The sequence below is a fragment of the Gopherus flavomarginatus genome, chromosome 5 (assembly GCF_025201925.1).
Source record: "Gopherus flavomarginatus isolate rGopFla2 chromosome 5, rGopFla2.mat.asm, whole genome shotgun sequence".
Taxonomy (NCBI): Eukaryota; Metazoa; Chordata; order Testudines; family Testudinidae; genus Gopherus; species Gopherus flavomarginatus.
In genome coordinates this window covers 63191394-63335572 of record NC_066621.1, presented here as the reverse complement: position 1 = coordinate 63335572, position 144179 = coordinate 63191394, and the positions used below count along the sequence as shown (strand labels likewise).

At 41.3% G+C, this 144179-nt stretch overlaps 1 protein-coding gene and 2 long non-coding RNA genes across 7 annotated transcripts; 1 reads left to right on the top strand and 2 right to left on the bottom strand.

Annotated features, from left to right (window-relative positions):
- Positions 1–45985: 45985 nt before the first annotated feature.
- Positions 45986–64754, bottom strand: LOC127052027 (uncharacterized). Of its 4 annotated transcripts, XR_007774659.1 has the most exons (7): positions 64532–64645; positions 63643–63782; positions 61497–61586; positions 60071–60235; positions 55205–55375; positions 53381–53552; positions 45986–46919 (listed from the first exon to the last, which is right to left on the bottom strand). It is a non-coding gene; the product is annotated as an uncharacterized LOC127052027 (long non-coding RNA). The 4 variants fall into 4 exon arrangements; XR_007774661.1 differs by lacking the exons at positions 63643–63782; positions 64532–64645 and adding an exon at positions 64713–64754; XR_007774660.1 differs by lacking the exon at positions 63643–63782.
- On the top strand, positions 58605–116096 carry LOC127052029 (uncharacterized). 2 transcript variants are annotated; one of them, XR_007774663.1, is made up of 6 exons: positions 58605–58716; positions 67188–67459; positions 69069–69200; positions 78449–78635; positions 79473–79552; positions 114778–116096. It is a non-coding gene; the product is annotated as an uncharacterized LOC127052029 (long non-coding RNA). The 2 variants fall into 2 exon arrangements; XR_007774662.1 differs by lacking the exon at positions 114778–116096 and adding an exon at positions 96853–98724.
- A 10057-nt stretch (positions 116097–126153) lies between these two features.
- Positions 126154–128053, bottom strand: RASSF10 (Ras association domain family member 10). The gene has a single exon (XM_050955102.1). The coding sequence runs from the start codon at positions 127609–127611 to the stop codon at positions 126160–126162; it is 1452 nt and encodes a 483-aa protein (XP_050811059.1). The 5' UTR covers positions 127612–128053; the 3' UTR covers positions 126154–126159.
- Between the last annotated feature and the right edge of the window lie 16126 nt (positions 128054–144179).

Below are 144179 nucleotides of genomic sequence, written 5' to 3'. Positions count from 1 at the left end.
TCTTTCATTGGGGTGGTGTCATTGCCTTCCGCCTGATTCAGTGCCACTTTCAGTCATGCTCGGTTATCCGTCAGATCTAAAGAGTTTAGGATTACCAATTAGTTTGATTAAGGTCCATTTCGCCACAATATTAGCCTTTCATCCTGTGGTAGAGGGATTCTCCATATTTGGTCATCTGGTATTGTCTAGCTTTAGGAGAATTTCTATCCTCGGATTAGAAACCCTACCCTGATCTGGGATCTCAGACTGGTACTAAATTACCTTATGAAACCTCCATTCAAACCAATGGCAAGATATTCTCTGTTGCATTCATCTGTGAAGGTGGACTTTCTAGTAGCCATCACATTGGCCTATAGGGTTGGAGAGATTGGAGCCTTGGCAGATTCCCCCTCTTGCGGTGTTCTTTAAGGACAAAGTCTCTTTACACCCACACCCTAAATTCTTACCTAAGGTTCTATTGGGGTTCCACATTTTTCCAGAAACTACATAGTTCTCTACAGGAATCCTGTTTATATACCCAGGACGTCAGAAGGGCATTTAGAAAGTCACCTCAGCTCTTCACTTCCTTCACTCAGAGACTACTGAGATGGATTCCTGGAAGTATCATCACTGGTTATGATGCTATGGATGTTCATTCCCCCTAGAATGAGATAGAACATTCAACCAGATTGCAGCATTACTGAAGAATGTACCAGTGTCTGAAATATGTAGGGCTACTACATGGGCTTCAATACATACATTTTCAAAACATGATGTCCCGATCCATGCTGTGAGATCCAATTCAGCACTTAGTATTGTAGTTCTGTCATCAGTTCTGGACTCTATTCTCAAGCTTCCTCATCCATCTGCTCGGAAGTCACCTGAAGTGGAGTGTCCACAGGGACACAACTTGAAGAAGAGGAAGAGGTTACTTGCTTAGTGCAGTAACTGCGCTTCTTCAAGATATATCTCTCAATGGGTGCTCCACTACCCACCTTCTTTACCCTGTTTTGGACCATTCCTTAGGGGACATTTAGCTGGAGAAAGGACTGAGGGTGGATTGCATGCTCGCCCCTATATAGCCTGAGTATCTGCAGGGCTGGTGCAAGGATAATTTGTGCCCTAGGCAAAACTTCCACCTCGTGCCCCCCCCCCCAAGGCACATCAGTTCATTGAGGGGCAAATCCCAATGAGCCTTTATAGTCCCCAGGGGCCAGTCTGCCCAGGGACCAGCTGTGCCCAGGGGCTGCTCCCCAGACTAGGTTCCCCCTCCCTGCCCCCTGAACTTCCCTGGAGGGTGCACAGCCCCTCTGCGAGCCCTCCCCACCCCGGTGGCCCCTGCCCCAAGTCCACTCACTGGCTTTGCTGGGCTTGGGCCACTGCACCAGCTCGGCAGGGAGGAGCTGCTTTCCGGAGGCACTGGAGAGCCAGAGCATCCCGCTCGTGACGGCAGTAAGCCCCAGCCTGGAGGAGCTGGCATGGCACCGGGGGAAGCAGCCCTGCAAAGGTGGCAGCGCCTCTAGCGGGGAGCAGCCACACCCCCGACCCTCCTGCCCAGGCTGCGGCCCAGCACCTCCCCCCAGGAGCTTCTGCAGGCTGCAGTGGATGCATGCGGGCGTGGGCCCCCATGCGCCCCCCAGATCCCCATCGCCGCACTTGGGATCTGTGGCTCCCGGGCATGTGAGCCACCACTGCTGGGGCGCGGGGCCCTGAGCCTGCTCCGGGAGGGGCAGCGGCAGCTCACATGCCCGGGAGCTGCAGAGCCTGAGCATGGCGAGGGGGAAGCCATGGGGTGCACAGGGACTGCTGAGTGCATGCATCTGCAAGGAGGAAGCGGGGGGGGCAAGCTGGGCCGCAGCCTGGGCAGGAAGGACAGGGGGCGCGGCTGCTCCCTGTCAGCAGTCCTGCCTCCTTTGCAGGGCTCCTGCCCCCTGTGCTGCGCCAGCTTCTCCATAGCTGGGGCTCACCGCTGATGCTCTGGCTCTCCGGTGTCTCCAGAAGGTGGCTCCTCCCTGCCGAGCCAGGGCACTGCTTTTTTAGGGTTACCATATTTCAACAATCAAAAAAGAGGGTGGGGCAGAGATCCCCACCAAAGCCCCGCCGCCATCCTCCCCCTCCCACTTCCCACTCCCTGACTGCCCTCCTCAGAACCTCCAGCACCCCTGCTCCTTGTCCCCTGATTGCCCACTCTTGAGACCCCCCCCCACTCTAGCTGTCCCCCTAGGACCCTACCCCCTACCTGTCCCCTGGCTGCAAAAACCCTTATCCACACCTCTGCTGCCAGACAGACCCCTGGGATTCCCACCCCCCATTCAACCACTCCCCACCCCAAAACTCCCAACCCACCCAACCTTCTCCCTGCTCCCTTCCCCCTTACTGCTCTGATCCCTTTCCACACCCCCAGGACTCCCCTTACCACCATGCCGCTCGAGCTGCTGGCTCCACGTGGAGCCAAACCAAACAGGCCTCAGAGTGCACAGCCCCTCCCTGACAGAGTGCTGGCAACACGGAGCGGGGGAGGGGCTCTGGCTGCAGGAGGCCAATGGGAGCAGCTCAATCAGGCCCAGGCGCCCAATCAGCCGTGCCACACTCTGCATGGGTGGGAGGGGAGGAAAATCCTGGACCTTTCTACCAATTCGTCTCGGCTATTTAAAGATGAAAAGGACATGTCCAGGGAAATATGAAGGGAACTTTTTGGCGCCCCTAACCACTTGGCGCCCTAGGCGATTGCCTAATTCACCTAGTGGTTGCACCGGCCCTGAGTACCTGGCACAAGGAGGCAATAGGGCACATGTGCGGGCTGAACAGATATTGCTAACTGAAAAGCTCCGATCAAGGGCACATGCACCTGAATTGGAGCACCCACAGGGACACATCTCAAAGAACTGCCAGTAAGTATTCATGTGTGGTCCTTTTCTCTAGTGCAGGGTTTCTCAAACAGGGGTCGCCGCTTGTGTAGGGAAAGCCCCTGGCGGGCTGGGCCGGGCCGGTGTGTTTACCTGCCCCGTCCACAGGTCCGGCTGATTGCAGCTCCCACTGGCCGCGGATCACTGCTCCAGGCCTGGAGCAGCTCCCATTGGCCTGGAGCAGCAATTTGCAGCCACTGGGAGCTGCGATCGGCTGGATCTGCGAACGGGGCAGGTAAACACACTGGCCTGGCCTGCCAGGGGCTTTCCCTACACAAGCGGCGACCCCATTTGAGAAACCCTGCTGTATTTTTTGTATAATTTGTAATTTGTACATATAACAGTTCAGTTCTTTCTGTTTGTGCATATAGTATAACATACATCTTATCATTTCTGGTTAGCTAAAAAACCCTCCACATATTTGTGTATTTATGTAATTGATTAACCTTAACTTGAATTTTCACCCTAAGTTTTTCATTTGCTCATATGTAAGTTTGCCATGATAGTTTGAACTATGGGTGCTATCTAGCCTGACAAGATTCATAACTAATCTGATATTTGTTGGGCAGGTGAAAAAAATCGGCATAATTGTGAATTAAGCTGATTAAGTACTTTGTCTCATCCATCTGCTAGTTTTTAAATACAGGCACTTTCAGGCATATGGCTACTTCTGAACATGTCAGGTTTAGTGATTGTTGTTGTTTGACAATAGGGAAAATAGCAGACGTGTTGCATGAATAACTTCCCTAGCTTGGTTCAATTGGTCAGAGCAGCTTCAGAGAGGGTGAGGAGGTGGGGGAGCTTTTGTGTTGTTGGGTTTCTCTTACATTTTTGATCTCATAGGAGTAACACTAGGACTTGATCCTGCAACATTTATTTGAGGAGTCCCAACTTAGGCAAGTACACCCACTGAGTAATTAATGGATCTCTTTGAGAAAGAAGTATTCACACAAGTAAAGACTGTAGGACTGGGCCCTAAGTTCAGTTGATTGGTTTTCCATTTTTTTTTTTTTTTTTTTACTTCAAGCTACTTTAAGGTCTAAGGGATTGATTCTGACCTTTGGAAACAAAAATGACCAAATGGACAAATTAGGGGCCAAATTCCAGCCTCAGTTATATTTTTGCTACCCTACTGAAGAAACTGATATAACACTTGTGTAATTAAGAGAAAAATTTGGCCTCTGATATTGCTGTATATTGAAATTGCAGCACAGTTTATACCATATACTGTTTTCTGTAGTTTGGCCTGTCTGTAGGCCAGAGTAATAAAACTCACTTCAAATGAGTTATTCTGGATATAAATCGTTGTAACTAAGATCAGAGTCTGGACTTGAAGTCCAAATCTGCACTGTGATCTGGGCTTCCTTATCGGTGATTCAGACAAGTGTGTTCATTATCTCATATACATGTACAAGTCTTTCTTAGAAATTTTTGCCTATCATGTGCCCCTCTGGCTGTCCGGTCCAAAATGGGTTTCCTAGTTATTTATTTATATCCATAACATGGACTAGAATAGTAACTGTTACTAGCATTATGAAGAATAACCACTATTTGAATTAAACGGTGCATGCACCAAACAGCATAGATAATATATGTGCAACCAAGAAATATATATAGTATGTACAGTACTTGCTCCATTACTAATACCCTGTTTTTATTTCTGAAACAAACACAAAAGCCTCAGTCCAGCAAAGCACATAAGGACATGGTTAACTTTAAGCATGTGAGTAACCCTACTGAAAGCAGAAGGTTAGTGTAGCTCGAGTGTAGTAACTCAAGCTAACTGTTGCAGTGAAGACAAACTCTAAAGATCTTCAGTTTGGTCTGACATAGTGATTCTCAAGTTTCTATTAATAACTAAGAAAACTGAACAGAAGATTGATTTCAAACTAACAAAGTTGCTACTCTGCAATGTGTCATTTATAAAGTAACAGTACAGAAAAGGAGGTACTTCTTGCAGAATTCCACCACTTCCTATATTTTTCAGATGCCAGCTAATATATGGTATGTGCATTCACAGAATGTATTTTCATTGTTTTATGTTATCATGGACATACCAAATTATATTTTTGTTTATGGTGATGTTATTGCCGACTAAGAGTCTAAGTGGTAACTAGTAATTATCTGAGGCTCCATGTGATGTACCATATGTAATTTTGAGCAGAGGAGATCCTACTTTAGAATCTGGAGAAGGCAGAACAAACTATTCACTTGAAAAGGGTCAATTTTCTTACTTCTAGAATACATAACATTGTGCATAGCTATTAGATGAAGACTTGCTTTTGTACTGCAAAATCTTTATAATTAGGCAAGGTTACTTTTTAAGCATTTCCTGGGGACATTTTTAAGGATGGAAATTTCAAATATATGCCATGTTTTATAAGTTCATTTTCTTAATCTTGGACATTAACTTAGATTAATTACTGGACAAAATAAACATATTTTAAACAGAAAATAGCAATGAGGTTTCAACCATTAGGATACACCTTTTTAAGGAACTGTTTATAAAGAAAAAGGTAAAATCTCTTAGGAGGAATAGAAAGTCAGGACACACTCTCCTTTATCTTTATTTACATACACCATGTGAGAAAGCCATAGATTTTATCTAGGTTCTATTTTTATTTGCCTCTTGTAAATGCTGGTAAGCTTTCCTTTTTATGCATTCAAAACTAGTTTATTACTACTGAAAACAAGCTTCAATAATAAAAGTATTTTATACAATAGTATTACTAACAATATTCCATTACATTTGTAATTGTTCAGGGTTAATGCAGTGTTGCTGTAGCCGTGTTGGTCCCAGGATATTAGACACACATCGTGAGTGAGGTAATATCTTTTATTGGACCAACTTCTCATCAACTGAAGTTGGCCTAATGAAAGATATTGCCTCACCCACCTTGTCTCTCTGTTCAGGGTTAAGAATGTCTGGGAATAATAAAACTATTCAGACCAATGCTTTTTAATGGAATAATGGAGTTTGGCTATCCAGAATTGGAAACGTTATGTTATCTCAGTGAAGATATCTTATTCAATTACTGCCAAGTGTATGATCATATTACAGTACTATAAAAGTGCTTTGAATTGAACCTTATTTAGAATAAAGTACCTTATTTAGAACTTTGCAATATAAGATGCCTCATCACTAAAAGAATGTATTCTTTCTTCATTTTTTGCAGTTTTAAAGTTTTGTCTTGTTTTACAGTTCTTTATTTCTACCAGAACTTTCATAGCAATGTTGAAGTGGTCAAACCAAAGCTAATTTTAAAATTGAAAGCAGGGATCTTAGATAATCCAGCTTTTCTTTAAATGCGAGATGTTTATTGGTAAAAAGCACAATCTTTTATAAAGAAAGGCCATTGGTATTTTGTAGCTCAATTACTTTTCTTAATTTCTGCCTAATTTTGCTTCTGCACTGTAGGTAGAAAAATGTCACAAATGTTTGTAGCCTCACAATGCTTGATAGCTTATTCTTATTGAGATATCATCTGTGCTAGTCTTTTTAAACATGAGAATACTCCTCTCCTTCTGGCTTACCTCTGTTTTTTCCATAAAAGTATATCCAAATTTATATGATTCACTAGACTCTCTCTGCCATTTACTTTCTTCGTAAGATTGTTTGTGGCGTTAAAAGAAATTCAAATTATAGCCTAAAGAGAACAGCATTTCAATAAGGTCTTATCCCGATGGCAAAGTTTACTAGTTATACTGGTAATATAGTGAAACCAAGATAGTTATATTGGTATAACCCTGTGACACAAAGCACCCCTGTTTTCATGCTCTGCACACTACTGTAATAATCTTTTTGTACAAAATATGCCTTGTGAGGTATCATTTGAAAACTATTAACTCACCGATCATTACCAATCTTGTGCAATGTATGTAAGTGGTGGGTATTAAGAGTTATGGACACATGTTGGAATGATAACTAAAAGGTATCTAAAGCAGCCATGTCAGGGGAGTTGCTAAATAGGCCTGCTTAGACAAAGGAATTGATTGTCTGACCAGCCAAATCTTCAGGCAAAGACAATGAAGGTCCATTTTTATATATTAGGTAAACGAAGCTATTAAGCTAACAAATGGGGGAAGAAAGAGCATGGAGTTTCCTTCACCACCAGACTCCATTATTATTCCCAGTTTGAATAAACTTCATTTTGAGGGACTCCCCTCACAAAAATCATTTCAAAGGTTTACTGATCTACAAAGCCAGGGGACTGGACCTCAAGTGATAAGTAAATGAATCAATTGATTGTACACAATATCACTATATTATAAAAGTGTGTAGAGTGAGGTCTTTTCTGAAAGCTAGTGACACAATAGCAATTAATGTCATTGTGCAATTCATGTATTAACACTAAGTAAGGAATTATGGATATTTATTTATATTACAGTCTGACTAGACAGGAGGGAATGTCTCAACTATCTAACTGTCTCCTATGTAAATTAAGCATGATGGAATCAGAAACAATGCAAGCCTCATTTACATAGAAATCATGGAGGGGACTGGGACGTCCACAGGAAGGGAAGAACAGCATGAGGTCATCCTGCCTCTTGAAACAAGTTCATTGAACTTTGGAAGATATAAGAAAAGACAGAAGCCATCTTTGGCATCCATCACTAGATACATGCAAGAGGCCAGAGCTCTTGCAAGCTAAGAAAGATAAGTCCTTCAACCAGTAGCAGATTTACCATGATGTCAATGGCACCATCAGGCCGGGCCCAAGCTCAGAAGGGGGCCCATAACACTCACTTTCTCCCCTCTCGCAGCGCTGCGCAAGCAGAGCCTCAGAGCAGCAGCAATCCAGCATGGGAGCTCAGAACCCAAGGGGCCCTGGGAGCTGTAGTTCCTTGGCCAGCTCCCTTCCTGGAGAGCAAGCCCTGGATCAGGGAAGGAACTACATTTCTCAGCATTCCCTTGGCCACTATCAACAGGAAAGGGATGGGGAAAGAGTGGGGAAGCTGAGACCCCATGTGCTGCAGCTTGCTGTGAATGGAGAGCTGGCTGCTAGAAGGGGGTGGCACTGTGAATGGGGAACAAGTATTCCTAAAGAGTAGAAGGCTTTGGCCCAGGTATCACCCTCAGAAGACTTCCCCAGAATGGATTAGGGATGCTGGTGTGACCTTGCCTGGTAGCCTCCAAAGAAGGAACTGGGTAGAATGAACGGACAGTGCACCTCTCTATCTGAAGCCTAGCAAGGGAAGTATGTGGACCCCACCGGGGGAATTTCAAATGAAAAGTAAGGGAGGGGAGGCTCTACTAGAATACAGTAACTCCTCACTTAATGTTGTAGTCATGTTCCTGAAAAATGATACTTTAAGTGAAACGATGTTAAACGAATCCAATTTCCCCATAAGAATTAATGTAAATGAGGGAGTTAGGTTCCAGGGAAATTTTTTTCAACACACACACACACACACACACACACACGACTAGATTTTGTGACTAACAAAAATACTCAGTAGTTAGTCTTCAGAGCATTTTACACATATATATGCTTTGAATATTAAAACCTAATTGCAAAATTGATTCTTATGTGGTGTCCAGCCACCTACCATTTATTTGAATTGGTCCTTGATGTTATTTCTAGGAGACTTTACATTCGTTTATTAATTTTTGTCTAAAAAAATCTAAATATAGGATTCTTCTTTTTTAGAAAAAAGTTTTTACTATGTTTTTAGATTGAAGCTACTCTAGCAGATTGAGCACCATTTATAGAAAAATATAATACTCTCTGTGACAAAATCTAACAACATGAACAATAACAATAGGCTGGATCCCATTTTTCCTTCTTCCCCTTTTCAGCAATCTAAGCATATATAAGTGGAAGCACAACAATGATTTATTGTATTCTCTCCCCTACTACAAAGCTCAGTTAATATTGTATTATTTCTTTGATGGGCTGGTCAGAAAAGAGTATTGAATAAAGGCATTGATGGAAGCAGCAAGTAAAGAAAATGATCAAAAATGTAAAGAAATTGTATAAGTAGCTAGAAAATATAGACCGAGACAGGTAAAATACTCCAGTTTAATTATACAGGCCCCCTGGTGGCTTAATCCTCTTCTGAAGGTCAAGAGCGTTTTATTCATTTGGTATAAGTGGCTAGACTATGAGGTTTATTACTCTGAGTGTTGAGCTGGACAATAATACCTTGGATACATTTATACAGTTTCAGCCTGAGTTTAACTTGCCAGATGATCAGACTAATAAATACCTTCATCTTAAAAGTTGCATTATTGCAGAAACCCAAAAAACTCACAGCTTTGCCTTGACCATCTGGCCTGTTCTACTTGGCCAAAATTCTTCATGATATTTCTAACATCAATAGCTGCTAACTAGCCCCCCAAATCCTACCATAAATCTGAATATACTTTGGAACAAATATTCCAAATAAAGCATATCATGTTCAGGTTGGAATTGCATTTGTAAAATCTTCCAGGACCTTCATACAAAAGTAGTTAAGATTATCTGACCCCTGAATATATATTTACACATGTATATGTTTGTTTCCATTTTGCCTTCATTGACTGAACTGGAAATGCTCCAAGCACTACTGAACCCCAACAGAGTTTGAAGTAGTAACTGCATTAGGTAAGGAATATTCAAAAGAATAAACTTCATTATCAACTTCAAAATAACCCTTCACATTTCTACATGAAGTCTGCACTATAGATACTGACTTTTTGGTCTCTTCGTTACTGAACTTCAGTAGTTTTTTAAATCTTCTTTGTCAGCCAAAAAGCCCATAGACAGTATGGAAAACATAGACCAAAATATGCATCTATCAACACATCCCTTCCTTTAGGAGTTAACCTTGGCCATATCTACACAACAAAGTTTCACTTGTATGCATGCATGCTTGGCTCCCTGTGTCAATGCAGTACATACTCACCAGGAGTGCTTGTGTCCATGCATAGTGCAGTACACCATGAGTAAGTATCCCACTGTGCAACCCACCACGGTTCAGCACACTGTCTTTTGGTAGTTTTGACAATGAATGGTGGGGCAGAAATGAGTCATAAAGTGGTGGCTGGGAGCAAGAGATCAACTTCCCATATGGCAGTGTTCTCCATCCCATAATATCTCTATCCCATAATTTTCATACCTATTTTAAATTTCCCATAAACCCGTGTGAGACTTGTCACTGTCCACCTCTTTGACAGAAGCATGGAGCCTGCATAGTTCTGCACTATTGTTGAGCGTTGCAAGCACATCTCCAGTATTTGCAAAGTTGGAAGAAGAGCAGCGAGGAACATGACGATTTCCAGGCAATCAGTTTGCTGTGGGACAGCGAGAACCAATTCAAGGTAGTTGGTTGAGTTCATGGAGCAATTGCAAACAGTGGAATGCTGCTTCTGGGCCTGAGGCCGTGCATTCTCAACTTCAAAATAATCCTTTTGTGTGTGAGGTAGTGGTGGGGTCTCCACCAAGTATGGTATGCAGCTCTTTGTAAAAGTGACAGATCAGTGGCTCTGCACCCAATCAATTGTTAGCTGACCTGGCTTTCTGGTATGTTGCCAGAGTTCCTTAGATTTCACGAAGCACTGCTGTTGGTCCCTGCTGCACCCCTTCTCCTGCATCCCCTGAGCAATCTGCTTGTAGATGTTGACATTTCAGTGGCTGGTTTGGAGCTATGCCTGCACAGCCGCTTCTTCCCACAGGCCCAGGAAATCCAACACCTCTTGTGTACTCCAGGCAGGAGCATGTCTGGAGAGTGGAGCCAGCATGGTCAGCTAAGCAGTTGCGTAGAACAATGGTTTGCTGCTAGGTGTGCTTGCTCAACTGGACAATCAGGGAAAGGCATTTCAGAAATTCACAGGGGTGTTTTAAAGGGAAAGAGCTATGTGATCCCTTGGCAGTGGAGCTCACAATTGTGACAAGAGTGGTCAGTGTCAGGCATTGTGGGACAGCTGCTGGAGGACCGTTTTGGCTGACATAAGCAGGGCCGGCTCCAGGCCCCAGCATGCCAAGCGAGTGCTTGGGGCAGCATGCCACGGGGGGCGCTCTGCTGGTTGCCAGGAGGGCGACAGGTGGCTCCAGTGGACCTCCCGCAGGCATCCCTGCGGAGGGTCCACTGGTCCCGCAGCTCTGCTGGAGCATCCGCAGGCATGTCTGTGGGAGGTCCACCGCCGCTGTGCTTGGGGCGGCGAAATGGCTAGAGCCAGCCCTGGACATAAGTAACACAGTATCTACACTCATGCTGCAGTGACCTCCATACGTCGACCATGGTTCTACACAGCTCAGGGAGGCAGTGTTAATAGGTTAGTGTAAACGGGTACTTACATCAGTGGGAGACAATTTCAGTGTAGACACATGCAAAACTAGGTCGGCAGCTTATGTCGACTTAATTTTCTAGTGTAGACTCAGCCCAAGCTGAAACACTAGTCTTTGAAAACTGCATATCTGCAGTTATATTTAGCAAACCTCATTAGAATTGTATTCTAACTAGAAGTATGCTTTTATATTCATGATCGTCTTTGCATTGTATGTAGGGTATCATATTAATTTCTACCTCATTTCTATATACAATACTTCAGGTATGGATATGGCACAGCTGACTGAAATATTGAATCTATTAATCCTTTTATGGTGGGAAATATTTCAAAAACATGGAGAATGTAGTGAGCATTTTTATAGGTGTTTAAAGAAGTGTCTGGGAGGAGCAAGAGGAGCAGCAGCGATGGCCCTGGCAGGAGGCTGTCTGGTAATAGAAGTTGTGACTGACAGCATTCGTTTCTCCACCAACAGTCTGCTCTCACTGCACTCCAGTTTCCCCTTTTGTTACCTCTGCTGGACAGATGTTGCAGTTGCTTGAGAAAGGAGCTTTTATACCACGGTTCAACAGTTTTGAATTTGGCACCACTGGATATGATTGGCCAGTGGCACTGGCATCCTTGGAGGGGGAAGGGAAAGATGGTGACACACTCAGGAGAGAAGACAGGATGGGAAAAGCACATGTACTGCCTCCAATCTCCATCTCTGATCCTTCTCTTTAAAGGCCTCTGGCTGACTGGAGATATATTGGATTAGGCCTTAAAGGAGAAAAAGGCCTACTGCCCCACCCTACTTTATGGTTGGAAATGGAAATTCTCATCTTCCACAGGAAAGCACATGCCCAACTTTTTGTTAAGTATATATCATGTGAAGTACAGACCTAAGAGCAAATGTCAGCAGGAATCTACTGTATGTCTAAAGCTTTCTACAACCAGTGGAAAGTCATCCAAACCCATTCTGAATTCTCATGCCCCTTCCTAGCTCTTTGGGACAAGAGAGCAGGATAAGAGGGAGTGTGAGGAAAGGTGGTGGTATTCTTTCAAGCTCTGACGACACATTAAACTCCATTCCCTTTCTCTGCACATTGTGGTGCTGTTAGTTTGAACTTTAGTCAGTTTATGTAGTTAATCACTCATTAGAAAATAAATATTTTTCCCCCTTACATAAGTTTCAGTTAGGCTAGAAATGCTCTCCATTCTGGTATAGAGGTACTAGAATCATTGTAGAAGCTGAACCATGGAATTTAAGACCTGTCACTCATGTACTACTTAAATACCTGTTTATACGAGGGACTCACGGTGTCAAGGTTCTATGGTAATACAAACAATAAATAACAATAGTAGGAGAGGCACACATCCCAGAGCCATGTTCCATATGTGACTTTTTCTCCAAGTGCACTCTAAGAGCCAAAGCTGCCTGCCTGAAGTTGTTTTTCCTCGAGAGATTGATTCAAATCTCCTCAGATGCTGAGAGGAAGGATACTGCCAGGCCTCAGCAGTCTGATCAGTCTCTCTCTGTTCAGGTCCTGGTGAGCAGAGATTTCACCCTGATGTCCTGGGCAATATCTACTCAAAGACTCCATTCCTTTACCACTACCTCAGCATCATTGTCTTCTGACAGGACTAGCAAAGAGCCACTGCTCAAGAAATAAGCCACAACCCAAGTGGGCACCTATGAAATTGAGACAAGTCATTGGATTCATGACTTATCTTGAGCTAGTGGTCTAAGGACCAAAAACCTAAGAAGGCTCTTTCTAGTGTCCCAGTACTTACCTCCAATAACTACTAAATAGGTTGACTATGCTGCTCTTGGTGTAAGAGCCCAGTACCGGAGCCTCGGCATCAAGTGCCTCAGAACCTGGATCTCTGGCACCAAGTACCTCTTACCTACTATCTCTATAGCACCCTTGGCAATGACTGTCTTGGTACCTAAACCAGACAAGATGTCGAGTGACTTACTGGTGGACCAGTTCAAAAGTAGTCTCTTCTTGAGAGATTTAAGATGATGATAACCAAACGATCAGCTTTGGACTCACCACTACACCTCCTTCCTCATGTGTCCCTGCATCTCTAAACTCTTGCTCTTAATAGTCAGGGCCCTAATGCATGCCCTGTGGTGTCAGCCCTATTCCAGAAAGCCTGCATTATCCATTATCTCTATGGTTAGATCATCCTCTCCAAAGAGACCACTTAAACCATCTCAGACAAGCCAGGTGATACAGCCTCAGATACTGGAGAAGCAAGTGGAAGAAAGTGAGGAACAGCATCAGCTTTAAGGGGAAGAACAACTGATCCCTGAAGCAATCTGCTCATCTTCCCCACACAAGACACTGAAACCTCCCATATCTGCCTCTGTGGATAAATTCAAGGTGTTTCAACCATGCACTTAATGAGAGACAATATAAAACTTTTGTAGATACCACACCAAGGGACTTTTGGAGGATGCAGAAAATCTATGTCACACACCTGCATTCATCCCAGCCCTGCATCCATCCCATCCCTGTTGAAATGAGCTGACAGTTGGTACCAGGTACCTCCTAAGGGATGTGAATATTTTTTACTCACATTCAGCCCTGGGTTAATTCATAGCAGCCATTATTCAGGAAAGCTCAAAACAACAGAGACCTTCTAAGGAGAAGAAATAAAAGAAATCGGACATCTTCAATCACATTGTGTATTCAGTCAGCTGGCCTCTGGATGAGGGTGGCGAAATATCAAGTACTTCTCTCCAAATATGACTACTTAAACTGGGATAAGTTGTCTCAGTTTATAGACAAACTTCCTAAGGACCACCAAGAAGAAATGAAGACTATTATGGCAAAGGAACAATTGACTATCTGTACTTCATTACAGGCTACACTAGATGTGTCTGACACCATAGCATGTGTTATAGCCACTGCAGTATCTGAGAGGAGGCTGTCATGGCTTCAGTCCTCAGGAATCTCCAGGGAAGTCCAAGCAACAGTTGAGAACTTCCCATTTGAGGGCAAAAAAATTTTCAACTCTGGAATGGATAAGGTCCTCTGCTCTTTAAAAGATGTAAGGTTGACTCTGCACTCTTTGGGCTTCTGTGTTCCAGCGCCAAGGAGAAACCAGTCATGCCTGCAGCTGTCATTCAGACACATGCCCAGTATTACCCTCAGCCACAGAGAACCTCTGCACTGGTATCATATTGAGCTCCTATCTTTTCCCAAACCTTCCCATCTTCCCCATCCCTTTTCGGGACCTTTCTTCCAAGAAATTGTTAAAGTAGACTCCTCTTTACAACTAGGAGCAATAGAGAAGGTGCCTTTAGAGTTCACGAGCAGGGGTTTTATCACCGTTACTTTTTTTATCTCAGGAAAGAAAGGGGATTGGTGGCCCATCCTGGACCTTCAACATCTCATCTACATCTGCTGTTTCAAGTTCAGGATGGTGATTCTAGCTTCCATAATTCCATCATTAAATCTTCAAAACTGTTTCCTGGGTCTCAACCTGCAAAAGTCCTATTTCCATATATCAGTTGTGACAAAGTTCCACCTCTACCTTGGTGGGTCCTGTGCTTATTGGTGGATTTGCTCACCTCACAGATTCACCCTGTGGGTCGGGAAACAGCCCAGAGACCTTCCCCTCCGGTAGAAGCCACAGTCCAGGTCAATTCCTTGTGTGTTTGATAGTGCTTGTACTTCTCAGTCCTCCAGCAGTATCCCTACTCACTCTCAGCTTCTTGCACGCCTCTTGTTCCTAGTTCCTCGCACGCACTTCCTCTCCTCTGGCTCCCCTTTGGCCTGACTGGAGTGAGCATTTATGGCATCAGAAGGGCCTTAATTAGAGTCAGGTGCTTAACAGCCTCACCTGACTCTTAGCAGGTTAATTGGAGTCAAGTGTTCTCATTAGCCTGGAGCAGCCCCTGCTCTGGTCACTCAGGGAACAGAAAATTGCTTATCCAGTGGACAGTATATCTCCCTTCTACTACTCTGCTGTTCCCATCTGGCCTGGGTCTATCACACAGTCCATTCAGCTCATAGGACAAGGGGGAACAAGATCATCTCCACTCTGTCAGGAGGCTATTTAGCTATGGAACTGGTGGCATTTTACCTCTTCCTTGTCTTCAACACACCTTGTCAAATGAACTCAGCAGGCAATTCTTAAACAACAAGTGGTCTGTTAAAGACTCTGTCCTATAGAACATTGGTTTCAAGTGTGGATTCCCAGAAACAGACCTGTTTGCCACAGACCAGGATCATGAGCATCAGACATTTTGCTCAAGAGGAGGTTCGAGCCCGAGACTCCCTGACATGCCTTTTGTATCCCCTGAAAACTAGACTTTACACCAATTCCCATCATACCAAGGAAAATAGAAACAAGACATAGGACTGATAATTATGATAGCCTCAGAAGCAACCAGATGGTTCTAGTAAAGGTGTCTGATGGACCTTTCAACACAACCTCTCATCACCATACTGGCTGTGCCCAATATAGTCTCAAAGAACAGCATTCAAATCCTGCACCATTAAATTTCATAGCCTGGATGGTGGCTAGACTATGTCCACCGAAAGAGGCTGTGCAGCTGAGGTTCAAAATATTGTGCTTCAATGCATTAAATCTTCAATCAGACTGACTGCCAAGGCTAAATGGAAGAGGCTTTCTACTAGGGCATCTCAGCACCAACTTTCTCCCTTGATATCACCACTTTCAGAAATATTGGACTATTTGCTAACCCTGGAACAATCTAGGCTTTCCATCAACTTCATAAAAATCCATCTAGTGACAATTTCTGCACATCACCCTTGTATTCGAGGCTATACTATCTCTTCCCACCCTACAGTGGAAGATTCCTTGAGGGCCTTACTCATGTTTTTCCCGTGGTTCGAGACCCTCTTCTACCTATAGTATTAGTTGGGTTGATGGGTCCTTTGAACTCTTAGCAACCTGTTCCCTATACCATATCTATTAAGACTACATTTTTTTGTATTATCAGCTTGAAGGGAAGGGGAGATTCAGGCCTTCATGGCAATCCCCCTTTATACAGTGTTGCATAAGGACAGGGTTACTCTCAGGCTTCATCCTAAGTTTCTGCCCAAAGTTGTGTCAGAATTCCATATAAACCAATCAAATCACCTCCTGGTCTTCTTTCCTAAGCCTTACTCAACCCTTGGGAAAGTTACATATCACACACTTGATATAGTGACGGCTTTTATTCTCTTCTCTCGCGATCCCTTCTAGTCCTACGATTCTATGATTTTACATGATGCTTCCAGATCAGTTCTGCAGTCATTATTTAAGTAGGACTTTGAATACCCATCTCCAAGCAAAGAGGCAACTGCTTGTTAGTCACCAAGAATGAAATCCAAATGGACAATTACTCAAAGAATGGTTACTTACCATACAGTAATTGTGAGTCTTTGAGACATGTTGCCCCCATGGATCCCCTGACCCAGCCTCCTTCCACACTACTATGAAGTTCTACTCCTCTGGGATTCGGTATTGATATGTGTGCATCAAGAGTGGAATCCATGGACTAAGCTGGCAGGAGAGGTAGATATGTTGGAGGGTAGGGATAGGGTCCAGAGTGACCTAGACAAATTGGAGAAGTGGGCAAAAGAAATCTGATAAGGTTCAACAAGGACAAGTGGAGAGTCCTGCACTTACGAAGGAAGAATCCCATGCACCGCTACAGACTGGAGACTGACTGGCTAAGCAACAGTTCTGCAGAAAAGGACCTGGGGATTACAGTGGATGAGAAGCTGGATGTGAATTAGCAGTGTGCCATTGTTGCCAAGAAGGCTAACAGTATTTTGGGCTGCATTAGTAGGAGTATTGCCAGAAGATCAAGGGAAATTATTATTCCCCTCTATTTGGCACTAGTGAGGCCACGTCTGGAGTATTGCACACAGTTCTGGGCCCCCCACTACAGAAACGATGTGGACAAATCGGAGAGAGTCCATGGAGGGCAACAAAAATGGTCAGGTGGTTGGCACATGACTTATGAAGAGAGGCTGAGGGAACTGGGCTTGCTTAGTATGCAGAAGAGAAGAGTGAGGGAGTTGATATCAGCCTTCAGCTACCTGAAGTGGGGTTCCAAAGAGGATGGAGCTCGGCTGTTCTCAGTAGTGGCAGATGATAGAACAAGGAGCAATGGTCTCAAGTTGCAGTGGGGAAGGTTTAGGCTGGATATTAGGAAACACTATTTCCACTAGGAGGGTGGTGAAGCACTGGAATGGGTTACCTAGGGAGGTGGTACAATCTGCATCCTTAGTGGTTTTTAAGGCCCAGCTTGACAAAGCCCTGGCTGGGATGATTTAATTGGTGTTAGCCCTGCTTTGAGCAGGGTGTTGGACTAGATGACCTCCTGAGGTCTCTTCCAACCCTAATCTTCTATGAGTCTGTGATCACATCTTGAAGAACCACAGTTACTGCAGGGGTAAGTAATCATTCTTTCCAGACTGTCTATAGACTTGCAGAGACTTCTCTGCATTGATACATGTAGTTCACATTTCTGATGCTTTCTTCACAAACATAACAGCTAGCAATTTAATGAAAGCTGAGATTCTGGAATACATGAGAATAACTTCAGAGATTCACCAGGAGGCTTTGGAGGCTTTTTCCAAGACCAGGGAGACAGAAACTCTGTACTTTCATACTTAGAGCAGAATTACATAAGATTTCTTGGTGATTTCTATAGCTCAGGTCTTGTCTACCTCCTCAAAATTGTACCACAGTTGTTTTGGTATAGCTATTCCCATGTGGGAATGAGAATAACCTATAGTGATATAACTGCATCTACACAAGGGCTTTGTACCAATATAACTGTTTTGGTTAAAAAAAAATCACCCTTGTAATCAAAATAGTTATAATGGTACAAAAACTCTATAGGCCAGGCCTTTGTAGGGTTATGTCATAGAATTCCTCCCCCCCCCCCAGTCCCAATTATGTCTCCTACCTTCTCCCACATAACCCTGAGAAAAGCACCATAAAAAGTTGAAAAGTATCATTTTAAATCAATGTTTCTACTCTAAGGTATTCATATATAAACACAGGGATGGAGTCTTTCTTTAAAAGTTAATAATCTGACAGTGACTTTTTTTAAAATGTTAATTTCCCGAGCCATTGACCTAGGCAGCTATGTGTGAACACCCACTCTTTGTATATTAAGCAAGATTAATGCAGACAGAATGCCTGTTCATGCATGCACTGGCTTCACCAATCTGCAGAAATAAAAATCCAAATGTATTTTTTTGCAATTATAAAAACTGTCATATCAACTAAAATGAGAGCCAGCAGTTCTACTACCAAATATCTCCTGGAATCTATGTCAAAAATTGGTCAAGTCAGGCAATAGTGTAGCTTTTAAAATGCAAAATCTATTCTCTTGAGACAGAAAGTGAATGTGTCATATTAAATGAAAAAAAAAGATATTTTTATATCTTAAAGTTTTAAGGAATAATTAAAACATTCTTTTAGTAAGAGGCAATCTGTAGATAGTAGTTAAGCCGTTCCACTTTTAGGTTAATGCCTAGCTAACATGTAACAAACATTGAACAAATATACCTCTACCCCGATATAACGCGGTCCTCGGGAGCCAAAAATCCCTACCGTGTTATAGGTGAAACCCCGTTATATCGGGGTAGCGATGGCAGGGCTCCAGCGGTGATTTAAAGGGCCTGGGGCTCCCCACACAGCGGCCAGAGCTCAGAGCCCTTTAAAGCGCCGCTGGAGCCCTGCTGCTAGAGCGCTGAGGTTACCGCACTATATGTGAACCTGTGTTATATCGGGTCACGTTATATCGGGGTAGAGATGTACTGAGAATAAATAAAATCTTTTCTCATGTGCAACAGCAAACATTGTTGTAAATGTTAATGTTCCTAACTCGTTATTGATATCTCTCAAATATCTGATGACATCAATACAAGAAATGTCAGATTCTGACATATGGACCTATTGAAAATACTTTTTAAAAATGGGTTAACGCTGGCAGTTAAATAGAATGCAAGCTTTGTACTGAAAACAAACCTTTGTCTGAAACAACTGACTGCAGATTGGCTAGATAGAAACTATGATGGAGGTATGTTTTATTGAAAAAGTTAAACTTTTTAAAGAATTCTGAGAGTGAACATTTTTCAAAGCTGTGTGCCATGCCATCTTTGTTAGACTGCAGTTCAGTTTTTGATATTCTAAACATGGAGATTTTGGAAAGAATATCTAAATTGCTATTTGAATTCAGACCCAACTGAATAATGAAAGATGTTATTTCTTTAAAAAAAAAAAACTTGTGGCAGTATAATTCCTTAGTATTCTGAACTATTCTTTTCTGCCCTTCCCCCTTGCCCTATTAAAAAGAGTTTGATTTAGCGATTAGAGCTCAGGCCTAGAATTAGAAGGCCTGGGTTTTAATTACAGCTCTGACACAGAAATGCTGTATGACTGTAGGCACTTTTGATGTGCTGCTCACCTTACTTTGTCATCTTCTGGCCTTCCCAGTAATTTATGGCCTGCTTACTTTTTTGTGCTTTTTTGGTACTCCTCAACAGCCGTCTTTGGCTTGTGCTCTTATATCTTTCATCTTTATGTCTCCTCTCTTCCACTAAAGACTCTCAAGGTTTTGTCCCTTCCTTCCCTGAAGTCTCCCTTGCTCCCTTCCCTCTCAAAGTCTTCCTTCTCATAGCCTTCACCCAATCTCTTCTCTCTCTCCTTAAAATCCCCCATTTACCCTGCTAAAATTCTCCAGTCTAGCTCTTCTTTCCTCTTTCATCCTCCTTTTCTGTGCCTTCCAAAATGTCCTTTCCCACCACGGACAAACAAGTTCTTCTGTTTCCTGTCATCTACCACCTACCTTTCAGACTCTTGAAGGTGAGAAACTTTTGTTACCAGACTACAGGCCTGTAGCTAAGGGAAGGTATAAGGAAGAACTGGCCCCCACAAAACTTCTTTGTCTGCCCTGTAGAAATAAGATGTTTGTTTCAGATTTTTTTGCCCTCCAGTTTCTTAGTCTGAGTTTAAGTCGTAATTCTGGTGACAGTGCTTCACTAGATGGAGGTAAAGCAATCCACCCCAACCAGACAAGACTAGCTTCAAGTATGTAGCCTTGTACAATCTAGGAAAAGACAATGGTGGACCATTAAAATTAATGAGAATACAATGAAACAACTTGAAACTGAAAAAAAACCCTAGTCATGGAAAATAAGAAAGAAGGAAATTTCCCCACCCTGAATAACCATGAATCACCATGCCAAGAGGAGTGAGAGGGAAAAAGAAAACCTTTATAAACAGTATCTTCCACCCGCATAAACTTTAAATCCCTTATCTTCAAGAAAGTTCCAAAACTTGATATGGTAAATCCAGCCTACAGAAAATTTACTAATTTTATTATTTCCGTTTGTTCATTTGCTCAATAACATTACTGAATTATGAATTTGATTATGATATTTTATAACTTCCTTTTTTAGGCACTACAACTAGTGCTTTGGTTTCATCCTCACACATTGAATGAAATGGGTACTATTTAAAAACCTTGCATAAATTATCCAGTTTGCTGTGAGAAATGAGTTGCCTCCGAGAGGACAGCAAGCTATCATAAACTTCAAAGACTTAAATCTTACTCTGAACAATTAATCAGGAATTTTCATGTACCTACTTAAGTATACTGCAGGACAAGATCCAAAATTCAAGGATGTTTTGAAAATCATTCCAAAAAAATGCAAAGTACACTTCTGCTGGAATTCAGAATGAAATCATTAATATTATGAAGAAGATAGTTTTGAAAGATATTGTTGAAGATACTCAGGAAAATGGTGTCATCAAACTCCTTTGCCTGAAATGTGACACTACAAGGGATGCTGCAAATGTTGAAAATGTGTCCACTGTTTTCACTACTCTGTTGATGGCAATGCCAAGAAAGACTTATTGGAATAGCCCAATTACATGGCCTCACTACCCCCACAACACATTTGAAAGACTTCCCTGAACTGGGTTTTTACCCTCAAAATACTTTATGTTCTTGCTCTGAAGCTTCCAGAGTTTTAGGTCAGGGTGCTAAGGAGGTGTACAAATGCTTTTACAGGAAACATTAAATAAGCAGATACCTTACATGCACTGCGTCACTCACCAGTTATGCCTGATGCTTATTCCTATATGAGAAGAACTCGACAATGGCAACTATGTTCTCAAATTGTTACTCTATATTCAGATTTTTGGCAAGCATGAAGTAAGTGTGCTGTACAAACGCCAGCACCTGCAAAGACTTACAGAAACAAGATAGACTGGTCACCTGAAAACCTTTGAAATACTCAATAGTTTTGAAGAGATTTTACATTACACAGTGTTTACATGTTAAGAGCTATTCTTTTATATTTCTGCATCTATGAAGTTTTTGAATGCCTGAATTTTTCATACTGAATAGTCACAAAATTTCCATCTTATTTGTTCTTATTTAATAAAAATAAATTTTGAAAAAGGGTTCTCACTGGGTTTGCTTTTTTTCACTAAGTACATGAGCCTCTGAAGGCAAGCACAACTTCCCCTCTTTCATGCAGTCTGCCCCTCTATTGCATCAGTGCCCTAGCTACAGGCCACCTTACTTAGGGTGACCAGATAGCAAGTGTGAAAAATTGGGACGGGGGTGGGGGAGTAATAAAAGCTTGTGCTGCAGTATGGCCAGAGGGCAGCAGGGGAGGGTTAGAAGGGAGCCTTATTCTCTGTAAGGGGAAGAAAGTTTGCTATAGATCAACTAGAGCACCTGAAGCCAATTAGAGCACCTGCAGTCAGTCACATGATAAAACCCCCCTGCTTCAGTCAGACAGTGTGGGAGATGGAGCAGAAAGGATTGATGTTGGAGGAGAGAATAGTTTGAAGGGAAGCAGAGGAAAGTTTGGAGGAGTGCTGTGGTGGGCTAAGAAGTCCTAGACCCTAGGTAAGGGGAACCTGGCTTGTGCAGAGGGAGGGCAGGAAGCCCCCCACAAGCTGAAGGGCAGGAGAGGGAAGTAGCCCAGGGGAAGGAACCGTCAGTTCAAGTGGTTCACCACTATCCTCAGGACCCCTGGGCTGAGATCTGGAGTAGAGGGTGGGCCCAGGTCCCTCCCTCTCCACTCCACTCCTCTAGGACACTAGTGGGGCAATTAATATTCCAGTTTAGGGGCAAGAAATGGCATCCTGAACCCCCCCAAAGAAGAGAAAGCATGAGACCCATCATAATAGTGCCGGCAATTTGCCATGAAGCCTATAAGAAAAAGCCCAAATATCGGGACTGTCCCTATAAAATTGGGACATTTGGTCACCCTAACCTTACTATACTGAGTCAGGCTCCTTAACTGCAATCTAACATACAGAATGCAAATCTGGAGGATTCCAGGTGGGGAAAACAACAAATCTTGCCTGATAGTATGAGTGCTGGAATCAAGTCACTCTGTGGTCAGTGAGCTATGTGTCTATAGAAAGATGTTATTCTTTACCAGGGGTCTCAAGGAGTTGTTCTTTTAAAATTCATCCTTCTCCTCACATCATTGTTCATAGTTTTGTTTATCCAGCTAATTTCTTCTATAACACCAAAACATGAATTCTCTGAGTTGTCTGTTTCCTTTTTGTGTCCAGCTCTCATATCTACACAGGAGGGCTGACCATGTGTAGAACTTCGGCAATTTAGTGCAGATATGCAGTTTTAACTTTGGACAACACAGAGGACTTTGGAAGTTTTTGAATACATATTTTTGCAAGTTCTATCAGTCTCTGGATTTCTTCATCACATCTTCCAACTGTTATTAGACTCCCTAGGTAAGGGAAACTATTCACTTGTTCCACTACTTGTTACCTGCTTTTTGTGTTACTGTGTTTACTGTGTTTTATACTTTTTGTCTTCATAACATAGATTGCCACCCCAACCACCTGCCCTGAGCCCCCTGCCACACCCCACACCCCTCCTGCACCTCAACCCCCTGCCCAGAGCCCCCTGTCGCACCCCTAACCCTCTTGCACCCCACCCACCAACACCCTGCCCTGAGCTCCCTACCACACCCTGCTCACCACCTGCACCCCTGGGGGCAGCGTTGGGGTGGGGACTTCAGGGAAGGCGTTGGATTGGGGCAGGGAAGGGGTGGAAAGAGGTGGAGCAGGGGTGGGGCCTAATGGAAGGGGTGGAGTGGGGGCAGGGCCAGAGGCAGCAAGGGGGGTGTCAATGATTCAGCCCTCAGTTCAATGCACTAGTCCTCATGTGGCCCTGGTGGTCATTTGAGTTTGTGGCCCCTGTGCTAAACTCTGGCCTAAATAATATACAAACATAGACATGATCTAATTTATTTTTAATTGTTACTAGGATAAATGAGGCTTTTCATATCTAACTCTTTTTTAGAATGAAAAATTGAATATCTTGTCTCTAAGGTTCAATTAATCATTTGGGGGCAAATTCTTTGGCTTCCTACAAACTGTAAAAATCCAAATGTGCAGATTTAGAACACCAGGCTGCAAGGGCCCTGGCTCTGTGACACTCCATTGTCACCAAGGGAGGAGATGGGCAAAGCTTCAGCTAGCTAAATGTGGAAGTTCAGACCCCATAGGATGTTCTAGTCAAGCACCCAAACCTATCATTGCCTGATTGGCTCACACCTGCTACTTAAGCCAGGAAGTGAGCTGGGTGGCCTGTCTGAGCATTTGTGCAGACTTCCTGCTGCTGCCATCTTCTGCCACATCAGTCCCTGCTGTGGCCTGCTTTCTGTAATCCTGATCCAACCCTTTTCTGATACCTGCTCCTCATTCCTAGCTCCCACCTTGATCCTTCTCTGTGCCTGATCCTTAACTGTCTCTACTTCCTGCCCTTGCACCTAGCTCCTGACCATCAGGTACCAAACCTGGATCTCACTTCTGACTCTGATTCATTCCTTGGCTCTGGCATTTGGTCTCTGACTCCAATTCTTATCCTTAGCTTTGATTCCTAGTCCTGACTCCAGCTCTGACCCCCCACTTCCATTCCCCAACTTGATGCCTGCTCTGCCTACTAGGCCAAAGCACCTGTGTCCCAGTTTTTAACACAAAGCCTCATAAGGATGAAAAGTACTTTAAAAGCAGCTCTGCAGGGGGACTGCATCCAATTTTTACATGACAGAAGATTTTTGATGGGCCTGTGCAGCTTCCACTAAAGGAGCCTGGCCAGAGTGAAGATACATGGCCAAAACACCATGTAGACTATCTGTTACTCTTCTTCACTTACCCATGCCCCAATGGCTGATTGTTATAATTAATTATTTATTACTTGAATAGCATTAATGTGTAGAGACCACGGGTCCCATTGTGCTAGGCAATAAACCAACATATAATAAAGCGACAGTCTTTGTCTTGAAGAACTTAGACTTATGGTAATGGCTGTGTAGGCGCATAGGGAGCTGGAGCTGAGAATGACATCCCTCCTTTCACAGTCACTTGTGCATTGATCAAGGCTCTTTTACTCTGTTCCATTCTCTAGATTTGGAGTTTCAGTAAAGATGGATTATGAACTTTGAGGGCCTGATTCGGCTGATAACTGAAATCCTGCACCAAAGTAATGTTGGAGTTATATTGGTGTAAAACAGCAGAGCCACTGATGAGCGAAGCCCTCATGTTCAGTACATCATGATTTTTTGTTTTTCATATGGTCTTGGAAAGAGAGAGAATTGGATGTCAGGGGTGACCCCAACCATGTTTGATCACAATTGGCTGACACAGTACTGAACACGATTTGCTCCTGTTTACATAGTCATCTGCATCATGTCTGCTAACTTGATTCAAACAGTAAAATTCTGGCAGCCTCTGTAGTCAAGTTTGCTACAGGATATGGCCCATGGTGAAGTTTTAACCTCTGATTACTGTACTAATCCTCTTGGAATGCAGCATTTATCATCACCTATCAGATAGGTGTTAAATGCTGCATTCAGAAGGGATTATCAGATCTCCTCCCTCCTCTACTTTGGTTGAATAAGGGAGGAGCAAAGAAACTGCCATCCTCTATTGAGAGGTAGGAATAAGGAGGAATCCCTGCGCTCACTGCAGTAGCTTGCAACAGGAAGTGAAGAGAAGACCGTCTGCTTTTTCTGCTGTTGTTGCTTCCAGGGGAAATGAAGACTTGAATTTTGGACAGGACACGTGCACATTGCATTTACATAGCCTTCCAGTGCCCCCTGCAACTTCTTTTCCTGAGTTGAAAGGAAGTGACAATTTTGAAGAGCTTTTTGTTTTGTTTTGCTGAATGGGGAGTTGAAAGAAGGTTCTACGACTGTACTTTTTTAAAGTCATGAAATACAACACAAAACTCAGGGTTTGTTGTATCCTTTGATAGCCTGTCTGTGAGTGATTTATAAAAACTTTTATGAAGTCACCACCATCTTGGATGCTTTGTTAGGAAGCCAAATCCCTCCAGGTGGTTTAACCAGATGTTAGCGCCTTGAAAACGCCCTAGTTATATACTGTTTTAATAGATACTAATTACCTATTCAATGTCATTACTGTGTTTCAGTTTCTGGCACCAGAATTACAGAGCAAGTTTCAACAGTCATGTAAATAGGTCATTATTTTTTTGTTCCAACAGTAGAAAGTAAGTTAAGAATTGTTAGGGGACTTCGGAGGTAATGTGTGTACTTAGCTCCTAAAACTTATATTTATTTTAGATTTTCTACATTCTTTAACATTTTGCTCTTCAGATGGAAACTGTGACATGACCATTATTGGGGTTTTTTAATGTCAGAAAATAAATCTTCTTTGAAGCAGCAATAATTTTTTGCAGTTCAGCATAAGTTGGTAAAAATAAATAAAGAGGAACTTACTGTTCTTCTTCAGAACTTTGCTAAGATTTCCAGAAACTTGCAGGACTGAATATTATTAGCCTAGTGCCCAAACTATTAATTCAGTGTAACTGACTGTGACTTTTTTTTTATGGTATTTGGGGGAGGGATAGCTCAGTGGTTTGAGCACTGGCCTGCTAAACCCAGAGTTCCAGGGTTGTGAATTCAATCCTTGAGGGGGCCATTTAGGGAATTGTGGTAAAAATCTGTCTGGGGAGTGGCCCTGCTTTGAGCAGGGGATTGGACTAGATGATCTCCTGAGGTCCCTCCTGATTCTATGATAGTTACAAAATATTGCTAAATCTATTAAATTACTTTGGAAAGAAAAAATCCTTAGAAAAATAAGAGGAAAACTAATAACCTTTCACACTTTGCCCAGGCCAGCTTGGAATGGCTCTGAGCACTGGTTGGGGCTACATGAAGCAGTATTAAAAAATCCCATGAAATTTCCTTTGTTGAAAAATTACTTTCTGGCACGTATGTGTCAGGAACAGATGCTGCAGGAAATCCAATCCCTCCTGCAAAAACCCAGTAAGCCTATGTTATAAAGAAGACAAGAGAAGAGTTCTTATTCTGGGTTTTTACTACTAACCATTTTGGATCCACACACTTAACCTCCCACAATGTGACTTCAACCCTGATGAAGCTTGGAAAGTTGAGTGCAATACACAAGAAGTCACAAACACCTTGTGAAAGACCAGGTGGAGAATTTCCCTGGCTTTGATCTTCCACAAAGCTTATGGGGAACCCTAAACCTCATCCACACAAATCATGGCAGATGCAGATATTTGATGCACAAAAGGAAAATTAAAAACTCTCCAGCGTGCATCCGTGGTCACCCAGAACAGACCATGGAACATATAATGACTCAGTGCCTGATTCACAAATACCAAGGAGGCATCAAAGCATTACACTCCACTAATCCTGACGCAATTATCTGGTTTAACCAACTAAATGTAAAATTATAGTTGTTCTGCATCTACATCAGAGATACAAAGAAGACAAGAACTAATACCCCAAAAGACTAGAGGGCTGAGACCCATTCTGGAACTCAGGGACTAAAGTCAATATCTAGTGAAAGAGAGATTCCAGAATGTCATCGCAGAATTATCCTACAAACCCTCATGCCTGTTCTAAAGGATGGTGATAAACTCTCTGATCTGGACCTTGCTGTTGCTCGTGTCTGCATAGGGATACATCGTAAGCACTGGAAGCATATTAGATTTGTAATAGGGGAACAGAATTACCAATAGCTCATCTTGCCTTTTGGGCTAGCACCGTGTATCCATAAAACACTTTGAAATAATCATGAGAGACAAGCTGGATGAGGTAATATCTTTTATTGGAACAACTTCTATTTGTGGAAGAGGCAAGCTTTAGAGCTTCTTCAGATCTCAGTAATCATGAAATAATCATGGTCTACCTATGACAAGCTATTGTCATCTCATCTGGGATCCATTGGAGGCGAGCAAACTGTGATTTGCAGTCTGTTATTACATTGCTATTCAGTGTGTTTTGGAATTCCAAATTAGAAAAATTAATAAATTGTAGTATTATAAGAATCCTGGTTGTCTTTCCTGTTTAATTCAAATAGATTTGCATCAACACTGGATCATGGATGATACGGAATCTCATGATTCCAGTCATTCTTTTGCATTTCTGTTCCTATATTTACTGGAGATTTCACACTTGGATATCTTTTGGCATGATCCTCAGTTACACTAAGGCCACTTTGTCTGACAATCTCGCTGCATAAAGATGTCTTAAAGAGAATATCTCTTGTACTGGGAGCCTCCCCAACCAGTGTAGAAGTGGTGTAAAAGTTTTTCACCAATATTGCACTCAACCCCAAGTGTAGGGACCTGGCCAGAGGGAACTGACCTATATGAGTAGTCTCTCTTTCTTGTGGCACTATGTGAAACAGACTGCAAGTTAGAGCAGCCCTGAAGTGGCTCTAAATTACCTGTAGGGCTACAATAGATCCTTGTGTGGCTCAGAATAAAAGGGAGCACAAAGTTTGTACATGCCCACATCTCTGTACCTAGAGCAGGAATAGAATGACAGAGAATCCAAACCCTTATTTTCAAGGACAGCATTCATGTCTGGTGAGAATGGGACATCTGAGCTTCTGTTTTCACTATTTTCAGTACCTACATGGGCATGCTGTGTATTAACCATAGCATTTCCAACCTCATGCTCATGGTATTATGAAACAATGTCCTTGATATAGAATCTCATGATATAGCAGCAATTTAATCTCTCTAGTCTCACTAAATGGTTGGGTTTTTCTTTTTTTTTTTTTATGTTTAGCAATGCATAGGGTCCTGAGTGTTTTTCTGTTGGCTATCCATCTAGTGTTTTTTAAACTGTTATATGGTTGGGTCATTTCAGGTTTATTTGAACTTGTCCAATTTCATACTGGAAATTAGTATTTTAAACTCTTCTTCCTGTAGCTGCTTTTGCTATTCAAGGTTATCCGCATCTCAAGAACGTTTGTTTATTTCTCGAGAGACCAAAGTCCCCTCCATGGTGGGATGATGATATGGTTTGAACAAAGTTGATGGAAAATATTTCTATTATTCAGATCCTGTGAGCTCAGGTTTCTTACACAGAAGCTGATTTTGCTCGTGACAGTAACTTCAGCTTCATGTTCTAGTGACCATTCCAGATTTTACAAGTTTAAGGTGATGCCATAGACTGATCCAAAATTCCTTCTAACAATGGTGATGGATTTCAATTGTAATGAGCTAAACATCCTTCCTAGGCCCATTCTGGTAAGGTTCTTCTTATGCATCAATATGTTTTAAAATGCTTGAGTATATAATTGGAATAGATTAAAGACCTTAAAGTCTATGCAATTTTTTTTAACACCAGTTCTACTTGTCTGTTTTAGATTTTTCCACTGGCACTGCTTTCCTGAAAATGACAAAGTCTGCATTGCTGCTCTCATTTAACATGGTTTTCACTCATCCATCGCTAGGGGGCAGATTGGGAAAAAACCCAATTCTCCCAAGCTCCAGTCACACCCCAACCTCCACCTATTTGTGATATCAAAAGGAGACAACTAAATGAGATTCCATTCACAATAAATTGCACAGCGCTTCATGATGTGACTGAGGGTGGGTCTACACTAGAAAATTTTGTTGGCATAACTAATGATTTTTTGTGAACATAGCTATGCCAGTAAAAGCCATAGTGTACATGCAGTTATATTGATATAAAAATGCTTATACTAGTATATCTTGTGCCAGAATGTTTCTGTCAACCTATCTACTGTTGTTCTGGGAGGTGGTGTTTCTACAGCAATGGAAAAATCCCTTCCTAAGCTGTAGGCTGCGACTATGCTATGGGGTTGTGCTGGCAGAGCTGCATAGGTATGGCATTGGAAATATAGTCCTCAGAGTGCAGACATAGCCTAAGAGGGTTTGCTAGTTAAATTACATCTGTATAATTAAACTGGCAAAAATTTCTAGTGTAGACTATAGCATGATCCTCTCTGGTGTGATCATTATCAACAGGGAAATAGTTAATGTTAACACTTAGGCTATGTCTACACTCCACTTTCATCGGTAAAACTTTTGTTGATTAGTGGTGTGAAAAAAACACACTCCTGACCAACAAAAGTTTTGCCAATGAAAAGAGCCTGTGTGGACAGCGCTTTGTCGGCAAGAGACACTCTCTCGCCGACAAATCTACAACACTTTGTTGGGGGTATTTTTATTTTGTCAGTAGGACAGCTCTCTCCTGCTGACAAAGAGCAACTACACTGCATACCTTACAGCAGCATTGCTGTCAGTTGCGCAGTGTAGATATAGCCTTAAACTGTACAGTAGTTTCCAGAATTCATACTGAGATGAACAGGACAGTTCACACTTATCAGAGCTATTGTTTGCGCTGTCTTAAGGCAGACATTGGTTGCAGCAATCATCATTAATTTACACCCAAATCAGAAATCTGAACTTTATCTTTGCACAATAAGGACTAGAGATATAGGGCCAGATCCTGACATGCTTGCTTTCATTATTTTACTCCTCATATAATTTCTAGAGGAATAAGGTATTGCTCAGTGCGAGTACAGATATCAGAGACTGGCCCATCATTTAAAAGTGAAAGTTTAGATTCTGAACCACAAGATGATAATCCCATGCTATTCCTTGGTGGCTGCCAACCCAGAACAGATTGGCCCAGTCTAACCCTGCCTGACTGAAAGTTTACAAAGGGCTAGGGTAATGGCATGAAGTTAAGAATTAAGGCATTTCAGGCTAATCATCACTACCAATGTCTCATGGTATGTCTTCACTGCAGAGTTAATTTGGCAAAGTGGCACTCAGGTCTGAGTCAACGGGATTAGCCTAGTCTGGGTGTAGGGCTCACTGGTTCTGCACTCATCCATGTGTGCTGCTAGGATTTCTGGGGACACATCCCAAAGTCCTTTGTTCTGCATTAAGCTGAGCCACTCTGATTCTTTCCCAGTGAATTGTGTGAGAACTTGTCTGTCTTCCGGACATGCACAAAGGAGTTGTGGAAAGACACTGGATGACTATCAGTTCTCAAGTGATTTAGCCTGCGTTCTTACTGCCAAAGAATGCAGCCCAACTGAAAGCAGCACCCAGATTTCAACCTATACCTGCAGCTGGGCCAGCTAGCCAGGGTTTAAAGTACCACTAAACTTAAGTGAGATGCTTTAGTGTGTGGATGTGAGGGGGATTGGAGGCAAAACACACAAGCCTGAGTTAGCTGCAATGAAAGACATAATCTGAGACAAAGACAAAATCTCAAGAACTAGGGATGTTCTGCCTAGTCTTTCTCTAGGAACATGAGACGCACTCACAGTGAGACTTTGAAAATTTGTGGCGATCGGGAGAGGTCCTGGATGACTGGAAAAAGGCAAATATAGTGCCCATGTTTTTAAAAAGGGAAGAAAGAGAACACAGGGAACTGCAGATAGGTCAGCCTCACTTCAGTCCCCACAAAATCATGGAACAGGTACTCAAGGAATCCATTTTGAAGCACCTGGAGGAGAGGAAGGTGATCAGGAACAGTCAACATGGATTCACCAAGAGCAAGTCATGCCTGACCAATCTGATTGCCTTCTATGATGAGATAACTGGGTTTGCGGATATGGGAAAATCAGTAGATGTGATATATCTTGACTTTAGCAAAGCTTTTGATACGGTCTCCCACAGTATTCTTGCCAGCAAATTAAAGAAGTGTGGATTGGATGAATGGACTATAAGGTGGATAGAAATCTGGCTAGATTGTCAGGCTCAATGGGTATTGATCTATGGCTCAGTGTCTAGTTGGCAGCTGGTATCAAGCAGAGTGTCCCAGGGGTCAGTCCTGGGGCTGGTTTTGTTCAACATCTTTATTAATAATCTGGATGATGGCATTAATTGCACCTTCAGCCAGCTGGCAGATGACACTAAACTCGGGGGAGAGGTAGATATGCTGGAGGGTAGGAATAGGGTCCAGAGTGACCTAGACAAATTGGAGGATTTGTTCAAAAGAAATCTGATGAGGTTTAACAAGGACAAATGCAGAGTCCTGCATTTAGGAAGAAAGAATCCGATGCAGTGCTACAGGCTGGGGACCAATTGGCTAAGCAGCAGTTCTGCAGAAAAGGACCTGAGAATTATAGTGTATGAGAAGCTGGATATGAGTTAGTAGTGTGCCCTCGTTGCCAAGAAGGCCAACAGCATACTGGGCTGTATTAGTAGGAGCATTGCCAGCAGATTGAGGGAAATGATTATTCCCCTCTATTCAACACTGGTGAGGTCACACCTCATAGACTCGTAGACATTAGGGTCAGAAGGGACCAATGTGATCATCTAGTCTGACCTCCTGCACAAAGCAGGCCACAGAACCCTACCCATCCACTTCTATAACAAACCCCTAACCTATGTCCAAGTTATTGAAGTCTTCAAATTGTGGTTTGAAGACCTCAAGCTGCAGAGAATCCACCAGCAAGTGACCCGTACCCCACGCTGCAGAGGAAGGCGAAAAACCTCCAGGACCTCTGCCAATCTGCCCCGGAGGAAAATTCCTTCCCGACCCCAAATATGGCGATCAGCTAAACCCTGAGCATGTGGGCAAGACTCACCAACCAGCACTCAGGAAAGAATTCTCTGCAGTAATTCAGATCCCATCCCATCCAACATCCCATCACCGACCACTGGGCATACTTATCTGCTGATAATCAAAGCTCAATTGCCAAAATTAAGCTATCCCATCATACCATCCCTTCCATAAACTTATCAAGCTTAGTCTTAAAGCCAGATATGTCTTTTGCCCCCACTACTTCCCTTGGAAGGCTGTTCCAGAACTTCACTCCTCTAATGGTTAGAAACCTTCGTCTAATTTCAAGTCTAAACTTCCTAGTGTCCAGTTTATACCCATTTGTTCTTGTGTCTACATTGGTACTAAGCTTAAATAATTCCTCTCCCTCCCTAATATTAATCCCTCTGATATATTTATAAAGAGCAAGCATATCCTCCCTCAGCCTTCTTTTGGCTAGACTAAACAAGCCAAGCTCTTTGAGTCTCCTTTCATATGACAGGTTTTCCATTCCTCGGATCATCCTAGTAGCCCATCTCTGAACCTGTTCCAGTTTGAATTCATCCTTCTTAAACATGGGAGACCAGAACTGCACACAGTATTCCAGGTGAGGTCTCACCAGTGCCTTATATAACGGTACTAACACTTCCTTATCTTTGCTGGAAATACCTCGCCTGCTGCATCCTAAAACCGCATTAGCTTTTTTAACGGCCATATCACATTGGCGGCTCATAGTCATCCTGTGATCAACCAATACTCCAAGGTCCTTCTCCTCCTCTGTTGCTTCCAACTGATGTGTCCCCAATGTATATCTAAAATTCTTATTATTAATCCCTAAGTGCAATGACCTTGCACTTTTCACTATTAAATTTCATCCTATTACTATTACTTCAGTTTACAAGGTCATCCAGATCTTCCTGTATGATATCCCGGTCCTCCTCTGTGTTAGCAATACCCCTCAGCTTTGTGTCATCCGCAAACTTTATTAGCACATTCCCGCTTTTTGTGCCAAGGTCAGTAATAAAAAAGTTAAAGAAAAGATTGGTCCCAAGACCGATCCTTGAGGAACTCCACTAGTAACCACCTTCCAGCCTGACAGTTCACCCTTCAGTACGACCCGTTGAAGTCTCCCCTTTAACCAGTTCCTTATCCACCTTTCAATTTTCATATTGATCCCCATCTTTTCCAATTTAACTAATAATTCCCCATGTGGAACCGTGTCAAATGCCATACTGAAATCGAGGTAAATTAGGTCTACTGCATTTCCTTTGTCTAAATAATTTGTCACCTCAAAGAAGGAGATCAGGTTGGTTTGGCATGATCTACCTTTAGTAAAACCATGTTGTAATTTGTCCCAGTTACCATTGACCTCAATGTCCTTAACTACTTTCTCCTTCAAAATTTTTTCCAAGACCTTACATACTACAGATGTCAAACTAACAGGCCTATAGTTACTCGGATCACTTTTTTTCCCTTTCTTAAAGATAGGAATTATGTTAGCAATTCTCCAGTCGTACGGTACAACCCCTGAGTTTACCGATTCATTAAAAATTCTCGCCAACAGGCTTGCAATTTCATGCGCCAGTTCTTTTAGTATTCTCAGATGAAGATTGCCTGGGCCCTCCGATTTTGTCCCGTTAAGCTGTTCAAATTTGGCTTCTACCTCAGATGTGGTAATATCCACCTCCATATCCTCATTCCCGTTTGTCATCCTTCCATTATCCCTAAGCTCCTCATTAGCCTTATTAAAGACTGAGGCAAAGTACTTATTTAGATATTGGGCCATGCCTAGGTTATCCTTAACCTCCTTTCCATCCTCAGTGTTTAGCGGTCCCACTTCTTCTTTCTTTGTTTTCTTCTTATTTATATGGCTATAGAACCTTTTACTATTGGTTTTGAGTCCCTTTGCAAGGTCCAACTCTACTTGGCTTTTAGCCTTTCTCACTTTATCCCTACATGTTCTGACCTCACTAAGGTAGCTTTCCTTGCTAATCCCACCCTTCTTCCACTCCTTGTAGGCTTTCTGCTTTTTCTTAATCACCTCTCTGAGATGCTTGCTCATCCAGCTCAGTCTACAACTCCTGCCTATGTTTTTTTCCCCTTTCTTGGGATGCAGGCTTAAAGTAATTCCAGGCCTCCTCCGCATTTAGATCCACAAGTTCTTCAGTCCAATCCACTTCCCTAACTAATTTCCTTAATTCTTTAAAGTTAGCCCTTGAGAAGTCAAAAACCCTAGTCCCAGATCTATTTTTGTTTATCCTTCCATCTAGTTTGAACTGAATTAGTTCATGATCACTCGAACCAAGGTTGTCCCTTACAACCATTTCTTCTATGAGGTCCTCACTGCTCACCAAAACCAAATCTAAAATGGCATCCCCTGTTGTTGGTTCTTCAACTACTTGGTGAAGAAATCCATCTGCTATCACATCGAGAAAAATCTGAGCCCTATTATTCTTGCTAGCACTTGTCCTCCAGTCTATATCTGGGAAGTTAAAGTCTCCCATGATCACACATTTCCCATTAGTGTTTACTTCATTAAAAACATTAAAGAGGTCTCTATCCATATCCAAAATCAGATCAGATCCCGGTGGTCTGTAGCACACCCCAAGCACTATCTCAGGGGAGGTTCTGTAGCTTTCTTTCCCAGTGTGATTTTTGCCCAGACAGACTTTGTCTTGTCCATTCCATCACTTCTTATTTCTTTACAGTTAACCTCCTCATTGATGTAGCACACCCCAAGCACTATCTCAGGGGAGGCTCTGTAGCTTTCTTTCCCAGTGTGATTTTTGCCCAGACAGACTCTGTCTTGTCCATTCCATCACTTCTTATTTCTTTACAGTTAACCTCCTCATTGATGTACAATGCTACTCCACCACCTTTGCCTTTATTTCTGTCTTTCCTAAACAGCACATAGCCTTCAATACCTGTGCTCCAGTCATGACTACTATTCCACCATGTTTCTGTTATCCCTATAATATCCGGTTTCACTTCCTGCACCAGTAGCTCTAGTTCCTCCATTTTGTTCCCTAGGCTCCTCACATTAGTGTACAGACATCTTAATGTTTGCCGTTTGGCTTCACTAACATTCTTTACCCTGTTAGGCACAGACATTCTACCACCAGCATCACCTGTTAGTCTGCTATCTACACTACCCTTCCTCCTTATGCCAATTCTTCTGTCCATGGCTGTATCCTCTCTTACTTTGTTTACTTCCCTCTCAAGGTTAAATTCCGGCGTGTAGATCTCCTGGACATCTCCCAACCATCTCCCCCAAATTCCTAGTTTAAAGCTCTCGTAATCAGTTCGGCGAGCCTCCATCCTAGAAGTCTATTTCCCTCCTTGCTCAGGTGAAGTCCATCCCGAGAGAACAGTCTTCTGTCCGTAAATGCTTCCCAATGGCTGTACATCCCAAAGCCCTCCTTATAGCACCACTGCCTGAGCCATCTGTTGATAGCCATAATCTTGTTACACCTTTGTTGCCCTTCTCTAGGAACTGGCAGAATCCCACTGAAGATCACTTGAGCCTCGATTTCCTTAAGCGTCTTCCCCAGTCTGGCATAGTCTCCCTTGATACATTCCAGAGAGTATCTAGCCGTATCATTCGTTCCCACATGAAGGACAATCAACCGATTCTTTCCCGCTCCCGCTAGGATCCTTTTCCACCTCAGGTCCACATCCTGTATCTTAGCACCCAGCAGACAGCACACCCTTCTGTTCTCCCAATCAGCTCTAGTTACAGGCCTGTCTATTCTTCTCAATAAGGAGTCTCCAATCACGTAGACCTGCCTTTTCCTGGTGACAGGGTGATTCTCTGGTCTATCCCCTGCACCCACTGGCTGCAAGTCCTCTCGATTCCTATTCCCCCTTGCAATCCTCCTGGGGCTTATATTTGGTGTTGCCTCCATTGATTCCTCCCTTCCTCTTGTAGGACTATCAGCTCTTCTCTTTTTCCTTGCCCTCTCTCCTTCAGCGACCACCTGCTGTGCCCCTTCTTCATTTTCCAACTCTGCAAACCTGTTCCTGAGTTCTATTTCTCCTTCACTGGCCCGTCTTTTCTTCTGCCTGGTTCTCTTAGTCACATGCTTCCACCGTCCACTTTCCTCACCCAGCAGTCTCTCCTCTGAATTCTTTGGTCCTGCTTCCATCTGCACATCTGAGCTTATCCATTCAGCCCCCTCGTGTCTGTGCTCCATCATCTGCTCAAACCCCCTTCTAAACTCAACCAGAGTTTCCACCTGCATCTCCAGTCCTCGGATCTTTTCTTCCATCAGCTGTATCAGGTGGCACTTCATGCAGACAAAACTCTTTTCAGGTACCCCCTCCGAGATCATGTACATGCTGCAGCTTCCACATCCAGTCATCCTCACTGTGTCTTTCACTGCTACCTCTGTATCAGTCATAGCCTTCCCACCTAAAGCCTGGTAGTCCACGGAACACAACACAACACAACACAACACAACACAAACCCCCAGCAGGCACCAGACCACCACCCAGTCCCTTAACTAGCCTGTCAGTTCCTCTGTCTTAGTCTCCCCCGCAACCTCCCCCTGGAAACTCCCTCTGAAACTCCCCTGTTTACAGCTCTGTTTGCTGGCTACTGTGCCGCTACCTGACTGGCTGGCTACTTTTATAGGACCCCTAATCAGGTAAGCCCCGCCCCCTAATCAGGGCTCCACTGCTCTTCCAGCACACTGCCCCTAGCAGCCTACACACACACACACACACACACTACAAAAACCTGCTCCTCCAACAGAACTCCCTCTGAAACTCCCCTGTTTACAGCTCTGTTTGCTGGCTGCTGTGCCGCTGCCTGCCTGGCTGGCTACTTTTATAGGACCCCTAATCAGGTAAGCCCCGTGCCCTGGAGTAGTGCATTCAGTTTTGGTCCCTCCACTAGAGAAGAGATGTGGAAAAATTGGAGAGAGTCGAGCAGAGGACAATAAAAATGTGCTGGGGTACATGACTTATGAGGAGAGGCTGAAGGAACTGGGATTATTTAGTCTGCAGATGAGAAGACTGAGGAGGGATTTGGTAGCAGCCTTCAACTACCTGAAGCAGGGTTCCAAAAAGGATGGAGCTCGGCTGTTCTCAGTGGTGGCAGATGACAGAACAAGAAGCAGTGGTCTCAAGTTGCAGTGGGGAAGGTCTAGGTTGGATATTAGGAAACACTATTTCACTAGAAGGGTGGGGAAGCACTGGAATGGGTTACCTAGGGAGTTGGTGGAATCTCCATCCTTAGAGGTTTTTAAGGCCTGGCTTGACAAAGCCTTAGCTGAGATGATTTATTTAGTGTAGGTCCTGCTTTGAGCAGGGGATTGGACTAGATGACCTCCTGAGGTCTCTTCCAATCCTAATATTCTATGATTCTATGATTCTGTGAGGTATCTGTTTTTAAATAAGCAGAATTATAGGTAATGTTTCCTGTAGTATGTGAAAATAGGTGCACCTAAAATGTTGTGGGTACACCTCAGAAGATTCATTTGAAATATTGTTCTGCTAAGACTGCAAAATGTGTTCCTTCAAAACTATTTGCACGTCCTTTGAGTTTGCAAATGAACAGCATGCAAGTACAGAGTGCATCCATTTCACGCTCCTTTGAAACTGTGGCTCTAAAAGTCACCTGGGAGACCTCAGAAAAAATTGTTATTTTTTTTCAAGGCTTAGATTAAGATAAACTGAGCAACCATATTGTTTCCTCTTTGCAAGGATATCATCATCTTGTTTATGAATCAGCATTTTTGAAGACCAAAAATAAAATGGAAAATGTACATGAAACATGAATATATGTAATATTTGTTGCAGGCCAGTTAAGGTGTTTACTAACTCTTTCTTTTGAAATGTGAAGAACTACTTTTCTTGGAATGAAGTAGCCTGCTTTTAATAAGGTTGTTTAATTTGCTGTTTGAAATTGCTGTTTAGTAATTGAACTTCATAGTCGTGGTTTTTATAACCCTCTTGCTCATGTAATGCCAAATTCTGCCCTTAGTTAAACCCATGCAAACTTGCCAAGTCATTGCAATTGCATGACTGTAACTGAGGGGGGAATATTTCATTTAAAAGGTATTCTAGACATATATCCTTGCAAATTATTCACCATATTCTCTCCTGAGCGACCTCACAAACTTTCTGTATCCTAAAACTGAAAAGTGGTATCTTCCAAAGGTGGTTTGATTTGGTCTGGGCTGCTGCTTTTTCCTATTTTCCCCATTTATAGTATTCTAAGCCACTCATTTCACTGGGTTGGTCAGATACTTCTATCTCTTCTTCCCCTTCCCACTTCCACATACTCCTAACAGTGCCTACTTTCTACTGGCCTTTCAAGGGTATGCCATTTGGTTCCTCTACTTTCGTCTAGGGTGACCAGACAGAAAGTGTGAAAAATTAAGATGGGGGTGGGTGGTAATAGGTGCTTATATAAGACAAAGCCCCAAATATTGGGACTATCCCTATAAAATCACGACATCTGGCCACTCTACCCTCATCATTCTAGGGAAGGGCCAAGATGGTGCCTCTCCAGTTCCCCAATGCAAAGAGGAGCATGGGAGGAGGGGGAGATCTTCAATAATCTTGCACAATGTAGGGTAGGTTTCCTAGGGGGGTTTCATTCCTTCCTTCCCTGGCTCAGTACCTAGAGATAGGCTATTCTTTTCTCCATTTTCCATAAACACTGGGGAAAGGCGCAGAAATAGATCTGTTGGAAATAACTCTTTTTTAAATTCTCCCCTGATGGTGGAGAAGGTAGCAGAGAGATCTTGCTTGGATTGTGAGTGGTAAACAGTAAGCCACAGCTGTGCAGGTGAAGCCTTGCAATGCGGGTGTTGTCGGCAAAATACAGAGATCTTGACAGCCAAGTGATATGTGGAAACCATTTCTCTGAAAGACATCTCGACTTACCTGCCTTATTTTGCTGCATAACACAGACTTCATTTCACTGTGTCTTATGTTGAATTGACATAAAAACAATTCAATATTTGATGGGATTAATAAATTTGTTGTTTTTCTGTTTCAGCAATTAGGGATTGAGCCTATTGGTAAGTGTTGTTTCTACTCTTTGGATAAACTATACATGTACAGAACATGAAAGCATTATTTAGCTTATCAGAATATTTAAATAGTGCTGCAGAGAGCATATTGCTCTGTTTTCCCATTCAATAGCAGGAAAAGTAAAGAGAGGCTCAAATACACTAAAGCAACACAACTATAATACACAGAGCCCTGAACTATGACACTTCCATGAGATCAAAAAGCTGATGTAAGATCTCACATCTTTCTTCTTTACTGAAATAGCTCCATTACAAAATAGCTAGAGGCAAAACTCTGTGTTGGCTATTGAAACTATACCAAATCTAGCCAACAAAAATCTTCTTTGGAACACACCTGACCTACAGTTAAGCACATAAGGCTTAACTTATGCATTGAATATCTATTGAAATGAAATAATTGCCCTTAAAAAAAAAAAGCTTATAAAACAGACATGTTAATTCTAACAACTAAAACAAATGTTTTATTTTAAAACATAAGCACTAATTAAATCACTAGAAAGCTTTATTTCTAAGTATCTTGTCCAAATATAGTTATGTCTGAAGTCACTTGTAATTATTATATATGTTTATTACTGGACATATCCGGTATGCTTTACAGCTGCAATTCAACAAAGAATTTTTGGTTAAAAATACTTTCTTTCATTCCATTTCTTCACAAAGGAGTACTCACAATTTCCCCCTAGGTGTATGCTTTTTATATTTTAAATTATATTAAAATGATTTAATTCATATTATCTTGCTCTTTAATTTTTTTAAAACATTGGCACATATCCCTCACATATGATTAGTTCTGATTTTAGCAGATAAATTAAAATACATTTTCTATATATTTAGTGAGAAATGTAACATCACTTGGATTTTTAGGAGTGTTTCTAGTGCTACAATCACATTTTTCTTGATTATTATATAAGAAAAACAATTATGTTCTGCTTTTATTCAGGATTTTAGTTAGTCAAATAAATATCATGTTTTAGGTTATTCATTTAAAAAAATCACACACATAGATAAAGGAAAAAAAACAAAACAAAACAACTGTATGGTATTGATACCTGAAGTCAACCTGTACTGTTGTTGGATAAAGGTCAATTTTGAAATTACTTATGACTATGGCATGTAAGAATTGGTAGTGTTGGGATGGGTTTGGGGGATTTTTGTTTGGTATGTATACTAAAAGCACTTAAATATAAACACTGAAGTCTCATTTTTGAAATTGTATAATAGTTCTGGGGGTTTTGTTAATGGTAGTTATACTTGTTCATTTATTAATATATATAATGTTCTTTGAGATCCTCTGATAGAAGATCTAAGGAAATACAAAGTATTATAAATAGATTATCATTTTCTGTAGCGTGATCTTTGGCTGATTAATGCTTGTCTCCTCTTCAGTTGTTATTTCTTTTGGCAGTCTTGAGAAACAGGGACCTTAACTAAGAAAAAAAATCCAAAAACTGATGATAAATATAGGATGTTATAGTGAAACAAGAATAGGTAAACCCATGAACATAAAACAATGCTAGGTTCACTAGCTGTTTATTACAATTTCAAACATACAAACTGTTCAGTATCTTAATCATTATATCAAAGGAACAAAAATTTTGTGCAATGTGATAGAGACATTCCATGCTTCCCTCAGGTATGTCACAATATTGGGTTTTTAGGTTGAAGAATGGGAGCTAGCTATTATTATTTTATATTACTGTAGCATTTAGGAGCCCCAGTCATGAGCCTGTCCCCTCCCACATTGTTCTGGTTGTACAGCACCTAGCACAAAAAAGAAGGAAGAGTACAAAGAAACAATGAGCCTCTCTCTGTAAAGAATACTTCCATTGAGATTAGCTTGTTTGTCCAGGCAAAAATTTCATACCTGGCTATTATATTTCTGCTTTATTGCTTATCAGTTCATGATTCACTAGGCTTTAACTGGTCAAATAAAAGAAAGTTTATTATATAATTTGTGCTCTCTTAAGGAATCTCATTCACAGATCCACACTTGCTCATCTGTCTCTTATTTTGCTCAGAGCTTGTTAAATAGGCATATTCCCAAGAAACTGAAAGCTTAACTTGCACTAGCATGCCTTCACCTTAATTAACTTTGAGACGTCAATGGCTTCTGTGGTTGACAACTGGCACAAATGGATCCTTTGAGAGTGTGGAGATATGGTGAAGATGCCTTCAGAGAATTCAAATTATAGGAAGGAAATCTGATTTTCATTAATAGTAATTGCTACTGTATGAAGTAATCTACTGTAGCCACTGACTTCTCTTTCCTTATAATGTGAACTCCAGTATTCCAAGGGACAGACAAAGTTGATCTGTACAAAATTCTGTGGGGTTTTCTTTTGTATTTTGGTTAATTTGTATTTATTCTTTATGTATTAAATTAATTAAAACACAATGTTGTTAAACATTAGTTACAATAAACAATATTTTAAATTAATGTTTGTTAGGTGCTCAGATACTGCAGTGCTGGAGGCAATTGATTACTTAGATAGATGGAAGATAAAATGCATTTTTCCAGAAAAAAGTGTAAGCAGCTTGTACCCAAGTGAAACTTTTACTTACTCTTGACCCAGTGGGGAAAAATTTGAGGTCTCAACCAAAAAAACCTGTCTCTGAGGTTGTGCGGGGGAAAGGGATGAAACCTGAGTCCTATGAAGGTGTTTATACCACTCCCTCCAGCAGCTTTACCTGTTGTTTCAACTCCTCTCCCAATATGATGCTTCCTAGAGTACCCATGGTTGTGAGACACCTCACTATTACCTGCGTGTAGCATGAGGAAGCTGTGCCTGATGGGTCAGTTCTCTGAAACCACCAGCCACAGGCAGAATAAGCACTCCCCTCTCAGCCCACAAAGATTCTGCTTTCCCTCTGCTGGTTAGCAATGGACACACTCCAAACCCTGAGACCTGAGCATTCCCCTGTGCTGTCCAGCCCTTATCCATGGGACACTCACAGAATTACCAGAATTGTGGTTTCCAAAGGAACAGTACACAACAGTTTACCAGTTACACCATATACCACAGCTCTGTGTAACACACAACACTTAGATTTGCTTATAGAGAAAGCAAGGATATATTTATTTAACAAAGAATAGAAATTAAAATGACAGCAAATAGAAATGTTGGAAACAATAGGTTACATATTAAATCATAACGCACCTACTAAAGCCTTAAATGTGACTGATAGGATATTATGTCATAACAGCAAAAGCTCACTCCAAATTCTTCCAGTGTATTGCAGCCAGGCTTGGCTGCCATCTTCCATTTCTGAGGCTTCCTCATGGTAAGGGCAGGCACTAGCAAGGTGCCTCACAACCCTGGGTACTTCCAAGAGTTGTCACATCCAGCAACCTGCTGAGCCAATGAAGCAGCCTGCTATGTCTTTCCATAGCTGGTGACAGACCTTTACTCAAGCAAACTATGCCTCTGTCTTAGCTGTTCTATGTTTTCTTTTCATTCTACGTTTAAGATAGTTTCAAGCTGAAGTCCATGTTGCTGGCTATAGAGGGACTATTGAATCAGATAGAAATCTGCCCATGACAAACCTCTGACCAGAGGGATGATCTCTTCTTAGCCCAATATTTTAAAGGGAGGTATTCGGAAAGAGAAGAGGTTTCAAAATGTCTGCCTTAGGACTTAGAGCAAGAAGTGGCCGAATGACTCTTTTAAATACTTTTGTATTTTATTGGGGTGTGAAATTCACATTGTAGTTCTCAAGTGGTGGATGGAAAATGCACAAGTGCAAGAAGCACAAGCAATTTTTTCCCAAAAAAATGTTTTTAGTGGAGTATTTGTTCTGAAATTGTGGTCTGTGGGAGAGCTGGCTGGTTGCAAAGAACTAATTATCTTTGTTTACAATTTTCATTAAAAGAAATTAAAAATATCAAGGGCCAAATTTTGTCCAATGCATCTCCACCAACTTAAGTGGAGTCACATGGGATGTAAGTGTGAAATTTGCCCCCAGTTTATCACAAAGCTTGATTTCCTTGACACTTTCACCAGTAATGCAATTTTCTTTGTAAAGCTTGACTCACAGCAGAGGAGCTTAGTCCCAAAATTTGGTCCATTTACTCCTAATTAATAATTGTAATTAAAAACTGTTTGTTTCAGTTGTCACATTCCAGTTTTAAAGTTAAGGTCAAAGTTGATATTTAAATGACACTGTTTTGTTCAAGTCACATCACGGATTACTTGCTAAAAGTATAACGTTAACATTGGTGTTTTGTTTTATTATCTAATGAAAAGAGAGGGGTTCTTTTTACCATTCTTGTGCTAAATATTTTATATGCATTTGCAGCTAAAACTGTTCTTTGGGGTACTTGGTAAATTTCCAAATCTGGTTTTTATGAATGTACACTGAGAGTAAATGAGAAGTGCTTATTTGGATCTGCTGTTATTGAACTTGTTACTAAAGGAGAAGTTTGGCCTGGGCAGCCAAACTAGTTTCTTTTGGTTTATGTTCAAGCCCAGACAGAAGAAATAAGAATAAGCTCTTTGGCTTGTGAACCAAATAGTTAATCGTTGCAAGTATCTGCATAGGTTTTAAAATGTGGTTTTGTTTTTATAATGAAATATATTTTTATTCCCAGACAAAACTTATGTTAAAATGGAGTTCTTATTGACAGTATATCAGTAGTTTATGGTAAAATACATTATAAGAGGTTGTAATTATTCCTACACCACATGCTGTAAGACCAAGAGTTAAGGTTAAACTTGAAAGAAATACAAACATGTTAGAGTAAGAAATATACAGTTCGGGCACCTAAACAACCTTAACTCTGCCTTGTAATGACACTATAAGTAACCATATGATTAAAGTGTTTAAGTATTTGTAGTCTCAGATTAGATTCAACTGATTTTTAAAGACACAGTGATACCAAGAGAGAAAAACAAAGTGTTCAGGGTGGTGATAGATGCAAGTCTTACTATTTATGTGTTTGATTTTTTTTACATTAAAAATACCATCACCTACCTTGTGCTGACAGTCTTCCTGTCTTTTTCCAGTAATTTTGTGAAGTTCGGAGTTCTCATCCCGACTCCAACACAGGTTATATCTGTGGCCTTGGGGAAATTACTTGTGGCCCAATCCTCCTTCCACAGAAGTCAGTGGCTAAACTGACCTCAGAAAAAGTATTGGGTCCATCACCTGTCTGCTTTAGTTTCCCTATCTTCTAGCACATGTAACACCTATTCTGGCTATGGCTAATGAGTTTAGAGTACTTTAAACATTAAAAAAACATAATTATTTGAAAGGCAGATCTGACTCCCATTTGACATTATTGGAATTTCTCCGATTTGAAAGACAACGCGGAGTGATTGATCAGAGCTATAGTAGCTGTTATATGCAGCAGATTTCAAGTTTAGGTTTTAATTTTTGTTTGTTAAGTTACTTGAATATATCAAATTCTTTAACAGAAACATTTGGTGTCCTTGATATTCACTTTAATCTGAAAACAAAACTGTTCATTTTCATCGATTAAAATATCCATAAAATATTTTCCCTAAATTTTAAATTTCAGCTTTTGATCTACATAAATTGCCATCTTGAATTGCATACTGTATGTTGCATGATGCTATATGAAATAATATCAAAAGAAGCAACATTGCGGGGTTTTGTTGGAGTTAAGCAGAATTAGGTTATTGTCATTTACGTAAAATGGGAAAAATCCCTCCTGGAGATAAAGTTTTTGCTTTTTTAAAGTTTACAAATCTGAAATGAGCTTAATCCATTGTTACTTATAAACTATTCTAGTTTGGCTTATCATTAAAGAAAAATATAGTTGTGCCCTTCTCTTCTCTCTTTCCATCTACGGAATCCTATCCCAATTAAGAAAATTATTCAAAAATAAAATATTTTTCTCATTTCCCTTTCCTCTCCTAGCTAAAAGATCTGAACTCAATCCTTGCATTTTCAATGCAGGTAAGCACTATTTGTTCATGTCTCAGGGACATCCGGAACCTTTAGATAATCAGAGTTTCATAAAAATGAGTTTCAGTTCCTATATAATTTTTGGATTTGGGGGGCGGATAACAGAAATTAATTCTGGATAGCCAGGATTTAGATAGTGAGGATCTACTTATAATTCAAATAAAACCTCAGTTTTCATTACAGGAAGATTAAAAATAACTCGAATCAGGAGATTTCTATCTCCTGATTTAGCTGAAGGGAATTTTGAGATATTCAGTATTTTACCAGTTCTTCCATTTAATCTGTTTCCTAACTATGCTGTGATATCATAGATGTAAAAAAGGTGTTCCTAAAAATGCTTTACATCTAAAATTTTTAGCTCTGCAGGCATCAGACAATCATGCTCTCTAACCACAATACACAGTACATTTGGGTTAGTATCTCCCCTCCCCCATCAGCACCTTCTGCAGATACTTAATCCACAAACCCCTCACCTCCACCCATATGTAGCATATGGCCACTAGTAATAATATCAAGTGGACTCCTCTGAGCGTTTTGACCGTCTGGTGGGGGGAAGGGAGCTCTAAAAGATAATACTCAGCTAAAATAGCAACAGAAAGCTTTACAGTCAAACATTAATATATAGAAACCTAAAATTGATGATCCACATAAAGAAATAATCCATGACAGGAATCCATGTCTAAAAAAGAAAAGAAAGGGAATTTGAGATTTTTTTCTAGATGGCTTCTGTAGTTTTACTTAGCAAAGAATCAGAAGCTTCTGCAGCAATTAATTCAAATCAACACATGATTAGCTTTGAAGTTTAAAAATAGCCTCCATGCCTAAGGAGAGACCAGTTATAGGAACTCATGAATGAGGCATATAGCTGATTTGTAGCAGAGGCTGGACCGGCGCTAGTGTTTTTAGTGCCCTAGGCACACGGCCATTTCGCCGCCGCGGGAGCAGCGGACCGTCCGCAGGAATGCCTGCGGTAGGTCCACCAGAGCCGCCTGCCACCCCCCCCCGGCAAAATGCCACCCCCCCCAATAATCCTGGTGCCCTAGGCGATTGCCTAGGCCGCCTAAATGGAAGCACCAGCCCTGAGCAGAGGGATTAATTTATGTCTATGAAATCTGCTGCTGTTTGACTGTGCAGTCTGGATTGGTAGATCATAATCTTTTTTTTCTTTAGATAGGTAGACTGGGTGCTTGTGCAGTAAGGAATAATATTGATTATTTTAGATTAGTAAAAACCCAAATAATAGAAATGACTGAATTTGTTAATGCATTTGTTTTCACCTGTATTACTGAGGAAACCATGAGTTTGAGAAAACTTGCTGGAAAGTGGAAGGAAAACATTATATATACAAGCAGCAAATCTGAAAAGCTGTTGGAAATCTCTAAAGCCCTTACATTTTTTTGCTTTTTATTTTGTTCTTGAAAAAATATTGAATTTTTAAAAATATATTTATATTATTTGTGTAGTGAAGAGTACCCCCCCATTTTAGAATAAACCCTGAAATCAAATTGTCAATTTCTAATAAGGCTAGTGCTACTTTGCATGTGTTGTTTTTTGTAGTAGTTTTAAAATTAATTTATCAAGCTTTCTTTTTTATTGGAAAATATTTAATTTCAATAAGACTTTAAAAAATCAGCTCTTTAGAGAATTTGTTCATATTAGCACTTTAACCACATATTTTCAAATACATGGTTTATAATACACTATAATTTTTGTAACAATTTGTACAAGAATCTAATCATTATTGAATACGTATTTCCCAGAAGAGTTTCTTCTGATTAATGAATAAATTTCTCAGAAGTGGTTGATAATATGGCTTTAAAATATTAACAGGTAGTGGTATTTTAAATAATGATGACTCAGGATTTTATGCTCTTTTCTGGTAATTTTCTTTCTTTCTTTCTAGATTTTTGCCATGTCACTTTTCTGCTGTCCCCAAATCCTTAGTTTTTCTTATGTCTCTACCCTGCAAAAACAAAAGAGAAGACATTTCAGTTTCCTAGTCTCTGTGCCACATTCTGGATCAACATGTGCTCTCTATAAAGGTGTTCATACCTGTTGTGAGAGCAGCACTAACAAGCTCCTTTATTCTGATAAGAGGCAATTAAAATGTATAATCACACCTTCTCTACCGTCCCCTGCACAGATTATTGCACCTAGGTGCACCTGTCACTGGATTGGGGTTTTGTGTTTATGGGTGGTTGCTGAGTCTGAGTACTTACCTAATTATATGCCACACTTCTGCCCTAGCCTAAAATGGTCCTGTATGGCTGCTGACCATTCCTCAGGCCACCTGAGACTATGACTGTTCTGGGAAGGATGGGCAGATGACTTCTCCCAACTATCCTATCTTGACTGTAAATTTTCCAGAGAATACTCATGCTCTGTACCTGCCAGAATTTGCCCTCCCATAAAGACCTATTCCAGCATCTTTAAATATGTCTTTTTGCTTATCATCTGTCTTTGAATCATGAAGCATATGCAGTCCTTTGCACATTTTTTACCATTCTTTTTTCCAAAAAGCAAAAAGAGACGCTATCTAAACAGGCAAAGAACCATTCCACCACAGACATGGTAATGTCATGGGCAGAAAGTACTGATGCATGAGTGGAGGGTATAATAAGTGCCTCTCCTGGTGCTGCAGCTGCTGCCAGGTGCCCGGTTGCAGGTTTGGTGGGGGGAAGTTTTTGCTTTATTATTCCCCATGTGGATTCCGGGGTGGCTGAGGAGGTGGTATATGCTATTCAGCTTCCTGGGTTCATCAGTAATCTCCCTGGACTCTAGTGAGATTACTAATGAACCCAGGAAGCTGAGTAGCACATACCACCTCCTCAGCTGCCCCAGAACCTGCATGGAACATATCAAAACCTCAGGTTCTTCTTTGGGAAGAGATACTGTCATGCTGCAGCATTTCTCGGGTGGCTTGGGGTTAGGGAGGTGCAGTGCGGCTGCAGCTGGCCCAGGGCTCCTCCGGCCACGGAAGGAGGGCACTCAGGGTCCCCCAGGTGGGGGAGGCTCATTATTCCAGCTGCAGGGGGGCAGGGAGTCTCATGGTTCTGGCTGTGAGGGGCAGCAGGGGGCTCAGAGCTCCAGCCCAAGGGGGATGTGAGCGAAAGGTGCAGAGCCAGGGGATAGCCTCCTCAAAGATGGGCTGCACCCGCTGCCGATGGACTGATGCTTCTGTAGAGCTCTCCCTTGGGACCAGCAGATAATTGTCTTATATCTTCAATTTACATCATAAATTGGGCATCCTTGCTGACAATGAGACATCTATTGGTATATCTCTGCATCAGGAAGCTGGGTGATGTTAAACTTATCGTTATTGCTAATGCAGAGTCCTTAGTTTTTTTTCTTTTTTAAGAAATTCTTTCTCTTGGTGCCTACAAGTTAATGAAAGACATAGAGGAAAATATTGGTGTTACCCAAGAACCTCTTATGTAAAAAGTTAGAATGAAATTGGTCAAGTGACATTTAACTATATTTATCAAATACTCTCTGAACTAATTTTTCATGTTGTTTATTCTGAAAAACTTTTTTATTAAATTAACAAGTGAGCAGCATTTTATAATCTTGTGAAATTTGTATTCATCAAACTGAGTAGATAAGGTGGAATAAGAAATATGTTCAGCACATGCCAAAAAAGGTGAAGCTTTCAAAAAATGGCATAGCCTTGTAGTCAGGGAAACAATGCCAATTCAGGAATGCAAATCTTAAAAAAAATTCTGAAAAACCTGGCATATAACTCAGTCCATGGCTGGTTAATTTATGTGGCAGATACCCAAAGCTGACACTATCTGATGGCATTACTGAACAGTAATAGGATCCTGTTACTTTTTTACACTCTCACACACAAATACACACACACACACACACACACACTTTTTTAAAAACAATCTTCCTTTTACATTACATGACGATATACTGACTTGTAGGGTTTAGTCACTCTCTGCACCACTTGGTTGGATCTGTTATGATATGAAATTAGATTTGCTCTTCTTGGCCACAGAGGATTTCAAAACTGTTTCTCATTCCATTGCCAAAACCTGTCCAAAAAAACTAAAAAACCATCACTAGCAGCAGACTGCGTTGGGGAAGTTATAGTATATCATAATGCCGTTAAGCCAAAACAAATCTTGGCTACTAGGTGCAGATAGAGATGTATGTTGATGTGAAAAGTGTAACAAAGATTTGCATTACTGCCTTCTATAGTGAAATATGAAGTTTCCTTACACTCATGTTTGAAATGTATGTACAAGTAATATTTTCTTAAAACTCAGCCTTAATATGAACACTCATTACAGCTTTGTTTTGTGTGTGTGTGTGCTCTCAGAAATTGGCTACTCAGAATTTTACAGTAAAATACTAAGGGCCAATTCTATAACCATTAGTCATGTTGAGTAGCACTTCCACATGCAGTACTCCCTTTAACTTCAGTGAGGAGTGATGAGTAGGGGTTGCATAATCAGGCCCTTGTATAAAGGGAGAGAAATGATAATGGATATAACATACTGACATTCTTCTTTGAGAATGTGTCAGTGTAGATCCCACTGTAGGTGTGCATGCACCGCATGTGTGAGAGAGCAGAAAGATTTTTACTAGCAGTGTCTCCTGGGGGCACACATGTATCTGTGACTCCTCAAGTGCGCATACAAGAGCATAAAGGGTGAGATGACTGCAACCCTCCATCAGTTTCCTCTTACCACCAGGGGCAGCCACAAAACCTAGCAAGTGTCTGAATGGCTAGCTGTTAGCTTTGCCTAAGTCTTCTACAAAACCTTGTACAGATTGTACAGACACTCAGAAGCTTTCTGATTCTTCAACATATGGCCACTGTGCTTTGTATCAACTCATCTGAATTGAGTACTGATAGTTAGTTCCCCTGTTTGTACACACAACTCCCTCCCCCACATAGACTCCTCCATATAGAATTATGTAACATGGACTTGAAACCGGCAAGCTTCAAGCCCTGTCCATCCTGTGATGGGCTAAGCCCCTTGATAGTTGGATACAGCAGGTGTCTGTTCCATTTAGGAGACTGCACACATACTGAACAAGAGTGCCTATCAGTCTCTGCAGCATACAATCACTCTTTGACTAACACAGCTGAAATTACTCATTCCCATTGTCCAGGGAGGACACTGCTTGCTAGTCCACCTACAGTGGGATTCACGCTGACACATACCTGAAGAAGAAAGGTTACTTAAATTACAGCAACTGTGGTTCTTTGAGGTGAAGTAATCTATGTGGATTCCACTGTAATTGCATACAGCACGCACAGATGACCCCAACAGGTGCTGCTATTGAAGAAAATCTCTGGTCTTGTGTGCATGAGGTGCATATACACCTATAATGGGATCCATAATGACTACATCTTGAATAACCACAATTACTAGAGGGTAAGTAACTGGTCTTTCCCTGATATTTAATGTGAGTACATCTAAGGGAATGGGTTCGTTTTCTCCTAATATGATCCACTGTGAAGCAAAATATGGAAGCTTTATACTTGGAAGCTGAGAACTCATCTTTAAAAGAAGGGAATGCAAATAAATTAGTGGAAAAAACAGAGATTGAAGAGAATTCCTGGAGTATTTAACCTTGAATCTGACACTGATAATACTCTGATTAGTCTGACTTTCTTGAAACTTAGGTTATGATTAAGGTGTGTTTGTAATAGCACACCTAAATGTTAAACTAACTTAAAACTAGGCCTTACTAACTGGTTTGCTATATTTTTATTCATTATGTATGCAGTTATTCACATATTAAATAAGACATAGGGTACATTTTTCAGAAGTGCTTAGTTGACTTAGGGGCCTAAATCCCATTTTCAAAAATGACCTAGTCATTGAAAGTCAATGAGACTTAGGGATCTAAGAGTACATCTACTCTGCATTTTAAAATCTTGCAGCTGCGAGTCTCAAAGTCTGGGTCTACATACTTGGGCTTGTGCTATAGTACTAAAAACAGCAGTATGGATGTTGCAGCTTGGGCTGGAGCTTGGACTCTGAAGCCCACCTCCCACCCTGGGTTTTATATTCTGAGCCTGAACATCTACACAGCTGTTTTTCGTGCCATAGTGTGAGCTCAAGTCTGTAGACCTGAGCTGTGAGACTTCTTGCTGCTGCGGTTTTTAGAATGCAGTGTGACATACCTTAAGTATTTAGGTTGCTTTTGAAAATGTGATTTTAGGTGCTTTTGAAAATGTTGCCCATACTGTTCTATATTCAGGATACACAGAAAAGTCAAACAATAGTAATTGTGCTCTTTTCCCTTCTTTACCTCTTTCAGGATTGGCATACATATGCTGATATTAAAATATAGGCTACAAGATTACTAGGTAAACTGAAAAATATTGTGAAACATGTTAAGACAATGGAGTGTTGCAAGGTTTACCAAAATCCTCGTGACTTGTTTCTGGCATGTTGTCTTTGCAGATCAAATAAAAAGACTTGGGGGGGAGAGGTGCGGCAAACATTTTGTAACATGAGATATGCCTCAAACAAATTTACATCATTTCCCAAAAGTAAAGGAAGATCTCAAAAGACAAAGGATATGAAATTAAAATATTTTTCTTCATAGTGCATTTCATAGTATTTTTTCATTGACGTCAGACAGATAAATTGCAAGAAAACATTGTATTTCAGCATTTCAGTTTGTGGTATTCTGTATATAGTTATGGTATATGTAGGATAGGATAGGAGAAACAGTACAAAACCAGAATGATTGATAGTAATAGTGCCTGTTTGGAATATTCCTCTTCTCAAAGAGAGAGATTTAGTTTTTGTACATATGTGTTAGGTGACTGAGTTATTTGTCTTTTATCGTGGGAAGTTTCTTGACTGATGAAAAAGATCTTTTATGTCTCTCTCCTTCTTCTTTGGGAAACTAGCATAAAGCTGGAGTTCCCTCATAAGATGAGGAAAGAAGATGAGTAAGACGACATAGAGCACCACATTGGCAGCATTTAGATCATAATAACTATGAATAGTCAATAATCAACATCTATGCAAATAATGGGAATACAACAAATGCGTATTAATTTGATAATTTAATTTTCATGAGTTATCAAAATGAAATTCAAAATGATCAAAATTAAATTATAAAGCCAGTAAGAAAAAGCTTGGAGTATACTGGCAACCATAAGAAGAAAGAATACATTTTAAACATTTGATTATTCTTTAAAATAGAGCAGTTCTTTTTCCAATGGGAAAAATCACTAGTTTATGCAGTGCCCTGTTTGGCAGTGTTTGGTGTATGTTCAGCTGAACACGAGTGTTTTTGGCTTGAGACCAGTAAGGTATCACATTTTTAAATAGTATAATTTATGAGTGCTCATATTTGCTGAAGCAACGAGGAGTCCGGTGGCACCTTAAAGACTAACAGATTTATTTGAGCATAAGCTTTCGTGGGTAAAAAACTTCATTTCCTCAGATCTGAAGGATGTATTCGCTGAAGGTTGATAGGGTGGAAGATCATACTGGCATTCAGAAACCATGGAGGTAGGATGTGAGAACAGGAAGTGAATTTCTGCAGGGAAGTTGCAGGCTGATTGCTACTCTAAACCATACATGCTGTAACTGTTAGAAGGCAGTTTGTAGATATACAGAGAAGAAAATAAAGGAGTGCTTGTTTTAAAGACTCTGCTCCTCTGTTCTTCTACAGCAGCATCACAGTGCATATTTTTGTCCCAATTTTTAGATAGCCACTCTGAAATTAATTATCATAAATCTTTTGATGTTTATGAAATCAGGAGCATTTTCCATCCAAGAAATTAATTTTGAGTTGGAAAAAATGGTCTGTGAATTTTCATTTGTTCAGTGAATTGCTTAGGACACCTGAAGAAAATGTGCTGATCTAGATATTCTGAGATACCTATATATAATTTGTGGTCCATTGAAACATAAAGTCAAACCTAGTTGATGAGAAGCAATTTAAGACTACTTAAATTGTACAGGAAAGTAAAGAAATTAATAAGTCTACTTATTGAACCATCTTCATTTGCTGCCTTCTTAATGTTTGATAAATTAATTCTTGAGTTTTTTCTGTAACAAATGTTTTTAATAAATATAAAAGTGGATTATCCAAACTAGCTTTATTAGAAAAACTGTCAAGTATAGTTCCTTGAATAGCCTTATTAAATAAATTAAATATTGCAGACCCAGATTAGAATAATTTTTTAAATTATGGACCGTTATGCATTTGTAAAGCTTTTAAGTAATACAGACAGGAATAATTTCAGAAATGAGAATTAGAGGTGTGAATTTGTTTTACCTGACTACATACTGAAGTTAGGTTAGAAAGAAACCTGGGAATCGAATTTTTTGGTTTTATTTCTAATTTTGCCACAGACTCAGTGAGAACATCAGCAAGTGATTTAACCTCACTTAATTGGTTTCGCATCTGTAAAATAAATATAATAGTACTTACCTCACAGGAAAATTGAGATGCCATTAAATTAATCTGAGATCTTCATATAAAAAGCACTAACAGACAAAGCCCTGTGAACTCCATAGCAAGCTGATCCTGAATTCTCAGGTGAGGAATCTTGATATATGGATTTTCTGGATTCAATTGAAACAGATTGGAAATTGTCTGGTAGCTTGATGTATATAAAGAAATTGAGAGTTTTAATGAGAAAAATATGAAAATGGATTACACAATCAATACAGTAATTCCTCTGTTATTTATTTTAAAATTTAAATTCAACTTATTTTATACTGTCCCCACATCTGGAGATTTTAATATGTCACAAATATTTGTATATCATTGCATATTTATTCAGCTGGAGGTTTTAGAAGCCAGATGGGGACAGCCAGACATTTAAAGAATTTATTACTTTTCTCAGCAATTGTTGTCCCTTACTTCAAAGAAGCATTGATAAATGGGACAATATTTTTGATACTGCAGTCTTTTCACCCAGCTGTTTGGTGGCAGGAAGCACTGGGAGGTAGGCGGAGGAGCGGGGATGTGGCGCACTCACGAGGGGGAGTTGGAGGGGAGGGGAGCTTGGCTGCCGGCGGGTGCAGAGTACCCACGAGTTGCTGGAGCACCCATGGAGTTGGCGCCTATGGCAGACCTCAGGAAATAACTCCACGGGCCGCATGCGGCCCGCAGGGCTCGTGTTTGAGACCCCTGGCCTAATCCATCTAATGGTAAAGTATGTGGTGCAAGGCAATATTCTAGTGTGAAGAACAAGTGAGACTCTGGGGAATTATTTTAAACTTAAACTATTAGATACACTCGGGGTGCAAGTTCCTGAATAAACATGGAGGCATTTAATTATTCCTAGAACAGCTCAGAACTCTGTGTGATCAGCAGATCATTAATAGCTTTTAAAAAAACATTTTAAATATATAAAGCTAAAAAGAGAAGAACACAAAGTTAGGGAAACAGAGAGAAAGAAGGGTAAGCAGAGTTAGGGATTTGGGATTTTCTGCATTAAATAAACATCACAACATTTAGATCATCCAGGGCAACCTGGTCTCTTGTTTGAATGGGAGAGACAGCATCTAATGTTAGTTATGTTACTGGCATATGATGCTAGAAGTGTTAAATAACACTACTGGCATGAGGTGCTGGTAGAGAAGAGCATGGGAAATGGGTAAAGTAGAGATGGAAGGAAGAATAAAAATGCCAAGGGAAGAGTGATGATTGGCAGTAGGAAAAGCATATAGAAAAGGACATTAGAGAAAGGAAAACGGACTGAGGCAGAGACCAGTGAAAAGAAGTGAAACCTATTGAGAAGCTTATTCAGGTGTGGGGATGTCACATGAACAATGAGAGGGATGAATCACCTTATCTAGGGTAAGAAAAAATAATAGTGTAAATGTTGACCCCCTGTATTTCAGTCATCGTTAGGGCAGTGTCCTATTTAGACACATCTCTGAAATAGATCTTTTACCCATTTAATAAAAAATAATTTAATTTTAAAGACAAACTGGGTATCTGGACTTGTTTAGGTTGAACTTATAATGGGCTGCATGCATTTCTTGCTTTTGATGATAAGTTCTTTAGGTCGTCTACAGCAGTTATTACACCACTTTTCAGTCCTGGAGGGGAGAATAAGTCCAGGAAATAAAGGAGAGGGACAAGGTATAAATATCTCTCCTGCCAAAGAAAACCACCTGAAAAATGGATACATTATTCTCAGTGTACTCACAGCACACCAAGTGCCCTTCCTTAAACGGTGGCTACTACTGTACATTGGTGGGATTTTTCCAGTGAAGTACCATATGGGTTGTTAAAACATACATTACCACCCACTCTACACAAAATGAAGCCAGCATTCGAAACACAAGATACTTGATTTTTCTTTTCAACGACCATATAAGCCAGTATTTGATGTCAACAAATCTAATCGCCTGACTGATCACATACTGAGGTATCACCATTCAGACTGGTACACCAAACAAAACAGATCACCTAGCAACAGAACACAAAGGAGGAAGGAATTTAAACAGGATTTTAAATAATTTACTAGAAATACAGAATAATCACTGAAAATTTATCTTGAAAATCCTCTGTCTCTAGAAAAAGAAATTACTGCTTTAAGTGATATCCAAATTATCTATAATATTTCCATGATTCATGTAGCCCCTTTCACCAGTGTTAAGGTGCTTAACAACAAAGAAAACACTATAACAACAACCAAAGAAATCAATACACAAAGCATTCACTTTACTAAAAATATTTAGCTGTGTAATTAAAGTAGAAGAACATTGACATGATGACCTAAATTTTATTAACTCTCACTTCCTTTCCCACCCTACCTTTCTGCAAGAGAAAAAAAATCTTTCTAATTACTGGTATGAGAGCAAAGAGAGGCTTTCACCTTTAATACTTTGGCTGCCATACAACCTTAACTCTTTATTGCAATATTTCACAAACTCAGGTGAGTTGCTAGTAAACAACACATTTAATAAAAGCAAAGTTTAATTCAGAAAATACAAAGAGGGGTAGCCATGTTAGTCTGTGTCCACAAAAACAACGAGGAATCCAGTGTTTCCACCTTAAAGACTAACAGATATATTTGGGCATAAGCTTTTTTGGGTAAAAACCCCACTTCTTCAGATACATCAACAAACATGTGATCCTATTTTATATGGAGAATATTTTTACATGTAGGAAAAGCAAAAGTTTTATGGGAGTAAAGGGTTCTACTAGGTGAGCCAAGAAGTTGCTTCTACTCAGAAGATGCTAAATTAAAATATCTGCCATCAAATATTTGGATAAAGAGTGTATTTAAATAAATACAAACAAAATGTTTATCTGGTGTAAAAACCTTATTAGAAAAAATCACAGCACTCCCATCTATTTGTCCATCAGTTTCATGAAATTAAATTTTACATTTTAGAATTTTTTGTCCTAAATTATCTAATAAAACATCATAGTCAAACCACTCCATATAATAGTAATATATAAAGTTGGTCACATCCTGTTATGTCTCCTTTCAACCCTTTTTCTTCTCAAATACATTCGATTTTCAAGGTTACTTATAGAGCAGAACTGAAAGAAAACAAACTTATCTGCTATTTGCCTCTGAGTCTAGCCCACTGAAAAACTGAGGTCTAACTACTTCATCCTAAAGCTTACCAAATGATATTACTAGGGCTCTCAAGTGATTAAAAAATTAATCGCAATTATAAAAAACTAATCACGATTAATTGTGAAGTAAACAATAATAGAATATCATTTATATAAATATTTTTGGATGTTTTCCACATTTTCAAATATATTGATTTCTATTACAACACAGAATACAAAGTGTACAGTGCTCACTTTATATTTATTTTTATTATAAATATTTGCACTGGAAAAATAAAAGAAATAGTATTTTTCAATTTATTTAATACAAGTACTGTAGTGCGATCTCTTTATCATGAAAGTTGAACTTACAAATGTAGAGTTATGTACAAAAAAAAACTGCATTCAAAAATAAAACAGTGTAAAACTTTAGAGCTTACAAGTCAACTCAGTCCTACTTCTTGTTCAGCCAATCGCTAAGAGAAACAAGTTTGTTTACATTTGCAGGAGATAATGCTGCCCGCTTCTTGTTCACAATGTCATCTGAAAGTGAGAACAGGTGTTCTCATGGCACTGTTGTAGCCAACGTTGCAAGATACTTACATGCCAGATGTGCTAAAGATTCATATGTCCCTTCATACTTTAACCACCATTCCAGAAGACATTCGTCATTCTGCTTGATAATGATCCAATGCAATGTAGACCAACAAATGTTCATTTTCATCATCTGAGTCTGATGTCACTAGCAGAAGGTTGATTTTCTTTTTTGGTGGTTCAGGTTCTGTAGTTTCTGCATCAGAGTGTTGCTCCTTTAATACTTCTGAAAGCATGCTCCACACCTCGTCCCTCTCAGATTTTGGACGGCACTTCAGATTCTTAAATCTTAGGTTGAGTGCTGTAGCTATCCATAGAAATTTTACATTGGTATCTTCTTTGTGTTTTGTCAAATCTGCAGTGAAAGTGTTCTTAAAATGAACAACATGCTGGGTCATCATCCCAGACTGCTATAAAATGAAATATGTGGCAGAATGCAAGTAAAACACAGAGCAGGAGATTCTCCCCCAAGGAGTTCAGTCAGAAATTTAATTAACACTTTTTTTTTTAAGAAGCATCATCAGCATGGAAGCATGTCCTCTGAAATTGTGGCCAATGCATGAAGGGACATACAAATGTTTAGCATATCTGACAAGTAAAGTGTGAACATCTGTTCTCTCTTTCAGTTGACATTCTAAATAAGAAGAGGGCAGCATTATCTCCCATAAATGTAAACAAGCTTGGTTCTCTGAGTGATTGGCTGCACAAGAAGTAGGACTGAGTGGACTTAGTTTTGTTTTTCAGTGCAGTTATGTAACAAAAAAATCTACTTTTGTAAGTTGCGCTTTCATAATAAAGAGATTGCACTCTGGCAGTTGTATGAAGTGAATTGGAAAATACAATTTCTTTTATAATTTTCACAGTGCAAATATTTATAATAAAAATAATATAAAGTGAGCACTGTAAACTTCGTATTCCATGTTGTAATTGAAATCAATATATTTGAAAATGTAGAAAAACATAAAATATTTAATAAATTTCAATTGGTATTCTGTTAACAGTGCGATTAAAACGGCAATTAATCATGACTCATTTTTTCTAGTTAATCGTGTGATTAAACTGTGATTAATCAATAAACTGTGATTAATCAATAGATATTACGTATTCAGATTATCAGTTTAATGGCATGGCTACACTTGCAGATGTAAAGCACTGTGATTTAAATCTGCCTTTGTAGAACACAGTAGGGAAAGTGCTGCAGTCTGTCCACACCGACAGCTCCAAGCACACTGACATGGCCACATTTGCAGCACTTGCAGCAGCATTGGGAGCCGTGCATTATGGGCAGCTATCCCAGCATGCAAGTGACTGCAACGTGCTTTTCAAATGGGGGGTGGGTGGGATGCAGTGTGACAGAGAGTGTGTTGTGTGTATGTGCGGGGAGAGAGAGTGGGTTTTTGAGGTGCTGAGAGTGTGTCAGCATGCTGTCTTGTAAGTTCAGACCACCCCCCCTCCGCCTCTCTGTCACTCACTCAAAGCAAACAGTAAATGTTTGCTTTTTCTTGGAGCTGATAAGCAGCCAGCTTCTCTGGAGCTTAATAGAAATGAACTCTAATTTTCTTGAGAAATTCTCTCACATCTTGATGACATCTACCAAGTCAGTCTCTCCACTCAGGCTCTCGCCAGTGCTTTTGGAATGTGAGAAGGTATGGAAATATCTTTAGATCATGAGATAAGTATATTAGCTAGATGTTTCTCTGGAAATGGTTAGCATCATTGATGTTAAATTGTCATCTTTAAGTTCAGCGTTAACAACCCATTGAGATGAATAAGCTAGATCACACCTCTCAGAACTTATTGTTTAAGAATTTCTGAAGATATAGGAACACAACACTTCATCCATTTAAACTCAGTTTACATTTTGAAGGTGGACTTTACAGCCATAAAGGAAAGAAACATAATTTTGTGTAAATGAAAGTTTAGATTCTGGATTACAAATCTTCAAAAACAGATGGATTCTTTGACGAATTCAACACCTGTGGATTTGCAGAACACACAGGGCGACAGTAAGGGAAATGTGATGTATTCTTATTATTTTTGTTAATGAATGCTGGGTCAGCAGATACTTATAAAAATGAAAATATTTATAATATGTTTATTGATGGTGTTGACAAAAATAAGTGAGGTGAAGAAGAGCTCTGTGTAAGCTTGAAAGCTCTTGAAAGTCTCTTTCACCAACACAAAAAATGTAACTTAGATCTTAATAAATTCCCTATGAAAAGTAAAGAGATTTAAACTCAAATTTGAGGCACCTGGATGGCTCAGAGGATTTAGGAATAGGGTATGGAGCTTTTCACCTCTAGGTCACTGTCTTGAATCTAGCCCAGTTTGGTAATAATTAAGGATTATGATTGTACAATGCCTGTCAGTGGCTTATGTGAAATGGGTTGGGGGACTTTGTCCTTGCATCCATTCATGTTCAGCTGATTAATGACTATGACCCTGAAATCTTCTTCAATGTCACTGCCTCCCAGGACAGAGTCCCCCATCCTGAACATATAGCCTATGTTCTTTGTTCCTGGATGTATACATTTACATTTAGCCATATTAAAATGTATATTACTTGCTTGTGCCCAGTTTGCTATGCAATTCAGATGGCTGTGAATCAGTGACCTGTCCTTTTTGTTATTTGTCACTCCCCCAACTTTCATCTGCAGACTTTATCAGTGATGATTTTTTATTTTCTTCCAGGACATTGATAAAAATGTTAAATAGTATAGGGCCAAGAACCAAATCCCCGTGGGATCTTACCTGAAACACACCTGCTATTTCCTATTTACAATTACATTTTGAGATCTATCAGTTAGCCAGGTTTTAATCCATTTAATGTGTGTCATGTTAATTTCATATTCTAGTTTTTTTAATCAGAATGTATGGTACCAAGTCAAACACCTTAGAGATGTCTAAATATATTATGTCAATACCATTACCTTCATCAACCAAACTAGTAATCTCATCAAAAACCTGGGATCAGTGTCAGGCTGACAGGCTTATAATTACCTGAGTCATCCCGTTTTACCCTTTTTAAAAACTGTCACAACATTAGCTTTTTTCCAGTCTTCTGAAACTTCTCCTGTGCTCCATTATTGAAAATTAAGATTAACGGTCCAGCGAGCTCCCCAGCTAGATCTTTCAAAACTCTTGATTGCAAGTTATCTGGACCTGCTGATGTTAAAATATCAAAGTTAGTAGCTTCTATTTTACATCCTCTGAGACACTAGTGGAATGGAAAGAGTGTTATCACCATATAATGAGACTACATAATCTGTTTTTCCCCAATTATAGAACAGAAATATTATTATTTTCTGCATTATTATTGATAATTTTACCATTTCCATCTATTAAAGGACCATTGTCAGGATTCCTTTTGTTCCTAATATGTTTTAAAAACACTCCTTATTCTTAATTCTGCTGGCCATAGATTTCTCCTTGTGACCCTTTGCTTCCCTTATAAGTTTTCTACAATTCCTAACTTCTGATTTATATTCATTATTATCAGCTTTTCCTTTGTTCCATTTATCAAATATGTTTTAAAAATTATAGCTGACTTCACTTCCCCTCTCTCTCACAGGTCAGTTTTTTAACCAGGATGGCCTTCTTCCTCAATTTTGGTTTTTTATCCATCTAGTAAGGTAGTCTGAAATGATTCCCAATTATCATTTACATTTGTCTGATTAAGTTCTTCCTCACAGCTGATTTGGCCCATAAATGTTTTATCTTTGTGAAATGGCCCTATTAAAGCACTAAGTATATATATTTTATGGGTCTGGACTTTATTCTGCTTGTACACTATAAGTGTGATCACCAACTCTCTGCAGAAAAATATAGTTTGGTGAGAGCACAGTCGTTAAGGTTAACAACTCTCTATTGTCCCAGGTCTGTTAAGTAAGTATGACAGCCCCTGACAGCAGATGGTGGATTCTACATCCACATAGAGGCATTCCATGATATAACAATTTCATAATAACTTCATAACATAAATTAGAATTCATAAATTGTACAGACAGATTCCCCCAAATTTTCTCAGATCCTCTTTGCTTTGAATTGCCTTTTATTTTCTGGTATGGAGCTTTCCAATTACTCATTTTCCTTTGGAAGAATTACTTGGTTTGATCTGGTACTTACAGATTACTTAAACTGCCTCTCCTTTCTCACAAGAATTTAGCATGTAGACATCTTTCTGGTTTACAGATTGCACCATTGTTAGTTCAGTGACTGACTCTTCACAAACCAAATGCACTTTTGCAAAAGTCTCACTGTTATAAAGAAATGTGTTGATTTTATGTTACTTATGAGATGTAGTGTTATGATGTATGTATATTGGGGAGGTTACGCAAGTTGTACAATATAAGGCCTTCATGAAGAGGTAGGATTTTTTCAGAAAAGATTTCCTGATCCTTTCAAGACCTGACAAGATTGCACTCACCTGTGAAAGGCCTGCCTGTAGAAACTTGTTTCAAGTAAAGCATAGCCAAATGTTCATTGTGTAAATGTGGAGATACCTTGTCTGGAAGGGCTGTTAAAGAGAGAAAAAATGAGAAGGAAAAAAATAAAAAGTCGATGCATTCATACACTCATTCAAATGTTTTAGCTTCTCATGAGTTCTGAGTTTGTTTATATATATACTAGAGACTTCCTGCTAAGAGATTGAGTACTGAGGTAACTTCACATTAGTGACTGAATGTACTTTCTAAAAGTCATCTTTATTGATCCCCCTCTCCCTGCTACCATAGACACAAATACTGTGTCTTCCTGAAACTGTTCGTAAAAGGCATGATTGCAGTATAGAACGTATACATTTCAGCCTTCCATTTCCAGCCCCCAACGTACTGAGAAGATAAGGTGAAATCAACTTAAATGGAGGGATTTCAGCCATGATCTCTATGCTCTATGCTCCATGCCACTACAAAACTGTAAACATTAGAATGGTTTCAGCTTGTAGTCTGTCTATTGGCTATAACTGTTAATTTTACAAATAACCTTTCTGCTATTGCAACTTTCCATGAGCTGAGTTGGGACACAAAAAATGTTTTAATTCCCTGTACACCAGTGTTTTTTAAAAGATCAGTTCCATCTTTACATCCTGGTAAAATTCTATTCCACCTACAATCTGTCTGGTTTTGAACAAAATGATTTGAACCACTAATGGAGAATGTCTTCTTGAAAGGTGTTTTTTGTGTGTAAATATCACATCAGTCTGAAGAGTAAGTTTCAGGAGCTTATGTCCATTCCACCACTCTTGAATCTTCAAAAATATAATATATAGCAGTCTCCTTATGCCAGATTTATACCTGAAGTGGTTTCAGACCTCCCCTTAAACCAGTATTTTTCAAAGTTCAGATCATGACCCAATACTGGATCACGGCATGTAAGTCAGTGGGTCACCTTGCTCAGCACCCAGGGACCCCACTGGCTCTGGTCAGCACCACTGACTGGGATGTTAAAAGTCTCATTGGCAGTGCTGCCCAGATAAGGCAGGTTAGTCTCTACCTGTGCCAACACCGCGCTGTGTCCTGGAAACGGCCAGCAGCAACGGCTTCTAGGCAGGGGAGCCATGGGACTCCACTTGCTACCTCCCGCCCTGAGCACCGGCTACTGGTCAATGGGAGCTTGGGGTGGGGGGGATCCAGTGCCTGCGGATGAGAGCCATGCGGAGCCTCTTGTGCGCCTCCACCTAGGAGCTGGACCTGCTGCTGGCTGCTTCCAGGGCACAGTGCATTCTGCAGTTCCAGGACAGGTGGGAAGCCTGCATCTGAACCCTGACTGCGGCACTGACTGGGAGCCGTCAGAGGTAAGCCTATGTCCCAATCCCCTGCCCCAGCCCTGACCCCCTCCAAACCCGGAACCCCTTCCTGTACCCCAAACCCCTCATCCCCAGCCCTACCCAAACCTGCAACCCTAGCCCAAAGCCCTGACCTCCTCCCATACCCCAACTTCCTGACCCAGCCCTGAGCCCCCCCAAACCCAGAGCCTCTTCCTGCACCCCAATCTCTCATCCTCATCCCCACCCCAGAGCCTGCATCCCCAGCCCAGAGCCCTGACCCCCTCCCATACCCCCAACCCCTGTCCCAGCCTAGAGCCTGCCCCGCACCCTGAGCCCCTCATTCCTGGTCCCACCCCACAGCCCTCACCCATGCACCTCAACCCTCTACCCCAGCCCTGAGCCCCTCCCACACCCCAAGCCCCTCATCTCCAGCTCCGTTGGGTCACAGGCATCAACAGTTTTCTTCAGCTAGGTCCCCAGAAAAAAAGTTTGAAAACCATTGCCTTAAACCAATGTCTTTGCCAGTGTTTTTTCCCTTGTCCTCTTTTGTCCCAAGGAAAGTTAATCAGACATAAATTTGTTGAAAGCTCTCTCCTTATGTGATTAAGTCTAAATCTTTTGCAACAAATTAATATTGTTTTTCCTTATGGGGGAGCTAGAGATGATGTCTAAGTGGGAAATCTAGTATTGAGCAATGCTTTTTAAATCAATGTTGAAGTCTATTCAAGCTTGTTATTAAGAAGCAAGAAGTCTTCTTTTAAGATCTGTGTACTCAACCTATTGCAGAGGTGGAACCTCTGAGGCTTACTTTTAACATGTTCCCATTTCGGAAACATGTAGAACGATGACATGAAGTTCAGTCCATGCCTTTTGAGAGCGCTGTTTAGACACTGAGGATTCAATGGATGCCATCTTTGGCAAAGTGGTTTTGCAATCTCCTTTTCATTGCTAGCAGGATGGATAAAAATCAATGATTTTTTAAAAAATAAATAAAAAAACAATTTTTTAATTTAAATTGGATTTTTTTTGATAAAATAATTTTTGAGGGAAAAAACTATCTAAAGATAGTTTTAATTAAGATACATTATAGCTCAAAGATATCTCATCATGGAATAGGGATTATAAATTTGAATTCTATAGTATCAGATAATATATGCATTTAATGTTTAAGAAAAGTTTTATAAATGAGTTCCAATAGTTCATCAATTAGGAAACCAATCTTATGTGGTACCATGGGCTTCTGTATAGATTATTTAGGTTAATCTTTCTATCTATCCAATGGGACTCAGCGCTCAGTCTAGAAGATACCATCAGAGATGCTTAGTTTTGCAGTTCTCAAACTGTGGATTTGTGTCTCCAGAGATAATATGCTTGTTAACAGCAAAAATGTTTTAAACAAATAAATAATATATAGAGGTGAGAAATAGTTAAATAAAACAATTTAAATGTCTGTCTGGAGACATTCTCCTCCTAATACATCATAGCAAGAAAATCCTGCAAATATTAATGATTAACCTGTTCAGTTGGAGATAGTTCACCTCCCAATGACTTCATAATATCTGCTTCAGTTACCTTTGGTAAATGAAATAACCAAACAATCATTCATTTTCTGATATAGCTATAAAACTAATCTGAAAAGTTTTCAAAATAAATCACTTTAAAAATGTATAGTGTGTGCTTCTAAAAATGAAACCTACTTCTATCTCTGAGTTGTGAAGAATATGTATTAAGGTTCATAGGCACTGACTCCATGCGTGCTCTGTGGCTGGAGCACCCATGGGGAAAAATTAGTGGGTGCTCTGCACCCACTGGCAGACAAGCTCCCCTTCTCCCTCCGCCCACACCCCCAGCGCACTGCGTCCCTGCTCCTCCACCTACCTCCCAGTGCTTCCTGCCCGGTCACCACCAAACAGCTGTTTGCACACTCTGGGAGGGATGGGGAGGAGCAGGAACGTGGTATGCTCAGGGGAAGAGGCGGGGCCGGGGCGGGGATTTCGGGAAGGAGTTGGAATAGGGGCAGGGAGGGGGTGGAGTTGGGTCTGGGACTTTGGGGAAGGGATTGGAATGGGGGCAGGGCAGGGGTGGGAAGAGGCAGGGCAGGTGCGGGGCCTCATGTAAGGGGTGGAGGGAGGGCAGGGACAAAGGGGAAAGCGGGGAAATCGGTGCCTATGTTAAGGTTATAACAACCAACAAGAATGCACTTTTATGTAGAAATCCATGATTAAATCGAGTCTTCCTGACTAATGATTTAAATCAAATCCACCCTGATTGCTAGTCATCCCTCTTCCAGACAACTGACTGTTATCTAGTCTCCCACAGTGGGGCTTTGTTGAGACAACTGAAGAATGAGAAAGTAAGGTTACTTACCTGTAAAGAGTTCTCACAGTATGTTCCTTTCACAAATCCAGACTCTCCTTTTGTCCCTGCTTATCTTCAAATTTCTGTTCAAAGCAGGTGGTTAGGAATGGAAGGAGCATACTTTTCAAGATGTAGTCTTGACACTTAAATGTGCATGATCAAAGCACATCACCCTTTTCAGTTGTTTCACTGTTTTGATCTGAAAAATGCAGCTCCAGTTGTGTAGAACTACAGATATAATATACTCTGAGAATTCCAGTTACAGGGAAGTAACCTTGTTTTTATGAGGCATAAGATCTTACATATGTTATACTACTTTACTCTGTGGAAAACTGAAACTGATATATCTGCACTTGCACTTTTACGTTGTATATTGTGTAAAAAACTGTAGACATTCTCTTGGGGATTTCTGTGTTTTGTCATTTGAGCCACATGTAACAAGAACTACAGAAAAAATATCCTCAAAGAACATACAAAAGTACTTGGGCATTATCTTGGGGACCAGGGCAAAACATCTGAAAGTACAGAAGAACAGAGAATAGCTGCACACAGAGGCACAATTGTAAGCAGTTATTTGAGACAAATGTCAATAGCTTCCCACTACTGAAGTTCTATGCTAGTAGGAAGTATTTTTTTAATGTAATAATTATGTGGAAGGAAAAGAGATCTGTATTTTCTTTCAGAATACTTTGAAAAATCAAAAATTTTAAAAATAGAGCAATTATAGGACTAGCACATAATAAAAAAGCAAATATAAAATGTAATATACAAAGGAATACTCTCTTTTCACTACTGTACTTACAGAATTTCATCATTTATATCCCACTGGGGAAAGTGCTTTTACTTGTTCATCACAATTAAATAGCCTATTGATATAAAAATTAAAATGGTGTGCTGCTTATGAATAATAACAACATAGTTCTTTGAGACAAGTAATCCTGCTGTCCAATGAACCTGTCAAAAACCAGAGAGATTTAAGAAAAGGAAGCAAGAAATAGCAAACGTAAAAGGTTAATCATTTGTCACATGATCCTGTTTCAGCATTGTTGCTTTGTGCCCAAACACTGAAAAAGTTGTTGTTGTTATATCAGAGGGAAGACAGTTTCTTACCTCACTGAAAGGGCTTTTGTGCACAGTGCTTATGCCTATATAAACATAATAAAAACGTTTCAGTGAGGATTATCTTTCTAATGCTTTTTTCTTGTCATTTGTGATTCTATTCACTCCTCAGTCAACAGCATGTAAAGTATTGTATGCTAGGTGTTCCTAGGCAAGTTCACTGCTCTGTTCCTTGACTGTTTGCAAAAGAAATGGCCTTTATGTAAGTGGGTATTGTCCACTTCTTGTAAAATGCCTTTCTTCCTTCACCTTAATGAGTTATGCTAGGGTAATTATATTTTTCTATTCATTTGTTAAATAAATGCCTATAATTTTGGTAGTAGATACACTATGCAGAAAGCTAAACAACTTCATGAACTCTCATGAGATCTCAAAAGCTAGGTTGTGTTGAACCTAGTCAGCACTTGACTTTCTTATGTAGCTCTTCTCTGAATTAATACTAAATCAACGCCCCAGCATGTTGGCTGAAGACAACATGTTTCTACTGGTCATATCTTTTCAATAAGAAATAAAATTTTGACGTTGGCAGTGTGGTGATCATGGCAAAAAACTATTGCCACATTCCAGCCCAGTGATGGCTACATATCAGTGTTGAATGGTCATCCACATTAACCAAACTCTATACGGTCAGTATAGACTGACTGTAAGGCACTGTAAGGTCCTTTGGGTGAAAGGTGCATAGATGCAAAATGATGGTATTATTTTTTATATGAGAGCCTATGTTGACTAATCTTGTCTTTAAGAAAGAGTGCTTTTGAATTAGTTTTCATATTTTCTAACATCCAAATTCTTTTATAAAGTATTACACACTATTTTATAAAAGTTGATCGTATATAGCAAAGTTACCTCACATCTGTCTAATCTATCTACTTATAGCACACAGATCACCATAGTATCTGACTCTCTCTGAGTTATGGGAGAATGTTGTCTCTTCAGATCCACACTTGAGGAGTCTTGAAATTGGGCTTGCAGGTGTAAGAAACTTTCACAGTAGTGACTTTTAGAAGGTCTGACCTTGGATGGAGTGTTTTCAAAAAGGATATAAAGAAGGATGTTCCTCAGCTCCTTTCCACTGCTGTCTTCCAACCAACGATATTCTGAAGAAAACAGAAGGGTCAGTGTGAATCTGCAGAGGCAATAGATTTGAAGTAAGTAACTAACCTTTCTTTCTCATCGAATTGCTTCTGTAGAAGGAAATTAGCAAACAGAAAACTTCATGAAGAGGGCTAATAAAACAGGGATATTAGTCTTACAAATCTAGCATTAGATCAAGTCTTTGGTGGGATTTTTTAAAATGTTCAGAGTAAGGTAAAACTCCCTTTGACACGGGTGGAAGCAGAATTAGGCCAATAGTGAACATTTTTGAAAAATCCCACCTTACGTGTCAAGGAAATAGGAGAAATCCCACCCTATGTGCCAAGGCTTTATAAATGTTTGAATTGGACTCCAGTTTGTAGCCTCACAAACTTCTGCCAGTAACATTTTGAAAGAAAGCTCTGGAAGCTGCCATGCCCATTGTGGAACGAGCTCTGCAACTTTTGGGCACTAGGACCTGAGTTTCCTGACTCAGGCTGTGTTGCAGATCTTAGTCCATTTTTGATCATTTCTGAGCAGGATTACTTCCTCATTACACTGTTCCCTGAAGGTCACAAATAGTCTTTCTAGGCAATTTTTTAAAAGCCTTAGTTCTTTTCAAATTGTAATATCAGACTCTCTAGACATCTAGACCATACAGCTTACTGTCTCAGTCATGATATGGGCCTAGGCCTTAAGGAGAAAATTTAGTAACAAAAATAGTTTTTCATATGGAAATCTGAGACTAAAAGTGGACAAAGCACAATTTTATCTTTGTGAAAATGTCTGCCTTAAGTCCTTGGAACTTACTTACCATCCTAATTTGAGTTCCTATCAATTAAAATGCTACTTTGAATGAGATAGGGTGTTAAGGATTAAAAGAAAGTTCAAAGGCTCAAATGAAGATTCTTTGAGCGTATGAGGAGAGGACAACATCAGGGGAAGATGAATATAAGGATATACATGCAGCAGGCTTTTGGGAAACTTTTCTCAGTAGGATAAAGAAGCACTTATGAATTTGAAGCTTGGCCAGTGCAGTGATAGGCTAATATAGCAGCCAAATTCACTTTTACATTGCAAAACATAGATTAAATCTATGATTTCCAAAAAGTAATCAAGGATATGAGAATCTAAGCAAGACACTAGACATTTTCCTGGCACTTTAACATAAGGGACTTGTTCTAAAATTAAAAAGAAAGTCTATGAAATTTTCTGATGGTAAAGTTTATAAATCCTTAACACGATCCCTAAGAAGTATCTCTCTTTATAAGAATTGCAACCACTGTGTTTTGAATCAGATTAACATGAAAGTGCCGATCACATTGCACTATTTCTCAGTGTACATTCTGGCTTCAGAATTTTTCGCTGCTTTATCTTTTGTTTACCAGTCCCAGCTGTAAATGTATTTCCTGAACACGGTGCTTTGTAACTTGTTATATACTGAGGAATATCGTCTTTCCTGGTATACTAACATACAAATGACATATCTGTGCATTTTCCAAATGCGTTGTAATGAAATTTGACAAATTCAATAAATGAACAGTATCAACTGTAACTATATAATATCCACTGAAATCCATTTTGTATGCCAAAGACTGCAATATCAAAACCTCTAGCAGTAACCATTTACAGGTAACATCTACCTTCATGCACCACTAACTATTTTGTAATTATTTTTTCTAGCAAACAGTAAGGAAAAAACACAAAATCAGCTTTAAGAATCTAAAAATCAATGAGGTTTTGGAGGAAGATATCCTGGTACAAGTACAACTACACAGTCACCAGTGAATTTTAATACTGGAATTCTGAGGACTGGTATATTCATTTTGTTACAAGAATATGTATGTGTATGAATTTTTTATCAACGTTTTGTGACTATATAATTCAAGTAGTATATATTTGTGTTTAAAGTGGAACACTATTGTTCTATGGGTAGAAAAATTAACCTTCAATGACCAATATACATACTATGATGGGGCAAGGCCAGATGGCTATAGAAAAGTAATGGGAGATAGATATATTAGCCCCAGGTTAAACAAGTCCCTGATACCAGGATAAATAAATGGCAGCCGCTCCAGGTCAATTAAGACACCTGGGGTCAAGGAAGATCTTTCCAGAAAGCAGGGAGGATGCTACGTTGATTGGGACACCTAAAGCCAATCGGGGCTGACTGAAACTATTTAAAAGCCTCCCAGTTAGTCAGGTGGGTGTGCATGTCAGGAGCCGTGAGAAGTTGTGCTGTTGGAGAGACTGAGCTGTACATCCCATATCAGGCACAAGGAAGGAGGCCCTGAGGTAAGGGTGAAGTGGAGCTTGTGGAAGTGGGGGGCTGCTTTGGAGAAGTAGCCCAGGGAATTGTATGTGTCCTGTTCCTAAAAGGTCAGCTACCACAGCTGATATTATTAGGGTCCCTGGGCTGGAGCCTGGAGTAGAGGCTGGGCCTAGGCTCCCCCTCTTTGCCCCCCTGATTAATCACTGAGACTGGGAGAGAACAGAGACTGTGCAAGGGAGGATAGCTTCTCCTCACCTCCCTCACTGGCTTATGATGAAAATGGCTCAGTAGGCTGTGACCCTTGTCTCTAGAGAGAGAAGGGTTAAGTGGAGGGTCACAGTGAGCCTCTGAGGCTAGCGAAATCTGTCAGAAAATGCAGGACCCATGGAGACAAGGACAGAGCTTTGTCACAATACATATACAAAAGACCCTATGCCAGTGGTCCCAATCTTTTCTGGGTGGCGAGCGCTGGATGACAAACCACCAAGAACCATAGCTGGTGGACAAGCATCCGCAGAAATGCCGCCACAAAGCAGCAACGTTAAGAGGCGTCGCCGCTGAAATGCTGCCAAAAATCAGTGGCATTTCAGTGGCGATGCCTCTTGATGGCGCCGCTTTTCGGTGGCATTTCGATGGATGCTTGTCTGCCGGCCAGTACACGGGCGCAAATAGATGCCCTGGTGGGCGCCATGGCACCCACCGGCACCGCGTTGGGGGCCACTGCCTTATACATTTATATATTATGAACATGTTGGAAAATTAAAGAGAATGTGGTGGCTTTGTTTTTTTATTTTTGTTTTTTTTTAAGTCATCAAACAATCTGTATCTAAGCATTAGTTACTTTTATCCTTTAATCCTACTGTCTAGGTTTATGTAAGATTTATTATATAGCAAGGGTGCGCCAGTTACATTAAAAACAAAAATTACTCTGAGCCTGTGCGAGAATATATAGACAGATTAATTTTTATATGCAACTTTGAGGTATATTTTCCTTTCATTACACAAGGATTTAGGTGCAGTACATAATGTCCATACGTTCCATTTATCAAGATGAGACTGTACTCCAAATTCATTCTGAAATTGCTGCAGATCATTGCAGCCTATTGCACATAGCCTCCTAACTCCAGCATAAGAAAAAATAACCGCAACTAAGTCTGTACCAAATACCTGAACTACTATCCTAAAACAGAGTCATTTAATGTGGTTTGTTTAATTATCTGGATATCTTAAAACACTTCACAATAATACAGCATATTTGCCTTTGTATTTTGTACAATGTCTAGCCCATTAGGGCCCAGTTCTTGAGCATTATCATGATAGAAATAAAAATAATGTGTTAGAGATCAGTAGTGTAGTGACTGTACAGCCAAATGACAGCCATTTTGTTTTGCGCGCTCATACCTAGCTTTGTATATTGAAACCAATTTTACTGAGAATAATTATCTTAGGAAAGATACTACAGTTATTCAGAAGTGCCTTTTTTTCTAAAAGTGATATAGGAAGTTATAACTTCCATTTTGAAAATGTCCGATTAGGACACTCAGTAGTTAGAAGGTGGGGATGCAATATTTCCTGGTACTTTGTATCAGGTAGGCAAAGCTCTTGTTTAGTAGATGGAAAAACAAATCCCAGATCCAGAGACTGGCTACAGCGCTGTTCTACAGAGGCTGCTTCAACCACATGCTAAAGTAGCCCATGTATACCCCTAAAGGAACCCCACCACTGGAGGAGAACCAAATGATTCTTGCTACGGTGTGGCCTCTGGCATGGCACCATCTCTATCTATGTCCAGCCCTCAGAGGCACACAGACATAGCTTAGAGCTGTGTGGTCCCCTGGAAGCTAGTCTACTCTCTTTTGCTGCAGACCTGCACTGGTAGGGGGGATCTCTGCAACCAGGAAGGGAGAGTCCAAATATACCTTAATCTGGGAGCAAGTTTTAGTTTAATTTTTCATAGATTTGATTTGGATGCTGCAGCATTAACTGTGAAATCAAGCTGTGATTTACTGTACAGTATCTGCCTCATTAGAAAACAAATGTGGATCAGCCTTGTGTTCATTGTTCTTTGTGACTTCACTATTTCTAGAGAGATTGCAGCTTTATTGGAACATTCAAATGACATGTCATGCATACATGTACAACTGGTTCAAAAAATGTTTTGCAGTAGGTATATTGTTGCACATCTATTACTGAGGCTGATTCTTATGTCTGTCCTTATTCATAGCAGAGGAACAACGCAATCCCAGGAATAGGGGTGAGCTTTGGTGTCTTGGAGAGATGCCCTTATGACCGCTGAAGTCAAGATTTACTAGGTGGTTGTTTTTTCAATGAGTAGCCCTCTGACCAGTCTGCGTCAGTGGACAGCTGGATTTCCTGTTTGTCTTAGTAGTGTCTGGAGTAACAGAATGTTTCATCCTCTCAATAGACCGACACATCCATAAACCTGTTGTGGCAGACTCATCTTGGTGTTGCTTTTAAGTGCTCTAGGTGAAATTACCCTTGTTTAGAGGACCCACACAAGGTTTATGTACCACTTTGATCCCACTTAAACCCTATTTTGAGGTTCTAGACCCTCTGCACATAGATGAAATTGACCTAAATTTGTGTGAGTCTATCCAACATTTATAGTAATACTTTGACCTTTTATAGCATCTTTCTTACTAGGATTTCAAAGCCATTGACAGACACTAATGAAACCTCACATAACATCCTAGTGATATCCTTTGGGTAAGTATTGTGGCCATTTTCTAAACAGAGAAATAGAGATGATTAAGTGAGTTGCCCATGGTGCTATGGTAAGTCATTAACAGAATCCTCTATTTCTCCCTGTAGTTTTAAAACCACATGTTGCTACTTTTTAAAAAATCCTTGTTTTCTCTTCTGCTGTTTGTGAAAGACCCAGACAAGCACAAGGGCAAACTAATTAACTGATTACACAAGGGTATCACAGGCCTTATTGATTGAAAGGGAAGGCACCTGTGACCAACTATCTGCTGATTGAGTGGAAAGAAAGGTGCCTGGGCTTCATAAGGGCAGGAAAGAGAGAACTGGAAGGCACTGAGCTCTTGGAAAAAGACAGTCCAGAGGAGTAGGAGACTGGCTAAAGCTGGAGGAAGAGTTCCTGAGAGGATGGAGAAGCAGCTGAGTCTGAGCTCCAGAGGGAAGCAGTTGAGGAAGCCCTCACAAAGGAGCAGCCTGAGTGTCTAGGCCCATGATGAGAGGTCTGAGTAACCCTACATGACTTCAAGGGGGGAGACAATATGGAGCAGCTGGGTGGGTCTGAAATCCTGTGTTTAGCTGGGGACAATTGAAACCAAAGCTTAAACAAGAAACATTGTGTTAGAAGTTGAAAAATAGACAGAACTCAGAAAGGAAGGCCTGTGCCCAATGGGAGACTGGGCTGAAAGAGACTGTTTGAAGCTGTTGTAGATGAGAAAACTAGTCCTCAGGAAGGGAAAGTGTTATGTGACTCAGGCCTTGGTGGGCATATTAAGGATTTCCTCGGTGAAGGAAAATTAAGGCTGGGTTCTGCAGAATCATCTGAGGTCAGAAGGGGATGCTGTAGAGTAGGTGCAGCTGTGTTCAAGGGGAAAACAGTGATCCTGAATATACCCAAAGTAATGCCATACGATTAAAGTAATCATACTGGGGGGGATTCTCCAATGCCTTCTTGCATTTACTTGTAGGTTGTATAGTGACACCACTATTAAACATTGACAGAAGCGTGACTTTTAAGTTATCAGTGTCCTGTTAGAGGTGATAGATAAATTGGGGATTTTGATGACAATGATGTGACCCTGAGATTAAAAATTGACTGGTGTCTGATTGCGATCTGAACCCTGAAATCTCCATGTGTAGCATTCAGTTTTCCTGGTCTGATATAAGTTAGCTATAGAAAACACAAATTTAACAAGAAAAAATGTTTTTAATGTTCCTTTCCTCTGAATGTATATTTTTGTGCTGCATGTACATTTTTGTGGGCTGGGGAGCATGTGTGGTCTTATGGCTAGAGCAGAAGAGTATAAGTACTGTACAAACTCTTCAACCACCAGCTCTGCCATTGACTTATTGTATCATCTGGAGAAAAGCACTAAACCTCAGGTCTTCATTTTATCCATTGTGGCAAATTGCAGGCACTATTTTGATGGGTCTCGCGCTTTCTCTTCTTTGGGGAGGGTTGAGGGCACCATTTCTTGTCCCTGCAGTAGAATGTTAACTGCCCCACTAGTGTCCTACAGGAGGGGAGTGAAGAGGGAGGGACCTGGGCCTGCCCTCTACTCCAGGTCCCAGGCCAGGGGCCCTGAGGATAGTGGTAAACCACTTGAACTGACACTTCCTTCCCCTGGGCTACTTCCCTCTCCTGCCCTTCAGCTTGTGGGGGGGCTTCCTGCCCTCTCTCTGTACAAGCCAGGTACCCTTTTACCTAGGGTCTTGGACTTCTTAGCTCACCGCAGCACTTCTCCAAACTGTTCTCTGCTCCAGCACCAATTCCTCTCTGCTCCAACTCCCACATTGTCTGATTGAAGCAAGGGGTTTTTATCATGTGACTGGCTTCAGGTGCTCTAATTGGCTTCAGGTGCTCTAATCTATAGCAAACTTTCTTCCCCTTACAGGGAATAAGGCTCCCTTCTAACCCTCTCCTGCTGCCCTCTGGCCATGCTGTATCACATATCTCCCCCCCGCCCCCAGCTCAACACCATGGGGCTGGGCTACTTGGGACGAGAGGCAATGTTGTCGCGATAGGCCATCAGCGTTGCCATGTTGGCTTCCAGCCCTATGCTGTACCCGGAAATGGAAGGGCTGCAGGGAGAGGAACCACCTAGTCACTCATGCGTTCTTCTCCTTGTTTCTGTGCATCCACTGGAGCGGGGCGTGGTCTGTCACAAGGGTAAACCGTTGCCCCAGTAGATAGTAGCGGAGAGTCTCCATAACCCATTTTACCACCAGACATTCCTTTTCAACAGTGTACTTCTGTTCCCTGGGGAGGAATTTCTGGCTGAGGTACAAGATTGTGTGTTCCTCCTCCCCGACCATCTGGGAAAGGACGGCTCCTAGCCCTACCTCCGAGGCATCTGTTTGTAGGAATAAGACTCCCTTCTAACCCTCTTCTGCTGCCTTCTGGCCATGCTGCATCACACCATTTATACAAGAGAAAGTGCCTGTTTCACAAGAGTGTTGTGAAGCTTATTTAATAAATATTTGAATTCCTCAGGTGACAGATGACATGGCATTAAAATATTTCCAACCTACATTTAAGAGAACCTCTGATATAGCTGAGGGGTAAAAGGCATTGTATTCACTTACTGTACCAAGAGTAACTAACCCCTTTTGAAGGCCAACATATGTTGGTATAAAGTTTAATAATTTTTACCACTGTAATTTAAATCTCATCTGTTCATTGTATTATCACCTTAAAGGACTACCTCTGTTTAGAGTGATTTTAAAATGCTGTCTTTTTTGGGTCTACTCACAATTGGTATACTGTAAAGTAAGTATAAAGTGAATTCATTGCTGTCACAAGCTCTTTAAGGTGTGGTATGAATGCACATTTTGCAGATTTCACTTAATTTCTCCCCTTAGGCAAAATATTTATTTGTTATTTCATTACATGTAATTATTTTCTATCATTGTGCTCATCTTGGAAGCACTTACAAAGAAAAGGAAAGCATAAGAGCTTGTCAGAGTTGTGGCGGAAGGCAAAGGAAAACCAACTTTTGGGGGTGGCAATGCCATTTCAGAGAGATTTGAGCTGCAGGACTTGAGACAGAGCGTGCTGTGAAAGTGATGTGAATAGGCGTATGGCACATGGTGGTGGGGGAAGGATAACTGTAATACAATGGCAATAAGACTCCTAGTAAAACTACTTTTTCTATCCAAGTGGGGTTGGGATGGTCTAAGTAGGTGGGCTGTATTTCACTTCCAGTGAATTCACTGTATGATTAGGAAAAATGTGCTGCACCAAATGGCTATATTGACATTACTCACATCATGGAATAACTTCCTCTAGAAATCCTCCAGTCATGCATCAGCAGAATGGATTTAATTTCTGTCCTACAGTGTGTAGTTTTGATCTTTGCTAAGTGTAAGTAGTATGTGTGCATAGGGGGAGGATGCTGATACTGTTCAATGTTGTACTTTGAAAAGGGACTAAAAAATCTTAGTTATTTTTTTCACAGTCTCAACAATTTCATACTGGTTTGCTCAGTTTGACAGATGTCTTTTTGAACTGAACCTCCTGCAAAATTAAGCCCTAAAACTTTGAGATCAAGCCCCAAGCAGTTTGGAGGCAGTGTGGCTAGTGGATAGAATATGGAACTGAGATTCAAGAGACTGGGATTCTATTTCTGGCCTGCTAGGTGACCTCAGACAAGTCACTTCACTGCTATGGGCCTCAGTTTCCCCATCTGTATCTGATATATTAGCCTCCACTGTAAAGTGATTTGATATCTACTCATAAATTTTAAGGCCAGCAGGGACCAACATAATCATCATCTGACCTCCTGCAAGTTGCAGGCCACAGAACCTCACCCACCAATGCCTGTAGTAGACCCCTAACCTCTGTCTGAGCTACTTGAAATCATTAGATCACGATTTCAAGATTAAGTTCCAGATAATCCACCATTTACACTAGTTAAAACCTGCAAGTGACCCATGATGCAGAGGAAGGCAAAAAAACACCACAGTCCCTGCCAGTCCGACCTGGGGGGAAATTATTGACCATAAGAGATATTTGCAGTCACAGATAGACTGCCTACAATGGCACATAGCCAATCATACCATCCCCTCCATAAATTTATCAAACTCAGGACTGGCTCTACGCTCTTCATTCAGGTAAAAGTCCTACTGATTTCACTTAGTTTTCCTGACTAACTATCTTAATACTGGGACCCTGAATGTAAAACTGTATGTGGCCTGGATTATACAAAGGGTGCAATTGAACCAAGACTATCAATAAAGATGGGATAAGCTAGAGCATAACAAAATGTATTATCAGATTATGATGGCTGGCACCAATAAATTTGATTCACCATATCTAGCAGCATTGACTAAATAGTTTGTGTCCATCAGCATGTGGCACAGGTCACTTGCAGGTTTTAAAAGGATAGTTCCAGTGCATTGTTTAATTGTTCAGAGTCCAGTGCACATTTTGATCTACAGTAGCAAATGCAGTTATGTGAATGCAAGAAGGGTCCCAAAAATTAAGTTCTGTTGCAGTGGGGTCCAGTCTGTGGCTTCTGAAGCTCTAAACTGTGCATTCCACAAGCACCCGGTAAGAAGAAAATCTGTTTTGATTACAAATTGAACACATGGAGGGCACAACTCCAGGAACAGCTTTTAACCTGAATTGTCTGGATCAGTTTGTCACCATGGAAGGGCAGTGGGTCTTCCGAGCAGTCCCAGGTGTGAATTGGGTGTGCTCTAAGCACCTGTTTGTTTCTTCCCTACTGCAACCACTCAGCAGTACCCCCCCACAGGCAGCCTTTTGCATCACAGGGATGGGAGGAGAAAGTAGCCTTCCCTGAAAAGCTGTCGGACTCCCATAAGGAGAGCAGGACAGGAGCTTGATTCCTTCTACTTAAGCCTAGGGAAGCTGATTGTGGACCCTTGACCTTTTTGAAATATTTTCAGTCTTAAAGCTGAAAAGCTTGGACACAACACATCTATTGTACATGCTGGAAGGTAATTTGTGGGGGAGACAGCTTATAAAAGCTTGTCTAAAGTTTTTTTTGTACCATTTTAACTGTATCTGTGTAGAAACCAATATAGTTACACTAGTACATCCCTTTCCTATAGATGCAGTTATATCAGAACATCGGTGTTTATATCAGTATAGCTTACTCCTATACCCTGATGGGAATTAGCTAAATGATAAGCGCTTTTTCTATCAGTATCACTGCGTCCGTACAGCCGGGGTTGTAACTGTGTAACTACTTCCTGTACAATCACATGCCTAACTGAAAGAGTTAAATAGGATTAAGACCCTTACTTAGGACTCAGTCACAAGCCCTGCTGCATACCTGTCCTGGGGAGTAATGGGGAGAAGGAGCTCCTTAGGCCTGGCCTACACTTAAAAGTTAGGTCAACATAGCTATGGCACTCAGGGGTAGCTCAAACCACCTGAGCACCATAGCTATGCAAACCTAAGTCCCAGTGCAGATGCAACCAAGTCGATGGAAGAATTCTTCCACTGACCTAGCTACTACTGCTCTGAGAGGTGGATTACCAAACGCAGGGGAAAACCCCAGGCAGTTGCTGCAGGCAGCGTCTACAGGAGCATAGCTGCAGCACCATAGCTGTGCTACTGCAGCGCCTGTAGTGTAGACATGGCCTTTCTCTCCTGCATGGGCTTACCCTCTCTCTTTGCTCGTGCTAGGGGGAGAGAAGAGCAGTTACCGCCAGGCAACTGCATCCTTTCTACACAGATGGGGGGAGGGAGGAAAAGGGCAGAGCCTTGGATCTCACTGTGTCTCTCGCCAATGGTCCCCGCCAGTGCATCAGAGCCAACACAGTGGGGGATGTGATCTGCGTCAGTGAAATGGTTGGCACAGATCCATTCCCCCTGAGGGCAAAGGGGAATCAGATTCTGAGACTCCAAGCTACATGCTGCCTCTTTCTTACCTTGGGTTTGTATGGGTTTTGGTCCAACCCTAAGTTTCTAATGACCTGATTCTGCAAACAGTTTCTCCCAGCTGTAGTGCTTATTACTGCAAGGAATCTTTTGATTCTGTGATTTGCTTTGAACTCTATCCTGACTTGCTGTTTACACTTGCTTTCTGTCTGCTCAAAATAGATATTGTGGACCAGATTCTCGTCTTGCCTACAGCAGGTTTCACTGGTGGATGTAATTTCATTATTTCAAGGGCATTACACTGATTAAATCAAGACTAAGTGCAAGGAGGATTGGGCCCTTCACATTTAATAAAGAACATTTTATATTAAACGTGTTTCTCTTCTATATGAAACTCTTCCATAAGAAGGTAAGTTACATGACAGCAGGTCAGAGACTACTGTGTGTAATGTTGTAAAAAGCGGATTATTCATAAATTAAAAAATTCTTTACTAAGCACAAATATAGATATATTGAATGTTTGGGAGCAGTGTCAATTAAAGTCAAATAGATATTAGAAGTAACAAAGCAATATTGCTTTATTTTTTCACTAGGTAAAAATTTTATAATTAACTACATATTCTAATCAAAATTCAAAAGGTTTTAAATCCCCTATCAGTTTGTTTCTTAAATAGATGGGAATGTCATTTTAACATGATGTAGATGTATGGTATTATAATGCTGGCAGTTTGAACCTGTCATACATTTAAGGAAACAACATTTCAAAGACCTACTTATCCTTGGTAATTACAAGGAATCACTTTATGTATCAAGCTCTGCAAAAATGTGGCTGAAAAGAAAGGCCTTTGTATTTTCATTCAGGTTAAATCTTGTTATGCCATGTCTTTTTAAAACATTAAATCAGTCAGTATGACATCACATCTCAGACTTCATATGATTAATTAGAAGCTTAAACTATTAAACAGATGAAACTATTAAACTGAATATGTGTACTAGTATGGTCAGCTTTAGATTTGCTAACTAAAATAGTAATGATGTATTAGGTCAAACTTTCCCATCTTTTTCAAAGCTCAAATAAGTGAGCTTGGGATCTATGACAGCTCAACTGGGAGTAGGAGGAGAGAATAAAATTGCTTGAGTCCTGTGTTTAAGCTTGCTTTGCAAAGATTTTTAATATTTGGGCTTTTGCCCTTTTGTTTATAATATCTAAAGTCCTAAAAGATTTTGTTTAAATTTTTTTTTAAAGGAAGCAGAAGAAACAATATTAGAAATGTCAAATCTCATCGTCCTGGGTATAGCTGGAGGAACTCCTGCAGATCCTAGTGTGTATGTATTGTAAACAAATGCATATTTTCCCCAAAATGTTCATTAGGTCAGTTCAATGGGTATTGCCTAAATTCTAAACAACCTAAAACTCCCTTCCCCACTCAGCTAAGCTCTTGCTATGAAAGCTCAAATGTGCCAAGAAATAAGAAGACAAAGGTATCTATAAACCACCTCCCTTGATCCTGGGGCTAGCCAAGGTCTCAGCTGGTCTTTAGTACAAGTTAGAACATCTTATAGATCCTTTTAATGTATTCTCATCTGTAGTGGCCCCATGGAATCTTTGGAGCAGACCTGGATTGGCAGGAGGGGCTACAAAAGTTGAGATTTCCTTCAACTGTCCATTTGGGGTTTAAGGGTCCTTTGCACTGCTGCTGTAGTACAAAGGGACTTCTATGGGGCCAAGAATCAGTCTGTCACTTGTGATACCATAATTTCACTTGTTCTCCAATTACACTCCAGTTTCCATAGAGTTGTAGGGACAGATTCTTGTGACTTCAGTGGAGCTGTGACAATGTATGCCAGTTGAGGATTTGTCCCTTACATTAGAAATAATTCATCTCAGTGTTGTAAAGAACCATCATGAAAAACTTTCAGACCTCCTTAAAAGACACACAAGCCCAATTTCTTTTCCTGTCAGGTCACCCTTAATCCCAGTCCAAAATGGACAAAAGGAACAAAGGCAAAGTTTGAGGGACCCAACATGTAACCTATTTCATCTCTTTTGTTTTAAATATGTTTGCAGAGGCCATTGATTCTTTACCTGTGACTTTTCTAAAGAGATTATTTCACTGACCTTTTGTCTAGTTAGAACCATGCCAGCAACCCCACCACTAATGAGCAACCAACCAAAGTAGGATAACTTCTGTGCAAACAAGTGTGGTTATAACAAGTGTGGTTATATCTGCACCCATGCAGGCAATGAAGTGGGGGATAAGACACTGCGTAAGAAAACAGATTTTCATTATGAGCAAGGGAAGTAAAATACTTAGTTATGAAAATCACATGCTGGGCTGCTGTAGGTGTGATCTAACCCCCCACCCCACCCAAGGACATTGGCTTACACTGGGAGTGGACCCTGCACTACTAATAGCCCAATAACAAAGGCACAACTTACAGGAGAGAATAGGCTTTTCTGAGGCCCAATCTCTGGTGCTCTTGCTGGAATGAGGTGGCTCTGCACCATCCCCTACTTTGGACTGTGGCATTAAAGACACAAATTGCCCATTGTGTGTGAAGTCGCTACGCTTTTAGGTGCTCAGGGCACCAAAACAAAACGTTTTTCACATACAAAAGTGGACAGTGTGGGAAGAATTCTTCCAAAATAGTTGTCCAGAATTTCCATGCAACAAACAAAGCTTCTTTTTCTTACCTGGTATTTTAAGTGAAACACTACACGAACTGGAATCTGGCAGTAACCTCTGTAGCACTGAGGCAGAACACTATGGCAGTTTGCTTCATCAGTAATGGGATTTTTTTTCAAACTACCTTCTTTTCTGTGGTCCAGGCAACAAGCCAAAATCTTTACAATTACAATTTTTTTCGTGTCCTAAAAGCTAATTTGAGATCAGACAGGTGTAATTCAAATGCAGCACTAAACTACACAAGAGTATTTGTTACCAAGCACCACATGTAGGTAGGAAAAACAGGTGGAAAGAAGTGTTTATTGTGTTTCAGTGATTTGTAAAGCAACATGGCAAAAAATGTACATTATGGAAGCAGTGGTGACTTGGTCATCAAGTAGATAATTTAGTTATAAAGTTTTTCAAAAAACACAAATTAACAAGTAATGTTTTAAATAATGCTGACCACTTACACAGCAATTTTCAAATATAAAGTGCTTAATTAACTCTAACTGTAAACAATACTAATCTTAAATTCTTGCAATATCCCTGAAACATAAGTATAATTATCCCTGTTTCATAGATGGAGAAACTGAGGTAGAGAAGTTAATTGGCTTGCCAAATGCTGCATAAGGCAATCCTTGTCAGAGCCAGGATTAAAACTCAAGGTTTCACAGGTCTTGTTTCTGTACTAAACCCGCTAAAACCATAGTTCTGATAAATGTTTTAAAACACTTTGTTCATGTCTATACTGGCCAACCAAACTATGTTTGAAAACAGTTTAGTTAGAAATAGGTTTATTTAAACCAAATTTAAATTGTTTTCTACCATGAGTCAATTCCAAAGTAGAGAAAATCTTTCTCGTTTTTGGAGAAAGGTGTGTTAAGCAAAGCTCTAATCAGTTCTACCATTGTAGAAACTCAGCTGTATAATTTTAGCTATAAAATATTTTGTAACTCTTTGTATTTCCCATACCGATCAGTTTAATAGACTTTAATACCTTGTTCTATTAGGATAATAGATAGTTTGTCCTATTTCACTGCATGTTATAATTATCTGGTTACAATTACTGTAATAGGGCCAATTTGTTTGAAAAGTGTTTTCAAAATCCAAGTGGCATGATAAAGAGGCTCATCACAGAATTTATCTCCAGTTTATTTGCATCGTAAGTTAATTCCCTGCCTGCCCAGGATTGGAAATATAAAATAACTAGAGGAACCTGAACCTGGTGAGTATGTATTCAGCATGGCTCATCCATGCATCTGCTGCCACTACCCATGCTACTGGGGCTACACTGCTATTCATATTCATGCTAACTCAAGGATAGCTGGAGCTAAGGATGTGTATATACAAGCCGGGCAAATCACACCTTAGATCCAGCAGAGTTTAACAAAAGTTGAAATTCTGTTTCAGGTGACTCTAAATGCTCCTATTTTCTATATAAATCTCACAGCATTTAAAATAGTTTTTTTTTAATTTAAATAATTCTTTAAAAGCGTCTTTAAACTTAAATGGGCATCAAATAAAGTATTGTTTTTTTTCTTAATAATCATTGGAGAGATTATTCTTGACTTTCTGAGTTTGGTAAGGTAACTAATTTCCCAAATAATATAAAAATACACTCAGATTTATTAGTAACCAGTTATAGCAAGGTAATTTGATTCCATATTAGTACACAAAACTTCTCACTATTCATGTAACAATGATAATCCGGAAATTATTACATTACATATTTGCATTTAGTTCCAAAACCATTTGCAACTGAACTTCACAAAAGATTATACCATCTCAAACATTTAACATATAAATAAAGGTTTTCACCTTTAAATGGAAACATAAGGTTACAAGTAAACAGGATATTTCCTAACTATACTTGTTTTCCTTAAATTTATATGGATGAAGACTCAGTGTGCTTATAAAATCAGTTTCAATAAGAATTAGGGCTGTCAATTAATTACAGTTAACTCACACAAGTAACTCAAAACATTAATCACGATTAATTGCATTGTTAAACAGTAGAATACCAATTGAAATTTATTAAATCTGTTTGGAGTTTTCTACATTTTCAAATATGATTTAAATTACAAAACTGAATACAAAGTGTACGGTGCTCACTTTATATTATATTATATTATATTTTTATTGCAAATATTTGCACTGTAAAAATGATTTTTGAAAAATAGTATTTTCCAATTCACCTCATACAAGTACCGTAGTGCAATCTTTGTTGTGAAAGTGTAACTTACAAATGTAGATTTTTTTGTTACATAACTGCACTCAAAAACAAAACAATGTAAAACTTCAGAGCCGACAAGTCCACTCAGTCCTACTTCTTATTCAGCCAATCACGAAGACAAACAAATTAGTTCACATTTATAGGAGATAATGCTGCCTGCTTCTTATTTACAATGTCACCTGAAAGTGAGAACTGGTTTACCTTGTGTAGCTGGTGTTGCAAGGTATTTATGTGCCAGATATGCAAAACACTTATAAGTTCCTTCATGCTTTGGCCCCCATTCCAGAGGACATGCTTGAAGGCTGATGATGCTCATTAAAAATATAATGCATTAATTTAAATTGTGACTGAATACCCTGGGGGAGAACTGTATGTCTCCGTTCTGTGTTTTACTGGCGTTCTGCCATATATTTAATATCATAGTAGTCTTGGATGATGACCCAGCATTTTAAGAACACTTTCACAGCAGATTTGACAAAATGCAAAGATGGTACAATTGTGAGATTTCTAAAAATAGCTACAGCTCTTGACCGAAGTTTTAAGAATCTGAAATGCCATCCAAAATCTGAGAAGGATGAGGTGTAGAGCATACTTTCAGGAGTCTTAAATGAGCGACACTCAGATGCAAAAACTACAGAACCCAAACCACCAAAAAAAAAATCAACCTTCTGCTGATGGCATCTGACTAAGATGAAGAAAATGAACATGTGTCGGTCTGCACTACTTTGAATATTATCGAGCAGAACACATCATCAGCATGAACACATGTCCTTTGGAATGGTGGTTGAAGCATGAAGGGACATATGAATCTTTAGTGCATCTGGTACTTAAATATCTTGCAATGCTGGCTACAACAGAGCCATGTGAATGCCTCTTCTCACTTTCAGGTGACATTTGTGAAACAGAAGCAAGCAGCATTATCTCCTGCAAATTGTAACCAAACTTGTTAGTCCAAGCGATTGGCTGAAGTAGGACTGAGTGGACTTGTATGCTCTTAAGTTTTACATTGTTTTATTTTTGAATGCAGTTTTTTTTTGTTTTTTTTTTAGAATTCTACATTTGTAAGTTCAGCTTTTGTGGTAAAGAGATTGGACTACAGTATGATGTAAATTGAAAAATACTGCTTCTGGTTTTTACAATGCAAATATTTATAATAAAAAATAAAGTGAGCACTGTACACTTTGTATTCTGTGTTGTAACTGAAATCAATATACACCTCTACCTCAGTATAACACGACCCGATAAAACACGAATTCGGATATAACATAGTAAAGCAGCGCTTGGGGGGCGGGGAGGTGGGCTGTGCACTCTGGCAGATCAAAGCAAGTTCGATATAACACAGTAAGATTTTTTTGGCTCCTGAGGACAGCATTATATCAAGGTAGAGGTGTATTTGAAAATGTAGAAAACATCCAAAAATATTTAAATAAATGATGTTCTATTGTTTAACAGCATGATTAATCAAGATTATTTTTTAATTGCTTAACAGCTGTAATAAGGATATTTCCAGAAGTGTGGAGGGGGGTGTGTTTAAAGCTACAAGTATCAGAGGGTAGCCGTGTTAGTCTGGATCTGTAAAAGCAGCAAAGAATCCTGTGGCACCTTATAGACTAACAGACGTTTTGGAGCATGAGCTTTCGTGGGTGAATACCCACTTCCTCAGATGCATGCATCTGAGGAAGTGGGTATTCACCCATGAAAGCTCATGCTCCAAAACGTCTGTTAGTCTATAAGGTGCCACAGGATTCTTTGCTGCTTTTAAAGCTACAGTTTCTCTCTTTGAAAAGAAAAAGGGTGATAAAAAGGCTCTTGGTTTAGCTTTTCTGATTTTGAATCACCAAGTGCTAGACATCAGTTCCCTAAGAAAATCCTATAAAACAAGAGTATCTTTGCATTCTTTAATGAGGGTAATGTATTCTCTTTGAGAAGACTCTCTCCTGTTGATTACCTTTAACTAAACAGTTCCCAAGATTACAAGCGACAGTAGCTTCACCCCAATTTGTAATTAAAGGCCTGGTCTACACTACACGTTTAAACTGAATTTAGCAGGGTTAAACCGATTTAACCCTGCACCCATCCACATTACGAGGCCCTTTATATTGATATAAAGGGCTCTTTAAACTGGTTTCTGTACTCCTCCCCGACGAGAGAAGTAGCACTGAAATCAGTATTGCCATGTTGGATTAGAGTTAGTGTGGCCACAATTAGACAGTATTGGCCTCTGGACGGTATCCCACAGTGCACCATTGTGACCGCTCTGGAAAGCAACCTGGCCAGGTAGACAGGAAAAGCCCTGTGAACTTTTGAATTTTATTTCCTGTTTGCCCAGCGTGGAGCGCTGATCAGCATGGGTGGCGATGCAGTCCCAAATCCAAAAAGAGCTCCAGCATGGACCGTACGGGAGATACTGGATCTGATTGCTGTATGGGGAGACAAATCTGTTCTATCAGAGCTCCGTTACAGAAGACAAAATGACAAAGCATTTGAAAAAATCTCCAGGCTATGAGAGACAGAGGCCACAGCCCAGTGCTGTGTGACAAGCGTAACGGAAAGCCAAAGAATCAAATGGATTCCCAGGGAGGGAGGGGGTAATGAGGACTCCAGCTATCCCGCAGTCTCCGAGAAGCATTTGCATTCTTGCCTGAGCTCCCAATGACTGTAGGGTCAAACACATTGTTCGGGGTGGTTCAGGGTATATCTCATCAATTTACCACCACCCCCATGAAAGAGAAGGGAAAAAAGTAGTTTCTTTACTCTTTTCAATGTCACCGTATGTCTACTGCATGCTGCTGGTAGACGCAGTGCTGCAGCACTTAACAGCAGCATCCTTTCCCCTCCCCTCCCCGGTGGCAGACGGTACAGTGGAAAAGGACTGATAGCCGTCCTTGTCATCATCCCGTGAGTGCTCCTGGCCGGCCTCAGGTGAGGCTGGCCGGGGGTGCCTGGGTAAAAATAGTAATGACTCCCAGTCATTCCCGGCAGATGGTATAGAACGGCTGGTAACTGTCTTCATCATAGCAACTGGGAGCTGAGCTCCATCAGCTCCCCCCTTTTCATGTCTAAAGAAAAGATTCTGTACTGCCTGGACTATCATAGCAGCGGGAGGCTGCCTCTCCCTCATTTTATCTCACTAAAAACTCAGTGTTTCTTATCCTTCATTCTTTATTACTTCATCACACAAATGGGGGGACACTGCAATGGTAGCCCAGGAGGGTTGCGGGAGGAGGGAAGCAACAGGTGGGGTTGGTGCAGGGGCACCCCCTAGAATGGCATGCAGCTCATCATTTCTGCGGGATCTGACACGGAGCGGCTGTGCTCTCTGGTTCTCTGCTGCACTGGTTCTCTAATGCACTTGCCCCATATTCTAGGCAGGACTGACTCTATTTTTAGATAAAACATGAAGGAGGGAATGACCCGCGGAGTCATTCTCATTTTTGTCTTTGCGCCCCTGTCTGACCTTAGCGAAGGCCTGCCAGGAGCACCCATGACAGCAGCAGACTGTACAGAACGACTGATAACTGTCATCTCATCGCCAATTTACAATAGCATGGCAGACGGTACAATAGGGATGGTAACCGTCCCTGCTACCTTGCAAAGGCAAATGAATGCTGCTGTGTAGCACTGCAGTACCGCCTCTGTCAGTAGCATCCAGTACACATACGGTGACAGTGACAAAAGGCAAAACGGGATCCATGACTGCCATGCTATGGCGTCTGCCAGGGCAATACAGGGAAAAAGGGCGCGAAATGATTGTCTGCCATTGCTTTCATGGAGGAAGGAATGAGTGACATTTACCCAGGATCATCCGTGACACTGTTTTTGCACCATCATGCATTGGGATCTCAGCCCAGAATTCCAATGGGAGGAGGAGACTGCGGGAACTATGGGATAGCTACGGGATAGCTACCCACAGTGCAACACTCCAGAAATCGACGCTAGCCTCAGTACCTGGACGCACACTGCTGAATTATTGTGCTTTGTGTGGCTGCGTACACTCAACTTTATACAATCTGTTTTACAAAACCGGTTTATGTAAAATCAGAATAAACCTGTAGTGTAGACGTACCCAAAGACTCCTACCAAAGACACAAGGCAAAAATCACAATAACATTTAGATGTATCTTTCTAACATACTATAAAACTATATAGAATATTAAAGCAAAATAAAATTTTATAAAGCTGCATTCCAGAGTCTCTGCAGTCAAATATGGAGATAAGTACAATTTTATGGCCATGAGGGTATCGTTCTCCTTGACAATTTTTATATCCGTCAATGGTGGACAGAAAGAAAGTTGAATTTCTTTAGTTAGATTGAACATTTGACAAAATTGCCAACAAAAACCATAAGCATGTGAGCTATTGTTCTCCAAACAAAATGGACATGAAAGTAACTGTAAGTCTCTCCTTTAAGTTTGTAATAGCCTAAAATTATAATATTATAATTTATTAAACCATTTTTGCAGCACTGAGTTTAGCCCCCACACCTGTCAGGTGAAATACCTACCTTGTACAGTATTACATGCTGGGGCCCTTCCAAATAACCATTCAGTTAAGGTGTCTCTGTGCTCAAATACTAATATGACAGAAGTATTTGAACTGTTTAATACATTTTTGCCTTTGTGTTTTCCCCATCTTGGATTTTTTAGTGGAGAAATGATGATGTATTTTTGATGTGATTACTTGTCTTTGTTCAGATTACAAGATGCAGAACTTAATTTTAACCTGCTTTGAAAATTTGCCTCTTAAACAGTTATTTAAAAGTTTATGTATGGGAGGATCTCATAAACATAAATTCTGCCCCCTTGGCACTTCGGGGCTTTGCAAGTGCTGATTCAGGTTCCAAGGCTGCCTGGCCTGCCCTGGAGGTGCAGAGAGGCGAGACAATTAGGATGGACAGTTTGGTTGAGGGGCACAAGTGAGTATGTCGCAACTGTGGTGGAGTTCACACCTTTGGGGTTCCATCTGAATATTATGTCCATGTAGGACATTAAATATTTAACCTTTTAAAATGATTCTATTTATTTTTAATGGTAAAGAAAACAGATACATATTAACTGAAATTCTGTGAATTAACTGTCTTTTACATACCCTGCCCACCTCGTTTTCTTTTGGAGACTCTCATTCTGGATGGGTGGTAGCCAATTAAGAGCATGGCCTGTGTGTCTCCTTTAAATGCACCCTGACCCTGCAACAAGTTGTATAAAACCAAGGTAATTATTCTGGGTCCAGGTGGTTGAGTATGTGAATCTATAAAGAAAGTAACTTCAAGGAATTGGTACTGGTAACTAATGTAGTTTTTCATTGGAATCCCTGGGAAGCTATGATAAGCAAGACAGTGGAACTACTGCATTTCTTTCCAACAAGTTTCAAGTAGCAATGACTGATAATAAAAGATGATTGATAAATGTTTAATTTCACTTGGGTATATACACTTAAAAACTAACACAAAAAGGGCCTATCAAGCACTGACTGTTCAACTCTTAAAACCTGTTAGAACCGTAAGTGGTGACGTTTAAAAACTCTGATTCAGAAGAATATAAAAGCTCTGTGGGCAGTCACACAGTGGGATGTTGCTCTGTGCCCTCTGTTTCAGCAGTAGGCGCCTGCTTAAGAAATAGTGTCACTGGGCTTCTGCCCTTCTAAGTGTGCTGGTTTTGTTATCTTATTACATGATTTTTTAAGGGAACAAAAGGGAAAAGAATGGCTGACTGCCTCTGGGGTGCATCTCCGATGACCTTTTCTAACTTCACAATATTGCGAGGACAGGCAGACAAAAGCTTCCACTCCTCCTATTGTGGCTAGGACCTGTAGAGGAGATTACTGGGCCTACCACATGTTAAGACTGAGTGTGACTTGGAACTCCTGGGAGAACAGGGGGATGGGTAAGTTAAAACACCAGGGATTTTTGTTCTGGAAAAAAAAAATTGTCACTACCTACTCTCTCTGTGTGTGTATGTGTGTGTGTGTGTTTGTGTTCAAAATACATATCTTGTAAGGAGATTCTTGTAAACTGGGCTGTGTCTTCAATTAGTTTTTTCTAGTTAATTTTAAATTATTAATATAATTCATAGTGACTTTGGGGGGCAGTGTAGGCTTGAAATTTAAGGTTTTTTGGTGAGGTTTTTGTTTTGTTTTTTGTTTTAAATTTTACTAACCCATATGTTGCTAGGAAATTAAAACAAAACAAAAAAACCTGTTTGCAACTCAACATCATAGCTTTGAGCTAGTAAATAAGAACAAAGAAAGTTAAACTTCCTAGCTTATTGTCATTGTCCAAGCTGAGTGAAATGTAAAAAAGTAAACATTTAGCAGAGTGGAAAAATAAGTTATTTTAAACATTCTTTTAGTTTAAATAAACTCAGATTATTCATAATGTAATTTTTAAAATATACTGTAATATTATGAGCCTCCTCTGAATCCATTCACATAAAGGAAGAAATGGTGTTTCTCAGACAATAGTCATTCCTTTTGCCAGATGGCAAAATTAGGTTTGTGAAGCTCTCAGTCTTTAGAGTTCAGTGTAAATATCTTTGCTTTTGTGGGTTTAAGACAGGATAGTAACACTGGGCCAAATCACACATTCCTTACTTAAACCTTAGTGATATTTTGGCCTGAGTTAAGACTGCCTGATTCTGATCGCTGTTTAAAATGATAGACTTCATGAATGTCCCTCTTTCTCTTTTTTAGTGTAAGAATTACAGTCTAATGTGTATGTGCATTTATTGGTTTTAAAAAATATATTTTTAACATAGTTTTTGGAAAATGATTCAAACAATTTTTAAAAAAGTCCTTTAATATTAATTTAATATTATTTCCAGGTATGAAGAACTACTATAGCTCCTTCACACACATGCTCTTCCCAATGACTGTCATCTTCAAGCTCAGTCTCTGAGCCTCTAATTATTTGCAGGTTTTTTTCCCTCGAGCTTTTGAATTTTCTTAGTGTTCCAACTGAAGTTATAGTTACTAGAAGTAGAAAAGATGGTACTCTCACTTTACATGGAATTTGAAGTATTATATAACAAATTGAGTCAAATTTGCTGAAGATGATGTAATTAATGTTAGGGTTTTTAATAAAAGTGATAGATCAGACAATAGGTTAGCCCTACTGATAGAGAGTTAAAAAGAAAAGCAGCGAAATTGTTAGAGTGCAGGACAGATTTATTTATGAGGAAAGATTAAGCTAAAAATGTATAGACTAGATAAGTGGAGATTATGAAAATTGTCTACAAATATTTGAAGGATGTAACTGTCAAGGAGAGAGAGGAATTATTTATTCAAGTGTAGAAGGACGAATTTAAAAAAACAGACTGAATATTGGGAAATTCTTCTTGTCCGTGAAATGTATTAGCTGGGAAATGAGTGGAACCTAAATCACCTCTTTGGACTTTTAAAGTTCGATTGGAGAAACATTTCAATATATAGTTTAGGGAACAATCCTTCATTGTCATAGAGATTAACTGGATGATCTAATATGCCTTTTAAAGCTCCAAGTGGTACAATTCAGTAAAATACACCCTGGCTATCACAAGCAATTCTTTATAATTGAAGGTATCCTTGTGCCATTCATTATTGGTCCTCAGACAGAGACTTGCAGGAACTGTAATTCACTAAAAATGCCTCATCGTCTCCCCGCGCCCCCCCCCCCCATTATAGAATGAATGATTAGCCTCCTGGTTACCTGTAAAATGTAGATAATGTGTTTATTAGTTCCACCACAGAAATGTGTATTAGAGCCTGAACTACAGCTCTTTCAACTAATTTTGCTTAGGGGTAATGCACTGTGATACCCTGTTCCTTTCTTTATGCAGAATCAACAAGAGCCTTCTACTACTGCTTGTTGAATCTTTGCAGTCCTACAACAAACATGCTATTCATTCTCTGCAGTTATCATCGGAGAGCTCTACAGTGGAGGGCTTTCATTCATTTTCATATATCCATCCCTTGTATACAATGGCTAGACAATGGTGCTCTAACAGCAGTAAACAGCGACAAATTCATAGTCTAGAAGCCATTAGCAAGCAGTATTTTTAATGAGTATTAAATTTAAAATACAATACCTTATGCTGTTTTTATTAGTTTTTAACCAGTTGGTCATTGAAGTTGCCAGGGTCAACATGTTGGACTCCTGGTCTCTGTCCACTGTGTTAAAGAACATCCCAGATTTTTAAAAATAGATATATAGTAAAATTAATATAGGGATTCTTCATTTAGTTTAAAAGAAACCACCTTTCCTCTTATTAGGATCCTCAATTAAGAGCTTCCCCTTTCACACTGGCTTGTTTAGACATAAATCTCTGCATGAAGGAGATTCAGACACTAATCTGATAAATGGATTAAAACCTCAAAAACCATAGTAATATAGACTATTTAATAGTTATATCCAGTCATGAGATTAATCCAACCAAATCTGTGATGCCAATTAAGTCATAATTTAGCTTATGCACTAATATTTCCAGTTCTTCCTGTTTCCTCCCCCTGTTCCTTACATTCATGTTTCAACATCTAAATGTTGAGCATATTATCTCACGTTGGTCCTATGACCCTATTGTAATCTTCCATGACACCCCAACATCTATTCCTCTGTTAGGGTTACCTTTCTTATGCTTACCCATGGGTTTTTGTCATTTCTAAAGCACCTGTGTGCCTCACAATCTTCAATGTGTTTATCCTCACAAAAGCCCTGTGAGGTAGGAAAGGGCTGTTCTCCCCATTTTACAGATGGTAAACTGGGGGACAAAGCCTAAGTGATTTGCCATGGTTCACATAGGACATCTGTATTGGAGCAGGAACTGAGCCCAGCTCTCCCAGGCCCTGGGCTAATCCTCTAACCACTAGATTAATGGGCTCAGGCTTCAGGGACAGAGTTTGGTCCTGAGTGTCATCTTCATTTTATCAGAGCTTTACTTTTAAGACAGAACCTCAATCTTTTTGTGACTATTTTAAGCCACAAAAAAAGTTAGCTGACGCACGTTTGGAACTGTTCCTCTTAAACTGGCAAAGGAAATAGTTTCCTTGAAGATGGCATGTACAGGATTTAACATAAAATCTGACAAAAAATTTTGTGTCTAAAAACACGTGATGCTAATAGAGACACCATAAAATCCAGTCATGTTTTTTATAGTAAAATGCCCCTTGAAAATCTAAAGAATCTTTTTGCTCACTTTCTGTTGAAGAGACTAGATGAGCAGACCACAGCTGTTAAGGTTTCTGATGGCTACCACAGCAACATATACAGGCAAATAGTTCTAATATATAAGTTCAAGCATAAATTCAATCCTTTAGATGTTTTGTTTCACATACTTTCACTGAAGAAGTAGGTAATGTGATTGTTCCAGAAGTGATGTTCCTTCTTATAAAGTAGAAATTACGTCGTAAATGAAGCTCAAATATCTTCTATTACTATGTTTTTGGCATTAAAGAGTTAGAGCTTGGGTCAAATTTTCAAAAGTGCATAAGTCTCTTTTTCTCAGGTGGCTCAGGAGCCTAAATCTTACTGAAAGTCAATAGAGTTTAGACTTCTAAGCAGACATGCCAAACCTGCGAAAAAAACACAGAAATTTGGGCTTTTTTGGCTTAATTGGCTTGTGAGTTGCGTGTTGGCTAGTTTTTGGCTTGTAGCTTGTGGCTTCCTTTTTTGATCGGCTCCCAGCAAGCAGGGGCAAGGGGATGAGAGAGTCAGGGGTGCACAGTGGGCTCACCACAGTCCCAAACTGCATGCTGGGGGGGTCTAGTCGCATAGAGTGTTGGGGTTCTTAGAGATTGGCTTGTTTTGGCCTTGTTTTGAAATGGGATTAGGTTGATTTTTTTTTATCTTATTGTGAAAGGGTGCTCATTTGAAAGGTGGCAACGGTGCTCTAAGTCATTTTTGAAAATGAGACTTAAGCATTTTTGAAGATGCTACCCCTTATGTCCTTTTTCCTGCAGTTACCCACTGGAGTAATCCATTATGAGAATGCAACTGGACCTTCTTATAAGATTGTTATAATGGACATAATTTTATACTTCTGTATTTTGGCTTTTACTTAAATTTATTAGAGAGACAAGGTGGGCGAGGTAATATCTTTATTGAACCAAATTTTATTGGTGAGAGAGACAAGCTTATGAACCACACGGAGCTCTTCAGGTTTGGGAAAGGTACTGAGAGCATCAGAGCTAAATGAAAGATGGAACAGATAGTTTAGCATAAGTAGTTAGCTCATATTCTAAGGCAAGGGTCTCAAACTCAAATGACCATGAGGACCACATGAGGACTAGTACATTGGCCTGAGGGCCGCATTACTGACACCTCCCACATCGCCGCCCTTGGCCCCGCCTCCACTCCACCCCTTCCATGAGGCCTGCCCCGTCCCGCCTCTTCCCACCTCTTTCCTGCCCCCATTCCAACCCCTTTCCCAAAATCCTCACCCAAACTCCCCCAACTCCCTGCCTGCCCCCAGGGGGAGCAGGAGGAGTGTGGAGTGTGGCAGGAGCTCAGGGCAGGAAGTTGGGGTGTGGGGTGCAGGAGGGGTAAGGGGTGTGTCAGGGGGTTAGGACAGGGGATCAGGGTGCAGGAGGCGTGCAGCAAGGGGGTTCAGGGCAGAGAGTCAGCTGCAGGGTGCGGCAGGCAGCTCAGGGAAGGGGGCTGGGGTGCAGGAGGGGTGAAGGGTGCAGCAGGGGACTCAGGGCAGGGGGTCAGGGTGCAGCAGGGGACTCAGGGCAGTGGGTTGCGGTGCAGGAGGGGTGTGGCAGGGGGTCAGGGTGCATGTTGTGGCAAGGGGCTCAGGGCAGGGGGTTCAACTGCAGGGGGGGCCAGGGGGCAGGCTGTACCCCAGCACGCACCGGGGGCAGGGCAGGCTCCCTGCCTGCCTGCCCTGCCCGCCCTGCCCCCACATCGCTCCACTCTGGGAAGTGGCTGGAACATGGAGAAGCAAAGGCACAAGGGTGTGTTGCTGTTGCTTCAGGCACCGCCCCCAGCATCTCCCATTGGCTGGGAATGGGGAACCGCTGACAATGGGAGCTGCTGGGGGCGCTGCCTGAAGCAACATCAACACACACCCCTGCGCCACTCTTCTCCCACGTTCTTTCCACTTCCCAGAGCAGCAGGGGGCAGGGCAGGCAGGCAGGCAGGGAGCCTGCCCTGCCCCTGGTGTGCGCCGGGCCAGAGCCGTTCTAGAAAAATGCTGGGGGAGGGCGAGAGGGGGGCGAGGAGCCGAGTGTTCGAGACCCCTGTTCTAAGGGACTATTCAAGGTAGAGTGGCCCATTAACAATTCTGCAGTTGTAAGACAAAAAGTGGGCTAGGGTTACAGAGTGTTGTAATAAGCCATCAATCCAGTATGTCTATTCTGTCCATGATTTTTAGTGCCTAACAGAGAGTTCTGAATTTAAGCTCCTAGGTTTGTCTTTTGAAAGTGTTATGCAGGTTTCCATTGAAGATGATGACTGATAGGTCAGATATAGAGTGATTGCTTTGTGAAAAGTGTTCACCCACAGGTGAAAGGGCATTTTTGTCTTTTATCATTTTCCTATGTAAATTCATTTGAGTGTAGTGATTATCTGGTTTCACCCACATAGTTGTTGGGCCATTTAGTGCACTAGATGAGGTACACCACATGTTGTGATAGGCATATGTAGGATACATGGATCTTGAGAGGTGTTTTTTGGGAGGGATTTTGAAATGCTCATCCCCCACGAGCCCACCCCAGGGACCTTCTATGTACTTTCCAAGATACACAAACAAGGGAAGCCAGGCAGACCTATTATATCTGGCCATGGCACTCTTACTGAAGGAATACTGGGACTCATAGAAACCATCCTCAAACCTCTTATCACACACAGGACCAGGTTCCTCCAGGACACAACTGACTTCCTCCACAAACTCCACAACATTTACAACATCCCTTAGAACACCATTCTTGCCACCCTGGATATCACTTCCTTGTATACCAACCTCCCTCACAATGACAGCATAGCTGCCTGCCTCAAATATTTACAAGACACTAGGCCACTCTCCATATCCACCCCAGACACACTGCCAAATTCATTCATTTCATCCTCCCCCTTAACAATGTTACATTCAACAACAAACGCTTGGTCCAAAGTATGGGAACTGCCAGGGGTACTGGGATGTCTCCCCAATATGCCAACCTCTTCTTAGGCTACCTTGAAGAATTATTTCTGGACAAAAGCACGATGACATCAATGATATACCTGAGATACATTGGTGATATTTCATCCTCTGGATAGATGGTTTAAACTCCCTCATAGATTTCCACCACAACTTCAACAGCCAAACCATCTGTCCATTAAACTCTCTCTGGAACACTCCCACACTAATATCAATTTTATGGACACCAAAATCCATTTTAATAATGGAACCCTAAGACAACCATATACAAGAAACTCATGGATCACCACACCTGCCTTCATAGATCTGGTAACCCCCAAACACACCAAGAAATCTGTTCTCTACAGCCAGGCACTCAGAAACCACAGAACATGCTCTGAGAAGGTCCAGGATATGCACCTCAACAGACTTAAAACTGCTTTACCAAACAAGGACATGCCATTAGAGAAGTAGATGGCCATGGAACAGGCCACCCAAATACCCCAAGAGAACCTGCTGCAGTACAGAAATAAACCCCCTGCCAACTGCACACCCCTAGATTTCACCTATCATCCCACACTAGAACCCAGACAGTGTATCAAACAATTACAACCTGTAATGGATAGGGACCCAATCCTGAAAGAACTCTTTCCTGATACCCCCTCCACTTCCTGACCCCAACCAACCTCTCCAAGCTCATCATCAGAAGCAAGCTCACCACAGGCCAAGACACATCAACTCAAAGCAGCACTACACCCTGCCAGAACAACAGATGTAAAACTGCAGACATCTCCACTACTGCAATGGTCAACACCAACCAGAAGACACCTTTCAAAATCCATGAGTCCTACACATGCCTATCACAATGTGTGGTGTACTTCATCCAGTGCACCAAATGCCTCAATAACAGAAGTTGGTGCAATAGAAGATATTACTTCACCCACCTTGTCTCTCTAATATCCTGGGACTGACACAGCTACAACTACACTAAATTAACATTCATCATACATAAATTTAACCTTCCCCATAACACCTCTTTATAGCACTTAACATGATTGTAATCTTAAATTGATATTTTGAAGAGACAATAATAGAACAAGCTCTTAGATTAACTATATCCCTTCCATGACTTCACATAAATGCTGTAGGGCAGAGACTGTATTTTCCCCTCTGTGTACAGTACAGGGGGTCCCTGGTATACATCTCCCCCTTATAAGTTATTTAGGATATCTGTCGCTCATCAATAGGGGAATGAGTTCTGATTTACATTGGTCCTGATCTGCATATTCGTCGTTTGTACGGATCAGGACCAATGTGAATTGGAATATGTTCCCCTATTGTACAGTACCGTACTTGCATCCACTGGCAGCCCACAGGGCCACCGATCAACTTATCCCCCTCCCTTCCAGTACCTCTTGCCTGCCGCAATCAGCTGTTAAGTGGTGTTCAGGAGGTGCAGGGAGGGAACACTCGGAGGAGAGGGCGGAACTGGGAGGGAAGGGAAGGGGCCTTTTAGAGTGGGGCTGTGTCTAAGAGGCAACGTAAGAGAGTAACATTAGAAGTGAAATTAGATGTTATAAAGCATATTGGAAGAGGTGAGCGTGCAGCCAACATTGCTCATATTCTTGGTTTCCTTAGGTGGTAAGAGTGGTAATCGAATTCGTGAAAGTGCTAGAAGTGCTATGACATTGTCATTAGTGAAGATAACATAACAGAGAAGCAGTATAATGGAGAAGATGGAATGTTTGCTGGCTGACTGGATTGATGACCTCCATAAAAAAAAAACACCTGTGGGTTTAAGCTTGATTCAGGAGAAGGCCAAAAGCTTATATAATGATTTAAAGGCAAGATAGGGAGAGCTCAACAGCAGAAAAGGAGACCTTCAATGCTAGTCATGGGTGGTTCCACAGATTTCAGAAGCGTGCCAGTCTACATAATATAAAACTCACAGGAGAAGTGGCTCGTGTGAATGAAGAAGCAGCTGAAACGTTTCCTACGCAGCTAAACACAATTGTTTTGGAAGGTGGCTACTCTCCCGAATAAGTTTAACATCGATGAGATGGGCCTTTACTGGAAGAAGATGCCAGTGAAGACTTATATTTCTCATGATGAGAAGACTGCTCTTCAAAGCCTCAAAAGACCACTTAACCCTTCTACTTGGGGGAAATGCAGAAGGCGATTGCAAGTTGAAGCCCTTTTTTGTTTACCACAGTGAAAACCCAAGAGCAATGAGATGCAATATCAAGTCTTGTCTCCTTGTAATTCGAAAGTTGAACAGAAAGGCCTGGATAACATGCAGTGTTTTCCATAAGTGGTTTGTAGACCATGCTGTTCCTGAATTTAAGGCTTACTGTCAGAAGGAAAATTTGGCCTTTAAGATTCTCCTTCTGTTGGATAACGCAAGTGCCCATGAACTAGACTACAGAGCCCTCTGCCTGAATATAAAGGTCCTATTTTTGCCTTCCAAAACCACATCATTGCTGCAGCCTGTGGACCAGGGTATAATGGCCACATTCAAGGCTTGTTACTTACGGAGGACATTCTTCATGCTGATTAAGGAAATGGCAGGTGAAGGAAAGCCCAATGTAAAGGAGTTTTGGAAGTCCAACAACATCTTGAAAGCCATGGAAAACATTGACGCATCGTGGGAAGAGGTCATTTCGCAATGTATGAACTGCAAGTCTCTAGGGCTATCAATGATACAGTGGCTTGCCACAGGGAGATCTATCATTCAAAGATTCATGCAGGAGAGCAGATGTCAATAAAATCCTTTTTTAAGACTTCTGCAACCAAAAGCCAGCTACGGAAAAGCCAACCCAAGAAAACCCAGCTGCCACCCCTACCTAAGTTTAGCATAACTGACACTGTTTTATATTATATTACTGTTCTGTATTACTGTATTAAAATTTTTTGTGTTTGAACAGTGTTAGTAGGGTTCTATATCATTTTATTCAATGTTTTATCTGTAAAATGTGTACTGTATAACTTGTCTTTGTAAAAAGGTACACTGTTTAGGTGAAAAGAGCATTGTCATAGGCGAGTGTGATGAAATTGTGAATGCATCTCCCTCCCCACTTCCATTATTTCTTATGGGGAAAAATTCCTCAGTATCAGTTGTTTCGGTATCCATTGCCCTTTTCAAAAATGCAACCCCAGTGTATATAGGGGACCCCTTGTACAGCACCCAGCACTCTGATGGTATTTATTAAATATTCAGTATCATTAAATCTTTGTCATAGTGACCAGAAAGGCCCCAATCAAATTTAAGCTCAAGCATCCTGCTGCAACAAACTTACACAAAAGACATTTGGATCAAATTTTGGACTTCTCCCATCCTGCAGTGAACCTTGGACCTGAGCTTTGATTCCTAAGAATGCAGACAGTGCACTTCCAGTGGAACAGGACATCTTCTTTTCATGTAGCCTTTGGCAATATGTACAGGTATAATTATAGACACATAAGCTACTCTGTCTGTTCTAGCTGCCAAGAGAGTTGGTGGTGAAGTTTGAAACCTGGGCCACATCCAGCTGCTTGTGGCAGGATCTTTTATTGATGAAACAGATTCATTGCTTACAGAGAAAGTAGAAAGTTTGCATTTCCTGTGACTCATAAAAATATTTTTTTAAAACTCATTTAAATTGATCTTTTAACTTCAATATATCTTGTGTCCTGAGCACTACTCTCAGACAGTATTATATGTTGCTAAATCTCTCAGAAGTGAAAAAGGTATGACAATCCTAGAAGATTAGGGTTGGAAGACACCTCAGGTATGTCCAGACTACCTGCCATATCGGTGGGTAGAGATCGGTTTATCAGGGATCGATATATCGCATCTCATCTAGACGTGATATAGCGATCCCCGAACACACTCCCCGTCGACTCTGGAACTCCACCAAAGCAAGCGGCAGTAGTGGAGTCAACAAGGGAGCCACAGCCATCGATCCTGTGCCGTGAGGATGGGAGGTAAGTCAGAATAAGATACATCAACTTCAGCTACAGTATTCCCGTAGCTGAAGTTGCGTATCTTACATTGTCACCCCTCCCTAGTATAGACCAGGCCCTCAGGAGGTCATCTAGTCCAAACTCCTGCTCAAAGCAGGACCAACACCAACTAAATCATCCCAGCCAGGGCTTTCTCAAGCCAGGCTTTAAAAACCTCTAAGGCTGCAGACTCCACCTCCCTAAGTAACGCATTCCAGTGCTTCACCACCACCCTAGTGAAATAGTGTTTCCTAATAATCAACCTAGACCTCCCCCACTGCAACTTGAGACCATTGCTCCTTGTTCTGTCATCTGCCAGCACTGAGAGAGCCTAACTCCATCCTCTTTGGAACCCCCTTCAGGTAGTTGAAGGCTGCTATCAAATCCACCCCCACCCCACACACATACTCTTCTCTTCTGCAGACTAAACAAGCCCAATTCCCTCAGCCTCTCCCCAGAAGTCATGTGCCCTAGCCCCCTGATCATTTTTGTTGTCCTCCGCTGGACTCTATCCAATTTGTCCACATCCTTTCTGTTGTGGGAGCCCCAAAACTCTACACAATACTCCAGATGTGGCCTCACCAGTGCCGAATAAAGGGGAATAATCACTTCCCTCGATCTGCTGGCAATGCTCCTATTAATGCAATGGTCGGAAAACCCCATGAGAGCTATATATGGCACATCCTGTACAAACACAAGACTGAGTGCATATAACGCTCAAAAGTTCAGCATAGGATAAAATGAAGAATTACAGCATGATTTAAAGCTGCAACAGGTATAGAGGTCAATAGTGGACTAGAGAGAAAATTATATGAATATTTACTGTAAAAATATATTAATAGAGGTGGTATCATGAAATGTAAAAACCTTGCATTTTGATTTGTAAAAAGAATTGTTCCGATTCATTAGGGTCTTGAGGATCTGGGACTTGATATATGTGACATTGTAAGGTGAAATACGGGAAATGTAGTTTCATAAAATTTAGTAACGTTACCTGACATTATCTAACTAGTTGGAACCTTCACATGTTAATGAGAGCATATAGTAGTTATATAAGCCTCTTTCATTGGACTTTATTTATTATAGTTAGTTCTTCCTTGAAACATTTTAGGTCAGCAGTAAAAGCACTTTTCATTGAAGTAATGGTACATGATCAGTTTATTGGATGATTCAATCCCCAAACCACAAACTGCACAGTAAAATGTGGCGGTGTTCTTGAAGCCAAACTAATACCACTACAAAGAATTGTGTAGAAAATTATTTATTTGCTTTTGTTTATATAACACTGGCCTGACGCTTCACAAAATAAGTCTTCTGAACAACATACCAAAGTGCAATATAACTTTTCAAGTTACTTTTTTGTTTGTTAGACCCATGTAACTTGATTTTGAAATCTACAGGTGCTAGCAATTTTGTACCACTAGTATTCTGCCTTCATACTTCTGCTAATATAGTAAATTGGCAAACAGTGTTAGTTGATTTGGGCTAAAATAATTCCTGAATGTATAAACAACAAGGGAGTATTGAGTAGGAGCAGGGAAGTATAAGCTCTATATACAGCACTAGTATAATCATTATTGGAATGCTAAAAGCAGCAAAGAATCCTGTGGCACCTTTATAGACTAACAGATGTTTTGGAGCATGAGCTTCCGTGGGTGAATACTCACTTCGTCAGATGCATGTCCGACGAAGTGGGTATTCACCCACGAAAGCTCATGCTCCAAAATGTCTGTTAGTCTATAAGGTTCCACAGGATTCTTTGCTGCTTTTACAGATCCAGACTAACACGGCTACCCCTCTGATATTGGAATGCTGTGTCCCAGTTTTGGTATCAACATATCAAGAAGGATGTTGAAAAATTGAAAGGGTTCAGTAAGGAGCTACAAGAATGATTGTCTATCTGGAAAATCTAACATGATGAAAGACTTAAGAAGCTCAATCTATTTAGCTTATTCTGGAGATAGTTAAGAGGTGAATTCATTATACTACAAGACCCAGATCCTCAAATGTATTTAGGTTCTTAATTCCCATTGAAAGGAATGAGTGTCAAGCACCTAAATATATTTGAGGATCTCTGCCTAAGTGTTTACGTGAAGGGAGGTTTCTGACAATATAGGGGGTCTTTAATCTAGCAGACAATTGCATAACAAGCTAGAAGTTATGATAGTTGAATCTAGATAAATTCAGTTTAGAAATAAGGTGCAGTTTCTTGATAGTGAAGTTATTAAACCATTGGCACAGTTGACTGGGGGAAATTGTGGATGTTCCAATACTTGCAATCTTTAAATCAAGGCTGGATGTCTTTCTAAAAAGTATTCTCTAGCTCAACCACAAGTTATATGCTCAATGCAAGAATTACTGGGTGAAATTATATGGACTGTGTTATGCAGGAGTTCAGACTAATAATCAAAATGGTCCCTTCCTACTTTTAAAATCTCTGAAAATATGGCTGGTTGACATAAGTTAGTTGTAATATCCCACCAAATCCCTGGCGCATCTTGAGTCTTTTTGCTTAACATCTTTTTCTCCTACTTTTTTTTCTTTTTTTTTGGAAGCCCATTGCCCCATGAGTCTCCTGGAGTGATCCCGAATAGTCAGTTCCCCTCTCCAGATGGTGAGAGACTTCATGACTGGTTACAAAAATGGAGGTCAGATCAGGACAGAGATTTAATTTACTATACCATTAATATCACTCTTAGGCTGAAGATCAAGTACAGTATACATCCAGTTGGACAAGAATCCTATTGCCCTACTGAACACAAAAAACTGCACTAGTGTATTTTGGTGGTCTGAGCCATACGAATAATTGAATCTCACAGGACAATGAAACTTGCGGCTTCCATTGCCTTACTTGACAAGTAGCTCCACTAAGAAGCCTTTGGAATATTGGAATAGTTTGTAGGACTCCTATATCCTCCTTATAAGGAAATGTGCATATCATGTAAACATGTTCAAGTTATTTTGAAGGAGTTACACTGGGGATCTGTGATGAGGCACCCGCCCCACACTGGCTATTAAGGGGTTAATAGAGCCCTGAGGAGGCTGCGCAAAAAGGAGAGGGCTGCAAGGAGCAGCCCGTCAAGGCTGGACAGGACCATATAAGAAGAGCTGCAGGGCAGAGCAGGTTCAGTTGCTCCCTGGAGCTTGAGGAGGGAGGACTGGTTGCTTTGCAGGAGGAGGAAAGATGGCATCTGGAACAGAGCAGTGCTGAGCAGGATCAGAGGAGTGAGAGCAAGCTCCTGGCTCACTGCTAAGACTGGCATGCTGAAGCCCTGAGATAAGGATATGGGAGAAGATGTTGGGGCTGCAGGGTAGTGACCTACGGAAGTAGACTGAGATATTGGAGGGGACTCAGCATATGGCTGCCATCTACTGGGTCCCTGGGCCATGACCCAGAATAGTGGGCAGGCCCGTGTCCCCCTCCTGTACCCCCTTTGCCACTGTGGAAGTGGCTGGACCATTGGACTATAGTACCATCCACCAGAAGGGAGGAGCCCAGAGTGTGGCACAATCAGATGGCTGTGTGCTCAAGAGGACTCTGTGGTCCTTGGAATGACACAGGTCTAGGAGCAGAAGCAACAGCGGGTGAGACACCACCAAGAGTTGACATACTGTCTTGTGGAGCTGATCTGCAAGATGACCAGCTGGAGGTGCTAGCGTGGTGAGTCCCACCCCATCACAGTATCTGAAAGCACAATTTGGTGCTAAAACTATTTTTGCTTCCATTTCCCATGTCCCTTCATTAGTCACTTTTCTTTACCTTTTTTTCATCAGTCTTCCACCTTCCTATCTTGTCTAATTACAGTATTGATGGGGCACCCATCAATGTAATCCTCTTTGTGTTTTTTGATCTTCTTCCACTCTTTTTTTCATCCCAATACACTGTCACTTGCTCTTCCTTCTCTTAACATAAATCACCAGGGGGCTATACCTCCTGATTAACTGAAGCCTTTTATAGTGGGGTTGGCACATTCTCCCTCTTCCCTATGGAGGGTAAGAGCAAGAATAGTAGATTTCCTTTCTTTGTCCCTTCACTTGATCCTTGCACAGCTTTCCAGCAGACTTTCCCTTTTCTCACCCTGCCATGTGTTCTGGTGGCTAGCTTGTGAATTCATTCCTAAATACATGCTGGTCATATCCTTTTGTAGCAGAAGCAGTGGATCACTGTCTAAAACTAGACTGAGCTAGCACAGTGACAATTCATGAGAAGCCTAATGAGCTCAGTGAGAAAGCGCGGCATGGGAACTGGAAACATACAAATTAGACTGTGAGGGTTTCCTGGCATATTAGCAACACAGCACCCTTGGGTCCTTTCAAGCAACTTCTTTGCATTGAGCAAAACTTGACAAAACAAATGGAACTCTTATTTGTGGTTGCTTATTTCTCACTAATTCTGAGGTTTTGGAAGGTGAAACTTTTTGTTAGATGGCATCTAGGCAAAGCCTTTGGAGTCTTGAAGTATTTAGTGCTTTATATGTACTGTATTTGATTTTGATTTTCTTCTGTGTGCCTTGGATTTAAAATGCACTCCTTCAATCAGAAGCTAATTAAAGCTGGCATGCAAAATGGAAAAAGTATCCAGGACTTTTCTGTGTTGATTATAGTGAATGTTTTGCCTCCACATACATATTTTGCACAGCAAGTTAGAAGAAAGTTGAAATGTGCATTAATTTGGAAAAACATGAAGCTTAGCTCAGTATTTATACATTATTGTTATTACTGACATGAACTTATATAAAGTCTTTTATAAGTGGATCTCAAACTACTCTACACACAGTAATTATTGAACTTTCAGGTTTACTGGCAAACTTTCGACCCAGGCTTTTTGTAAGATAAAAAATTTATTACGTAGTTTTCTTTGAGAAGTAGTTCTGGTGGTGTATAAACACAGCACACCAGATATGTGTACACTGTCCGTATTGCAAGTGTAAACATACATGAAAGATTTATAATTGGGACAGGGTAAGCAAATGGTAAAGAGCTTCTTATTCCCATTTACAACTAGTAGTGACAAGTTACCACTTAATTTTATAGTGCATTCTAGACTTGTATTGACAAGAGTATGAAAAATGTGGCCCATGTCATGAAGGTCTAGGGCCTGATGCTGCTATTGTGCAATATATCTACAAATATTTTAAATTTAAATTAACTTTTAGATAGTGAGTTCAGATTGTGACTGGTCCTTGCACAGATGACTTAAGTTGGTGGGATTCAACATTTCTGTCTTACACCCACCACATAATAGCCAGAGAAGTCTTCATCCCAGTGCTTGGGGGGGAGTGGAAAGCAGGGATTGTTTGTTTCCTCCAGGTACCCCGTGGTGCACATAACCCAAAAAAGAAGTAGGGAGTGGCTGCTGTGCACTTCACTGAACCTCACTCAGATCTGTACCATCTGAAACACTCTAGTCCCAAAAGTATTAAAAATGGATCTGAAATCTTCTCAACTGTATCATAAAAGAAATGTATTAGGCCAAACCACTTTAAAGATCTTCCAACCCACTTAAACTCTTTCCATTCCATAACCCTTTTCATCTCTCCCTCCCAGAATAGCCCAGAAAATGGATAAGTCTTGTAGCATGCTCTGCAGATCATAAGATCTAGGATCTAGCAGATAAAGTTGCAGACACCAAAGATGTCCTGGCATTTGCCCTTTTCTTGTTTAAACCAGGAGACTGTTAAATCTAGTGCCTCAGCTGTTCACAACTGTCATAGCATTGCATGAAGAAATGGTACTAAGTCAGAACCTAGAGTCAATTTGGTAGTGCAAAGCCAACACATTAAAATTATCCTGGAAATCAAGTAATAACCAGTGCAGGTCACAATGCATTGATGTGATGTTTTCTCTGTATGTGTGATGCTATATTCTTTAGTCACTGAAGTTTCAAGGTGGATTTAAGATGTACTGCCTGAGAGTGTGTGTAGCAGAAATCAACCAGTAAGGTGACAAAGCTGTGGTTAAGCAAAGTCAATTTCCATGAGAATAGGTCACAAGGTGGTGCAAGTGCAAATGATAAAAAGTGTTCTTGGCTACTGCCACTACATGAGCATCTAGAAGAAATAGGGGATCCAACAAGACCCTTATCTATCTTATCACCCTAGATTGTATATCTGAGTAACAAATGCCAAGTAAACCCTCTGTCAAGGGAACTGATATATAATCTCCATCTTTTCTTGTGGTTGCTTCCCCTATCCTTATATGAATTATTTTATGAGGATGACCAAGTTTGTGGCTTTCAGGTGCATGGTAAATTGCTCACCTGTACAGTTCTGTTCTCCAGTATAACAGTAACAAAGTGGAGTCAAATAATACTAATAGGGAATAGTTTGGTAAACTGTTATCTGTTTTTCATTATATCACTTCATGAATATAAGAGAGAAGTCCCCTAGGGAGAGTTTCTACTTGAGAGAAAAGATATTGGACCTGATCATCACTATAGGATGCTGGCCTGCATTGCTGAACTGTCCTGATCCAGGACCAGGGCTTCCCAAGAAACCTGGCATTAAGGAGGTGCACACCTACACCTCTAGCTGCGTGCCCATTGCACCATCTCATGGCTTCACCCCTCTTTGAGGTGACTAGATCCTTTGGACTCAAATAATATTAATATATTTACCACTCTTTGCTATATTGGAGAACACCTATGGGAGCTAGCAGGGCTGGGAGTAAGGTTTGGAAAGACTCAAGGGGCAGGGATGGGTTGACTCGAAAGCAGGAAGAGAATAAGAGAAGCAGTAGAAAGAGAGATAATGCAGATGCAAGGGAGGAATGCAGCTGTATAAAGAGAAGAGGCAGCTGAGAGAAGACTGAATGTGTAATCTCTGCTAAAATAGACTAACTGAACGGATTGAGACATTAAAGATAGTTTTATATCTTGTATTAATTCCCACGGCTCCCAAAATATATCTAAATTGCCTGTTCTGTAGAAGATGATTTATATAAAGTTTAATATTTTTGTTGGTTTAAAGGGAACCTTTGCCAAGACACCACAATTATGAGAGAAGAAATTATGCATTGAACATGTATCCAGAACCATTAGTCATAAAACAGCAAATGGTAAATTACATGAAAGCATGCATTGATTTCATGACCTAGAATGACCTAATGATGCTGGATGAGGAAACAATTGGCCTTGTACTGGAAGATGTCATTAGAAAATACCATTTTTAACAGATGATTGTTCTAGCTTTTTTTAAAAACATACTTAAGACCTTCTTGAACAGACCATGCACGCTTGTGTTTGGAAGTGAAATGGGAAAGCTTTGGATTGTTCAGTAAAATGCTGCTTAGCAATTTAATAGCCACTTACTTCCACCTTATTTTTCCTGCCAGCTGTTCTATGAAGGTTGGTTTATAAGACGAAAGTATGTGGAATTTTATTGGGATGGGTGGTTTTAGTGTTCATAAAAACTGCTCCCATGGGTGGAAGTTGAGTGTTTGATGTAAGCGCTTGCACGTCTGCTCCAGTGTTTTAACAATTAAGAACATGTTAAAAGGCAATAGATCAACAATGCTGCAATAGCATCATACTGCACGTCAGCATAGAGAGCCACATTTGAGAAGGCACCAGTGGTTAGTTGGCTGACAAAATGTCCAATTTTAAAGGAACAGCAGCAGCTGGAAACTGTCCTCTTTTCATCTACTTTCTGATGCTGACATGCATCTGAGGAAGTGGGTATTCACCCACGAAAGCTCATGCTCCAAAACATCTGTTAGTCTATAAGGTGCCACAGGATTCTTTGCTGCTTTTACAGATCCAGACTAACACGGCTACCCCTCTGATACTTTCTGCTGCTGTAAATCCTGTTCTGCACCACTGCTGCTCCACATTTCTAGCCCACATGCAAGTCTCCAGCTCCACCCTTCTGATGAAGGAGGCTGATTAAAATCCTCCCATTCCTTCATTACCTATTGATGGCTGCTGCTGGCAACAGAGCGCAGCTATGGCTACTCTTGGCATTGAAGCCCTGTTCTTCCCCCAGACTCTCCTGGCTTGAATGCCTCCTTGCCAAGAGCTCTCATTCAGACCAACAGGGCTTCTGGTTTTACCCCAGGCAGCAGCAGCTTCTCTATCAGCTCCATAAGCACTCCTTTCAACAAGGGATGATGACAGTCTGTTTTGGATATGTTGACATTAGAGTTTACTTCTAGTTAATTGATTGCTGTTTGCAAAGGTCAGTTTGGATGCTCCCTAAATATTTGTTCCAGGTTACAAATATCGATGGTTTAGCTGGGAGATCAGGATGATATCTATGAATTTGATATATACGCTCCCTCTGTATATTGGATTGGATTTCCTCTATTTCGATGCATTGAGATGGACTTGTCTCTGTTTATGGATGTGAAATTCATGCTAGTTTTTTCCCTCCATGAATGTTTATTGCTGTAGGAGCTTCCTAAATTCCTATTTATCAGTTTCAACTAGATTTCTAGCCTGGGTGTATTTCACAGGTTATTTGTAGGGAGGGATAGCTCAGTGGTTTGAGCATTGGCCTGCTAAACCCAGGGTTGTAAGTTCAGTTCTTGAGGGGGCCATTTAGGGATCTGGGGCAAAATCAGTACTTTGGTTCTGCTAGTAAAGGCAGGGGCCTGGACTCTAACCTTTTGAAGTCCCTTCCAGTTCTAGGAGATAGGTATATCTCCAATTATAAACATAGTATGAGGTCTCTTGTATTTCCCTACAGGTGAGAAGACTCAAACTTTTCTCCACACATTTCTATTTACATATCTGTATAGTTACAGGCCAGTCAACCTAACTTCAGAACCAGACAAACTGGTTGAAACTACAGAAAAGACCAGAATTATCAGACACATAGATGAACATAATATGTTAGGGAAGACTCAACATGGCTTTTGTAAAGGGAAATCAGGCCTTACCACTCCATTAGAAAGCTCTGAGGGAGTCATCAAGCATATGGACGAGGGTGATCCAGTGGATATAGTGTACTGGAAGAAAGCCTTTGACAAGGTCCCTCACCAAAGGCTTTTAAGCAAATTAAACAGTCACGGGATAAGAGAGAAGGTCCTGTCATTGATCAGTAACTGGTTAAAAGACAGGAAACAAAAGGTAGGAATAAATGGTCAGTTTTCAGAATGGAGAGAGATAAATAGTGGTGTCCCCCAGGAATCTCTACTTATCCCGTGCTGTTCAACATATTCATAAATCGTCTGGAAAAAAGGATAAACTTTGAAGTGGCTGAGTTTGCAGATGATACAAAATTACTCAAGATAGTTGTGTCCAAAGTTGACTGCAAACCATTATGAAGAGATCTCACAAAACTGTGTGCCTGGACAACAAAATGGCAGATGAAATTCAATGCTGATAAATGCAAAGTAATACACATTGGAAACCTTAATCCCAAATATAAGTACAAAATGATGGGATCTGTTACCATTGAAGAGAGAGATCTTGGAGCCACTGTGGACAGTGGCTGAAAACTTCTACTCAATGTGCAGCAGCAGTTAAAAAAACAAACAAAGTTAGGAACTATTAGGAAAGGAATGGGTAAGTCAGAAAATATCACTGTTGCTATATAAATCCACACCTTGAATATGGGGTGCAATTCTGATTGCCCCATTTCAAAAAAGATATTAGAATTAGGAAAAGTACAGAGAAGGGCAACAAAAATTACTAGGGGTCGGGAACAGCTTCCATACAAGGAGAGATTAAAAGGACTGATTGTTCAGCTTAGAAAAGAGATGATTAGGGTGGGAGAATATGATAGAGGTCTTCTATGAAAATCTGACAGGTGTGGAGGAAGTGTTATTTACCCCTTCACATAACATAAGAACTAGGGCCGCCCCATTAACTTAATAGGCAGCAGGTTTCAAACAAAAGAAAATTCTCTTTCCCTCACACACACCAACCAACAACCTGTGGAACTTGTTACCAGGGGATGTTGTGAAGGCCAAAAGTATAACTGAGTTCAAAAAAAGAATTAGATAAGTTCATTGAGGATAGGTCCAGCAATGGCTATTAGCCAAGATAGTCTGGGACATAACCCTGTGCTCTGGGTATCCCTAAACTTCTGACTGTCAGGAGCTGGGACTGAATGACAGGGGATGAGGATCATTCAATAATTGCCCTATTCTGTTCATTCCCTGAGATGCATCTGGCACTGGCTACTGTCAGAAAACAGGATACTGGACTAGATGGACCATTGGTCTGACCAGAATAGTCATTCTTGTGTAAAGTGACTTTCACCCCTCCACATTATTTTTACTGGCACAAGATTAAAGCTACTGTCTCCCTTAATATACATATAAGCTTGTGATATAGGTTGACTTATCCACTGTATTTAATTAGAAAATGTAATGGGACTATTTATACAACATTAAAAAATTCTCTCTCTGTATGTAGGCAATTTTCTGTACATGCAGCCTATTAACACCCCTTCCTTTGCTGGAGTCTTAAAGTGAAGAAGAAAGTAACAGAAAAGGGAAAATACCTCCTGTAGTATCTAACATCCCCAAATCCAGGCATCCTACCCATTTGCTTTCTTGTTTCTAAGGGGAACATTCCTGTCCTCCCAATCTCTAACTATTCAACCCCCTTGAAAATGTTGGAGATATGGGCCTTAGGTTCATTTATAACACATGACATTACACAGTAATTATTAATTCCCCTTAGCCTATGCTTGGGATAAGAACCCTAGGTTTCAGCTTGGAGAAGCTCATGCACCCAAACAGGTTACATGTGTATTTGTAGATTAATTACATCCATGGCAGCCTTAAGGGGCTCAGGACCATATTTGATCAGTTTGTGCCATTGGGAAGGCAGCCTAAATTGGTCTGGTACATTGTTAATAGTGGGTCATTGCTCGCGATGACCTCTTTTGAGGGCTCCCACCCCAAAATGCAGTATGGTCAGAGGGTCATTGCAGACACCCCAGCTCTGCTAGCTCCAGTATCAGCCCCTCCTCAAACCCATTCGACTTCATCTTCCTACTCACAGAATATGGATATGGACAGGGAAATGAAGCCAATCATTTGAGCTAAATGGAGCTGCCTACACTGAGGAGACAATTCTGTCATCTGTACTGGTATTGGGTGACCTGCTGTTACAGTAGGTGAGGCACATACGGACTAGTGGTTGTTGCCTGATCAAAGACGTTGGTAGGATATAAGAGCTTTCTGCCCACTGAGCCAGGGACTGGATGTTGAAGCAGGAGGGCATCACTTGCCAACTGTCTTTGACTATTGAATCCCATTGGTGTATACCTCCTTGATGTTGGGAGCTGATAAGGTCACTGGTGAGGTAGGTCAGTTAAGCTTGCGGCTAGTGGTGGCTGTGTTGCTTATCCTGGCAATAATGGGTTAGATTGTCTTCAGTGGAGATCAAACTAACATGGGGGTGCTTGGTGCTCCTGATCCCTGAGAGGGCAGGAGTTGGGGTGATCTTCCTTTTCCTGAGAATTTGACATCAACACAGCTTCCCCAGACAAAGTGGTTAGTTGGGCACTTGTATAAGGCCTTGTGGCTGCCTCATGCAGTGGCTCCGCATGGGGCTGGGGCCTTGGTCAGCCTTGTGACTAAAGTAGACCTTGTAAGCCCAGGAAATGCTAGGATGCTATGGATATAAGTGTATAAAAATAGGACTTAGGCACTTTTGAAACTTTAACTCATAGCCCCACCCCCCACTAGGCCCCAATCCTGCAGTTTTAGGGTAGAGTCACTTTGGAATCTGACTCTTGGTGCAGACATAATGGTTGGCTCAAGCAAATCCCTTGGTAGGACTGGGGCCACATTTAGACTCAACATTGCACATGGTGAGTTACTAGCCTAGCACAGGGGTCGGCAACCTTTCAGAAGTGGTGTGCCAAGTCTTCATTTATTCACTCTAATTTGAGGTTTCATGTGCCAGTAATATATTTTAATGTTTTTAGAAGGTCTCTTTCTATAAGTCTATAATGTATAACTAAACTATTGTTGTATGTAAAGTAAATAAGGTTTTTAAAATGTTTAAGAGACTTCATTTAAAATTAAATAAAATGCAGAGCCCCCTGGACCAATGGCCAGGACCCAGGCAGTGTGAGTGCCACTGAAAATCAGCTCACGTGCCGCCTTCGGCACCTCTGCCATAGGTTGTCTACCCATGGCCTAGCATAAGGAAAGAGGTTTGAATGTAGTCACTTGGACCATTATTCTGTAATATTCTAAAGTAGATTAATTCCTAAAAGAAGGTAGGATAACTCTGCTACTGTATGTCAGATCAGATATCAGTTTGAGGAATAGGTGTGGCCCAGTAAAGAGTGACAAATGAGCAGCAGACTTCTCATTAACATTTAGAATGTCTATATATGTTTAAAGATGTTTAAAGTATTCATTTATGGATATATATTGGTGACACTCAATGTCAGTGGAATTTTAACTTGCATACCTTAGATTGGAATTTGGCCCTTATTGCTATTAGTGAAATTTACCGTGGATTGTTCATCTGCACTTATACCCTTCAGGGGAAAAAAAACAATATATTTTTTGCCAGTGATAATGTACTAAAAAGTTGCTTCTATTTGAATGCCAAAGGCATTTGGATTCTTTTAGATTTTTGCGTTTGCACATGTTTGGACTAGATTTGCCAGTGAACATAATAGTAGATGGTTTAATTAACAGAAGACGCTGATTACACATTGCTTACAAACATTCTGCACTGAAATTAACTTAATTTCTCCTTTTAGTAATTTTAATCTGTATTTGTCCTTCATTAACATACTTTTTATCTTCTGATGTCTAAATAATAATCAAACTTCATATAATGGGTCAGGAAGAGAGATTAATCTTTTTATTCAACCATGGATAGCCTTTATTGGAGGTGCTTGTGATTAACTCTAATCACATAGACTCCACTGATAAAATAATTTGTTGAGAATTGTAAAATAATTTGGAAGCCTGTTTCACCAATGTGAAATGTACATTCATACGCAAAGAGAATCTTTACTTTTTCTAGAGAAGCCTGAACATCTGCCAGGTTTAAAGAAAACATAGCAATAAAGCTTTGTTTCATGTGTATGAGCTCATCTACTCACAATTCTGAGCAGGATTTTAGTTATTTTGTTTTATGAACTATGTAGTAATTAATATTTATCATTATGGCTGCAGTGCTCAATTAAGCGTTCAATTAATGTGTGCCTATTTACATGAAATAACTTGTGTGCCTATTTACATGAAATAACTTCTTTTTTCAGAAAGATTTTGTAAATGCCCTAATTTTGTATTTTAGCTGGTTGTAAAAATTACAATGACCATTTTCTTTTCTACAAGCTGTAATCATAAATAAAATGCTTGGCTATGTGGATTTTGCTGCTTCATAGCGTAGCATGGGGAAAAGAGAGAAGTTTTTTCCTCCAAAGAAAATTTTTTTTTCAGATAAAAGTAATCTATTTTGCCTGGAATCCCTGCCTGCTGTGAGCAGGGAAGCAATCCAAAAAGGGCAAAGTAATAGGAAAAGGGCATGTTTAACTAAATTATGTCATAATAAAATAAGGTTAACTTTAATATACAAATTCCATTTAATTTACTCTTTTATGGCTCCTATTAGGGTTTTTTTTTTCATCACATAGCATATAACTCTGAAACATGCACCTATAAGTGCTCAGCACAGAGGACTCAATATCCAAAAGCCTTGCAGGGGAAGATGATATGTTTTGGTCCCTTTATTCGTGTCTTTGATCATCAGAGGTTTAAATAAACTGAATTGTCTTAGGTTTGACATATAACTGTGTAAGGAGGTCACGCTGGGTATGTTATATATGATGTTAGGCCAGGGACTGTTGTTTTGTTCTGTGTTCGACACATTGTTCTGCAGAATGGGCTGGTGGTACAGGAAAGGGTCCTAGGAGATACCACAGTAAATACAATAATTGCCAGGTTGTGTTTCGTAATAAATAGGACTGTATCACTCATCCTGATCAGAAGAGAAGTATTGAAAATAAGATTTGCCACCCTTGTGCCCGTTTTCCAAGAGCTATTTAAGATGATGTAAGTTATTTGATATTTCTTCAAACACACATTCACATGTATTTGTTGATCTACAAGAGGCACAGCTAATAATGCCCCTTTTGATACCTTTGTTGTTTCTGCACGTCAAGCAAAGCTGGACTTTATATGCATTTCTCTCTTTTAAGGAACTCTTCATGTTTTAAAAGCTCTCCACAATTAAAAACCAATCTTTCTTCATTCAAAGAAATGAATATTTTATTTAAATATATTGCTTATTAAAATACTCCTATTTTAATCTCCAAAGCAGAGATATGATACTGTGAATACATTAAGCTATCCACTGCTACACTAAGCAGTTGTTAACCCCTTGACTTCAGTGGACTTGTACCTCTTGGGGGCCTGTAGTGTCTATAATCTTTAGGATCATCACTCTGTTGTTTGCACAGTTGTTCTTTCCTGGCACTGCAGGTGAGCATAATCAAGCCTATTGCTTCAGTTACAATTCTCTGCAATGCTGCTATTTATTTTAGCAGCATTAGGTTTAATATAATAAAGGCTCTGATCCTCAGTCCAAGTAGATAGGCTGGGAACTGTTTAACTGGAGGAAAGAATCCTCCTTCTAAGGCTGCACTTCCATTGAAGCCCTAAGCATCTCCACACACAGCCTCTAGTTCATGGTGGTGTCGCTTATATATAACAGCAAATGCTGTCCTGTGTGTATTAGTATGCCAAGAGCTGAGCTTTGTTCTGACAATGTTTCCCCCATACTACCTCCCCTTCTCCAGCAGAGCCACACCACACAAAAGGGCAGGTTTTTCTCCTAAGACCATGTCTGCACTCGGAAACTTTACCAGACACGTTCTCCCCCACTCAATTACCCATCCACCTTTTTCGATAAATTCTCTAGTAGGATGGGGTAGAGAAAGGTAATTTCCTTTCACGGAAGATTCCAATATTTTTAAATTTGGAAACAAGACATTTCAAAATTTTCCAAAAAAAACCCGAGCCCTGGGATAGTCTACAACACTGGCTGCCAGATCCTGAGAGCCGGGGCTGCCAAAGAGCTGGGTAGGTGAGCTGGCAGAAAGCCAGGCCTAACAGGCAAACTTTGAAATCTGTCTGGTTTCTGGAGAAGCTTTGCTGAAATTGAACCATCTCCACAAAACACTTCCATTTCAACAAATTTCAATAGAAGAAATGTTGCATCAGAAATTTTCCAATTAGCTGTAGTCTCTCGTATAGGCACAAAGTTAATTCACTGCCCGTGAAGAGGTTTTTCCTAGTGTAATGGTTTGGCTTGCTTGTTAGTATTTTCTGTGCTCATTTGAGTTTCATTATCAGTATTCAGCCAAAGTCTGCTCTGTTTTCTGTGGAGTTTCTCAAGATTTACAGTACTATAACTAATCACAGAATTTTGCCTTCTGGTGTGTTCAGAAAACATACTAGAGTAAGGGTTGAGACTGGTGAGTTTCCGCAGGTAGCAGGACCCCATCAGGAACAAGATGAGCTTCTGATGCCCTGAATAAAATTTGATTACAGTACTTCATATAGCACCTCTGGTGTTGTGGCCAGTTGTTCATTGACCCTGGATCTGATTATGGAATGAACAGACGTTTGAAAACATTTTGTGTTCTCTCCATCTAGATATCCAAATTATTGACAAGACCATGTAGATATCCAGGAAGTAGAGAACACAAGAGGATTTACTGTAACAGCTGCTGCTAACACTGCTCTACAGCCAAAATGCTTCTGAAATAAATGTAGTCCAACTTTACTAATTCTGGGTCACTGAGAATGAAAATGATGCTTAAAATTGTTGATTGGCTCTAATTTTCAAGATATGCTATTGGGTCAGTTTATACGACCCTTGACTTGGGAATGGCAGAGGATAAGTGAGTTATAAAGGGAAGGGATCTCAGTTTAAACCAGAAATGACTAAAATACGCCTTTGACTGGATCTATGAATAAATCTATGACTGGGTTTGGACAGTACTTGCTTTTTAGGCAAAACAATGAATGATGCAATCTGAAGCCGGTACTGTGTCATACATGATATGAATTGCATCATGTTATTCCTAGAAGTCATGGATGATGCAATCATAACGAAGCTTACATCACTCTGCTGAACAAATTGCCCTATATCAGCTCTAGAAATCATAGTGTCCTGCTCTCTTATTTGTCAGGGTTTGATTTTGCAAAGGGACACATTTCTGTTTAGCCAACATGAGCAGAGATGCCTTGTACTTGTGTGAACAGTGCAGATAACTTCTGCTATGTTTGTGGTGAAGTGACTTTTGCATCACAAAAGCGCAGTATAACCACTATGGTTAAGAAAGCCTATCACCTTTATTTTGGCTGCAAAATTGGAGATCAGAACAAGAGGGGGGGCCCCACACATATGCTGCAACACTTGTGCAACAAATCTTCGCCAGTGGTTGAACAGGAAAAGGAAATCTATGCCTTTTGCAGTGCCAATGATTTGGAGAGAGCCAACAGATCATACCAGCAATTGTTACTTCTGCGTGGTGCCTCCAGTTGGGAAAGGTGTGTCAAAGAAGAAAAAGTGGACTGTGCATTATCCAAACATTCCATCAGCTATACGCCCAGTACCCCACGGAGAAGGACTGCCGGTTCCTGATGCACCAGAATCATTCTCACTTGAGTCAGACGAGGAAGAGGAAGAGGATGAAACTTCTGGTCCTGAACCATCAGTGTCACAGGACCCACATTTTCTCCCATCCTCCTCCTCTGAACCACACTTCATAATACAAGGTGAACTGAATGACCTTGTCAGGGATTTGGAACTACCCAAGAGTAAGGCAGAGCTGTTGGGCTCCAGACTACAGCAGTGGAATCTCCTGGCAGGCTATCAGGGCAGATGGAGCCCATCAATGCTTGCAGACTATTGCTGGACAGTGACAAGAGATGCTCCATTTAATGAATACAAGATACAAGCCAAGAAGCGCCGAGTAGACACTGAATAGGACTGAACTATGTACATAATAGTTTTTTGCCTTTTGTTTCATAATAAATTTTATTTATATAACCCTTTTGCTGATTTTTAAAGTGTTACATAAACAGGACAGGTGAAATATTATCATGTAAAGCAACCATAAACACATGAAAAGACCTAGGTTTACAATTTATGATTAAAACTCTACTAGCTACACAATATACATAGACATAAAATGTAAAAACTTAAATATCTTAGAAACAGTAGCCAGTCAGTTGTTTTAATTGTCATATTTGAATTCAACACATCAAAATACATAATAAATATCACATTTTATCTCTGAAGCAGACGACTTCTCAAAAATTGTAGACCAGTGTAATGGCACTACTATTCAGATGTATCAAATCTATCTTAAACTATAACTACCCATAGTACACAACTGTAGGGTTTGGTACCATTATGAAATTTTAGAATGTGCGGCTTAGCAGATAAGGAGGCAGGAGGCTTGGCCTCTATTCCATTCTGCCACTCACTCACTCACTGTATGACTGTGGGCAAGTCACTTCACATCTTAGTGCCTTTCCCTTCTCTTTGTCTTGTCTGTTGTAAAATCTTGGAGTGGGAACTGTCTATTTCTATGTGTTTGTACAATGCTTAGCACAATGGGACCCCACTCTTTTGTACAGCTCCAAGGTGCTACCCTGGTAGAAATAAGAACAGAGCTGATCTGCATTTGAAAACAGACCAAATCAGCCCTGGTGTAAGTGGGTACAGCTCTGTTAAAGTCTATGGATTTGTGCCTGCTTCCACATGAACTATATTTGACCCCTCTGATGAAGGAGCTTAGATGTCCTGGGCCAAATTGTGGCACTGTATTTACACAGCTGAGGATCTGGGCCCTGGTCTCTAGTTGCACACCTCTGGCACTCTAAGGAATGTGAAGGTATGCATGTTTCCCACGTCCACGTATGAAAGAAAAAGCCCAAAAATGCTAATGTCAAAAGGATGTGAACACCAGCCAACAGAACACTGAGAAGTCACAAGTGAGCAGGGGCTGACGGTGACTTCCAGACCCATACTGGCAGCCTTCCCCTTATATTGTTTTGACAGATGAAACATGTGGGAAGAACTGGGGTGGGGGGAAGCTTGAGAAATTTTAAGGGGAAAAAACAGAAATTGAGTGAAATATGTATTCCACAAAGGTGCGCGCGCCAAAAAGAAAGAGAAAACCCTACATCATTCTAAAGCTATAAGAGTTAGTAATTAAGGGAGTGGTTGTTGAGGTGAAATGCAAAGAGGATTTAAGTGCAGGTGTAATTAACATAATCAAAACATGATAATTGTGACCATTAACCAGAGTAAGTGATTTAAAGGTGAATCACTTCACTGACACACGCTAGAAGACCTTAAACAACTAGAGTTGAAATCCAGCCTACTCGGCTTTGTTTACAGAAACTATTTTGCAAAACTCTGTCAAATTAAGTGATTGGGCTGGGATTGCTTTTACCTTAATCTTTAATATTAAATTCAGAAAGATCATCAAAAAGCTAAATGTTCTGTTTAGTTTATTAAATGTCACTGTGCCTGGTACTGCATTAGGGTACTCTAACAACATCAAGACAATCCTCAACACCCCAAGAAAGCAGCTATTTAGGGGGGAAAGCTAAGATACAAGTGTATTATTTACAAAAACACATTATTTAAAAACCCTCTATTTGTGTAAAATCAAAGATCTGAGCCAAATACAAGCAAGCAAGGCAACTTAAGAGTGATGCTCCTTCCTCAGATTTCCCAGTATGTTACCATATTGCAAAGCATCCCAATTACTGATTCATCTAGGTGGATGGCAACCCAAGCAAGGCCACTGGCCTGCAACGTTCACATTCCTGTTCACCTAGCTAGGGTAGGAAGACACTTAATGTACCATTCCAGTACTTTAGGTTTGATGCCTAGCCTTGGAGTGCTATGTGATGTTTAGATGCATGGGAGCAGTTGAGCAACTATGGTTAATGCAAACTTTGATCTTTATTGGCATGCTGGTGTGCAGGAGTTAGTTACTTCATATGTAAACTTAAATATTTTCTCTCTGTTTGTTGCTTTTATCCTCTACCCTCCTCCCCAATTTCTTACCTCCCTTATTGCATAAGTCATCTCCTCTTCATTCCTCCCAGCCACTTCTTGTTTCCCACTCCTTGATTTCCCTTTTAGCCTGACACTGCTTTGGTCTCCTTGCCCATAACATACCACACTCCCAACCTCTTTTAGGGGTGTTACAAATCAACTTAGTGACAGTGTTGCTCCCTCTTCCCCACAAAAAAAAATTAACAAGACGTGCCAAACATTGTCCTGTTTTGTTTGTATATTGTAGTCCTTTTCTTCACCCTTCAATTTTTGTCATCTTAGATTGTAAATTCTCCAGGGTAGGGACTCTGTAGGGTGACCAGACAGCAAGTGTGAAAAATCAGGACAGGGAGTGAGGGGTAATAGGAACCTATATAAGACCCAAAAATCAGGACTGTCCCTATAAAATCAGGACATCTGGATACCCTTGGATTCTGATTTCCTTTATGTCTGTAAAATGTACAGCACATTTTGGGAGATACACCTCTACCTCGATATAACGCTGTCCTCGGGAGCCAAAAAAATCTTACCACGGTATAAGTGAAACCGCGTTATATTGAACTTGCTTTGATCCACCGAAGTGCATAGCCCTCCTCCCCACCCCCGAGCACTGCTTTACTGCATTATACCCAAATTTGTGTTATATTGGGTCGTCTTATATTGAGGTAGAGGGGTGATGTTGTTTTTATAAAAGCTACATTCTGCATTTGAAGACAATAGTCCTACAAAAACAAACAAACATAGTCAGAACTCCTTATTGGCTTCACATCTAATACCATATGCTCAGGAGCATTAGTTATCCCTGTACATTTTGTATAAGTTATATACTTTGGCTTCACCTGCACCTTTTTCAGATATTACTACCAGAAGAACACATGTATCCTCCACATCAGCTCACTTTTGCTGAAAACACACCATTTTGAAGACCAGATCAGCCATCCAGGTGCAGAAGACCTGGAGGTCTGTGCTTTCAGAGGATGGTGGAATCAAAGCAGATGGCAGCCCCTCTACTGCCTGGCTTATTCCAAATTGTGGAGAAGTAGGGTAGGCAAAGCCTATGTGGGTGCAGGATTAGATGATGTAGGCAGTTCCTGGTTTAAAATCCAGTTGTGATTTCCTGAGCCATCCAGTCACTTGGAGAAGGAATTATATAGTAGAACTATATAGGAGCCTTATTCAATGTAGAGTGAGTGAAGAGAAACTGTGAAAGAGGGGAAAACATATAGCAGTGACCTTTCAACTGCAACTAGAAACAAAATAATGTATATCTATGTTGGTGGTAGAAAGGCAGGACATTGGATATTTGTTACCTTGTGAAAAGTGTCATGTTTCTTCCCAATGTTACAAGTTAAAAGCATGTAGAAAAAAAGTATGTATTTGAGGCAGAGATGGACCAGAGGCACAGACTTTTGATCCAGATCCAGACTTCCCCAAACTTAGCTTAGATTTGTTTTTTGATTCAGGCCCACTTCCAGATTTAAGTTGTTAAAATGTCTGACATGACAAGTTTGCAAGATTAGAGTGATTATTAAATACGTACCTGGTAGCCTGCCTACATGTACAAATTATGCTCTAAGAGATTAAAACAAAGGTATTATATCTTATCCAAATTTGAACACATTAAACTATTTTTCCTTAAGGCTATTAACATGTATTCCAAAAACCTGCTTTGAAGCACAATTTAACTGACAAAAAAGTGTTTCTTTTTCAAATAATAAGCTAAATAACCACATAGTTAAGCCATGTTAACTCTGTAGTTAGTACGTCAATGAACAGTAGGTTTTGAATATACAAGAGCTCTCTTCCTATGAGTCATAGTTAAACAATAGGTATTTTCAATAAAGGCTAAACCCTCCCAAAGGCAATTATGGCAAATACCATCTTGGAGATCACACTGCAATAATACTTAGCTGTTTATATAAAGGCTTTTTATCCACAGCTCTCAAAGCCCCCTACAAAGGAGGTTATTATCCCCATTTTACAGATGGGGAAATTAAGGCACAGAAAAAGTAGAAATTATTATTTTCCATTTCTATTGCAGTAGCGTCTGAACACCACAACCAGGTTGGGTCCCATTGTGTTAGGTGCTGCACAAAACATATAATAAATGACAGTTCCTGACCCAAAGAGCTCAAACCTAAAAGCTGAATTGCCCTAGGTCACATAGGTGATTGGCTGACAATAGGCAGCTCCTTATTCCAATCCATTGGGCCACACTGCCACCCAAGACTTCCTTTTGCCAGAGTAATTCCTCTAAAGAATGGCTGGCAGCATGTTCAGTGTGGCTACTTATTTCTACCCCATCCCTATAGTTATGTGTAACCAGCTGCACAAGGGGCAAGGCAGTGGAGAAATCAGACACTGTTTGAGTCAATGATATACATATGAAGGACATCTACTTAATACTGCATTCAGAGGTGTAATCTTTCTACTGTGACTCCACATTTGTATAGCACTGTAGGTATGTGCTATTTTACAGTGACAGGAAAAAATGCCTCTGCCTCAAGTAGATTTCAATCAAAGGTCCCAATCTTGCACAGGAGTAGTCCCATTCTTGGTTTGAATGGGACTATTCATATGAGTAGTCTGCCGGCTCAGAGGGTGATAAATCACGATAAGTGGGAGCGAGGAATAGGGGAGAAGAGAGAGTAATAAACAAGGGGAAGGGAATGCTGCTCAGAGGGGTGTTGTTGGATTTGTGGATAATTTTAGATCAGAATTTCTCTCTTTAAACTTTCCAAGTGCTACAGATGAAAGAAACTGGCATTTAGATAATATCCTGAATACTTGAAAAGGCTTTAATTTAGGACCAGACTCTGATACACCGAGCAGTACCTTGCTCCTTGAGAAATCAATGGGAGGAAGAGTGTAAGAACCTGGCCGTAAGGGCTGTGAGACATTTAAACAAGTAATCCAGTGAACATTTCTAAGGTCAGTCATTGTTGTTTCTGGGTGATGATGTTTTGGTTATACTATATAGTTACCCTTGTTTTGCTCTGGGTTTATTTAAATTCCCTCCCTCCCTCCCCCCCTTAGTTAAGCTTCTGAGTTGGTTTAATAATAGTTCACACAAACGCAGCAACCTCTCTGCAGACTCCCTGTGCTTTGTAATGCTTGTTTCTGTCAGCTTCATGTGCCAGCTGGGGATCAATGATATGAAGTGACTTCAAAGGACAACAGCTTTGTGAATCCACAAAGTTTGTGTTTTAACTTGGTAACTGGCATAGCTCACCAGACCCTTTTCATTTCACAGCCTGGGCTGCTGCTTTGGTGGACTGAATGCTATTCCCAGCTCAGTTCAAATAAAGAAAAGAACACATAACTGAAGGACATACCTGGAAAGAACTTTTGCCTTATACTTCTCTCCAGATAATGGTACAGTTTGTTTTTAAAATGAATCATGAAAATGCATTGTGCATGCAGCCAGTCAATGAACAAACATGCTTGCATTACTGTTACCCCATCCTGTTTCACTCCTACTCATTCAACCACCTCTTATGTCTTGTTTTAAACTAAGATTGCAAGTTCTTTGGGACGGGAGCCTTACAGTAAGTCTATACATTGCCTAGCACAATGGGCACTCTGTGACTGGGACTTGTAAAAGTTACTGTAATACAAGGTGCAATAGTTAATAGGTTATTCATTTTGTATTAAGAATTATCTCTCCACCATTAAGGCCTCAAAGATAACTCTATAAAGCAGTATTCATACTGACAGATCCACAACATGCATTAAGTGTTACCAATGTATTGCATTTGACATGAAGTCCTTGTTCATTTTCTGATGATGTTGGTAGTCCTGGATTTCTGAAACTAGGTCAAGGTTAAAAGACAAACTACACAACTCAAATTGTATGTAAGAGAGTGCTTCATTTCAGTCAATGGAGTGATACCAGTTAACCAGAGATCTAAATCAGGGCCTCTTATCTTCAGATTGATGACAGATTTGGGGCCTGATTCTGCAGTCTTCTCTCAGGCAAGACTCCCATTGACTTCCAAAGACATTTTGCCTGAGAAAGGCCAGCCGGCCTTAGCCCCTAACAGTTCTTTGGAGAAGCGTATAAGGCTTTGACTATTTGGAGCCATGCAGCGCTATAAACTGAGGTAGCTAAAGCAGGTTCTTAACAGAGTTCGCTTTTCATTTAATCTTGCTTCTAATGTCTCCGTGTAAGATGAACATGGGAGGAAGAACATGGAAAATGGGATTCTAGAGAATGGTATACAAAAAACTGAGGTGACAAGTGTCAGAATCTAGAGCTTTCAGGTAGATTATGGAGTTTGGAGAGGTAAAACACTATCACTTCTTTGTCAATAGGTAGTAATAAATGCACTTTTTCTGCTGTTTACCTATATCTCTGTTCTCATAATGTAGACAGCAAGTGGTAGAATCCTACTCTTCTATATTACTGACAGTTGATCAATATTCAATGACCTGGCTGAGCACTCCGGGTCAAATTCCACTCAAACTCATACATCATCATCGTTTGTCTTTAGTAGCCAGTGAAGGATCCACAAGCACAAAAGAGGATGGGAACCGAAAGGCACCCTGATCCAGCACAAACAGTAATTTCCTCTTTCCTACTAACTTTTGAATAGTGTTCTAAGACAGAGAACTGCAAACACGCATAAATACAAATTGCAAATAGAGATGGAAACTGAAATCAATGCAGTTGCATATACCGCTGTTTAAACACTATCAAGCAGATGTATGTGGTTGTTTTAGATGTAAGATCATTCAAATGGGCAAATCACTGCAGCCCCTACTGTAACTTCAGGACTGCAGTGCCATCTACAGCAACAACATTCCAATCCCTATAGGAGAATCCAGACCCATCAGCCCCAATGTTCCTCCAATGACCCCTGGTTGCTGAGATACCTCGGGTGCAGACTGCACAGGCTTCTGGAATAGTATCCCGTGCACTGAAACAGCAATAATTCTGCTGCAGAGAGAGCCCTCCAGATTCAGGAAAAATGGGCAGAATTTGCTCCTCGATGAACAACTTTGAATTTCCTGTCTTTGGTGCTTTGGCCTCATGCTCACAACATACCTGAAGTGAGTATCAATAGCATAATAATTCAAGGCCTGTTGCAACTTAGTTCTATAATGTGGTTTCCTTTTTATTTGCTTGGTATGGCTAATAGGAGATCTTACGTAAAGCTACTTGATGCTCACTGGAGAAGTTTACTGCTTACATCAGCCACTCACTGGAGAGGCAGTCTGTAGTCACTTGCTCAATTTTGTCCACAATGGTAAAAACAATACAGCAAAACAACATAGCCCCTGCTCGTGACTTGACCCCCACCTCCATTAAAGTCCTCAGATCTAGGTTCATAAAAATTCTTTGAATTGCAAGTGAGCTAGGTCCCTTGTGTACATTTGTGAGCATTTCCAAACATCTCCAAACTCAGCCTATTGATGTTAGACACGATGGGCCTGATTCTCCATTGCCTTTTACTTTGTAGAATCATTTACTCCATACAGAGTGAGGATAAAAATCTTAGCACTCACTTTGCACTGGGATAAATGACTCCCAAGATGCATAGCTATGGAGACCCAAGGCTGATATTCTGTGATCAAATTGCAGTCTGGGGACATTCCTTTTTCTTATTTCATCTTCTAGCATTTTATTAGGCTTTCAACAGGTATGCAAATATTTTCCAAGCCCACCTAAAATACAAAAACCATAATTTTATAATCAGATTTTTAAAAATGTTATGAAGCCCACTTATTTCAGTATAATTTATCAATAATAATGGCATTAATGGAAATTTGAATGCTTTTTTACTTACACGTATATTACTAGTTTTGTTTTCAAATTGATTTAATGCTGTAACTATTTTTCTGCTGTGTGATTCCCAATGGTAACACTGTTAAAGAGCAACTCTTCTCTTTGGAAAACACCCAGCCCCCACAATATCAGTTGCTGTAAATCAGAGTAGTTCTGCTGAGTTCACTGGACTACACAAACGTACACAGACTGAGGATCCTGGTCCATGACACATCTATTTTTATACTTTCTTATAACTTAAAAGTAAACGTTCCTAGATAACGTGTTGTCAATCAGACCTTATTGAACATTCTCTGATCTTTTACCATTAAACTGATTACAGTAACACTTCTTTCATACACAAACCATTAATACTCGTTATTGTAAGAGTATACCCGACATTGGTTAAGCTGCAAAGGAAAATTTGGCAGTCCAGTTAATTGAAATACATGTTACACCTGATGCTGTACCTTTTCACTGGAATTACTGAGATTATATTATTTCATCACCCAGCTGTACTGTAGCAAGCTTGAGTTATTCTTCGGGCATCAGCTCGCTAGATTCTGAGCTAGCCTGAATTGAACTGCAAATTAGAATGGTAGTTTAAGCTGATGCAGTAATTTATCTATCACTAAACTCAGCAGACCATCAACTAACCTGATAAAGAAAATATATTTGAAGAGACCGGGCTGTGTTAATTACTGCTTTAAATTAATCTAGTGAACATTTATATTTACAATTTATCTTAAACTTTCTGTCAACAAACGTGCTATTACCAATGCATGGAACATGCATCATTCACGGCTGAGTGCTGATAGTGCATGCCAATTTATATTTGTTTAGTTTGTTCAGTTCTTAGTTTAATGATTTATTATCACTTTTTATGGCAAAACCCATAGTCAATATATTTCAAAAGCTTATATATTAGGACAAACTGTCATCCATGTCACACGTACTGACAGATGTCCTGTTTACTAATTTTTCAATCACCCAGAACTTTGGTTCTGCACTTTCAACTTTTTTTAAATTTTTCTTTAAGGGGAACCTACTGAATTCTTAAGTGGCAAAAACTGTAGCAAACAGTTGACTTGCAATACTGAGGAAAGATAAAGGTGCTGAATTTTTGTTTCAACTAGAGAATATGTTCCAGCATTCCATCAAAAAGACTATGTAAAGAAATCTATACTGGACTGTATTTGCTTTGGAAAAATATAGGATTAAGGGTTCCATTCAAGAGGTGAAATAAATGGCAGGAATTTAGGAAACAGGTAATTCCAATACTGAATGAAATGCAAACATTGTGGTTTTTTTCTAAAAGATGAAAGTAGTGAGGAGACAGACTAAAAAGTGTCTGCTGATGACTAGTTTCAACAAGTTTAAACTTAAGCCACAGTTCAGATTCAGTGTATTTCCTTTTTATGAGTGCATTTTATAACGTAAGCTCTCCCCCCCACAACTCTTTCCTTACAGTACCTTCTTCAAACAAACCTTTTCCAACAGTTGCTATGCAGCAAAATGCAGGTATAGTCTTTCTGTAGAGTCAGCATTACATGGTGTAATCCATTTAATTCTTCAACTGTGTAGTTTACCATTAGCTTATGTTATCATCAGATAACTGGTCATCAGTTTGCATAAATTACCATAATATGGCACTAACTGGCATCTGGATTTTAAAGTGGTCCCCCTCCTCCCCAAAAGGATAGAACAACAACAAAAAAACCACATATTTTTGTTCTAATGGAAATATATCACAGGAGTCCACTCTAGGATCTCTTCTGCTGGCTGATGTGAAAACGACTAATTGTATTATAAGAGTGCCAAGGAGGAAGCACAAGTTTGGATTTCGCCGTGGGTCCCTGAGCTTATTTTACACAGCCCTCGTCCAGACTAACCCGCGGCATCGGCGGGTTAAAATCGATTGCTCGGGGATCGATATATCGCGTCTAGTCTGGACGCGGTGTATCGATCCCCGAGCGCGCTTACATCGATTCCGGAACTCCATCAATCCGAACGGAGTTCCGGAATCGACACGGAGAGCCGCGGACATCGATGCCGCCCCGTCCAGACTGGTGAGTACCTCGATTTTAGAAATTCGACTTCAGCTACGTTATTCTCGTAGCTGAAGTTGCGTATCTAAAATCGATTTTATTTCCTAGTCTGGACGTGGCCTTAAGGAAGGAGGCCGCTATACCAGCGATTCACAGACTGGGACAGAGTCAGAGTCCTGGCTGTGCATGGAGCTCAGTCCTGTATCCGAGTCCTCATCGTTCTCCTCGCAGGCCTTGCACCGCCCCCTGGCCTGGCCATCCCAGAGGTCTGAGCTGCCCACTGGAGTCCCCAGCCCAGCTTCGTGCAAGGCAGGGCTGCCGGGAGCGCGGTCCTCGGGGAGGAGGATCTGAGCTGCCGCCTGGGTATCCGCGAAGTCCAAGGTGTTCAGCGTCTCGAGCAGGCGCTGCAGCTCCCGCTCCTTGTCCTCGCGGGCGCGCTGCGTGTAATCCAGGTCCGTTTTGATCGCCTCTAAATCCGTGCTCAGCCGGAGCCCGATGTAGAGGCTGGTGCTCAGCTGGGTCTTCACGCGCTCCTGCTCCACGTGGCGCTCGCTGCCGGCCCCGCCGCTCAGCTCCGTGGTGTTGCACTCGGGCTCGGACAGGCTGGAACTGGAGCCCTTGGCCGCGGCCAGCTCCTCCCGGCGCCGCTTCATCCAGCGCTCGTTCAGCTCCTCCTGGATCTCGCTGGCCAGGTGCTCCAGCAGCTCTTCCTGCCGCGTCCGCTGCTCCTGCAGCTGCAGCACCTCCTGGCACTTCCTCGCGTACTCCTCCAGCTGCCCAGCCGCCCCGTCCGGGCTCGGGCCCGGCTCCAGCTCCCGGCTCGCCTCCAGCTCGCAGCTGCTGGCCCCCACCAGGTAGGTGTCCTGCACGTAGTTCACGCCGTGCCGCTTCATGCGGTCCAGGTGGATCTTAGCCTCGTACCTGTCGATCTCCCGGTCCAGCTCCCGGAGCCGCTGGATCTGCTGGCGGATGGTGTGGTCCTGCGACAGCACCAGGTGCACCAGGGTCTCCATCCTCTCCGCCGAGGACGCCTCCTTGGCCAGCGGCTGCTGCCGCTTCTTGTTGATCTTGGCCAGTTTCCGGAAGGCTTTTCTCACCACCCGGCGCTGCTTCTCCTGCGTGAGCGCCAGGCTGGCCCGGGCCGCCCCGAGGCCATGGCAGGGGCGCTCCTTGCTCAGCACCACCCTGGCCTCGGCGCTGCGGGGCCCCGTGTTGGGCAGGGACGCCTCGCTGCGGACCAGCACGAAGCGGACGTTCTCCTGCTCGTCCCCCCAGGCAGCCCAGAGCCTCAGGATCTTGGTCTTGTTGGGCAGGATCCTCTCGAAGCCCCTCCACTTCTCCACGATGCAGTAGGACTCGGGGGGGCCCGAGAGCATCCCCCCGCTGGACTCCTGCAGGGCGGCCAGCTGCTGCCGCTGGCTGTTGTCCTCCAGCACCACCCGCACCACGTCGGAGCAAGTGGTGCGTCTGGAGAGGCCAGAGATCAACTTCTCCTCCTGGCAGAGCCACACCGAGATCTTCCTCTCCTCCGGCTCCATCGGGGCTGGGGCCACCTGGCCGCGCCTCCCAGCAGAGGGGAAATCCCCCATAGGAGCCTTCACGGTAGGGTAGGGAGCCACGGTCCCGTCTGCATCGCCCTGCAGCCCAGCCTGAGCATGGCTGGAAAGGAGTCCTCTCCCGCAGCTAGTCACCCCGTCTCCAAACAGCGCACCCCGCCTGCCTCCTGTGCCGGACGTGCGGCTAAACTGATGCAAAGTCTCCCCCTGGAGAGAGACTGTTCTGAGCCTTCAGCTGCAGAGGCGACTGCTCAGCGCCCAGCTCGCCTCCTCGGTGCATTTGCTTCCCCTCGCCGTGTAATCCGCCAGGAGGAACCTAGGGAAACTACCAGCCTCAGCGCTCCAGCTCCTCCTGCCGTCTGCCGTCTGACCTCCTCACGCTCTGCTACTGCCCTCCCCAGGCTGCCGGGTTTTCCTCCCCGCCACGTGACGGCTCCCTCCCTCCCCAGCTGGGGGGGAGGCGATCGGCGGTAACTTTCCCCTTGCCCCCAGCCTGCAGGTACTCCGGGCAGCGAGCTCAGCTGCCCAGCCACTTGCCTCCCGCAAGGCCACTGCATTCGAAAACAAGCCGAGGTGGTAGCTTGAGGGAAGCTTTCCTTGTATGCCAAACGGGGCCGGTGCCACGCTCCCCTTACTGGGAGGGAAGTGGGTCGCTAGCTGAAAAACAAAACAACCAGCCAGGGGTTAGTTAGACCTCGGGGGGAATCTTGGATTTTTTTTTTTTTTTTTGTGGCTAGTGTCATTATAAAGCACAACAAAATACTGTCTATAAAGGATAAAGACTGTGCATGTTTTGGCCTTTCTGACAAAAGTTTGGGGCCCCTTGAAGATCACTGGGGGGGTACAAGTGGCCCCTTTGCCCCTCTTCCTCACCAATAGCTCCAGGCTTGAGGCCAAATGAACTGCTTTAAGGGATCTTTCTAGGACTGCCCTATCCCCCGCCCTCCCCGCTTCTCCCCCCCCCCCCATAGAGCGGTTGAAGCAAACACTGGATCTTCAAAGTAAAAAGCCATGGCCAGGATTTCTACAATTTTAATAAATCTTCAGCCTATAATTAGAGTTTATGTTTGTAAAGCACTTTGCAGATGCAATGTGCAATGTCCAGTAACTGCTGAGTGTTATTAAAATGCTAGCTAAGCCAGAGTTTAATGGGAATTTGCCATTTACTCTGGTGGGAGCGAGCTTCAGTGTGGAATGCAGTAAAGTAGATTGAAGAAATGGTCATAAAATCTGTTTTTTCATGTTGTGATGTGTATAACAATTTCGAGGATTGCCGAGGAATCTGGGAATGTTGCACTTCTCAATTTTGTTTTAAATGACTAAAAAGTTAATTGTTAAAATGGGAAATTCTCCTAACATTGAAGATTGATGTGTGAATTTCCATACTTGGTAAAAATGTCATATGGGGAGCATTTTAAGTGAACCTGGTTCATATTTTAATTCAAAAGATTGTTACTTTAATATCAGTTGAATCATCGTTATAAATCACATAGCTTATAGTATAGCCCAACCACCATGATCTCACAAGTCTTACATTTTTGTAAAATAATGAACGTTGTGCTTGTGAAAGATTCTGGGTTAACAGCCCTGGAGACTAACCTCTTCCATTTATCCATAGAAGTCAAACTAAGCACAGGCAGTGGCTGAGAAAGCTTTTCAGCAAATTTGCTTTCTAATCTGCCCTGGAGGGAAAACCCTGACAGATAACTGTCTAGATCCGTCTCCTTGCTACTAAAACATCTAAGGTTGCCAAGTATGATGGTGGTTCTTATGATGAAAACTGCTGTCCAAATAGGAAGTGGGCTGAGGCCACTTTGTTCATTGTTTCCAACTTTCCTGGAGATAAGGATCACTAATTTTCTCACTTTATTTTTTTTTCGGGGTTAACAGATTCTAAGCTGAGGAAACTGGTGGGTGTTGTAATAAGGCATAAAACACAGGAGTGATGGTAAAAAAAACTAAACAGTGTTTCCTGGGCCCACACACCTGACACAAATTTATATCCCTGTCATAATCTGCTGACTAATGATTACTGTTATTTTCATGTGACAGGGTACTAGCATTTGGTAATCCCCTTTTTAAAGGGAGATAGTGGCTGCCACAGGGAGCCTGTGCTTCATTGCCGTGTGTTATCCATGAGTTGAAGGGGTATATATCAAGTCTCATGAAGTTCCAGACACAGTCTGATTACTCTAAGCACCCTTAGTGAATTTCAGCCTTAGGGCTAGATTAGCATCGGGGGCTAGGAAGGAGGATCCCAGCAGCAGAGAGGCTCCAGGCTGCCATGGCACAAAGTGGCAGCATCTCTGATGCAGCCCTAGGAGAACTAACACTGCCCCAAAACTGGATGGTGCTGACCAAGGAGGGAATGTGGCCAAGAATTCTGCAGTTTCAGCTCCTCACCTCAAAGGATCCTGCTGACACAGCATGTAGAGTTCTGAAGGGAGAGAGCTGCTCCCATCATCACCCTGCTGGAAAACTTGCGAGGGAGTAGCAATGCCCTGCAGTCCCTCAGGGTGAATCTGCCACAGAGTTCTACGCACCTAATTGGTACATGGAAGTGTAAATTATAGAGAGAGGATTAATGAGAGGCTGCTCTAACTTGAGTCTGGCTGTCTATGGCCTCATTCTGGCAGCCAGGCATAGCCTGAGCACTGCTTCGCTCTCACTGTACCACCTTCCCCTGAGTATGCCCCCAGCACTGAGTGCTGGCACAGAGTTGTTATGTTGGTTCTTTGCCACTGGAGAGTCCTCCTCAGTCAGCTTCTATCAGGGAGAAATGAAGTTGTTGATTTGGTTGGGTTTTTGTCACGTGGCAAAGTGTGGAGAATGGCTTGAATTTGCAGGGTGAGCCCATTAGATGGCTATTTAAATGATCAGTAATGAAGTAGTTGACATTAGAATTTGCACTATTAGATTTCAAAGTTAACACTCCAGAGTTATTGTTTCAGGCTGGCTGCAGATGTCACTGCATCAGTTACACTTGGAAGGTTGTTTTCTTCAAACCCAAAAAATCTAGAGGCTTAATTTTTCTGAAATAAAAGTTTAAATTCTGCAGCACAGTTCTGCACGAACAGGTGAGCTCTGCAGCAAATTCTTTCTCCGTGGAGTAGTGGAGTACATGCAGCCACTTCATCCAAGGATTCCAGTGCACTTTACAAAGGGGGTAACAGTATTATCTCAGTTTTACAGAAAGAGAAACTGAGGCACAGAAAATTTAAGGGACTTGCCCAAAGTTATTCAGCAAGATAGTAGCAGGGAACAGAAACAAGGTCTCATGTTTTCCAGTTATCTTTAATCACTAGACTGGACTACCCCTCCTTCCTCCCTGCTTCAGTCTTTCTCTCCTTCTGTCATCTCATGCCAAGAGAAAAAAATATCGCAAGGATGCACTGGCTCCAAAATAACAGATCCAGCTCAAATGAAGGTGCAAATTCAGCAAACCGAAGAATGTACAAGTAAGTCTTCTATATTCCAGTAGAGGGCAGAAGTACACAAGCTAGTTTATGACATCCCCTTAAAGAAAGCTCCTTCATCTTAGGCCTGGTCCACACTACGCAGTTAAATCGATTTTAACAGCATTAAATCGATTTAACGCTGTACCCGTCCACACTACAATGCACTTTAAATTGATTTAAAGGGCTCTTAAAATCGATTTCTGTACTCCTCCCCAACGAGAGGAGTAACGCTAAAATCGATATTAGCATATCGATTTAGGGTTAGTGTGACCGCAAATCGAAGTTATTGGCCTCCAGGCGGTATCCCACAGTGCACCAGAGGCCGCTCTGGACAGGTAACTGAACTCTAATGCACTGGCCAGGTATACAGGAAAAGCCCTGCGAACTTTTGAATTGCATTTCCTGTTTGGCCAGCGTGGAGCTCTCATCAGCACAGGTAACAATGCAGTCTCCTGAGAACAGAAAAAGAGCACCCGGATGGACCGCACGAGAGGTACTGGATCTTATTGCTATATGGGGAGAAGATTCAGTGCTAACAGAATTGCATTCCAAAAGACGAAATGAAAAAACTTTTGAAAAAATTTCCAATACCATGAGGGAGAGAGGCCACACCAGGGACTCAGTGCAGTGCAGAGTGAAAGTGAAGGAGCTCAGACAAGCCTACCAGAAAACCAAAGCAGCAAACGGCAGATCCGGATCAGGGCCAAAAACATGCCGCTTCTACGCTGAGCTGCATGCAATTTTAGGGGGCTGCGCCACCACTACCCCCCCCCTTGTCCGTGGATTCCGAGGTGGGGGTTATAATCTCAACCATGGATGAGGATTCAGCGGAGGAGGAAGAGGAGGAAGAGCTTGCAGCGAGCACACAGCACTCCATTCTCCCCAACAGCCAGGAGCTTTTTGTGACCCAGACGGAATTACCGTCCCAGCCCTCCCAAGCCACTAGCCCAGACAGTGAAGCCATGGAAGCGACCTCTGGTGAATGTACCTTTGTAAATATAAAACATAGTTTAAAAGCAAGCGTTTTTTTAATGATTGATTTGCCATGAGTGTTTGGCATGCCTTAGCAGGCATTAAAGTTACTGGAACAGTTTGTTAACATGTCTGGGGATGGAGCGGAAATCCTCCAGGGACATCTCCATGAAGCGCTCCTGGAGGTACTCCAAAAGCATTTGCAGAAGGTTTCTGGGCAAGGCAGCCTTGTTCCATCCACCATGGTAGGACACTTTACCACACCATGCATGTAGCAAGTAATCGGGTATCATTGCATGACAAAGCCTAGCTGCGTATGGTCCCGGTGATTGCAGGCATTCAAGAAACATCCGTTCTTTATCTCGCTCTATTATCCTCAGCAGAGTGATATTGTTCATGGTAACCTGGTTGAAATTAAGGAATTTTATTAAGAGGACAGCCATTCCTACTGGGCTGCTTGCCTGTTGCTTAAAAGAAATCCTTCCTTGCAGGTAGCCAAGCAGGGGGAGGGGAGGGGGGTTAATGGCGCTGAGCTTTTTAGCGTTTGGCCAGGAGGAATCTTCCCAGCTACCAGCCACGTGGTGGGGGAGGGGTGGGAGGAGAAAGGGGGGGTGATTAGCAGTTATCTGCTATTATACCAGCCATGCGGTGGGGGGAGGGGTAAAGCAATTCCAGTGTTAGGGTTAGGGTTTGGCGTCTGCTGCTCCTTGTTAAAGAATCAGCACAGGGAGAAGCTATATGCCTCTTTGTATGGCTTACCATGACCGCATGCAAGCTGAATTGTGATGCCCAGACCTGCGTCTGTGTTGATCTGTTACACCACAGCCGCAGGCACTCAATACTAAAAGAATCCAAATGCGACCTGGTAGTGAAATCACGTGCTATGTAAGGTGAATAGTGTTGTTCACTGTGAGAGAGTATAACCATTGTTCTGTGAAATGTATCTTTTATAATCCTTCTATCACTATTTTCCCCCACTCATGCAGTTGCAAATTTTTCAAGCCTCCCTACTCCATCCCAAAGGCTAGCTCAGATAAGGCGGAGGAAGAAGAGGACACGAGATGAAATGTTCACAGAAATCATGGCAGTAACCCGCAATGAAAGAGCTCATCTGGGGGAGTGGAAGGACGTGGTAGCAAAGTACAGGAAAGATGCCAGTGAATGTGAGGACAGGAGGGACCAACGTGAGGATAGCAGGGACGAACGTGAGGATAGGAGAGACGCTCGAGATGAGAGGTGGCGGCAGGAAGATCAGAGGAGCAGGCAGGAAGATCAGCGGTGGCGGGCTGCAACACTGGAGCTGCTGCGTGATCAAACTGACATCCTCCAACGTCTGGTGGATCTTCATGAAGAGCAGCGGGGTCACAGGATGCCACTCCAGCCCATGTTTAACCACCCTCAGTACTCACTATGTTCCGTATCTTCCTCACCCAGACGTGTAAGAACGCGTGGGGGAAGGCTTTCTGCACCCGCCCACTCCACCCCCGTGGACAGTCCAACCGAAAGGCTGTCATTACATTGAAATGTCCTTAATGGCCTTTTTCTTCCTTCCTATCCTCCTCCCAAACCACATCCAGGATACCTTGTTAATTCTCTGCCTCTTTTTATAATTACATGCTTTTTAAACGATAGTAACTTTATTTCCAGCAGCAAGCTGTAATCGAAGGGGGAGGGTGGGTTGCTTACAGGGAATGACTTTTAATAAAGAATACATGCTTTTTAAAGAATAGTAACTTTATTTCCAGCAGCAAGCTGTAATCGAAGGGGGAGGGTGGGTTGCTTACAGGAGGAGTCAATAAAGAGGGGGAGGTTCATGAAGGGGAAACAAACACAACAGTCACACCGTACCCTGGCCCGTAATGAAACTCGTTTCCAAGGCTTCTCTGATGCGCACTGCTTCCCGGTGTGCTCTTCTAATCGCCCTGGTGTCTGGCTGTGCATAATCAGCGGCCAGGTGATTTGCCTCAGCCTCCCACCCCGCCATAAAGGTCTCCCCCTTACTTTCACAGAGATTGTGAAGCACACAGCAAGCAGCAATAACAAAGGGGACATTGGTTTAGCTGAGGTCTGAGCGAGTGAGTAACATTCGCCAGCAGGCTTTTAAACGGCCAAATGCACATTCTACCACCATTCTGCACTTGCTCAGTTCAACTTGTAGTTGAACAGCTCCTGACCACTGTCCAGGCTGCCTGTGCATGGCTTCATGAGCCATGGCATCAAGGGGTAGGCTGGGTCACCTAGGATAACGACAGGCATTTTAACATCTCCAACTGTTATTTTCTGGTCCGGGAAGTAAGTCCCTTGCTGCAGCCGTTTAAACAGAGCAGTGCTTCTGAAGACGCGAGCATCTGAAGACGCGAGCATCATGAACCCTTCCTGGCCATCCCACGTGGATGTTGGTGAAACGTCCCTTGTGATCCACCAGTCCTTGCAGCACCATTGAAAAGTAACCCTTGCGGTTTATGTACCGGGTGCCCTGGTGCTCCGATGCCAAGATAGGGATATGGGTTCCATCTATCGCCCCCCCCCACAGTTAGTTAGGGAATCCCATTGCAGCAAAGCCATCCACTATGACCTGCACGTTTCCCAGAGTCACAACCTTTCATAGCAGCAGCTTAATGATTGCTTTGGCTACTTGCAACACAGCAGCCCCCACAGTAGATTTTCCCACTCCAAATTGATTCCCGACTGACCGGTAGCTGTCTGGCGTTGCAAACTTCCAGAGGGCTATTGCCACTCGCTTCTCCACTGTGAGGGCTTCTCTCATCCTGGTATTATGGCGTTTCAGGGCAGGGGAAAGCAAGTCACAAAGTTCAGAGAAAGTGCTCTTATGCATGCGAAAGTTCCGCAGCCACTGGGAATCATCCCACACCTGCAAAACTAAATGGTCCCACCAGTCTGTGCTTGTTTCCTGGGCCCAAAATCGGCGTTCAATGGGTAGAACCTCCCCCATTACCAGCAGGAGCTCCAAAGCGCGGGGGCCCGCGGTTAGGGAGAAATCAATGTCCATGTCCTCATCACTCTTGTCGCCGCGCTGCCGTAGCTGCCGTAGCTGCCTCCTCTTCTCCTGCGTTTGCAGTTCATGGTTCACCATAGACAGCACGAGAATGCGTGAGGAGTTTACAACATCCACGATCGCGCTACTGAGCTGAGCAGGGTCCATGCTTGCTGTGCTATGGCGTTTGCTCAGTTCACCCAGTAAAAAAGGCACGAAATGGCTGTCTGCTGCTTTCAGGAAGGGAGGGGTGAGGCTGTACCCAGAACCACCCACGACAATGATTTTTGCCCCATCAGGCACTGGGGTATTAACCCAGAATTCCAAGGGTCAGGGAAGACTGCGGGAACTATGGGATATCTACAGGATAGCTACCCACAGTGCAACGCTCTGGAAATCGATGGTAGCCTAGGACCATGGACGCACACCGCCGAATTAATGTGCCTAGTGTGGACGCATAAAATCAACTTTATAATATCTGTTTTATAAAACCGGTTTAAGTTAATTCGAAATTATGCTGTAATGTAGACGTACCCTTAGAGTCCAACAGCTCTAGACTGCAGGTGGTCAAGCGTAAGCTTATATGCAACATGGAAGGAAGATAGTTCTCTTCCATACCAGCAGTAATGTCAAGTCCCCTATAAATCCTAAAAGAAGCATTCCATGCAATTTAACCTTCTTACTTTTTAAAGCCAACACACATATAGAATGTTCCTGAACCCAGGTAGCCATCAGATTACTTTGTATAAAATCACATCAATGTACATGTGTGACAGTAGGCTCTGCTTTTGAACTGTAAACTTATCTCACTAAATGCCACCCATATCACTGGAGGGGCCTTGTTTGTTTTCACTGATTTTGCCTTATTAACTGCTAGCATGGAAAGTCAATGGGAGTGGGGTATCTAACTCCCTTAGGCGCCTTTGGAAATCTTAGTCTAATGACAAAGCTACAATTTAGCATGTGCAAAAGTTGCTGCTGGACATTCCCCACAAGTGTGACAAAGCAGGGCAACGGTGACAGTACACTGGCCATAACCTGTCACTATATATAAATGTTCTCTCTCCTTCATATTTCAAGAGGGCATAAAATAACTTACAAATACTCATTTATGATAAAAACAGCTGATAGTGATGTGACTTGTACTTTTATTTTAGGTGTTTCTGATAGTAAAATGTTGGTTTCTTTTTCTGTTGAGCTTCCAGAAAGTAATTGCAGCTCTGCTACTTTCAAAAAACAAAAAGCAAATAGTGTCAGCAGGAACTTACCTTAAATAATCAGAGCCAAACCCCCCAAATTCATTTACTGCCTGTCAATTCATGAAGCGGAGTAGCAGGTAGGTGAATGTTTTAAAAACTACATAAAGACTATAATTTATTTAGAAAGGGTTAAACTGTAAAATGAGATGTTTGGAGACGAAATCACACTCCCTCCCCTCCAAGTAGAGTGCTCTTAATATTCAGATAGGATTGTTCTGCTGTTGTTACTGAAAAAGAATATAGTATAAATTAGATAAGTAAAGGCAAGTTGCAACCAATATTCCATCAAGCCATAAACGGCAGTGAAGTTAGTCTTTGTTGTGTTCTTGAACAGCAGCTATTTGCTCTGTTAATTCTGGTTAATCTTATTTTACAAGGTTTAACGATAGGTCCCTTACACTTGTTTTGTGATTGTGAGACAAGCATTAATGCAGTCCTAGGACACAATTAGACTATTAATAAGATCTATTACAGATTCTCAGAGCTTGCCTGAGCTTAGAGAATAGTGAAGAGGCTACTTGAGTTTACAAATCACTCTTTCACAGATGCTTCTTTCTCTCATACCTATTTATTCCTGAAAACATAAAACAGAATAACCAAATCATGTAGTGCCATGAAAATCTGCTACCTTGGTTAGGATGCATGTCATGAAAATCTTGAACAATCTCTATCAACAGGAGTATATAGATTTTAGCTGAAATAATTTACAGACTGAGTTTTAGACTTTCCTTGGTGAAATTGTTTCCAATCAGTTTCAAAATGGAATATTAGCTTATTACCTCTGTTGCAGCCATCGAAGAAACTTGCACTTTTGATAGATATTTCTACTTCTGCGTTACCTCTTCAGTTTCCTTCATTCAATTTGTATATTAATGAATTATAATTAACTGAGTTTACCTATATAAGGAAATAATCATTGCAATTTAATGTGATCAATAGTTTTTATTCACTTATGTGATACCTTTTGGAAAGGCTGTGATGATTTCTGTATGAACAATTGGCACTGATGTTGGATTGTACCACTTAGATGCCTTTATCCCAGTTATTCTTTATTTAATGCATACACTGTTCCACCCATACTACAAACAGTTGTGCTGGGACAGAACTACCTTCCGCTAACTCAATGGGGGCTGCATGGATACGTCCCTGTGCAACTCCTTGAAAATGCATGTATGTCTCTTTGTTGACTTCCATTAAGGGAAAATTATTAATATTTATATTGCAACAGAGCCTAGAGGTTTCAGTGTGCTAGGCACCAAAATACACATACCAAGGCCTGGTCTACACTACGAGTTTAGTTTGAATTTAGCAGTGTTAAATTGAATTAATCCTGCACCCGTCCACACAACGAAGCCATTTTTGTTGGCATAAAGGGCTCCTAAAATAAATTTTTATGCTCCTCCCTGATGAAGGGGAGTAGCACTGAAATCAACATTGCCAGTTCGAATTAGGGTTAGTGTGGATGCAGTTCGACGGTATTGGGCTCCGGGAGCTATCCCACAGTGCACCATTGTGACCTCTCTGGACAGCAATCTGAACTCGGATGCACTGGCCAGGTAGACAGGAAAAGCCCTGCTAACTTTTGAATTTCATTTCCTGTTTGCCCAGCGTGGAGCACTAATCAGCACAGGTGACTGTGCAGAGCTCATCAGCATAGGTGACTATGCAGTCCCAGAATCGAAAAAGAGCTCCAGCATGGACCGAATGGGAGGTACTGGATCTGATCGCTATATGGGGAAATGAATCCGTGCTATCAGAACTCAGTTCCAAAAGACAGAATGCCAAAACATTTGAAAAAATCTCCAAGACCATGATGGACAGAGGCCACAACAACAGGGACTCAGCACAGTGCCGCATGAAGCTTAAGGAGCAGAAAGCCAAAGAATCAAACAAACGCTCTGGGACAGAGCCACAGACATGCTGCTTCTACGCTGAGCTGCAGGCAATTCTAGGGGGGGGCGCCACCCCTACACCACCGCTGTTCATGGACTCTGATGATGAGGTACTCTCAGTCACCAGGCCAGAGGATTTTGCGGATAGGGAAGATGAGGAGGAGAGGAGGAGGACGAGGCTGAGGAGAGCACACAGCACACTGTTCTCCCTGCCAGCCAGGATCTTTTTCTCGCCCTGACTGAAAGATCCTCCCAACCCTCCCAAGGTGGTATCCTGGACCATGAAGCCAGAGAAGGGACCTCTGGTGACTGTACCTTTTGTAAATATAAAACATGGTTTAAAAGCAGTGGGGGGCATTGGCGCTGAGCTGTTCGAGTTTGGCTAGCAGAGATCTTCCCTGATACCAGCCACGCGGTTGGGGAAGGGTTAAAGCGATCATCGCAAAGAAAAGGATGGGGGGTGGGGGGCTTCACACTGAGCTGTTCCTGTTTGGCTAGCAGGGATCTTCCCTGATACCAGCCATGCGGTGCGGTGGGGGAGCTATGTGAAGTCACTGGAGCTATGCTGATTTATACCTACTGAGGATCTAGCCTGAATCATTCTCACAGAAGTGTAGTATGATATTTTTTTATACAGACCAGAGGCCCAAATGGCAGCAAGAACATAATATATTTACACTAATTACTAATCTTTTCCAGAGAAGCAGAGAACACTGTGAAATGTGTTTCCATCTAATGAGCCCTATCTCCTTCTAATTAATGAAGAAGAATTGTGGTCTCAGAAGGCTATTTGCGAGATGGAGGTGGAAACACTATGAAACTGGCAGTGAATCAGAGGCACTATGAAAGGGAGTGTAGGGAGGAAAGAGGGTGACTTCCTGTCCTCAGGCCTAAGAGAATGCTGCCAGTGGCTGTTTCTAAACTCTCTCTTTGCACTGTACGAGGGCCATGTGAGATAATGCTGTGGTGGCATTTGTATTCATAAAATTTCTTCAGTTTCTGAGGGGGACAATGCACGTTTCAGGGGGAAAGGATGATGCTGATTTCATGCAAATACCCTTGTGTGCAGGCCAATTTTGCATTTGCCAAAAGGGCCATGATGATTTAGGCCTTAAGTTAGACATTGGACACTGAGGGCGGGAAAAACCCACACCTTCAGTCATTTCTGTCCATGGTACAGAAGGGACCTGCTCCTGCTCTCACTTAAGTCACTGACTTCTCTGGGAGTCGGACTGAGCCAAAGTGTTGATTGTTTGAAACATGTCAGTCTAACATAAAACTAAAATTTGTGTTCATGTTGGCAACATAATGCAGCTACTGAACATCGCTGCTGCAGCAAAGAAAGAGGCCCAAGATCAACCTTGGCAAGGTTTTTGGCAAGTAGTTCCAACTCTCATGTGCTCACAGGTATATTGTATACAGTACATTTTTGTTATGCAGTTCTTCCAGGTGCAAAGAGAACCTGATATTAATTATATATTGTCTAAGTAGGAGAAGTTAATGATACACATTTCTATCCATAGCGATGAGTTGTATCCTCTCATCACCCTACACTATTGCCACATTCATTTGGAAGTTCACATGAAACAAGACATTGTTTCAACATTTCACAAGTTTGAGCAATATTTTACTTTGTACAGTACACTATATGGGCATCTCTTTGGATTCAGTGACGTTCTTTTGTCCAATGAAACATATGGTGTGGGAGCTGACGAAAAACCCAGAACTCTCGCTCCCTACAATTATGAGATCTTGTTCCTGAAGTAATCAGGTTCAGCACATTAGTATGTAAACAAAGGAATATTCTGAATGCTGGAATGAATAGAAGACTCATTGTTTCTAAGATAAACTATGAAACCCTCTGATTATAAGATTTCAAATGTTGGGACACAGTTTGCTTTTCCTACTGTGTTTTCTTGGCCAATAGTTAATTTCAGCTTTCTTTGCTTAGATTTATATTCAGACATTGACACAATAGGCATAGCTGTTAATACGAATGTAGGAAGTACAATTTACATTTCAGATATAGTCAAACTGAATTAAAATGGCTTGTGAGATTGCTAAATTCTTTTGCCACCTCTCCATTTTTGTTCCCATTACAGGGCTTGATCTTTCAAGCCATTTACATGCAGCATTCCCCAAAGCCTTTCTATGAAACTTGTATACTAATTTATCAATATTGGCATTTTTGGCTCAGTTTAAGATTTATTGTCATTCTTATTTTGGGTAGATCATACATGAAATTGATCTTTTAGCTGGTCAAATATAAAGCAACTTTTGGAAATAATTCCAGTAGGTCAGGTACATTCATAAATAACACATAGTGAGGTCTGTAAAGCCTAGTGACAACAGGAAAACAACACTAAAAGGTACCTAATGCTGGTGGAAATAGGCGGCCCAAACAAGTGTATTCATACTCCCAAGATCTCAGCTCCACACTCATTGACACCAAGGGGGGGTTAGAGAAGGCCCAGGAGTAGCCCTTCCTTAAGCAAGTAAACTGTAGAAGAGCAACTCATGTGATTAAAGACTAGTCATGTGAGCAAGTCCAGGATCGGGGAAGAAAATAAAATTAGATTCAACTTAGAACCTTGTGGGGCAAATAATTAGAAAGGCAGTAGAAGGAAGATGTCTGGGAAGGAATGATGCTAAGAGGCAAGGGGGTGAGAGCAGATAGTAAACTAGCTGGGAATGTAATGCATATGGCAGGAAAACAGGCTAGTGTTATTCTGGGTTACATATAGGACCCACTCCTCAATAGCTTCATCTGAGTAACTACATTGCAGGAATAATCCTCCCCTGGCAAGGGTACGAACTTAATCACCTAACACATTTTCTATTTCTACAGGCTATGTGACCGGTGTTCAGAGGATCTAGGTGCTTACAGCACCTTTTGGGTATTATGTGCAAACTGTCAAGTGTTTCATTATTATTTTGTCTGTGCATCCTTATAATGCTTGTGCTTTTTGCCTCAGACTTTTTTCAGGTTAGCTTGCAAATTAACAGCTAGGTTTTACCCACATTATTCTCTTGTCATTCAGGAAAGAATGATACTCCATCCATCATCAGCCCATTGCGCTTCAGTGGGCTCTTGTTATTTAAAAAAGAGTCCCCCATCTTCCCCTTTAAGTTACTTTGTAAACAATCCTCAAGGAGACTGCATGGGGTTTCTAGAGTGGATGTAGACTCACATTCTGCTTGCAGCTGATTATTCCAATGCCTTCCACATACCATCTACTGTATTTTTTCCTGTTTTTGAAATTGTGTGGTAATGAATGTTAAGTTGTCAAAACATAAGCTAGTCAATTGGATAGCTAACACCAACAAACCACATTTCATAGTGTTCCCTGCTTCTCTGGAAAAGGTTAGCAATTAATGTAAATACATATATGCTGGTTCTTGCTGACATTTGGGCCTCTGGTTTGTATAAAAATAAAATCATACTGCACTTCTATGAGAATGATTCAGGCTAGCTCCTCAGTGGGTGTAAATCAGCATAGCTCCAGTGACTTCATGGAGCTATGCCAGTTTACACCAGCTGAAGATCTGGCCCCATAAACCTATTTGCTCCTTTTTCTAACATATATTATTTAAAAATCCTTGTCTGAGAGGCAGCCTAATTTGAAATCTTTTATTACAATAAAATTGGCTTTAAAATCTAGGACTCTCTGGTTTAACTAACCACACATCCAGGTGATTGGCTAACTCTACCACACAGTATGGATCTTTGCTTCAGGACAATCAAAATATGTATCAATATCTTAAGACATTTCTTTATTCAAATATACTTACAGGTTTTTAAAGCATCATGTAAAAGTGGAAAAGCTTCAAGAAGATCCTGCCCAACAAGATCAAGCTGATTTTATTGTAAAATCTATTGTCTCTCATCCCTTTTTGGACTTCTGGCTTTTTTCCCAGCCACCTTCCAATTCAGGACGACTCCACCACATCTCCACATTAGCCATATGGCGATCATTAGTGCTTTATGACAGTATTTGTCAACACTGGGCACAAGACTACACAGGGTAGAAGGGAGTAGCAGCAGCATGGGTGGAAAAGCTACATGATCCTAGTTCCACTTGCTTCTCCACTGCAAATGAATTGCTGTTTGTAACACAGTGGACATCCTCTTCAAATGTGCTGTTCCTAATGCACCAGACCACAAGTGTAGCTGCTGTATGGAGTGCCACAGCCTCAGAAAGAAGCTCCACTGGCTCAGACTTTGTGTGTCTGTGATAACTCAGCTGTTGGAGCACATGGTCCAGATGCTCCCTCTCCCAATCAGTGTGTAAGGGAAGGGAGGCAACCAGGGGAGAGGAGCAAAACAATACCCCCCCCCATGCCCTAAAGAAGGAAAATTGGACAAAAATCAGAAAGCAGGAGGAAAATAAAAGTTAAAATAAGAGGATTTGTGGGGCAGGATGGAGAGCCCCTGGCAATCTAGCTTGAGAGAGGAACAAGCATAAGCTGTGTGGCATCAGAAGTAAAACAAAGCCCTTATTAAAGATATAGGAAAATGACCTTTTTTAAAGGCTTAATCCAAAGAGATTTGGGGGCCCTGCAATGGGAGCTGCAGAGTAGCTATACAGAGCTACACAGCAGAATCCTCGAGTCCTCATATTCTAGGAGAAGTTCAAGTCTGATCATCACTTATTCAGAAGAATACGTCGTCATTCAGATTTCAGCCCACGTTAGTTACATGAAACCTTCTGGCTGAGAGTTAAAAGGAAACAGGTTCTGTGATCAAGGGTGTTTGACAGTGATATTCTTATATACATTGGCCCATATACTGAGAGGTGCAGTGTACCTTCAGCTTGGCACTGAAGTAGTAAACTAATGGTCATGGTATCAAAGTCTGATACAGATATCTACAGCACTCTCATTGGATTCAATGGCAGACGCAGGAGCTCTGCCTGATGCAGGATTTGGCTGACAAGTACACTAAGTGAAACCTTTATAAACCCACGAAGCAGCTTGCTCTGGTCTTATATCAACTATTGTTAGTTACAACTATGTTGAGTAATGTAGCCAAACATTTTCTAATATGTAGCATTTGCTATACAAAGGGAGGTGGGCTGATGGAGGTGTTGGGGACCTGCAGGTAGCTCAAGGATTATTATAGTATTTTTATTTCAGAAGAGCCTAGAGGCCCAACCAAGATCAGGATCCCATTGTGCTAAGCACTGTATAAACATGTAGCAAGGGACAGCTCCAGGCCAGAAGAGTTAGGTAGGAGAAAGCTAGTATTATTTTCCCATTTACAGATGGTGGTGATGAGGCACAGAAATTAAGGGGGAGATTTTTCAGAGGCACACAGGGCATTTAAGCACTCAAACCAATTGGAGTTGGGCTCTTAAATCTCATTTTTGCCTTTAAAAATCTCCCCCTCCCCCAAGTGACCAGCCCAAGGTTGCACAAAACCCAGCTTGGCCGGAACCCCTGTCTGTGCTTTAACCACAAGACAATCTTTTCTCTTTTGAGAAGATGGTTGCCACCTTGTTATCCCCCCTGGAGCATCGTTCCCAGTTATGACAAGATAGCGTCAGCCCATTGCTGATGAGGCAGTGATAGCCGTGCTTATTCTTTTAGGATTGCCACCTTTTAGTGGTTACATGGCCATGGGTGATGCTTCAATGGGGTGGTTTTCAGTGTATGATGGACGGAGCTGTTCAGCAGGCAGCCCAGATATGCTGAACCAACAGGCTGGCTCTGTTTGAAAGCAGAGTTTGCATGATCAGGGCAGTGCTGCGTAAGCGGTATGCAGAATGAATAGAAATGTACAGTGGAATGAGGGAGTAACTCACAATCCCATTAGCATTACTTTACTCTCTTTTCTTTCCTTTTGCAATCAGTGCACAGGAAAATACTTTTGAAGGGAGATAATTTTACAAGCCACCAAGTACAGGGTTTCTAGAGCCTCTGGCATTCAGCAAGAGACTCACATGCTTTTAATCTATATTAAAGGAAACATTTTCAAAGCTACGAGCAAGTTATATGTACAGCTCCTGTTAAGAAATAGGACATG

Bases quoted from the DNA above. Each gene is read 5' to 3' on its own strand.
- RASSF10 (XM_050955102.1), bottom strand. From the start codon at position 127,611: ATGGGGGATTTCCCCTCTGCTGGGAGGCGCGGCCAGGTGGCCCCAGCC.